The 144,179-nt window shown below is 43.9% G+C and overlaps 1 protein-coding gene across 2 annotated transcripts; it reads right to left on the reverse strand.

The window, feature by feature from the left end:
• Window positions 1-2,862: 2,862 nt before the first annotated feature.
• Window positions 2,863-74,393, reverse strand: ANO1 (anoctamin 1). 2 transcript variants are annotated; one of them, XM_058421115.1, is made up of 27 exons: window positions 74,288-74,393; window positions 43,750-43,928; window positions 40,835-41,161; window positions 38,414-38,512; window positions 37,328-37,479; window positions 36,070-36,124; window positions 33,579-33,630; window positions 31,018-31,083; window positions 30,468-30,523; window positions 28,953-28,994; window positions 25,871-25,935; window positions 25,159-25,293; window positions 23,717-23,877; window positions 20,811-20,893; window positions 18,273-18,344; window positions 16,323-16,370; window positions 15,048-15,122; window positions 13,538-13,739; window positions 12,958-13,069; window positions 12,735-12,792; window positions 12,546-12,646; window positions 12,262-12,407; window positions 10,978-11,130; window positions 9,757-9,809; window positions 8,000-8,184; window positions 6,277-6,382; window positions 2,863-5,355 (listed from the first exon to the last, which is right to left on the reverse strand). In XM_058421115.1, exons 1-27 carry the CDS (start codon window positions 74,343-74,345, stop codon window positions 5,095-5,097), a joined length of 3,102 nt encoding a protein of 1,033 aa, XP_058277098.1. In that variant the 5' UTR covers window positions 74,346-74,393; the 3' UTR covers window positions 2,863-5,094. The 2 variants fall into 2 exon arrangements, with proteins under 2 accessions (XP_058277098.1, XP_058277099.1); XM_058421116.1 differs by lacking the exons at window positions 16,323-16,370; window positions 31,018-31,083.
• Between the last annotated feature and the right edge of the window lie 69,786 nt (window positions 74,394-144,179).

Here is a 144,179-nt window from a genome sequence, read left to right on the forward strand (position 1 = left end):
TCTGGCCTGCTGGGATTTATTGCTTCCCCACTTGCTGGCTAATTACTTGCAATTACCTTCCTTCTTTACCTGGAGATGTATTTCAGAGATTAATACATTGAGAAATGTGAGCTGCTCCTGTAATTACACGCTGCTGCCAGGACAGAAGGGAATTCCAGGCTCACGAGCTCCATTCCTCCCGCAGCACCGACTTCCAGCTTCCCTCTCCACACAGGACCCACAGTGTTTCCTGGCTTGGCATGGCTGGGATGGCACGTGGCTGTGGGAACTGGCCCCATCACCCACCTACAAGGTGGCCTTGCCTTAGGAATCCACCCTCTTTCCAGAAAAAAACACTCCTGTGGCTGATCCATCAGCCAGCTTGGGTCTGGGAACAGCAGGCAAAAGCCTTTCCTTCCTCTTTTCCCTGCTTTGCACCTTTTCTCCATCTCATATTTCAGCAGGAGAAGATAACTGCTATTTTTTAATTTCTTTTCATTCCCAGAAATAGGGGATAACCTTTTCTTCTCTTACAAGATTGCCTAACCACACGCCCCTCGCTCTGAAAAGTGGACTTTATTACACTTAAGCTTGTTCAGAACAAACACTCTGCTAAATATTTTGTATTTTGATTCTCGTTTCTCATGGTCGTCCGAACAGATACGTTTCCTGTTTTGGCTTGAATTTTTTTCCAGAGATAGTACTAAGCCAGATGAAAGCTATGACCTCAAAATCTTCATTTTTCTTGGATTTTCCAAGGCCTTTGCCTCATGGAAACCAGCACAATGGTGCACCCAACTCTTTACTGCTCTCACAACGCGTCTGCATCAATTTATTTTGGCTTTAGCTGATGCTGAAGGTTAGAAAAGCAACCCACAATAACTATCAGGAGTTTTTCTTTTATCCAAAGTGAAACCAATCACTCAATAAGTACTGCTTGACCTCATGCAAAGCACGCTGAAGGGAATCAATAGAAATATTTTCTTTGGCTTCAGGTGGCTGACACGGCCTTAAAAATTAAGGATAGAGTTAAAATTCAAAACAAGCCGCATTCATAATTAGTTTTTTTCTTCAGAAAGGCCTGTTGGGCTAAAAAAAGAAGGTTAAAAAAAGAACTTTGGTTTTTCTCTGCTATACTAAAAATGGCATGTTGTGTTTGGTTATGGAATAAATAGTGCTCGAATGTGCAAAGAATTGAACCAGAGTTTGAATGGAATTCATATAAATTTTAAGACGGGGGTTTTTTCAGTGGCAAGAGGAAGAGAACATGTTTACTCTGAAAACTTCACAGGAAAATATAAATGCACTCAAGTGATGTATGGAACTCGGGGAGAGGTCAGACTCCGGAGGTATCAAGATGAAAAGTAAATTATTGTTGCATATTGGAAATCACAACTGCCAGAAAGATCATTAACAACTCAGGACCAGAGAGCATGGGGGGGTTAAAAATAGAAATGTGTCTGTGCCTTGATGTGAGACTTATTCACCCTAAAGCTATTTAAGACTGCAAAATATTTGTAGGACAGTATCTTGGAAACACAATGACATGGAATTCCAGGAGAATCAGACTCACGCTGGCAGCCCTTGGGGTGGGAACAGCTTCCTCCTCGGGTGCACCGACTGACGTCGTGTCTCTGCTCCGAACCTCGCGTGGCAAAGAGCAAACAGGGATCCACCAATCGTCCAGAGATGGCCCATGCAGGCCCATTTCCAGCAGGAAACTTCCCCCTGGTCTGCATTTTCTCTTGGACCAAGCAAATGGATGTCATAACTTTTTTCTTCAGTACATTAAGTCCTTGTGTTTGGGACCTAATTTTTTTTTCCCTTTGATCAAATCCGGGCTGGGAAATGGTTTTGTGCTTATGGTTTTGGGGCAGAAGCACGCCAAGAGCAGGCTGAATGCGTGTCATGGCCATGGTGTCGTACCAACACAGAATTCAGCTTTGTATTTGCACAAGTAAGGTATTTGGTTCGCTGTCTTTCATCAAACCCGGTCACTGTGAGTCACATCAAGGCATGTCCAGGTATTCTTTGATCACTCCCAGGTCCCTGCTTCCCTGTTTTATGTTTCTTTTTTCTCCCCCTCTAATCCAGTAAATCCTTTCAAGCACAACCCTGCCTCAAATTTGCTAATGGTAAAAGCAAACCTTTGGGGTTTTTGGGGTTTTTTGCATCCCAAATATGAAAAAAATCTTTCAGGAAAAGCACAACCACTGCAGTGCAAGTTTTTTTCTGGATGGCACTGTCTTATATCTAGTGAGCTCATTTGTACTATTTTGTCTTTAATAACTGACAGCCCCGCAGGGTTACCAGCTAGACTGTGGTTTATCTGCTTCTGGTGTCCACATCCATTCTCTCAGGACACAATTCCCACCTCCTAAGTAAATTTCCTGGAGCATTAATATTTTCCGTCCAGGAAAGGAGGCTTGGCGTGAAGCCTCGTGCTTTGCCTTCTCACACAGCAGTTAAATGGGAGAGGGAGAAAAAAAAAAATTGATCAACAAGTGAGGTTCTGAGGCCAGCTTTGCTTGGCCAGGTCCCTCAGGGCAGTGAAAATGGGACAGCAACACTGGAACCATTCTGCAGCCAAAAAACTCCCTTTGTGCTCTTGGAGATGGATTTCAGGTGGGATTCACTCATCTCCAAGTGGGACTCTAAAGCAGCTCAAACACCAGATCTACCTGGGAGATTTTCAGGGAGATGTCTGTACACTCAGAGCACAAGGAGGGTTGGGAACAGAACCTGTCCCACAGGAGAAACTCTTGGATATTTAAGTTTATTTGAAATAAGTGTTCAAAGAAAAAGAAAAAAAAAAAAGAAAACCAAAATAAAACAGATTTAGTATATATTTGTTTTTCTTAAAAAATGATTTCATGAAAGAATTTTATAGATATCTAAGTAGTAATACAGATTTTTATATACAAAATTCCATTTCAAACAATTTACTGTACAAAAGAAAGTATAAGCAACTGTTACTATTCCATGATTTCAGCAAATAATGAAAAATTCGGTTAAGTATGTGTTCAGGATATAGTTCCACCATTTACAGGAATGTCAGTATTAAGCTGGGAATACTTTCAGGTCAGTATTTATAAATTAAACCCCCTTCAAGGACGATCCCTAAGATTTCTCTTCAGAATAGGTAGTTTGGCTTTCTCCTGGATGTTTTGGTCTGCCAAGGAATGAGAGGAAGAACAGGTTTCCAACAACATGTGTGGACAGAATTCTGCTTGATTTCTCCCTACTGTCAGTCCTATTGCAGTCAGTGGGCCTGATCTGGTAAACTTTTACTAACCAGGCATTACATCTGCGTGGGAATAAATCAGGCAGGATTTCGCCCTACGGCAACACGCTATCATAAGTTACAAATTTTAAAAATAGTGACATTCCTGCAAGTCAAAATACAACAGAAACAAGAGTTAACAAAATATAAGCCCTTTATTAATAAAAATCTTTGGTTGGATCAATATTTTAAATAAGCTTCAAGAATATTTGGTTAATACCATTTTCTTTCTTCCACATAATTTCTCTTCTGGTACCTTCTTTGGACAGACTACAGAAAAATATCAAGTTTATCACATACTTTAAAACAAATAAATATATCAAAAGCTATATATGGCATTCTTTTTAGAGTTCTAGCATTATTCTTTAAATTAGTTTAGCAAAGACAAAAAGAAAGAAAAAAAAGAAACAACTAACTTCTCTTGAAAAAACAGTTTGGTTTTGTAACAAACCATACAGTAGTTAGACTTTAAAGAAATCTTTCCTTTTTATTTTCTTTTTCAGTTTTATAATGCAAGTGCCATGGACAAGACAAAGCAATAAAAGGAATTAGGTTAATTGCACCAATATTATCTGGAAGTGCAGTTTATCGGTCGACAAAGCAGAACTAAAACATATTACGCTTAAAAGGAGCTGTACTGATGGGATTTAACTAGTCATGGCGAGTAAGGATTTCCCACTTACACTTTAGGGAAAAGCTCCTCGTACAAAAGATAAGAGGATTTTAAGACAAAAGAAAAGCCCTGTAACTAACTGAAGGTCTGGTCCTGTAGCCCCAGCGCAGGCAAAGCTTCCACTGAAGACAGTAAGTGGGACGCCCTTGGGATTTACTCCTCTGGCACAGCCTCTGGGAAGTGCCGGCCAACAGCAGAAAGTCTGGGGGCAAAACTGGCCCTGGACCACGGGTGCGAGCACTCCCTCCTCCCGCTCCAGAGGGCTACAGGGAAAAGCCAGGCTGGGACAGGGGTGTGCTGGAACAACGGGGAAAATGGAATTTCCTCGGCAGCGGCAGTGTCCGAGTGCTTGGCAGGGCAGTGAGAGTAACTGGAGCTCTCCGTGTGCTCATTAACTCAGGGCATTTAACAAAATGCTCCGTGACCGTGGACCTGCTGGGAGGATCTCTGGAATTGTGCTGCTGCTGCTGCTGCTGCTGCTGCCAAGAAAGCACTTCCCAGATTCCCAGATGCGCTGGGGAGGGTCTGGGGGGACACAGCAGGCTGCCACAAGTGCCACCCACACCCGTGGGACTCCCAAGCTCAGATTCACACAGCTAAACCCAGCCTTGGGAAGCAAGTCAGTCTGGCAGGCTTTATGGAATACCAGGGAATACTGATTTTGCATATCATTTAGCGAGTTACCCCATGGACTTTCGAACCTGGGTTTCCAAAAATAGTTAAAGTTAGCATTATTATTATTATTAATATTATGATGATTATGACTTCAAATTTACCTTTATTTCATTAGCTAATTGACAGGCTAAGATCAGATTCTCAGAGAATATCTCTAGCAAGATTGTCGTTAAGTACCTGCATTTCTTAATGCACACCAACGTCGATAGTGTTACCTAAGGATGAAATATAAAAACTCCCTGCATTACTGCTTGTGCAAAAGAAAAAAAGTAAAAAAAAAAAAAAAAAAAACTCAAAAAATCCAACATTGTCAGAAATAGAACGTGGTCCTCCATGTTTGCAAGAAGGGCATTTCTCACAAAGATGGGAGTGAATTGGCAGCACATCCTTCAACATGCACCGGGGTGTCCGTGACTGGAGTCCTGCCCTTGGCGCCATGGCTTTTGTCTCTGGAATGCCCCGACAGACTCAGCTCTCTCCTCTCCTAAACGTCCAGAGGATAGGAATGGCAGGAGGACAAGCTCCCACTGCGGCTCCTGGAGAGCCTGGGGCTGTGGTTGTTACAGTTTTCCCCTTTTTTCTTGTCCTTGTCTTTCCAGGTTTCCAGCATCTGCAGCTTCCCTTGCTCTTCCCTCATGAAGACCTCCACCATGAGAACCTTCTCCTTGTGAATCTGCTGACTAATGTCCTTGGGAATGTCTGGGATAATCCAGTCAACAAATTCACTCATGAACATGACCAAATTCTGAAAATGAAGTTGTGAGAAAGTGTCAGCGGGGTCAAATGAAAAGAGTGGCAGTAGGGAAAGGAAAGGGGCTGATTTTGCTGCACTTAGGAAGGAAAAAAATGAAGAGGGGACAATATTCGAGTTGGACTACTGGATCAAATTCCCCTCAGCTGCTTTGTGCATGCTAGAAATAGAGAAATTCGTCCACTTCATCCATTCTTCAGAAGAGAAATTCAGCCACTTAAAAATTCAAAGGCATTTGCGATTGGTGAGTGGCTCATGAGATTTACATCAGGAAGGCAGAAGCAAATACAAGAGGTAAAATGGAAAAAAAAAAAGGTAAAATACATTCCAATTAAATTTTTCTGATTGAAAAACCTTGATTTAAGGAAAGGGAGGTTGTTCCCAAAAAGATAATTTTTAATCAAAAAACCCAGTACAAGTTTTGCAAGGAGTTATTCAGATAAGGCAGACTTAAAACATTTGTGTCACAATAAGTAGCGTAGCTGCTGTGATTAAATAATGTCTTTTAAGGACAAATTACAAGATTTCCGCTTCTTATCCAGATGCAAATTGAACTTTAACTCGGAAAACTCTGAAAATGTCATTTCTTGGCTAGCTCTAAAAATGATTTTGGATTAAATTCATGCTACTTCAGTGAAATTGTTGATGGCCTATGGGAGAAATTGGTGGGACCTAATTAGTATCAGACTTGTGCTTTGCTGGTCTCTAAGGTCATTAAGTTCTTCTGCATCAAACCAGCTCAGGGAATCCCTGGGGATGAATTTCTCCACTGAGGATATACCAATGCCTGGGTGGGTGGGACAAAGAGGGTGATGAAGATGGGTGAATTTCTCTGACTTTTCCATGAAACAGCTGAGAAAGAAGGCATTTCTTTTGCTCAATAACTTATTTCCAAGTGCCTGCAGTGTCACCTACCTGGAAAACTATCACGAATGCCAATCTTGCTGCTAGGACAGCCCAGAAATCCTTTGAAATGTCATATTTGTTTTCAGACCAGGGGGGTTCTCTATAATCTTTGTACCTGCAAAACAGGACTCAGCAAATCAGGGGTGCAATTCAGAAATGCTAGCACTGGAAGGAGTTATTAGCAAACAGTCAAACAATTAATGGAACTGTCTAAAAGAAAGCTCACTGTATTAACCTCTCAGAAACAAGACACAGCTGAAACTCCCCCTTAGCCTTCAACTTAGCCTCAAAATTAAAGGTTAATACAACTTAATACCCTCTGATTACTACAATTAATATCAATTTTGCATAAGACAGAGTAAACTACACAGCTCAGGCGATGTATTTTAAGATAGGTAAAAAGGCAACATATATTTTTCAAACTAATTTTAAAGACAAAAATTCTGATCTCAGATTCATAGAACATGCTTAACATGTGATTAGCAGAAGGCTGAAGCTAAATTTTGCCACATGGAGAGAAGAGAATTTTTCCTTAGCTACGGCTTACAGAAAAATCTATGTGTTGATAAACAGGACCAAGAAAAATACATCAAATTCAACCACAGCACCCTGTCAATACTTTGAAAGAATTTGTGCTCTGCATTTTCAAATGATTTAAAAATCCCTGGGATATGGATGGGATTGGAAAAAGACAGAGACTGGGAGTGGAAAGCAAATAAATCTGGCATTTTGCTTTTGGACCACGACGCCAACACCTCCCTTCTGTGCTGAAACATATTTGCCAACCTTGCTTGACCTCTGCCCAGAGAGCAGCAGGAGGAAACCAGGAGTAAGTAAAAGCCAGCAAAGCTACTACAAATGCAGTTTGGGTCGGTTTTGCTATCATCTCTGAGCTAATTTTCTGTTTAGAGTCATTTCACCATGTTAACTTGCACTATTCAAATGCATAAAGAATATAATGTGTAAAAATACAATTCAAAGGCAAGGTTTTTACTTGGTCAGTTTGTGTGATTTTTTTTTTTAGTATGTGTGTCAAAGTCATCTTTGTGGTTTTCTCCCCTGGAAGAGGGAGAATTGCTTCCTTGCTCTCTTCTCCCTTTTCCTCCCTCCATTGTCCCACTTTCAGCTTTGCTAGTCTAAGTACATTCACTGTCAGATTTGGATTTGGTCCCCAGTTTAAAGAATTCATAAGCAGAAATAGGTAACCATAATTTTCCTTTAAACATGAAAAGAATAGATAGAAATTGTCAAAGGCATGCAAATTTCTTCTGTGTGATGACACTTTAAATAACTCCTAAGTTCCAGTGCAGATAAGGATGCTACTGCTCTCATCAGGAATTGGAAACTGGACCAAAAAAAAAAAAAGGTCATATTCATTATATCATGACATGACATCAGAGTCACATCATTTTCTTCCCTTAAAGCACCATTGTGCTGTTTATGATTATTTGTCTCCTTTCCTGGAAAAGGGAAACCATAAAAATAAAAATCTTTGCACAGACAAGCACTGAATTTAACACTAATCTCCATTCCCCAAAATAAGCAGTAAATCATATTCAGGTCTGTGATGATTTAATATGTAAGCCAGATGTCCAAGGCAATGGATCCATCTGATATAAAAGGCCAGCAAGGTGTTAAAAAGAGTATTGAAAATACAAGGAACCTGCCCTGGGAATGTAAGAATTTGCCAGCTGTGAAAACGTTTTCCATTAGTGATCATTCAAGAGAGTACCTGCATATCTGAACCTCGTAGCCAAGATCCAGGGGGTCGTTGGGAGCTGTTCCTGCTTGGAAATCGCTGACATTAAAAGAGGATAGTGTATGGTTGACGAAGCCATGCATGGTGCCATTCTCACTGTACATGTACAGGTACACGAGGCGTGGAATGAAGTCGGATGTGAATGAGATCACAAATGCCTGAGCCACAAGAGTAGAGAGTGAGCGCAGTACCCAGGCAGAGCTTCACTTCATCACACCCTCCACCATGACTCGCCCAAACAACTCACACGGCTCAGGGGAGCCTGAAAGTGGAGCATTCACTGCACCAGCAAGGGATTGTTCACTGCCCGCTCTCCCGAGGCGCAGCGTATTCCCTGGAGTAGTGCCACGCCATCTGAGCCCCCCCAGAATGGAGCAGCCGTACCCCCCAGCACCAGGGGAGAGCTGCCCCAGCTCTGCTTCCCTGTGTCCCCGTCACAGCTTCTCCCTGGTGCCTTGCACAAGGTCCAATTGATTGATTTCCAGCTGCTTTTCCGTCCTGCAAACAACCCACGGTGATTTGACTCTTCAAAGTCTCCTTGCATTGCAAAAGGACTTTAACTGTATGTGGTTCTTAACTTCATCAGGATAAAAGGATGAGGAGACTGAGCCCAGTTTTATTTTTACCATCACAAAAGTTGCATTTTGTCCAGTTATTTAGCATTTTCTGAAAAGATCGTGGAGAAAAGGCACGACAGCCAATTGGGCTGAGTTCCTCATGACTTTAGCCTTCCTCATTTATCATCATTATGAAACATTGCCACTGGCATAAATCTCATGTACATGTGGAACAAACACAGTACAAAATGTTTTACTTATTTTATGGTAAAGAGGAGCAGTACATTGATCAAAGAGGGAAGAATAACACTGGGTATTGATGAGGAGAGACTACACAGAATGAGAGAGAAAAACAGAGAAATTATTTCCAAAGGAAAAGAGGAGAAATGGGAAAGACAAACTAAGGCAGCATACCAAAAGAATGGGTTTGCCATAGCACAACAGAACCCTGGGGACAAAGTGAAGGGATTTCAAGCCTGGATAATGTAAAAAAACACCAAGGGAGGCCATGGCCATGTGGCCATAAGCTCTACAGAGCCCCTGCTTTGCTGCACTGCAAACACATTGAATTTCAGCTTTGTTTTCATCCTTCCCCAGCTGGGGTGCAAGGAGGATGATCGTTGTGGATGTCTATTCATACAGAATAGTGCAGAAGTACATGCATTAATGCATTAATGCATTTAGGCCTGCTAAATTTTTGTGAAATGTTGAAATAAGCTTTTTTTTTTTTTCAGGATTTTCCAAGCTCTCTGAGTGGGGGCAATGCAGCTCGAGGGCAGATTTTCGTTGGAGGGATTCTGCACTCTGAGGAGCTGAACTGACTCCCACTTTGCCCAAAATAGCAATGAAATTAAAAAAATATGTCTCATCCTACTGATAGCAATTCAAAAGACTAAAAGTAAACAGCTGTGGTCATATTTGTTTGAAGGACAGAACTGTTTTATGAAAACATTCTGGAAAAAAGCAGCAGTGACTACTGACTATTTTATATTTTTGCTACTGCTATCACAGCTTGAAAATAAACACAGAAACTCATCCTCTAGTATTTCCAAAAATTTCTCAATCATATGCTTTCACTTGATTTAAGGGATTTTGTGCCGAAATAAAACTAATGGAGCAGAATGGAAAAGCCAGCCTATTGTATTCAAATTTAATTCATGCTGATTTACTTACGTTTATGATGACAGCAAGCTTTCCAATACCTCTGAGGATATTATACCAGATTCCTAAGGAAGGAGACAAACATGTAGGTGCTGCTCTAGTCCTTAAAATTAGATAAATTACATCTTCAGTTAACAGAATTAGGAGCATGTATGATTGTGCTGAGCTAGTTATATTTTAAATAGAAAAAGAACAAATTATAAAAAATTAATTTAATGGCTTGTAAGCAAAAGGAGCCCAACTTTTGACACCTGCTTTTTTGAGGTTCTGAAGAATGGGATTGAACTGCAATGAATTGCAATTAACACATTGTCAGAAACAAATAAACAGAAATAATCAAACCCCCACCACAGTAAAGAAAAAATCAACACCACACTCCCAATCGTGTCCACCAGCAACCTGAACCTGCAGCATCAAATCAGGGAGCCACAAAACACCCCCCAAAACAAAGTCGTGGCAAAACTGGACGTGTTCTTCAAGTCTAGGATGATCCCAGGGCACAAGGCTGAGCCCAAGGAAAAACTCTGCCTGTACTGCAGTAGAATGAACGGAGAGTTTAATAACAGATAAACTTCTCTGCTCTTGCAGGTTGGCTCTGTAACAAGGGCAATTATTTTATTTCTACTTCTGTTTTTATTTTAATGAGCTTTTAGTAGCCACCACTTGGGAGCAGCAGCTCCCTCGTTACAAACACCCGTAGGTGTGAGCCCCCCTGTAAGGGCAGGACTGGGCTCTCATCCCCACACAGCCACAGAGCCCAGTTCCAGCTCCATCTGCTGCAGTTTTCACCCTTCCGACATTCTTGCTGAGTAGGGACAAAGGGAGACATTTACCCACAGACTTTTGAGTCTCCTCACATTCCCAAGGGTATTTCTGAGGCCAGCACAGAGTTTACTAAACGCAGAAATTTTTGCTTCTGCACGAAAACTGCACTGCCAGGAAAGGCTGTTGATGTCAGAAGCGTGTGAGATATTTTGCTATTGCATTGATCATTTTGATTTAGAAAGTGATAATATTTACTTAATGAAATATTCATCTGAATTTATAGCTTTGGTCTTCCTATTTTAAAGGTAGGGCCTCAATAAATTATGACAATTCACAGGTAAGCCACAGCTGAATGTTTTGACTTTTCCTATAAATATCTCCCTGTTATTGAAACTAGCTCAGCATAATTATATCCTGCCATCAATCCAGGAATAAACAAACAGGGATACAATAACAATATCCACTTACCTATATCCTTTGCTCTCACTGCTACCGGTCTCCTCAGCTCAGTAACAAATTTTTTGGCATCCAGACGGATTTCAATGATGTTGTTCAATAAAGCAAACAAAGGTGCCAGCGGGAAGGAGGCAACAAACAAAGTTACAAACCCAAACTGGATAACTGGAAAGAAAAAGAAAACATTTCAGTGCCTGTTTTCAGTATTTAACAAATGCACCCATCACCACATCAGAGCCAGGCCCTAAATTCTGACAAGTTGACGGGACTCAGTCGCATTTTCTGTGTCAGGCACAGTTTGCGTGATGGCTGCTCCATTTGGGCATGGAAGGGCCAGTTGTCACCTTGCGAAAGGCAAGGCAATAGTGACCAGAAGGATGGGGAAGCCCCTAAAACAATTCTTCCATGGGCAAAGCTGGCACAGGAGTCACCTGAGGAGCGGGATTATGGCAGTGACCATGTTGGCTCTACCTAAACTTGCCATGTTCCACCTGGAAGGTTTTTTGCTTTCACCAATCCCACAGGAAGCTTTGGAAAGGGCATGGCTGATTCCTGCCTCTGCCAGGAATAACTTGCTTCCTATAACCTGGGATCATATTTGCTTTTTGCATGAATGTCATGCTCATCCTGGTACTGCCAGTGCCCATCTTTCTCCTGTTACTTCCAAATGCTGATCTCAGTAACCGCATCTTTTCTTATTTTTAGGAACTGGCAGCATGGCCTTGTAGTTTGTACCACTGAACCCCCATCTGCTTCAAGTACTCTGAACATCAAGGTCACCAGATATTCTAATTTGTCTCACGCAACGTAAGATATTACTTGAAAAAAACCCCAAATGCTATGTGATCTGTCAAGTACAACCAGGTCTACAGACTTGCATCGCTCTCATAAGATTTAGTTCAGATATCAGATTAAAGACTCTGGTGTGGAAAAGATCAAAGGTGAACTAATTTTTTTCCAGGGAAGGGTTCAACTGATGGTAAAATACTCACAGTCTCAAGTAGATGCCACTTAATCATTTGCATTTGAAACCTGACAGTGACGTGTTACATGGCTTGAAAGAAAATATCTAAAATATCATTCTAAAGTAAGGGCTTGCAAACAGCAGAGAGCACATTTCAACCCTCCAGCAGCCAGGGTTGGCTGAAACACGCTCCAGCCCAAGACTGCACACGTTAATAATTCAGTTATCTCGTATCCACTGTCTGCTGAATGTACAGTTCAAAAAGCTCGGCTCTCCATCCCAATTAGTCACAATAATTATGGTTTAAAATGCCTTCTTTCCACCTCACTCACTCATTTCCATGTACTCAGGGGTGAGTCCAGCAAAGGGCTCCAGGTTATAGTCCACTTCATAGCGCTGCTTTTTCTTCATGTGCTCTTCATGGTCTAGAGAACGCCGACGCTTCAGTTTCAGGTATCGTATAAACTTCTTCATTTTCCTGAGGGAAACAGGGACAATTTGCTGAGCATTCCATTCTGCTCACTCAGTGCTCATTTCTCAGTTATTTTACATGAACAGGCATAATAATTAAAAAAAAAAAAAAAAAAAAAAAGAAAGCAAAGGAGTTGCTACTTACGGAATGCCAATCTCAAACAAATTGTTCTGGATCAGCTGCTTGCCCAACATGATAATACTGAGCTGGATACACAACTCCATCAGGCAACCTCCTGGGGCACACTGGAGTGGACAGAGGAGAGGTCAGTCAGAAGATCTCCTCCACCCCATCCACCCAACACGATCCCAGACAGGATAGAAATTCAATTACCTCCTCCATTCGGAAGGAATGGAAAATGTAGACATAGTCGCCTGGACGTCCAACAAATCTAGGGCACAATGATTAGAGTTAAAAACATCAGACAGATTTTATACTTTCAGTATTTGATTCCTAAAGTAATTTATTTCTTACTCCATGCCACTAGAGTGGGATGTTTAATCCTGAAAAGGCCTCCAACAAGCTGAAACCCCCGAACAGCCCTTTCATCACTCACCGGCCTTTGAAGAAAGCCACGTAGAAAATGGGGGTGTAGGCGTTGACAAATTTCAGCAGGAAAGCCTTGAAAATCAGCCGCTCCTCAAAGTTCTTGTCGGTCTTTGGAACCTCTGGAACCAATGGGACATGGATGAGAAACATTAAGGAATTATCCTACCTGGAAACATTTAAAGATCTTATAAATGTGTGTTTTAGAGAACATCAGCCACCTTCTAAACAAAGGGATATATATGTATAGTGCTATATATATAAAAGCAGCACGGCTGCACTGAGGTCAGTGGTCAACCTGTTGAGGATGCCGCCAGTCAGACACATTACAACAGCAATTCAAGCTTCATTCCACACCTGCCTGGCCTTCATGACAATCACTTGCAGATGGGCGAAAACTTAACTTGAAAAGCGTTCTGGACCTTACGCTATTGACAATTTTTTGGAAATAATTAAAAAAAAAAAAAAATTAAAGTTCTGCAGTGGAATTTTAGCCACGAATTTGACCGTCCTTGGTTTTGCTTGTGAGCCCCAGTGGCCTGGGTGCTCTGATTTAACCCCCTTGTGGAGAGCTGAGGGTCCCAACGCACCGATCTGCGTGAGCCACCGGGCGATGCAGCCGTACACCTCATCCAGGATGATGATGACCACCAGGTTGATGATGACGGCGGTGGCGGTGACGGTGACACGGACACTCGAGCGCCCCGAGGGCGTGGAGCTGATGGCCAGGGCAGCGGCCGTGGAGATCCTGTAGATGATCACTCCGAACACGATGGCGAACGTCAGCCCGACCTGCGAAGGAGAACCGCCCAAAACCTCACTGGAGATTTACCTTTAAACACTTGGTTTGGGGTTTGGAAATAACCTTAAAAATGGGGCCTCTGGGCCACACCCCAAGTCCAGACAATACTGCATTAAGGCCTTGATGAACTCTGGGAAAGGAGCCTCTTTTGTCACTTGAAAATCACATGAAAAAGAATGACACCGTGATGCCACAATCGCAGGCAAAAGGCTTTTTTTTTTTTTTTTTTTTTTTTTTAAGGCACCTAAATGTAAACTCCATGCTTAGCAGTATTAAAAAATACTGTATATTACTAATAAATTCTAAAATACTATATATTACTAATGATATAAATAACAATTGTCATTAACCCCCCATTTTGAAATAAAGAAGAGTATTTCAGCTTCACTCTACACACCAGCCTTCAAATCCCTCACTCAGGTTCACCATGCTCTCACAATCACAAACTGAAATTAAATCTGATTAAATCAACACAATTCCTGGCACAGTAAAATCTCCCTTGATTTTTCATTGCTTAAATAGAGGAATGATTCTAAAACATGATTCTCAAAAGGCATCGATTCTTCAGCTGAGCATATAAGGTTTGCTGCATTTCTGTTCTCTGAAAATACAAATACTAAAAAAATCCCTAACCCTAATCCAAAATCCCTACCCCCCAAAAACACAAATTAATTGACTAAGTCCGGGCAATTTTACCTTTGGAAAGGGTTTAAGCTTTTTTTAATATATCTGCCAATCTGTTCCATGACTTGAATTATTATCATTTCTGTCAACATTTGTTTTAAATGCTGATGCTTTATCAGCAAATGGAAGAAAGCTGTTCTCATCATTATTTTACCTTTTCCTTAAGTGCTCTGTTTGCAATTCTCCTGTTAGATGGGATAGCTCCAAATTTGACTGATTTATTAAAAATCGTTGCAATTATGATTGCAACTGGCAATGTAATTTCTTTCCTAAAGTTTGACTGTAAAAATGATGTTGGTCTCTACTTCCTGACCACTTTCTGTGAGGGCTCTCTGTACTTTTTAAGCTTCATCCCATCAGTGGTGTGGGAATTTTCCATTTCTGTGCCCTCCCTACCCTATTTTAGTATTCTTTTTTCTTTATTGGAAAGAGGCAGCAAAGTAGAAATTCAAGCTCTTGAAAAGATTTTTGGGTCATAAACCAGCAAAATGCTTGAATTTTTTCACTGGGAAAAAGCCATTTTGAACCACATCCACCTGATAAAGTTCCTATCACTTCTCTTCCATACAGTGACTCCGTAACAAAAATTCCAGGTTTTGCCAGGCGGTGCTTACCATGAAGATGATGCCAACAAAATTGGTTAAATAGGCTGGAAAACGGTCCTTCCATGTCAGCTTCTCTTTATCCGTCTAAAATTTTTTTTTGTGGGGGAAAAGAATAAAGGTACATTTAATAAAGAAGGAGAGTGTGATTCTGCACATGTGATGAAAACAGAGTGGGGGGGAAAGGCTGGCAAAACCACTTAGAAGATGCAGACACGGTGTTTACAGTCACAATTCCATACAGGCAAATTGTTTACTCCGTATCCAGGTCCAGACTGGTCGAGCGCCTGTGCTGGGAGTATAAATAAACCAGATTTTTTCTGTGTACTTTTTGAAGGAAACATGCAAATAGGCTGTCATGAGCCATGAAATAAGGTCTCTCTTGCTGTTAAATATTTTCTTTTTCTTTCCCTAGAAAAATCCCCCTCCTTCCTCCCCTGCCACAGTTAATATTTGCAGTTCTGCTGTTGCACAACTGGTTCCACTGAAATACAGGTTAAAGTATTAAATTAATTCATGCTACGGAGTAGTTCCAACGCTCAGTTGACAGGGAAGATTTAGTTTTGTTAAGTCTGGGTGTGCTAAGACTTGGTATTCCTTTGATATGAGTGATTTTTAATTTCACCTGGCTATTCCCATGGTATTCAATGGACTACACTAATGGGAATGATAGGAGGGGGCTGGAATGAGATGATCTTTGAGGTCCCTTCCAGCCCAAACCATTTTGCTATTTTCTATATAACAGCTCTGTACATTCTCTAAATTCCCTAATCCAGTAAATCAGCCACTGCCTAGATTTTGGCTACAAAATATTAATTTAGAAGAGCGTTGCTCCTCTGGAGTCCTTCACAAGGCTGGATGCCTGGAATTGTTTCGAAACACCAGAAAATGAGCAGCAAAAGGAACATCACAGAGGATGATGCACACGTAATGCACATAAAAATATCACTCAAATTCCATTTTTATGACATGCACGTTGTCTCAGGGAAGGGCAAGCGGCTCTTTCAACACATGGCCCATGCTCCTCTGCAAAACATAACATCCAGGATGGGAAATCTAAGATTAGCCATGCAGTGCCATTCCCAACTCATAGACCAGCGTCCCAAAAAGTGCTGAAGGAATGAGGGAAGGAAGGGGAAGGAACCCAGAACTGAATGTGGATATTAAACAAAGGTTCAACAGCCAAAACCAAATTGATTTGTGTCTTCCATAATTACTCATAATTTGAGTTTCTTCATAAGTTTGAATAAAAAGAACCAATTTCACCCCAGCCATGACTGTCTTAACTCTTTGTCTCCATTTGTTTGCTGTCTCTTCTGGAAAATATCCGTGCTTCTGATGGCAGTCAAAGGAAACAGAAAAGGGTTGGGCAATATGGCATTACAAAGCACTGCTCAGTTAATTCCAGTAATTAATTCCATATTCTCCACTGACACAGCACTTCAGCACAAGTGAATGCTCTGTTAGTTTGCTAAAGGCTTTGTCTTTCAGCTTTAAGTTAATAAAATGTAACAGCAACAAAAGAGAAATGCTTGCCCCAAATCCTAGTGAACATCAGGCAATCCTGCAAAGGATATTCCCTTTTTAATACAGGATTGTGCTCTGCTTTCACTTTATGAGGTGTAAAGAATGCCCAATTTTTTTTTTACTTTTTTTTTTTTTTTTTTTTTTTTTTTTAATTAGACTTCTCTTGAAAAAGTTATAAGAAATTTTGGTTTAGCTTTATATATTTTTTTTTCTTTAAGAAGGTTTCCCAGTCTTACAACTGTCGAATTTGAACTTTAACACACTAGATCCCAATGAAAGATAACTACCAAGTCTTTCAGAAAAAAAAAACCCTCTTTTTCTCACGTTTCCTAAATTAGTAACATCCAAATTGAACACAGCCCAAAAACTTATAAACAGTCTGGTTAAACAAAAAACCAAACAAACAAAAAAATCCTTTCTTAATTGCTCAGCTTTCATTCTCCAGTATTAGAGGGCCACTATTCATTAATTATCTGATTAGTCTTCCACGCTTAAGACCCGAATTGATTATACCCAAAAGTACAGCAAGTTACAGGTTTTTAGCAGAATACAGTAAAGTCTGTCTCCAAAATTTTTTACCCATCCTATCATAGTGCAGCAACCCAAATTGTTTCTCTTCTGCAAGGGATTTAAAAAGGGATTTGATTTGCTTACGGCCCTGAACCACTTACACACAGCATCCTACAGATTAATGGGAACACACCGCCAGCAGCTCTGCAGCATCTTTCAAGAGGGGCCCAGTGGTACTCAAGTATAAATTTACTTTAACACTCATCTATATGTGCTGCCCCTAAAGAGTGTAATTGTTATTGCAGTTGTATTTTCGCAGAGTTGTCGTAAAATCCCACTTTAGGAAACGGTTCCACGCTGTGGTGCCACTGGCAACAGACACGAGAAAGGGAATTCCGCCAAATTTTATGCTGGAGCTTTTACTTCTCTCATAAAAACCACGGCACACAAATGGCTCACTTCTTGCAGTGAAGGGGGAATAACCTCAGGTAGGATGGGGCCATCAGAGTGCAGGGGAGAAAAGGAGCTTTTCCAAACCTTTCTGCTGCAGACAGGAAAGGAATTCCAGCTCCAGCGGAAGGGCAGGGAAGCTGCTTGTAGGGATTGCACCATCCCCTGGCAAGAGGCAGGTGCTCCTGGGGTGACTGGCAGCACCTTTCTCACAGTGATGGAAAGAGCAGGTTCAGAGCATATGTGAGCACTGCCTTGTTCAGTGGGATAAAAGGGAAAGCTGTATTTTTAAAAGGCAGAAAGTTATTGCCAAAGCTGGAATTCGGAGTTAGTACTCTCCATTAATATTTTTATTTGCAGAGAAAGTCCAGCAAGACAGAGAACTTCTCCTGAGAAGCTCTAGGTACTTTTTCTGCACAGAACAAGGTGGTTTGTTACGATTTTCTGAAAGTTGATTTATTACAGTTTTCTCACACTTGATTTATTAGCGTTAGAGGAACACCTCTTTGGTGAGGCTCAATTAGCTTCCCTGAGCCACACTCCTGAATCTAATTTGTACAGGCATTTCTAGATTTAATCAGGTCTTGTGCCTTGCAGACCCCGAGCATCTCATGTATGGATGAAGACACCTGGAATTTAAACACAGTGAGCATTGACTATTTTTTTACCTATTTCTTAGTCTTGGGTCACTGCCTGCTGTAACAACCTTCTTTTTCGTAAGTGAAAGAAATTAATATTTTTTAATCATACCTCTTTATGTTTGTGTTCTTTTCTCAATGATTTTTCTAAAACTTTCGCTTCATACTCTGCTCTCGGATGATCCTGTGAAAGAAGCAATATTTAATAAAAAAGCAACATCACTTATTTTCTCTATCAGCTACAGATGAACTCTCTGCAGGTCGACTTCCTGATAATTTCTGAGTTTTCTAACTGAATTCCAATTCACTTGGTATGTCATTCATGCCAATTGATAGTTTACTATAATTAAAAAAAAAGAAGTTAAATCCTGTGTCCACAGGAGCAACTGCAGAACAATTTGGACGGCAATGTGCAGTGCTGTCTGGATTAAATTTAATGCATGAGATTTGCAGCACAACCTGCAGACAGCATGGCTCATGATGCTTGGATTTTAGTTACCTCTGTTTTTGATAAAAGTTAAATGTCGTGAATTAATTTCAGTGATCCTCAGCTCATGAGGGGATTATTTTTCTGCTGTAAGTATGCAAAATACTTGGCTTTGGGAATTCCCTAAAATTGTCAGTTGGGGTGTACCCCTAATTCTGTCCCAGACACCATCCACAGATTCTCCGTCTGCATTGCAGGAGAAGGTGCAGGAAACACTTGGAAGTAAGAGACAGCCAAAAGATTGAGGAAGATTCATGGATTCAGAATTCCCAATAATTATGCATTCATAAAAGAGTCAGAATTCAAAGTTATGCATTGGATGGGAAACAGAACGGAGCTGAAAAAAGTCTGAACAAGTGGAGAGGGGAAGGGTGTAAAGGCAAAGCAATCAGTGGGAGTTCCAAAGAAAATCTGATGCTCGAAAAAGGAGAAATGGAGATCAAAAGATGGCATTCATCAGTAGACATGGAATAAAAAAGGTAGGAGCGATTTAAAAAAAAAAAATGTTTTCCAAACCTTGACTGCCTCCTTCAGGAAACCAGAAAAAAACCACGAAAAACAAGAAAAAAAACAAAAAAACAAAAAAACAAGTAAACAAAAATTTGATTACTGAACTGTTGCAGGTCATATTGTATTTATATATTAAAAGTTACATAAAACAAACACAGGTACAGTGGATGGTTAGACACTACCAGAGAAAACCCAGTCTATTCATGTTCTATATCAATTAACTTTACTGGAAGTATTCTGTGAACCAGGCATCCCTAAGAACACCAGAAAATGAAATACGTTGTGCTTTAGCATTTCACTCAAAACCCCGACTATTCAACACGATTCTAGCTTAAATTCCCCCCAAATCAGCAACAGGAGAATCTTAAATTCTTAAACTGAATTTATGCTAAACTCACAACTGTATTATTTATCACTGACCACCAAAAACACGGAATAAAATATACGGAATTGACAGCTGCTGGTCTGGCTGTGCAGAGCTCTGAACTCAGACGTGAAGCAGACTTTGGAAAGATACACTTAATCCTCTCCACTTTCATGGACGCTAACAAGTTACCAAAAATAAAGGAGTGTGTAGCGTCCAGGAAATAAATCCCTATATTCTCCCCCAGAAAACAGGTATGGACCAGCGCAGAGCCTACTGACACAGGGCACCAAAATATATTACGGAGGAGATAAACATATTAAGGGGGGATAATTCCAACAGAGAGGCTCCGGGGGTGAGGGGAGCCATGGCTGTGCCAGGCTCGGCGGGCTGCAGGGTGTCAAACCCAGTGGGTTTGCGTTTCACGTGAGCAGTGTTTGTTGTGTATCTATTTAGGACATCTAGTGACAAGGGAGGTCATACTTCTTTAAATAACAACAGCAGGCCAAGGCTGGGGGCTGGGACCATACTCTGCTCCGGGAATGTGTCTCCTTTATTTTCTGTAAAGTGGCAAAATCGAAACCAAAAAGGGGAAAAACAGTTGCTCAGCTGACTGAGGATTTTTTCTCTCCCTCTAAAACTTCACTGACTTTGAAGAACTTTCTTCATAAAGATTTGGCCCTTTTCTCCTTTATGTTCTTTAGCAAATTTAGTATAAACCTGGCCATGGATATTACTTCTTTTTTATTAGCCACTGCAAAAAACTCCTCCACCTCCACACCGTGTCCCTCCCCATGTCTCAAGCCCACATGTCTGGCAGTGCTTTCTGAGGTATTTTCCAAGTCAGGGCTTGATCCTGCATCGTTAAAGTTAATAGGAATTTTTCGGCGGTTTTTTTTACGGTGCTGTAACTTTATCAGCTTCAATGCACTCATTTCTGATTTACAGCAGTGTGTGATGAATGAGGTCCTTGGCTCTTGGCACCCTGACTTCAGCCCAGCAGAAGGTATGAGCTGTATATTCCATGCCTACACTGCTAGGTGTGACCCCACTACACACTTCAAAAAAAAAAAAAAAAAAAAAATCACATTTTGTGGCTATACAATTACGTTTCCTTGGCAACAGGACCAGACCAATTATGCCTTTCCTATAAAAACCTCAAATGGTTCATGTATAGGGATTTTCCTTCCTCCTATAGGATGGAACCCTCCCAGGAACATGAGGCAAAGTCTGTGAGGTCAGGGCAACAGCAGGGTGGAAGGCAAAGAGTCAGAACTGAAGGGACAAACCTCCTCCTCTTCAAACCCAGTCAGGTCCCACCTGTAGTTGAGGCGCATCTGTTTTCTCTTCCAGTGCTCCATAAAGGTGGCAGCTGAAACAACAGTTTAACATGTAACACAGATTACCACAGCACTTCATTTCTGTTTTCTTTTAGTCAGCCGTCAGGTCTGGCTGGGACACACCGATGTGCCGGGAGCCAAATGTTTTAACCGGGTGAGCTGAAAGAAGGGCATTTGTTGCATCCACAGCTTCATGTGGGAATATGCCTGCAATTTTTAAGGGGTCTAAGAAAGCCAGGCAGCCAAACTTATTTAAATATTTGTATGTGTGACAAATGATATTATTGGCCTTCAACTGCGTATCGCTTCATCTGTGAGACTGAAAACCCTGAATCTTATCTGTACCAAATAGGAATGATTTCCCTTGTACTGATGGTAGAGTTATTCCCTCAAGGATATCAAGATAAAGCACTTTTATATCATTATAATTACATCCACCTAGTGGCCACAATAGTGTGGTTGGCTCTAACCATCACACTCAAACCCAAGCACTCTTGTGAAAGCTGCATGTGGGCAGGCATGAAAGAGGAAGCCTTTAAGGGTTTTAATCATTAAAAACCCAGCCATTTTCTTCTGGATGGAGAAGGCTCAGAGAAAATAAAACCCTCATTAAAGAAATTCTTGAGTCCCCATGAATGATCCCAGCCTATATCAGTCTATCTGCCCCTGAGACCGAGCGAGTTCTCAGAGGACATATTTAGTTGCTGGGAATACACCAGTGTTGTATAATAAATAAGTGATTATGAAAGAGGCAAGTCTACCAAGAAATGGTGTTCCCAGGGGAGCTTCCCACAGTGAGTATTAACAGATGTGCTCAGAAACATTCGTATCCAGAAAAAACAGAGGCAGGGAGAGGGTAACAAAGTTGAAGGGAGAGGAAAGGACACCCTCTTGACTGGAGCCAGGCTGGGGCCATGACATTCATTCGCCTTCCAAGCGAAACTCTCATGTGGAAAAGCTACAGCTGAGCCCCTTCACAAGCCACAGGCTTCCTGTGAATCAGGGTGGCCAGAGCTGTGTCTTGAGAGGGTCCCTGTCTCGAGGACCTGGAATTGCCTCTCCTCTCCTCTCCTCTCCTCTCCTCTCCTCTCCTCTCCTCTCCTCTCCTCTCCTCTCCTCTCCTCTCCTCTCCTCTCCTCTCCTCTCCTCTCCTCTCCTCTCCTCTCCTCTCCTCTCCTCTCCTCTCCTCTCCTCTCCTCTCCTCTCCTCTCCTCTCCTCTCCTCTCCTCTCCTCTCCTCGCTGCCGGCAGTTCTCACGCTGGGTGGGGGCTGCAGCTCCCATTTGCAGCCAGAGATAAGGCAAGGGAACCAGATGGTACTGGGAATCCTCCCGTGCCACTGCATTACAGCAGGGCAAAAGGAGGGGACAGTGTCTGGAATGCTGGGCTCTTCTGGGAGCCCTGGGGGAAGCTGCCAGGGAGCTTCATCCCTGCTCTGCCACGAGCACCCGTGCTTTCCTGTTTCAACTGTACGTGAATTTAACAACACAAATTCAAAGCTATGCGGAGAAAGTTCTTAGTTTTCCAGCTGAAAAAGACCTTTTTGAAACAGAGGTTGTTTTATGTGGTATTGTACCACAATAAAGCTTCATGTTGACTCCAAAGATGTTGAGGAGTTTGACATCCCACTTCAAAATCCTCTCGGATTTTGGGCAGGGCCCAGAGCCTGGCTTCTGCCAATCTGCCTTACTTTGCACAAGAGTGTAAAAAACTGGATGAAGACACCCATAGTTGCTTGCTGTGGAAAGGGAGTCAAACTTTACTTTTTGGACAAGAGGATAACATGCCAGGATCCATGTGGGGCTCACAATAATGGTAAATGAGGCAGACCAAAGCTGACACTTGACTTTCCTTGTGGTACTTGATAATAAGCTCTCAGTGCTGCATCTAAAACAACGTTATCCCAAACACAGACCGTGGCCAAAAATTTAAATTAAATGACATTGAACTGTACTTCAATCAGTTCAGATGATGGGTAGTGTACAAAGAGCTCCCTATGTACTGGAAGAGATAAAAACTCAGGGTGTATTTTTAGGATGAAATATAATCCAGCAGGTTATGTTCATTCACAACGAGGTGCTCTCGCTGCTGCTGGGAGTATGTGGCCATCAAAGCTCCTCTCCCTCAGAGCCCATTCCTGGAGCAAGGAGGCTCCCCCTCCATCCCCCATCAGGGAGGGGAGAAGCCCTCCATAACCATTCCTGAAGACATCCTCACAGAGATTTCATGAGAGGGTTCATCTTTTCAGTGCTAGAGACATGCCCAGAAAGAGTTCAAAGCATGAGGGCAGCATCAGGATCAGGAAGAATCCCTCTCCACCACTGTTCCCTCTTCCCAGTCTCCTTGCATGATGTCTGCCTGTTGATAAACCTAATTGCATCTCAGAGTACACTCAGGAATCAATGTTGGTTTGTCCTGAAGATGCTAAAGGCCATTACACTTCCCCCCAGAGCCCTCCCCTCAACCCCAGAGTACATTAATACATTTCTTCTGTAATGTTCTAAAGTGGAAGCTGGCTCTGCAAAGACTTTTTTTTTTCTTTGGCAAGCTGTGCAATCCCGTTAATGAAATTTTGACATACCACGCAGCAGTTTTATGACAGATGCTTAACAATTTCATTTGCTATTCAGCTTGAGCAACTTTTTAAATTTTAGCCTCCAGTCCAGAATATAAATTTGGGTGTGACAGTTTCATGGGAAAGGAAAGAAAAAAAAAAAAAAAAAAAAAGAAAAGAAAAAGAGAAGCTCTTTGTATCATGAACTGCCTGTGTATAAATATACTGCTTTATCTCCTCTGTTTCTTCCTGTTGTATTTTCAATAATTAAAAGCTTAACATCAAGGCATAGGTCTTCTTACCCCAGAGAGCCATGAAGACTGAGAAGAAGACGGTTGCAGGGTTATCAAACAGATGACTGGCACGGGCAGTGGCACAAGCGGAGCTCATCTTCCAGTAACTGCACGTTTTGTCACACAAGGGACACATGGTGATGTTGTTTTTCTGGTCACACATCTCCATACTGCAACGAAGCCACAAGAGAAGGGTAAAGCACGGTCAGGATGGCTCCGGCTTCGTGCTCTGGTGATCTTTTCTCCTCTGAACAGCAGCTATTTCTGTAGGGTCACTGGATGTGATCCTACACTACTGCAGGGGCTGAAATCCTCATGTAAGGCTGTCACCCACCCTCCTTCCTTCCCCAGATCTATTTCCATTCCAGGGAATAAGAGGGAACATTAGGAAAGCCATAAGGCTCAATGCTTTCTATGCTTAAGATCTTACAGGACAAAATAAATTAAAAAATAAAATAAAACATTCTTGTTTTGAAATACAAACTACAGTGACAGATAAGGTACAAGGGAAGTGCTGAACATCAAGAGACTGGAGTTCAACCAATTTATCTCCTCCGTGCTCTGTCTGTGAAATAGCAACAGTGACCCTCCCTTTGACTTTCTTCAACTGTTGGAAGCACTACAAAGCAGTCTTAATGAACCAAAAAAAAAAAAAAAAAAATTAAAACTATTTTTTGGTTCCCATTATCTGCTTTGTTATTCAGGGCCGGTGCTTGTTGTACAAACCATGTAATTTGCATCTCCATCTGATGATGCGTGCAGGGCAAATAATGCAAAATCAGAGGGCTTTAAAAATGTTTCAATACCAAAACTTGCTGAGAGATTAAAAGTAGGAGGACATCCAGATTTTGTTGATGTGATCACAGTAGCTTATTTGAGGGATGTATATTCTTGATGCATCTCTCTGTCACACAATGCCCTCCTCAGCACTCTGTGCTGGGAAGCACCAAACCCCCTCATTAGCAGAATTTTGCTGGTTTGTTTTAACATAATGATCCGAGTTTGGGAAAAAAACCCAACCACCTGAGCAACTGGCCAAGAATTATTTTTAGGCCATCAATGCAAACTCCCTGAGCAATATTAACAGTGAATGCTAATGAGATAGAAATGGGCTGCTCTGTGCCCTTGGGAGAGCTCCGTGGTTTACTGGAAGCTGAGAGCAGGGGGGGCCTGTGGAGGTGGATTAATTTTAAGCACAGCTTCCAAAAGATGAAGCGTGAGGATGGAGAGTTTTAGCAGCACACCCCCCTGCTGCAACAGCCAGTTGGCACGGATGGGAATGGGGATTGGGGCCTTGGCATGTGGGTGGCACAGGACAAGACCCCGGAGCAAGAAACCCCAATTTCAGCCATGCTCAGCCTAGATATTACTGACAAAACAATTGTTAAGTGAGGCAACTTTGAGCTTGAAGTGTCCTCCAGCAATAGAATCTATTTATTCATCCATTTTACCTGGGTATATTCTCATCCACAGTCGCACAGCCATAGAGGAAAACGATAATCCCTACAATTGAAGCTGGAATGAGCATTTGTGTATAAACTCCCAGCCAGGCAAAATATAGCCCGATCTTCTCTCCAAAGTATTTTCTGAAATACATTTAGAAAAAAAGAAAAAGAAATGAGAGAGAGAGAGAGAAATGTTTCCTATTTCTTAAAATATAACGTGGCTAAAATTATGAATCACATCTGGATTAGGCATGGAGAAAGTAAGATCTGATGACCTGTGGGAATTTTTTTCTTCTCAGAGGACTTTCTTTCTCATGATGCTTGGAGTCCACCCAGAGATAAAGGCACCCTGAAAACAAGTTTGTCCCACTGGTCATTTTTTTGCCCCCCACTGTGCTTCTGCAGTGCAAATTGGTAACTCTGGACCTTCTGCAAGTGAATCCTCACACTCACAGACAGCTCATTTTCTTCAGAGAGTCTCAGGTCTTATTATGAGCAAACAAAATTACTTAGAAATATATCCCACGCTCTGTGGGATGTATCAGCACGTTCTAAACTCGCAGAGAACTCCTTTTCTCCCAGTGAATTTCCCATCCTCTGGAATCCCCCGGGGGTGGCGCTGAGGGCAGCATCCCCCCAGGGGCACAGGGGCATGAGCATCCCTGTGGAGCCTCCTCTCTGCCCCGTGGAAACTCCACCCCATGGGCTGAGCTCTCACCTCACCAGGTCGATGGGCTGGTACTTGTAAAACACCCCGTAGCTCGCCCACTCCTCACACAGGAGCTGGAAAACAGAAAGGCAAAGGGAAGGTGAGAGCTGAAGCACCAGTGGGTTCTCCTGCGGCCGCGGCGGGACCCCGCCGGGGTTTCAGCCCAAATTGGGCCGACACACGCAGCCTGCAATAAATATTAGAAGCAAATGTGATGGTTTGGCCTGCTCCAACCAACAGAGGGATGAATTCCAGCACGTTAAAAGGCTTTTCAGCAGCTGGGCTGATGGATACCTACAGCAGACAGGGACAGCGGTGCCAGTTTTGTGATCCATGGGACCAGCCACCCTTCTCCTGACGCCCCACCTCAGCCTCCCCTGACACAGCTTCAGGCCATTTTGCTATAATTCAGCATCCAGCAAGAGGTGATGGGCTGAGGTGCCTTGAAGGGCTGCATTTAAAATTTTTTCAGCTTTAAATCACAAGAAGTCAACGATTTCCACTCTTCCTTTTTTTGTCAGGATGCGGGCCAAGGAAAACAACGATCCCCGTTACTGATTTGCAAAACTGAATGCCTCACAAAAATAGGTTCCTCTGAGACCTTCAACTTATCCTTTATTTTGTAAAATATATAAATAGTGCTTCTCAAACCTGACTTTTTTCTCCTCATTCAATTCAGCCAACAGAGTGAAATAAGAAATTAAACTCAATGGGGCAACAAAGACCAAAACCAGCATCAGTACACAGGATTAATCTTGTTCGTAGACCAAACAGGATGTTATTCCCTAAACTCCAGGCTATTTTGTCATGGGAAACTTGACAGATGTCAAACTCCTACATGTCTCCAGTAAAATGCAGGGAAAAAAAAAAAAAAAAAAAAAAAAAAGGGCAGACCAGAGCCTGGCCATTGCCCATACCCATTCCTCTTGCTCACACTTGATCACAGAGAAGTCCCACAGCAAACAATGTTCCTACAGCAATTTTGGAATTCTCCTGCCGAACCATTAACAGAACTTTCAAGCTGAACTGCTTTACTCATATAAATGGCTTGATTCATTTAAAAAAACCCAAAAAACAAAGAAACTTTTCAGCTTTTACTGAAATGTGGCGTCAAAAATGTAAGTGGGCTGTGGGCTTTCCCTTCTGCAACCCCAATTCATTCATCATTATTAATTTTCTTACAACAGTAAGGGCAGGGACTGAAACTTAACAGCAGGCCTTTATTAAGCAGCAACATTCTTGCAAATTTTATTTTTATTCTGCTTTAGGTTTCTTTCAACCACATTTTCCAAAGGTTCACGGCCAAATGTCTGGGAAGCAAAGATTTGGGACACCTCAACATCCACATGCAGCACTAGCTAAACCCCTTCCTTTTATATATGTATTTTAAAATTTAATATTTAAAATGAAGTTTATGCTGGAAATTAGATTCCGTTTCTGTGATCTAAGCTGGTAAGGCATATCAGAAAAACACTAAGCTGAGAAGATTTTGCATCAGTGCCATGTTTTAGTTCTGTGCAACTCGAAACCAGATTTGTGCCTAAAGTACAAATGAATTATCTCATTTATCCTGACATTTATCAGCCTGATATTCAAAGCACAGCTTCAAAGACATGATTAGAGGAGATCAGCACACTAGACCTAAATATTTACTTCATTTCTAGGCCTCAAATCTTTAATTTTCTTGTTAAAAAAAGGCAGAGGCCTGGCCTAGTGCTGGATAAGATTAAAGAAAGCTTCAAGAAACCAGAAGACACATGCCAAAACAGACCAAAAGATTATTTGAAAGTCAAAAGCCAAGGTAAACACTTCCAAAGACACAATGAACTTGTGAAATTAGTGAATTTGCGAGGTTTGAGATATTAGTAATGGAGAAGATAATCTGGACGCTTTCAGAAAACGCGGACTTTCATCCTATTTTTAGTTGAGCGATGTGTTGCTTAACAATGAAAAGACGGATGTGTGGTATTTTTAACACAAATCAATAGAGGGAGGGAAATAACATTCACTGCCTTTTGATGAGCCATTTGCACCTGAAGGACCAGCACACTGTCAATTTTGGGAACCTTTTGTTATATATAAAGTCTGAAGGTCTTTAAATCTGCTTTCCCTACAGCCTGCATGCTCAGAGCATTTCTCTGGGGGGAAAAAAAAAATAAAAATCATGAAACAAACAGGGAAGGCAAAGTTTCAGGTGTGAAGGCCCAGCATATACAACACCCAAATTTAGTAGCTCCTGCTGGAAGAACTGGTTGTCACCTCTCCACTTCATTTTTGTCTGATGCACAGACAAAAGCCACCCTTCTCTGGGGAAGTGTGATGGGGAGGATGCAGACACTGAGCTTTGAATTTAAGAAATCAGCATCTCCACAAAGGGTGAAAAGTTTGGATTTTTGCTTGTACTTCCTTACTATAAAGTACAATTTGCTGCTTAGAAAAAGTACTTCCTTAGGATAATTCCTACTGGTTTTACCGCAATGAACAAATGTCTTTCCCTATACAGACAATAAAACCACAATTTAAAGCATTAACTTCAGCAAAAAATGATGCAGTGCCTCAGTGTACATTGACAAGGCAGCTTCTGGCTGCAGGGCACACATTAAAACATTGTTGAGGACCTCTTATTTCTGATAAATATTCAATATTTATCTTTCCCAATCACTGTTATGCTTATGTTTTCAGCTGCCTCTGCCTCCCACTCCTCCAGTTCTGATCCTCACACCACAGAATGAAGCAGGATTTATGCCCAGTGGAGGAACCAGGATATGACTGAGCATACTCTGATCAGAGCTGGCCTGAAATGACATCATCTGAACTTTAGGAGGAGTTATATATCAATATTCTTACCAATGTGGCATGAAATATATCATTACTGAGCTGGGCGCTTTATACATATCCACACTACATTCCACATTTGGGCAAATTTAAATGCTGGAAAGAACATTTTTTTTCCTTAAACTGCTTGGCATTCAGTGCCTTTTTGCAGCATTTTCCGTGGGATCTTGGCAAAAACATCCAGATTCCAACAGGTGACTCCTCAAGCTGGGATTCTTGTGGGTATGTTTAACCCCCTCCCTGTGCATCAACTTACTTTTCTGTCGTTGGGCTCCACGTTTTCACCTTCATAGTCACCCTTTAAAGAGAGAGAAAATCTGCGTCATCCGGCGGGTTGTGCCAAGAGCTGCTCTGCATCCTGCATACCCACGTCTCCCACTCACTTAATGCATCAAAACCAGAAAAAGCAATCTGTAAAATAATGCTGTATTTTTAGGAGCCCATTTGTCACGGCACACTTTGTCTTCTGTCGCTGGGCACATTAGGAAAGAGCAATAGTGTCTGTCGTGGTGGGGGGTGGGGGGGAAGGAATGAATAAGTGATAAAGGTGGCCTAAAAATGTCAAGGGAAAGGATGCGGTATTGCCATGGTATTTGGGGTTCAGCTCAGTCCGCTGGAAAGAGAAGAAACCAGCTGAGAGAGCTGCTCCCTCTCCAGACTCTCCAAACACTCGCGGCTGATTAGATTTGAGGTTTTAATTTGGAGCTGTTTTTTGAGTAAACTGAGACAATAAATAACTTCTATGCAAGACTATCAGCAGCTGTCTGAAGATGTGAGGCAGGAACAGGAAGAGAAGTTTATTTAACCTTTCTTTCTCAATTTCTACACAGCACTGATGCAGTTTGAGAGCCCTGACATGCATGACAAACATCAGGCAGACAAAGAGGCTGCTCTTCTCTCCAAGATAAAGCTCTCACAGTCCCATGTAAAACCAGTGTGAGTGTGAGGAGCAGAAAACCAGAAGACATGCTGCACCCTCAAATCTGAGGCTGGAAAACCAGCACTGGGCTTGACAGCCCTTGGACACTCACTTCAGGAGTGAGCAGCATGACTGCCAGTCCCTCTGACATCTGCCAAGCTTTTCTGCAGGCTAAGAGCGTGTGTTTGTCAGTTCCAGCTGCACCCTGAGCCTCTAAATCAGGACACCAGCGCCCAGCTGCGTGCACCTCTGACAGGACGGAGGTCCCTGGCTTGGCTTGAGTGCCACCAGAATTCCTGAGCTCTCACTGACCTGCTCGATGAGCACCACAGCTGGACACTCTCTTGACATCTCACTGAGCTGCTCAGAAGCAGATTTCATCAGTAGGAAGGTCTGCAGTCACATCCAGCCCCATGGAATATGTGACACCAGGTCCTTGCTTATGGTTTTTCCTGGTTGCACGGGCACACAGCTACTGACACCTCCGCAGGGAGACGTGGCCAAGGGAACCAGCTACTTGGTGCCCCGGGAATGAATGTGTTTCCTGGCACTGGTGCCAGGGATCTTGGGGGCAGAAGGTCAGGAAATAACATAAGAATTTCATTTGCTAAAACACCGTAACAACTCTTCTAACGTTATGTTCAGATTTATGACCATCTGATGTAGAACCGAGGTGGGGAATTCCTTAAAAGCGAGCGGAGGGATGGAAACAGCCTGCAGAAGTTACTGCAGTCGTGACACAAGTGAGAGGAAAGGCAGTCATGTTTGGGATGATGCCACCAACACGTCGCACATGAGGGATTTCTTGGTGACAGACAGCAGACGTGTAAAATATACTGCGAGATCACTTACGTCATGCAGAGGATATGCAGCACTGTAAACTCCATTGGCAAGCAGGCTGGTGATCCCTTGAAAAATAAAGACATAATAGTTATTTATAATTTCAAGGTTAGACAGCCTCACTTCATCATCCTTCCTTGAGATTTCCCTCAAAATAACAGCCATTTGATCAAGTAATGATTTTGCTGCCGTCTCATTCTTTTCCATGTAGTTTCATTTTTAATCATATAGGTTATTACACGACTCATTTTATGAAATGGAAAACTGCAGAGAGCAAGAGGAAGTCATATATATTTGAGAATCAAGAATTAGAAGCCAATGACTTGAAATTAGTCATTAAAATAAATTATATTTTCTGAAAAGTCAGCTTGATTTAAGGGCAAGACTGAAGATTTAAAAGTGTAGCAGAAGGCTGGATCACAAGGAGAACGTGGCTGGAATTGATGGCACAGGGGAACCCACATCCACACGCATCACCCACGCAAAGTTTTGAATTCAGGTTTCAGATTGATCAGAGAAATTGTAGGGAAAGCCTTTGCGAAGACCTTGGCGTAATACTTACCATATTTACCACATTTTCGTCTTTTATTTAAAAGGGCAGTTTCCTTCTTTCTTCCCTCTCCTTTCCCTGTTTACACAGCCGTTTATTAGTGACATGCATGAGGCTGAAAGCAATTAATGCTTCATCTATTAAATGTCTGTGGCACAGGGGACTTGGGAGGAGTCCTGCCTTTCCCAGGGGTGGTGTTGCTCCTTAACCGGGGCCAGAGGGAGGAGTTGCTGTGGAAGTTTGGAGTAGCACCGCACCATTCCCAAAGGTGGCTGGGCCTGGACCTTTGGAGGGCTCTTTAGCTCATTAATTCCCCTAATGTTCTTTCCTCCTGCAGCTGCTGGCTTTAATAGAGCTACTTCCAGTTCTGTTCACCACGTCTGGGGGGGTTGTGTCACCCATGAAAGTGCATTTGGGGATGGAATGAACCAGTTTTGGGTGCTGAGTCAGAGCTAAGTCAAGCACCTGTCTTTGTGCAGGGCAATGGTGATTAATGCCAACTGAAAAAAAACCCCCACATATATTTGTATATATAAATCTGGCCACTGGCACTGGGGAGGATTTGAAAAGACTTAAAAAAAGAAAATAAAAATGAGGTGCTCCTTGCTGCCTGTCAGTTCCTGGCTAAGAAAAGAGTGTGGGACTGGGTCTGAAGGAGCATCAGTTATGAACCAGGAACCAGCTCACTGTAGAGTCATTTTTGATTGCTCTCAAAATGAGGATTGTTCAAATTCATTAACATTTTCGAGATACTAATCACCTGCTGGAGGAGCAGCTCCAGGAGGGTTCAGTATCTTGTGGTATCATTAATTTTCAAAGCCCTATTTAAGGTTATACAGGTCTATGAATTGTCTGCAAATGTTTCCACACTCCTGGCAGAAACAACCGGTGAGCAGATAAATTATTTTTCTAGGGCTGTGAGAAGGGCTGCATGGTCCCCTTCTACTACAGATCTGGATTTAACAACGAAGCCAGATTCACACTTTCACAAAATTTTCCTAATAAATAACAAAGGCTGCACTGTTCCCCCAGGCAGCTGCTTTTTTCCTGCTGGGCAGCAGTGCTGCAGCATTATCTGTGTTTGTTTAAATCTGTTTGCCACTTCTGCTGGGTTGTAACCCAGCATTCCGGCGCTGGAACAAAAAGGATTGAGTTATGCTAGGCTGGCCTGATGGCATTTTTATTAGCAATATGGTGTGGCCTTGCCAGTCTCAGGTAGAAGAATCATCCAGGAATCCTAACACTCTACCATCCATTAGTGTCTCCCCTGTTCAACTAACTCCTGTTGTGTTTCTCATTTTCTTGACCCACCCCCGCCCCCCCCCAAAAAAAATCAACTCCTAGGCAGGAATTCAAACAGAGCTGTGTGACCTTCCCCTTTCAAGAGTCCAAAGATGTCATTTCCAGTGAAAATGATCCAGCACCAGACTCAAAAAGGGTCTCAAAAGTCACAGAATAATTTGGATTTCCCATGCTACAGAGAGCAGTACTTCTGTTAATACTGGCTGGACACCAAATTTTAGTGTATATAAGGAGTCAACAATTGTGCATTGTATGTTGTTACTTCAACACAAAAGTCAGAGCGTGGAAATAATTTGTGGCGTAATTGATCTTCTATTATTTGATGTCTTTCTAAGCAGCTGATGGGTCAATATTGAACAGAACTACCTGTAATTCAAGTTCCTATTGTTTTATTTGACTGCTTGTAGGCAAATAAATGCCATAATAGATTTCAACAGTTACCAAACATTTTCTTCCATGTTCACACACTTTTCTCATTTTGCTTGGGAATTCACCCTTCCACCTTATTTGCTTGGATTTACCATTAACTATTTGTTAACTTTGGTCTCACAGTCAAGTGTATATCTGTGTATCATGTGTGAAATAAAGTATGTAACAGCTGAGCAGGATCAGTTGCCAACAAATCTTTAGGGTGGCCTGATTTGCAGTTCATCCTTATTATGAGTTTAACCCTTACAGCACAAACCCTAGGGCTGAAATCCTAAAACTCTTGGTCACGGTAGTACAAACTTCACATCCCCTGACTTGCAGCACCTGCTCTGAAGGCTGAGGTGCCCAGTGCCAGTGCAAGCCTTGGCCCCTGGCTGTTCCAGGGGGTTCACCTCAGTTCCACTCAGGATAGCCATCAGTCGAGACCATTCCACTCAAGCCACTGGAAAACCATCCCACTATAAAATGTGGGGTTCCTGCTTGAACGGAATGGGCCAAGCCACAGACTTCCACTGCAGTTATTGGATTTTACGGACATACCCTCATCCATTTCAGGGGGTGCAGAACACAGAGCACATCTCGTCTGCTGGTTATGCCATCATCCATCCTAAGTGACGTCTGCAGGGGCTACATGCTCACTTACCATTTAATTTAGAGTTTAATCTATAAATTCACGTTTGAAAAAATGTCAAACAGCTGCATAAATTGAATCAAATTTCCAAATAAAACAATTACATCCACATACATCAAATTAGAGAGCAGGGGGAAAACCTAAACTCCACAGCCATTATTTTCAATACCTGAAAAATATATTGATCTTAAAGCTAAATGAAGTTCCTTACCCATGCTATATTTTGCTTTGGTACACGTAGTTCTTTTCAATATTTCATAAACCTACAGAAGCAAAAGAAAAGGAAGGGTTACTTCAGACAACGCCAGTGAAAAGCACAATGTTTTTGTGTGTGCAGCTCAAATATTGGCCAAACCAAGATGCTGATGAAGTCATCACTCTTTAATAAAAGTCATGGTATTCAGGAGAGCGGGGCTCGGAGCTCTCCGTGCTGCACTTTCTGTACAGGAGAGAAAAGCTTAACTAAATAGTCAGCTACCAGGAGAATTGATGGGGGCAAACAGGGTTACATCTACCCCCTGGCAAAACAGAAACGCAATTTTTGCTCATGTTAGCCATCGATCAAAGCTCAGGGGTGTTCTTCCACCTGGAGCAGCTCCTCCCTCGCCTCCGAGGGCGCAGGCTGGCTCCATCCCAAGGAGCGGAGCAGAGCTCTGGGCTCACAGCGTGTACACAGCACGCAGCCGTTTATCAAACTGGACTAACACAGGCTGACCTTAACATCTCTGAGCCTGCCTGACCTCGGTGGCAAAACAGACGTATTTATTTTGGGATTTATTGCATTTATTGTCGAGTAACCTTTGCACGGCTCAGCAGGCTGCCCGCGAGGTTTGGCTTTCAGCTGCTCCCGCGCAGCGATGCTCCCCGGCAGGCAGCACAGGGAAACCTGGAGCAAAGGCACCTCCTGCCCACTGCCTGGCCTGTCCGGGGAGCTGGGTTCTGTTTCCCAGCTCCCTAATCCGTGTGCTAACTTGACTCTTGCCCAATTCACTGGAGGAAGCAAGTGAGGGCATCCGGGGCAAGTCCCACAGCTCACCCGACTGTCGTCTTGTAACCCCAGTGAATTAAAGGGCTGTCACAGAGAGATTTCCAGTTATATAATATATTTTTTTTTATTTTCTTTTTTTAATAACTAAAAGGTCTTTGGCTTAGTGTCTATTCATCAAAGACTCACGGGTAGTGACTAGATTCCTGTTCATTTCGCAGTAGGCGGAAGGGTCAATATTTGCACTGTGGTTCAAAAATACATATGAGAAAGGCAGGGGAGAACTTTAAGAAAGAAGAATACAAACAGCAATGCACACAGAATAAAATGATGTTGGGAAACATTCAATATGTTCTTCATTACTGGGTGATTTGCAGGGATTTCACACAAAGCAGAACAGCACCAGCATTATTCTTATACGCCCAGTGTTCCTTCAGCCATTTAAAAAACCCCTTGTCCCTCCTTCTCCTCTCAGCCTCTGCTCTGAGCTCCTGTTTCAGTCCATTTTCCAGTCAGTCTCGCTCACCCTCTTGTCCCATGGAGCTGTTTTGTCTTGCTGCCTCGCTCAGCCTGTCATGAATTTTAACTCTTCATTTCTTGAGTTCCTTGTACTTAAAAGATTTTTTTTTCCTATGCATCTGGACATATAAAAGAAACCTTACAAACAAAACCCAGGTTACTTTGTTTTGTTTTTTATCTTTTTCCCAATATCAAATTAAAAGTTCTATTTGCAAACAAACCAAAGCAATATTTGCCTTTTCCTTCCCCATTTCTGTGCTTCTACATCTGCCTCCCCTGGTCCAGCTCACCTCGCCCTGATAACCTGTGCTCACATCAAACCCCTGCTCTTCAGGCTGGCAGGGAACTACGCTGTGGAATAAGCTGGAATTTCAGAGCAGGAAAGGGAAGCTGGATATCTTACAGCCCTTATCACCACAGCAATGAAAGGCAGCTATGATTGGGATATAAGCTCTTTTGGAAACCACTTGGCATCCCAAAAGGCTGATGTTAAATATAAGATAAAAGCATGCTGGCAGTCACATTCCAAGGCACCAGTTAGGAGCACTGGAATGGAGCAACGAGTCCCTGTTATCCTCTGAAATGTGCTGCGGCCAGGGCTGCTTGGCACAGCCCCTTCCAGCTGCCCTGGATGTCAATTCCTGCCTTTCAATTCCTCCTTTGGTGGCTACAAATGAGGCTTCACTTTCTTCCCCAACTCTATTTTATGTCCTGTAAGTCAGATAAAAGCCATCGACCTCAACACTTCCAGTACCATTAACAGAGAATTTCCCCCCCCAAAAACTATATATAATATTCCCTGTAAAAAACCTGTCTGTTTCATTGGAATCTGTCTCGGGATATTTAGCAGCATTTTGCAAACAGAACAATGTAGAGTTTCAAAAAGCTAAACCACTCACGGGTGCAGGCAGCTGGTGGGCAGAACGAGGGATAAAATCTAAATATTCCCAGATGGTGATATCACTGCTAAGAATATTACCCATGAACTAGAAAGAAGATCCAAATTATTTTCCAAAAGGCAGCAACCTGTTAGCATCAAACACTACTCAGCACTACATCTGGAATTATTTATAATGATGGCACAGGAGATCTTAGGCATTTGGTTAAGAAAGATAAACTTGAACAGGCATCGTACTAATGCTGTTAACACCACCACTGAGGCAATATCCACCATAAATTATTTATAGGCAGTACTTACTATAGTGCTTCTCGTTTTACTGTCGAAGAAGGAATCTTTGTCAGACAAATCAAATCTGTTAAAAGATTAGGAGGAAGCCCATAAGGTCAATAAAAAAACCCAAACAAAAGTCAGTTGACCCCTTCAATATTTTCATTTCTCCTGGGGATTTCTCAGGGCTCACATTAAAGAACAGTGTGTAGAAACCCTGTTAAAAAGCACGTCCAACCCAACTCCCACAATTTAAAGAGGCTGCTTATACATTTCTCCAGTTTTGTGTCTTTATAGGTTTTCCAGCACAAAAGAGAGTGTTGGTGCTCATTTAATTTGAATCCCTGACTGCTGCTGGCCTTGAATTCACCCTCATAATCTTCAGTTTTCCCTGTGAGGCTGCTGTTTCCTCCCTCATTCAGCAGAGACACAGGTGGTGTCACTGGAAAAGCCACCCACCTGCAGACAGTGTGAGACCCATCCGTGCCTACACATCTTTTGGACCTTCTCTAAACCTCCAGGAACACCCTACACTCAGCAAACACACAAGCACATTTCCTGCAAGCCCAAGGACAGGCCAAGATGTCACACACACCGACTGGCCCAAGCCCATCAGTGCTCTGCATCTCTGGATGAACGTTGAAAACCCTGTGGGTGCGGGGAAGAGATCTGGCCCTAGGACTACTGTTTGTTCCAGCTGGCACATCCATAAACATGGCCTTCAAAGTGACTCCTCTGGGATGCTGGCCAGGGAAGAGCAGCAGCAGAGCAATCCAGGGCAGGAGAAGCTTTGGCTGGGCTCTACCTCGTGATTTTTTTCCCTACACCCACATTTACAGCTGCTTTTTGCTGATCTGGGATTGATGGCAAAGCCACCTCTGACTTCACAGCACTTCAAAGGCAAGGCTTGGTTGGCACTACCTGTGCCAGCTGCCCACACCAGATATGTGAAATTATTCTGAAATTTATCAACCCACATCTCTGGCTACAAGTTTTACTGAGCATTTTATTTCATGTGGAGAAGAGACTATTATAAACCACATTATGTGCCACAACAGCAGCTAAAACACACAGAGATTTCTCTGCAAAGACTCATTCCTCAACAGCGAGCCAAAAAAAAAAAACCACCAAAACCCCAAAAAGTAAATTTACTGCAAAATGGAAATATTCTTTGCAGCAATGGCACCCAAGTGTTGGTGTTCACCAAAGTGTTGGTGTTCATGTTCCCTTCCACCCTCTGCTGTCAGAGAGGCTGGAACATGGACATTTAGGGTAGGCTTTCACTTACAAGTGCTGCTTCTCTCTGGAGAAGGGGTAGGAGAGGCGCTTCACTGTCTGAGGTTTGTGTTCTGCTACTTTTGGCTGGATGGGCTCCGTTATTTTTTGAATCACAGAATTAATCTTTTTCAGGAGGCCATGGGTCTGGTTGATCTGATACACCTGAGGAGGCAAAGAGGAAAAAAAAAAAACCAAAATAGTAAAACTTTACCGCTTTTTGGTTATATATATAGGTCAGAGTGAACTGTAAGGAATAAACCAGCAATTAGATAAATACATCACAATAAGCTATCGAGGAGTGTGGCTTACAATCTTGAAATCATCCAGAAAGAAAGGGATGGGAAATTCAAACCAAGGGTTAGGGAACCACAGACTTTTTAATCTAATTGTGCTTCTGATTAAAATCCCTGGTAAGTGAGGCAATAATGGGGATTAATAAGAAATCCAAACCAAAAGTGTGGTTTTAGTGTTGTAATAAATGATGCTGGGCTTGGAGACTGTCTCTTGCTCCATTATGGACTTCCCTGGGCAGTCTGGGACCTGCACTTAGTCTGTGTTTAAATATTAATCCATCTCTGAGCTCTGCTCACTGAGCAGGTAGCTATCTATCTATCTATCTATCTATCATGGGTGATTTAGTATTGATGAAAATACACTGTCATTCCTTTAATGGTATTTCAAATATTCTGAAAGGTAATTTATTTTGTGGTAGAGTGGCCCCAGCTCCTGCAAACATGACTGACTGCCTATATGAATAGTTTTAGCAGTCTTCAGGGGAGAAAAAACATCCAAAAAGGCACACAGAAATTTCACCATCAATTGAAACCTCTTCTTTTAAAACACACTGAGGATGAAATCACTCTCATCATGTACAGACAGTGGTAGCGGCCAGAAATTCTTGATTTCCATCTTTCCTGTCACTTTTTCCCTCTGCTTCCCCAACCAAGTACATTTGTGACTTTCATTTCTGGTGCACATCAGTTAATTGTTTTTAAAATTGCTCATGGAAGGAGAAGTCTGCACTTGGAAGGTGCTCTGAGAGGAACATATGTTTAACGTACACCTTCATGAGGAAAACAAGAAAATCAGGACTCACCTTTTTTGTGGGCATCTTGAGCTTAAGGAATTCTGCCTCTCGACACAATACATTCCACGGTGCATGTATTTTTACAAACCCAATCCCATGGATTTTAGTCTTAAAAAAAAAAAAAAAAAAAAGCAGGGGAAAATGTTACCGTTGAGAGGAAATGAAATGCATTACCCCTTGTGATTCATACATATTTAAGGAACAAAGAGTCCATTAGGGCCAACACGATAGATCTCATTTGTTTGAGAGATCTGGTTTCTAACAACAGGACAAACACTGAACACCTCACTGTGCTGAACTGATATAGAACATGTCTCAAAAAATGCTATTGTCTCCCAGAGCAATTACCACAAGGTTAAACAGATAAAAAACTGTTTGGGAAATAAAAGCTAATGACTGTGGACACAAATACAGGCTGGCTGAGCCAGTTGAATTTGAGGCAGAGGCATCCAGCCAAAATGGAGTGATTTGGAGAGTGTGTTGTAATTGCTGGGGCTGAGAGAGTCCCTGCTGCTCATACCTCAGAGGAGCAGCCTCAGAATCAAATGGGAACATCTCTATTAAACCGTTATAATTAGGAAAACCAGTAGGAAGAACTCCACCAAACAAAGCAAAAGGAGGATAGAAGTTAATGGCAATAATAGTGGTTTGCCTGCAGCCCAGGAATTCTCTGAGCTGCGTTCTAGAGAGCCGGACATGGATGTTTGCTCCTGGCACTCCCACATACACCCATGTTTGCTCCCCATGGAGGAACCGTTCCAGAGGCACTGGACAAACGACATCTGACTAGGAGGCATTCAGCAAACAGAAGAGAAATGAACTTTAATGAATCTTTCTAATCTTGCTGCTGGACCAGCTCAGTTCTTATAGTAGCTAGCTTTCACACAGCTGTATTCTTACTGGCTTTCTAGAAGCTGGTTACTCGGAGGGCCATGGAATGGTTTGGGTTGGAAGAGAGCTTAGGGATCATCCAGTTCCAACATTCCTGCCATGGACAGGCCAAGGCCTGTCCAACCTGGCCTTGTTTTAATCAATTATTTGTGGACACTGAGCTGCTGACCGCAACCCTTTGTGTGTGACCATCCAGCCATTTCACTGAAGAGAGCTCAAGTAATTTATTAAACACCATCTGTTCAAGAAAGCTTTGCTCTTTTGGAATCAGTGAGGAATCAGGCCCAAGTGATTGCAGTTCCTTCCCTCTACACGGACGTGCTGGCTGTGGATGCTGATGTCAATCCCTGAGTCTTGCTATCGTCTCTACACTTTCATCTTGTGTGGTTTGGTGCCCTGCACTGAAAGGACAGGGCTCCCTCTCTTTTACAGTGTCCTGGCTTGACCCCTTCTGCATCATTTGAGACCATACTGCATGTCATAGGTGGAACTTCCCATCTGGCAAAGGATTTAAATATCTGGGACTTTGCACGTGCAAACTCCCTGTTTGCTACAGGAACCTGCAGGTTGCACAGAAAGCCTAATTTTCATTGGGAGAAAGACAGGGGAAAGATTTTGGGGTTTTCTTGCATTGTACCACGTTAAGTACATATATTACATATACCTAATATATAAAAGATATAAATGTCTGTAACTTGTGAGTAATAGGTGACAAGTTTATTTTTTCATGGTCTTGTCCCAGGTCAAAATGTATCTCAGCTTTTAGATCCTGTAAATAAATCCAGCATAAGTGTTTACCCTTTCTCTCGGGAGTCTGAGGCACATTGGTTGGGTCAGATAATTGTACCAGCTTTCTTTGAAATGAATACTGCTGTGTCTATTTCTACTAATCACACACTGGCAGCACTTCACATACCTCATTTTTTACATGGTCTAATGGGCTTTTAATAGAATATCCTGTTTTCAGGGTGCAGGTGGAAGATGTTACAAGCTGTACTGTTCACAGCTAAGAATGGAAAGAGCAAACTGTAACACAGACCCGTGTCCAGGAGGAGCATGGACCAGAGCCTCCTGAACAAATTTAATTCTCCTCAAGCCTGTATTGAGGAATAAAGATGACTCTGCCTGTATCGGATTTCTTTTTTTTTTTTCTCTCAGAACTGGAATTGCCAGGGAATCCAAACCACTGCATACTGTAAACCCACCAAAGTGGGATTAGCGTTCAGAGCAATTTAAGCCTCACTTCCAGACAGCACAACACAGCGTTGTTGCAATGGTGGGTGTGTCACAAATCCTGGCCAAGAAAAGTCAGGAACTTCGCCTCATTTGGGCCTTTACAACACTGTGGCACGCTCCTGAGCAGCCAGCTAAATCAGCAGGTGAACATGGCACTGGCTGCCAGAACTGCAATCAAATCCTGCAAGAGCTGAGCTTGTTGAACCTCGATCAGAGCCAGGTCCACAGGCACAGCTCAGCATCCCCCAGGACCCGGCTACCGATCACCCTCTCCATCCTTAACCCTCTCGAGTGGATCCTTACGTCTTCATCGCGTTCCAGCTCCAGCCCAGCCTCCACGAGGTTCCCCTCATACTCCTCCCTGCGGAACCTCTTGTCATCCTCGTGGTAATCCACATGAGGCTCGCTCTCCCCCATCTCCAGCTGCACCCCCTTCCCGGGCAGCGGCTGGTCCTGCCTGCTGCTTCGCACACTGGCATCGTTCTGCTGAGCTCTCCTGGACAGGGCCTTCCCGGCTGAGGACTTCTTGTAGTGGTAAACCAGGATGTAGTCCACCTTCCTCTTGCCATCCCTGAAGTAGAGCCCGTATTTGCAGTCGGCATCCGGGTTTTTAGACAGGGAATTTAATAACTGGAAGTGGGGAGAGAAGGATAATGAATGAACAGCCCACCACGAGAACCGGATGGACCATCCTCTCTGGACCATCCTTTCCTATCAAGGCTCCTTTTGCCTGGAGCACATGATGCCCTCTCTCCAGACAGCCAGCAGATGGGAGGAGTCCTCCCTGTGCTACTCCGAAAAATTTTTGCAAGTTAACACCTTTAATTTTACTGATAGCCAGCTGGGATTTTATTGGCCAGAAATAAATAGATTGCATGACTGGGATTTAATCTAATCACCAGCGCACTGGTTCGTAAGTCAGCTACTTGCTGGGTTTGGTTTTCTCCTTCGGGGGTTAATCGCCACTAAGATCGTCTGTCCTTTTCCACCCATGACATCTGCAGTGCTGCAATTCTGACAAATAGATTAATATCGCGTGGAAACATTTCGCACTTCTCTTATCTATCATTGCAAGTCCGTATCATCTGAGAAAGAGATCATCTTAGATACAGACTGAAGGGAGCCAGCTGGTCCTGCGGCGCGGCCAAAAACGCCATGGAAAGTAGCCAGGGAAGCGGGGTCACTGCTTATTGAGTTCACCACTTCTTTTTCCCACTTATAAAACCTGTGTCACTATGCAATCTGATGGTGGCAAAGGCTTTATTCCCAGCCTGAGTTAATGCTAGGGAAGTGTTGCAAGATACATGGAAGGTGAGGCTCGAAACACAATTTCATTTCCAAGCATTTATCTGAAAACCACATGGGGCAACTGTAGAAACAAGCAAACAAACAATTAATTTATTTCAACTTTTATAACACTTCTCATGCATAATTCACAATTCTACCCTTGGACATGCATATACTATCCAGAGGGAAAAAAAAAAAAAGAAAACAGAAAGAAAGAAAGAAAGAAAGAAAGAAAATTCACTAGGACCTGGCATTTGTTTTTACAAAAAATACCCATAACAGGAGCGGCTTTTCAGTGACCAGGGAACTTTTCTGGCTTTTCAGCTTATAGGAGAATGTCCATCCTCCATGGAGGGAAAAGGACTTGTGCTCCAAAAAGAGAGAAATGGGTCATCAGCTGCAAAATGCTAAAATCTATTTGGGATGTGCACACCTGCTTAATATACATAAAACACTAAATGTGAGTTATTTTAGATAGCCTTTGCTATCTGCTTCTCTCTCCTTTAGGATCTCATCTCTCTTTCCCATTTAACCTAAACCCTTTACACCAAGTGAATAAATCTAAAATAAAATAATACAGCATTTGGAGCCACCATGGAGTTTACCCATTGTCTTCTTGCCTCTATTCCTCATTCCATGAAAACAGGGGAGGTTACTGAGCCATGTCAAACTCTTCAGGGCACAGTCTCTTAATGTTTGTGCCCTACCTAGATACTCTCAATTAGTTTGGAAACATAACTTTGATATAAAAGACCATTAATAATAATTACTTTCCAATTGCTTTATGATTAATGGTGCGCACCTGTGACTTCAGAACATTTTTTTTAAAGCAAGCTGATAGTCCGCTTGTGGCAGGCAACTCACTTATGCAAATTTCTACAGAAACAAAATATTAACAAATGGCAACTAACTGGATTGTGTTTAATTTTTTTTTAAAAGATGTGTTGATCTTACTAATTAATTAAACAGCAGTTTCTGAAAAACCAGGCTGAACCACCGCCGTGGCTGCTAAAGCCTCAACAAATACATTTACATGTGAGAATAGCTATAAGCCCACAGCAAACAGGAAGCAGCCAAAAAACCTGGTTCCGTTTTAGAGAAATTAATGGTCAGATTATTTTAAGGATGGGGTATAAATGCTGAAAGATACTCCTGGGCCAGATGTTCTCTTGCAGGGCTGCTGTGTTTAAATGGGGTTGCATTGATTTGGACCATGTAAAGCTCGTGTCTCTTCAGCTGTGAATGAGACTGAGAAAAGACATTTCAGTTTCACCACAGCAGGAGGATTTTAACACCCTGACAGAGTCATTCCTCCATGCTCCATCCTAATTTTAAGCACAAGCACAATAAATCACATGTTGCTTTTTCTGGTACCTCTGTCCCCAGCAAATCTGTTGTATAGCCCACTCCACCTTAATAAACTTCTTTTTATGTTTTAATTACATAACCAAGTCCCAATCATGTCGGGTATTCATATTAATAACTTCCCTTAAAATTTGTATTGAAGAATTTAACCGAGGAGCAACTAAATGATGCTGGAAATCTAATCTCTGTTGTGTGCTACAGAAAATCAGCTTAATGTTACCTAGGTTAATAATGGTTTTGGCAGGAAATTTTAGACATTCTCTTCTGTTTTTCTCTGCACTGGCAAGAAGATGTAAAAGTTGGAACAGCCTTATTGCCAGATGCTTTACTCTGAGAAGAGTCAGCCCCTTTTCATGCTACAGGTTAAACCAGGTTCCCTTTCCCACCCACCAAGAACAACCCCCACCACATCAGCATGGACTGTGCCTGGCGCCAATCCTTCCTAGCACCTTGGAAAAATGGAGGGAGAGGATTTCAGAGCATCCTGGGGGTGGAAGGGATGAGGAATAAGCTGAGGGGCCAAGTGCAGCGTGCCTGTCCTGGCCCAGCAGGCAGTGACTACTCACCGTGCTCTCATGCTGGTCATAGCCAATGTCCTCGATGGCTCGGATGTTGATGATGTGGATGCCCTTCTCCTCAGCAGGTAGACAGGAGTACTTCTTGTTCACCCTCATTCCTGTCTCCTCTGGAGCCTCGCTGAGATCTTCTGGCAGGAAATCCACCCCATGAAACTCGCTGTCTGCGTCTGAGAAGGCAGGGAACAATTTTATCAAGACGCTTTAATCCCAACACTTGCTCCTCCCAGAGCCACCCAAAAGCTGAAACGTATCCTGTTCCTGCCTTCTTCTGCCAATGAGCCCTTGGGCAGGGCTCCCACCCCTTCTCCCTTCCTCCCTTCTCAGCTTTCCACAGCCCTCTTCAGCCCTACCTGGGTCTCCTCCTCCTCCTCCAGAGGAAGAGCGCTCAGTTAACTTTTATCCTGCACTGGTATCCCAGGATGTTTTCACTCTGTGGGCTCGTGGAATGATTGTATTTCTTAGTAAGGGGAGGAAAAAGGGAAAAAGTTCTAGTGAACATAGGTGCCCTGGTGCCTTTCCCTTTTCAGGAGGCATTTTTTCCTTTTCCACTTCATGACGAAAACCAAAGTTAAGGGTTTCCCCTCAAGCACCAACTTCCTGCATCTGATTTACTGAACCATTCTTATTTAAGTAGTCTTGAAAATCTGGAGGTTTCTCCCTCTCAGCCTGCTTCTGATGAAGACATCAGAACTGTTTCCATTTCCTGTTTAAGTACATAGATGGCTAAAGGACTTAATATAAAAATTTCACTGCAAACTGAGCAACCAGATCAGTGACAGAATGCAAACTGGTGTTTGCATATGGGCACTTATGCAAGCAATAGAAGGCAAAGCCTTCCAAGATTTTATTAATTTTGACACTGAAATAAAATACTGCAGCATTGTGCCCTCTTTTTTGTTGTTGTTGAAACCATATAGGATCAAGGCTTGCTCATCCAAAGAGTGAAGATAAAGCAAGCATTGTAGAATTTATGGACACTAAATTAGCTTTCCCCAGCAACAGAAAACATGAAACTGAATTACCCTGTCTGGGTCTGGTTGAACTTCGGGGATAATGCAGAGGGAAGAGACAAGGAAAATCCCACTCCCTAGCAAATTTGCAGATGATGTGAAACTGAGGAGCAGGATTGATAAACTGCAGGGCAAGGCTGCCACTTCAAGGGGTCTTGACAAGCTGGAAAAAAGCAAAAAAGCCCTCTACTTATGCAGCCCAAAGAAGGGAGGGCAAATGATTAGGGGTCCCATTCCTGCCTTCAGCTACCAACTGAGTAGATACAGACACAGCCCTGCCAGATTCCTCTCACGGGTGCATGGGAAAAGGGTGAGAGGCTACAGACACAGGTTGCAACAGGGGAAATTATGACCAAACATTAAAAAAAAACCACCCAAAAACCACCACCTCAATTCTCTAACAACAATGAGGAAGGAACTAGTGAAGCTACAAATCTCCATCCCTCCCTGGAGAAGGTCAGAGCTTGACCACACCTGGCCCCAAGCAACCTGACCCAATCTGAATGTTGGGAGGGCACTGCAATAATCACTGCACTTCTGGTCAGGCTCTTTGTGGGGACAATAACCCGCAGGAGGCAGAGCAGGAGGATGCGACCGAAGCCTTGGCACACGTCCTGAGCTTATCAGAGAAAGGTAAACATTACTCTTACGAAAGCCATGCTTCTGTGGAATTTGCAGTTGTGCTCCTCAGGAGCTTGCCAGCACCATGACTTTGTGGATGTTGATTTCAGTTCCGGGCAATCTGCTGCCCCAAACTGCTTTCACAGGAACACCAAGTGCTCATTGCCATCATCACCTTACCATAAAACCTGGGCAGAAATCACCCTCTACATATTCATGTGCACAGCGTGTAACACCCACACCTTTTTCACATCTGGGCTGCTGCTCTTGGCTCTTCCTAAACACTCTCCTGCAGTTCTCCCAGCACTGAGAGCACTCGTGAGATCTCAGGGCAGCATCACCAAACTCAGCGAGCCAGCTGAACAGCAATTTGTAACAGCTCAAGGAGCTTTTTTGGGGAAGTAATACAGAGGTGCAGCCAAAAATCTGCTGGCTCATGGGTTACAAATGTTTGTAACAATTCCCTACATGTGCATGGTCTCTTTTCCCCAAGAGTTACAGGCACATAAGGGCAGGCTGCCTGAACGTTGGGAATTGAACAAGTGCGGGCAGCTGCAGAATCCTGCGTACTCAAGCCTTTATTCTTTGGCTGCAAAATACTCATAAAATAATACAACTTTTGGAACTTCAAAACCTGTAACAACCCGCATTTTTATTTGGAAGGGTGCTGGGGAAAACTTTGTAAAACTTTGTGGATTAAGTGCTGTAAAAGTCCTCTCTTCTTTTCCCTCCTTTTTGCTCGCATACTAAGTAAAACCCAGTTATTCCCGAATTTTGCAGAGGCCATTAGGAGAGAAGCATCTCTAAGTGGCGGTGAATCTGAACAACGGAGCTGTGAACTGAAAAGTGCTAGTTTATGGACGGGATAGGCTCCCAGGAGAAAATCACAAGCTTCATTAAGCCCAAGCCACCTCCCTGTGCTCTGAAGCTGGACTTCCAAGCAGCATTTGTTAAATCCCAGCACGGAGCAAGGAGACCTGCTCAGATGATTCAGCACCATTGTGCAAGCCCAAACAATGCCTGCCGACCCCGACACTAGCAGATATTTACATTTCTGTTTGCACATCAGTAGCCTGGCAATAATGGAAAGAACAAGGGCTTCAGGTAGGCAATGAATCATAGGATTTTGCTTTATTATGACTACTGGAAAATATGGGAATTGTGAGAGCTTTCTTGATACGATCTTAATGACAGCAAGTTTGATTTCTGCACTTAAGGATGATGTCAGGATTTAATACTAAGTAAAGCCATCCAAACCACTTTGGTAATTACAAATACCCAGGGATTACAAGCAGTTCACTTGTGCTGATTTGGCAGAGGGCAAAGCTTTCTCTTGCAGAACAGAAAACTTTTTTTTTTTTTTTTTTTTTTTAACATGGAGTAGAGCATTCCAAAGAGTTAAAACCATGAATATTTTATGTTAATCACATTAAACAAGAACAATAATTTAATCTCAAAATAAATTCATGTTCAGAATTATTTATGGCAAGATAGAAGAGGAAAGGTGAGGTGTGCAAAGAACATTAATGTCCTAATTCAGCTAGACTGACATCCTAATCTCTTTGCTGAGAGCTGAAAGAGGACAGCATTGTGAAAACGGCTGGCTTTGCTGCCTTCTAATGCTGACTAACCCACCCTCTTCTACTTCTTATTAAGCATAAAACAAACTACAACAAAGACTTGAAGAAGCACTCAATGTATTTCAACACAGCCATAAAACCAATCCCAGAAATCCATGGATTCTGAGTCAGCAGAAGTCCCTAATATTCCTGGGACACTAAGTCAAACTCATCATTGAGTCTCTTACCCTGAACAATACAGAAAACAAGACTGAACTAATAAAAAAACCCCTCAAACTCGAAACCACTTCCTCCTCTGTTCAAACTTCAGTCGCAGCTGTTAAAATTCCCAACCTCATCTTGCAAGAATTAACACTAATTGATTAATGATCACTTTTCCACCACTGAAATTTGGCACACTGTGCTGTAACCTTTCCTTATTTTAGACAATGCTTCTTCACTGGATGTTGAAGACCAAATGAATCAGAACCAAAAAACCTGCTGTAGAAACCAATGCCTTTTCTCCATTATTCAACCAACCATTAACATTATAGTCATAATGATGCATAGCCACCGAATATTCTCCAGCAAAAAGTATTTTTGTCTTTAAAATGAATTTTAAAATTGCATTCACACAATGCAACTCTCGAAGAAATACCCTGCACTAGTTCGAAAATAAGCACCATCAAGTTGAGATGAGTACATCTAAACAAATGAACAACTATTTCCCTGCTCAGCCTGAAGCCAACAATGTTGCTGAAATTGCCTTCCCTTGTTTTCTTTTTATTTTATTCCTTGTTTCCTCTTGTTTTCTTTTTTTAGAGCCTAGGTTTAAGAAAGCGGTAGAACGAAAAAAAGCCACAAAGACGTCTGAGGTAGCTGTCCCAGCTGCTCCCTAAAGGGAAGGAGCAGAATAGTTACAGGACCATGTGATTCGAGGCTTTTAAATACCCACATCTTTACTTTTTTGCTCTATATAAGCTATGATATAATTAGGAATGAAAAATTAAGAATCATGCAGGTAACGAGGAAGGGTATTAAGAAAGTCATGCACGCACACACACATATATATATGTGCTAAAAGAAACACATGCAACCTATAAGTAAAGGTTGAATATTTGTTTATAACACCCTCTTTCTGAGGAAAAAAACACTAGTGTGTACAACGCATTGGATAACTCTTAGATTTCCATCCTTTTCTTGAAGAAAAGGTTTGTTAAGAGATAAAACGCCTTTGGTGGGGTTTTGCTGGCCGCATATTGCCCCCTAGCAGCGGGATCCTCCTTCAGCACACCCTCACCCAGCCCTCCACCTCCTCTATCTCCCAAATTCCAAGCTAGAGCTCAATCCTAAGAAGAGAAAAACCATCATCCTCATAAGCGACTCGCCTCTCGCTTCCCCTTTTCCTTCCCCCACCTCAGACACCCTCCAAGGCTGTCAGACCTGGAGGCCAAAACCCCTGGAGAAACAAGGGCAGGCGAGCGGCGGGCAGGCCCCGAGCGCCGCCCCGGCAGCAGCAGGCCTCGTTCCCGGCCGGAGGGTCATTCCTGCTGGCCCGAGGAGCTGTGCCCGGGAGTGCCAGCGAGCATGCTGGAATGCCAGCGAGGATACCCGCTGCTGGCAAGGAGGGCAGTTCTTTTTTTGGGATGCTGACACCTGTTTACGAGGCATTGGCCCCCGACCAACAGCCCGGGCAGGAGCTGCCGTGCTCTCCAAGGAGAACCCGCACACGTCCTGAGCTTCTGTTCCGCTCAAAGTCCTGACACCGGGCCCTGATTAGCTCCACATCAGGCACAATTTGATGTGAATTTTCCCTCGCCTTTCCAGCTGTGAGCAGCCAGATGTTGCCTCGAGCTGCGCTGCTCGTGGAGAGGCGGCAGGTTTCACTCGTGGCATCCCACCGGCCTGGCTGGAAAAGGCAGCCCACTTCCCTTGGGGCAAATTTAATGCCTCCTGTACATCCTTTCAGGAATGCAGGGATGTTGGTATCTCCTGCCCTTCCAGATGGTGAACCCTGCCTCTTTCATCTTCTCCAACACCACGCCAAGTAGGACACTTTGGAACTCACCCATCTCCTTCGCTTTTCCACTTATTTTAAAACTTGTAGCCTATGCCTGTGCTGGTTATTACCTTAATGAATCAAGCATGATGTTATGACCCAATCCATTAAAAAAAAAAAAAGCTCAGTGAGATAAATCTTGGATTCCATGGACAGCTTCCTTTGCAGAGGAGGAATACCTTCAAGGAAGGATGACGTTGATGTGCCTGATGCTGACGACTCACACTGAAGGGCAGAGCCCTTTCAGACACTTTGTGTCCGGAGCTTGGGAGTCACACGGGTGGAAAAACTTCAGCTCCTGGCAGGATTATTTGGATGATCAGCTGACTTAGCTCTGTCCCTCACTACTGAGAATGCTGGGGCTCTGGAGTGGGGCTGCAGCTTTCCTGGAAGGCTGTCTACAGCTTTAAAGTTATTGATCTATTATTATCAGCAACTTAGTCAAAGCAGGTTAGAAAGGCACACAGCTGGCTGTGACATCAGTTTTTATTTATGCCTGTCTATTTTTGTTTTTAAAGATTTATTTGCCCTGTTTGCAGGATGCAGCCCTGGGCTTGAACACACGTCTGATCTAACACAAGCCTCGTGAAATGTAAAAACAAAGAGCAAAACCACCTAAAACCTGTAAAGATAATGAACATTTTGATTGAAATGGCATTTTCAACACCACGTAAAGAACCAGAAAATACAAATTCTACCGTAATACTACTGCCTGTTTCTTTAGACCCCAACAAATCTCACACTTTATGAAAACACATAAAGCCTCTTCCCATCCCAAGACAAATTTCACTTTTTTCTCCACAACTACCAACAGCTATGTAATGATCTATAAAGGAAATCTGTTTTCAGATATATTTCTAATATACCCAAATTAAGCACTCTTCTTCTGCCAAGCACCAGAAAAACATTATTTGCTTCTGTTGCTCTTGCACAAAGATCAGCACTAAAACTCTGCTCTAGGTTATGGTGGAAACAAAACTACATATGGGAGAGCCACTGAATCCATGTTTTGTGAATCCTGATAAATATGTTTTGCAGGGTTATGATGCTCATTATTTTTATTCCTGCGTTCCAAGGGAAAGCCGTTTTTATCAAGGGGAGCAGTAAGATGAACGTGAAAAAATACGAAAAAAGAGATTATGGTGAGAGAATTGGTACTTATTGGGACGGTGGATCCCTAAACTCTCACCAGAGTCCAAACAAAAAAGACATCTAGATACATTTAAAAGATGATGTATATTTTCCTTTACCAGGCTGTAACAGAAGGCTCTTTATACCAAACATGTGGACATGAGGATCCAAAAGTAAGCAGTTTTACTCTAAAACCTCAGTCACAGACTGCAGCCTGGGGCTGAGGCCATGGCACACACGCTGACTGAGAGCAGAGCTTCCCTTTATCCCTCAGATTTCCCATTTAAAGTCCTAATCTTGAGAGATTTGCACTCATGTTTACATTTCCAGGCAAAGCCACGAGGGCGTTTGGGCTGCATACACCCAGTCATGGATGTCCTGGAAGGCTTTGCTCACCTGATAAAGAGGGTTTGGGCCACAGGCACCACTCTCAGGAGTTGTTTTTCCACACTTGAGCTGAGAGAGGCAGTCACTGGGACTGGGTTTTGCAGGGCAGAGCTCCACCTTATTTAAATATGTTTTTTGGGGTGTGCCCAGGCAGGTGGAGCTGATGATGCAAGGCCACAGCTCTGTGCTCCTTGAGGAAATCCAACAAAATCCTGCCCTGAGTAAGAGCTTGGCTCTCCTGAGTTTTCCTCATAGCCCTGCAGATTTAACTTGGAACAACACCAGTATAAGATAATAAAGGGGGCAAGTTCCACCAGCAGTCCCCGAGCGAGGGAATGCAAATCAGGGAGCAGGAAAAGCTCTATTAACTCCTGTCTATCCATGGGAATGCCACTCCCTGCATTCCCCAGTCCTGAGGAAGCACGCCGAGGCACATCAGAGGCAGAAGTTCTAGGAAGTGTCGATGCGACCAGGCACTCTGCTCCTTGGCTTTCAGAAAGAGCTGAGATCTGGGAGGGTGCCAGGTCCCAGCCAGCCAGCTCTCCCTGTGCCAGGGGGTGCAGAAACGCACGCCACAGGACAGCAAGGCACTGCTGCTTAGGATTGCCAGAGGCCCCATCCTGAGCAGCAGAATTCTTGGAGCAGAAAGCTGATCCATCAGCACAGACAGCTTCTCTTTGGGGCCAGCACAGGGAAGGAGTGGGCCAGTGCCTCCTTGACAGCCCCCAGGTTAAAGGCACACTTGGAATGGTTGAGGATGGACATCCTTTGCAGTTTGGCCCTCAGCAAGGAAGCTGGGAATGACAGCATGGCTGAGCCCAGGCTCACCAGATCTCCTCTTTAAGGAGCTTTTGGCAATATTTATTATCTAATACATCTTGGTATCAAAGGAGCAGTCAAGATCCAGCCTAAGCATAAACAGCTGCCCTGTAAGTTTTATAACAGGGGACAGGCTTACTAATAAAGCTGGATTATCCAAAGGTACACTGGTCAATCCACATCTCCTGCCCAGAAACAAAGGAGAGGAAATTGCCATGAAATTGCTGTACAATGGAAAGAAGCAGAGCGTGGAGGGCTCTGTGGCTGCTGCAGGTGCTCAAAGGCAGCTGGGCCAAAATCTCTATCCAAATATCTAAGTTTCATTCCTAACTCGTTCCTGTTTGTTCTGCACAGCAGCACTTTTCCAAAAGGAGCTCAGAATCCATCTCCCAAAGGCCTGGACCTTAAAGATATCTACATCAAGATGTACGTGCCCAACGCTGCTCCCCTCCAAAAACAAACAACAAACCCAAGCAGTTCATATCATAAGAACCTAAGACAGACCTATTTTGAAGGATCATTGTGCTCAACCTCTGTATAAACAAGGACAACTTGGCAAACTCAAAGAGATGTCCTACAAAAACAAACAAACAAACAAACAAACCCAACAAAACCAAAACAAACAAAAAGCCAGTAACCTTTTTTTTTACAATTATGATAACCATGTTAAAAAAAAAAAAAAAAAAAAAAAAAAAAGGGCAGCTCTAGTCCAGGATTTTGTTTTAAAAAGTGTGAGCTAGGATTCTCCCATTTTGCCATCTTCCTGTTCGTTATTCTTTGAGAAATCATCAGCAGACAATCACAAGCATCACCAGAGGGGCATCATTCTTCCCACAACAAACCTGCAACACTCTCTCTTTAGTATTAGAAATTAATCCTCCTCCGCTGAGGAAACACCTCTGAGCATCACAAAAGTATGGCCCAAACAAGCAAAACTGGAAATCCTAGATTTTCAAACAGGATGTCTTTTCTTCTAGTCAAATCTTTAAGTTCCCAAACTGCAGCTGTTCCACCATGAAAAAGCCCAAAATTCATCACAGGCACATGGTCACTGATGGCCTGCCCAAAGATATTCTGGGTAAGAAAGGAAACAGCAGCTCTTGCCAAGATTTGACATCAACACAGAGAGAAAGAGAGAAAACATTATTTGTTTTCATATTTCCTGAGAAAGACATTGAGGATGTAACCTTGTTATTTATGCAGGGTCAAGGTTCCATCCTAGAATTTAGGAAAGGAATTTATTTTCCCCTAAAGTGTGATTAAGTTTATAAGCCTAAGACAAGTTATGATTGTGGGTTTTTTCTGTTTTGGTTAGCAGAATAATATTTCACTTTCTGTCTTCTCTTTTTCTGAGAAAGGAAAATGTGCTGTTCATTTATCTGGTAAATGTTTATCCACTCTATGTTTAAAACCCCTAAACAATAGAATAAAATGGAATTAAACTTTAATATATTGCTTATCTTCAAGCACTGAAACACTTAGAAAAACAATATTCTGCAGAAAAAAAGAAAAAAGGCCCCGTGTTTTACCATAATCTTTAGAAAAGTAATTTTTTTGGATTCCCTAAAGGACAGTATCTGTTATTCCACAAACTTTTTCAAAATACGTTGTGAATGGCTATTTACAAACTTGATTGCTTTTTAATGGCACACACTCTATGCTGGTGGGTTTGTTAAACCAGTTTACAAAACACATTTTTTGTCAGCTAGGTTTCTAATCTCATGAACAGTCTCTACAATTTTAGTTTTGGGGTTTTTTTCTTTTATATTCAAGCTCTTTGGAAATGATCTTGAAGTGGTTGCTTTTAAACCTGCAATGAGTGTATTGCTGATGGAGAGAAAGGAAAGCTCTGACTGCAGTAATGATGTCAATACTGGTATTTTTAAGGAAGAGAGGGCAACTAGCTTAAAAACAAAGGTATTGCATTTCTGACTGATTTCAAATCTGACTGAGATAACATGCTAGCAACATCCTTGGGCCATTTGCTGCACGGACTTTTTGGGTGTCTGTGGCCTATAGCAGTTGCTGGTTTTTATTTTTTTTTACAGCATTGCACAACGCATTTTTTGTGTTTGGGGGGCAGACAGCGGGGTTGCAGAGGGTGAGGGAAAAAAAAAGTGTTTGATAGGGTAAATTTTTGTTTTCACTCTGTCAGACTCCAGCCCAATTCATCATCAAGGCACCTTTCCATGGGGGTAAGGATGTACAGAGGGGTGGGCACCTCACCACAGCATCCCCCTGAGCCAAGACATACTTGTGATGTTTCTGTGTCTACTTGTCTTCTTTGCCTGATTTTAACACTTTTTTTGTTGTTGTTTTTTTCCTGTTTAGGTGAAACTAACCCTTTTCCCCTGAAAAGTCTCATCTCTTAACTGCATTCCTTCTGGAAGTGTTTGTAACTCGGATCAAGTTTGAATTCTTGATGCCTTTTCTCCCTGCAGGCTGGTTTTTGCCTGTCCTTGGGGAGCAGAGACAGGCAGGACAGTGAATGCCACACAACCCAGGCAGTCCAACCAGATCCTTCAGGGAAACTTCAGAGCACAGAGCCAACTCTTCCTGACTAACATCCCACAGCGCTACAGCACAAAACTGCGGTTTGGGAAAGGCTGGATGTCGCAGCGGTACTGAAAACTGGAGCGAGTGTAAATGCAGGTGTGAATTGACTGCCCAAAGCTTTTGGAACACCAGTTCTCCCAGGAGGAAATACCTACAGACCCAGGTTGTCACCCCTGAGCATGATTTTCCAGTGGGAAAAAACCCACGCTCACTCCAGCCCATGTGCCAATTCCCACATCCCCATCGGGATCTCCCCAGGCTACAAAACACCGAGTGCTTTCTCTGCTAATCTTTATGCCTGCTAATCAGCCTCTTAGAAAGGACTCAACCTACAACCTTTTAGACAAGACTGAAGAAGCCAGGCAGAAAAAAAAAAAAAAAAAAAAAAAAAATTAGCCATTTGCAGAAAAATCTGCTACTTTTCATAGTAAAACAGTGATTTGCTGGCTTGACAGAAAGGCACGCTTCTTGCCTATCCTGAGTCTTTTGAGCACTTATATCCTGTTTGGCTTCTCTCCTTTGCGCCTATTTATTTGGGAAACTTACGGTGCGATTCCCAGAGGTTCGGATGCTGTATCACTTAACTCACGTCAATAAACAATCTGGAGCACTGTTTAAATATGGAAACACTTTGTAGCAGCACGACCAAAGGCACTGGTTGTGCTGCCTGAGATAAAAAAAAAAGAAAGCGGGGAGGAAAAAGGGATCTTTTGGTGAAGACAGCAATTTATCTTTCATCAATCCACCAACACCACTGGGCTGGCGGATTTACAAATTCTGCCCATTCTGTCCCCGAGATGGACGCTCTTCTGGTTTGGGTAGGGATAAAATTGGTTGCACCATTTGCTGACAGTTCTGCTCTCTCCTTAATTTTTAGATGCCGAAACTGAATCTGCTTCTGCTCACGTCTCAGGGTCTTGGGTTTTGGGAGACGCTTGGTGCTGAGAACTTCCAGCCACCACTGGTGGCAGAGGAGCTCTCGGAGCAGAGCTGCAGAAAACTGTGCCAAACCAACTGGAAGCCAACACCTTAAGGTCAAACTGCACACCCACTGCCTGCCCAGCCTGTGCCCAAACACAGCACGACTCCTTCGTTTCAAGGAACACCCACAAAAATATCTTTCTCCTGACTGTAGATCCTCAACGAGCCCGTCAGAGCTCCCAGCACGGTGTAACGTGTTCTGCTCAAACACAGGCTGCTCCTAATCTGCTCCAGAGCTATCACCCGCCAGCACCCTCTGGTGCCTCAGGATTCCTTCATTCTGTGTCAGTACAGCTGTCCCTCTGTGAGAAACAGCTCAGAAAAAGGAAAATTACAATGTAGGCTATGTCCCGTGAGGATGAACAAGCAACAGCAGCTTTTTTCCTGGGGTATTGCCTGCAGCACTCCTCACCCACTGTGTCAGACGCAGGAACTCAGATTTAAACAGATGCAAAATGACAGAGGGGGTTGTGGCAGTGATGGAGGGAGGAGCTTCTCCTAATAAAAGAACTAAAAATCTACCCCCTCATTACCCACTTTCCCATCCTGCACTGGACAGTCAAGAAGACAAAGGGCAATGAAGGACAAATAAAGTGCACAAGTGATTAATTAACGTTTAAAACACTCAAAAGCAGTCATTAGGGAATGAGGCTCCAAAGCAGAGGTTCATGCCTCTGCTGAGTGGCATGAGGGCAAGAGTGGCAAATAAATAAATAAATAAATAAATAAATAAATAAATAAATAAAGTAAAACAAAACTATTTTTGCAATGGTACTTGAGAAATTTATGAATGGCATTCTGTGATGTGGTTGCCCGAAAATAGCAAAGATTTGGACATGGTAACCTCAGGAGTTCCTGAGAGCAGCTGGCACAGAGGCCATGCGTGAACAGAGGGTTTCCCACTGTTCCCTCTCTTCTCCTGTCAGGACGGGCTTTTCCCTCTGAGTGACAAACAAAATTCAGCATCAGCACCTCACAGCAGGACTAAGATGATAACTATTGCCCCAAAACCAACAACTCTATCCAGAAACCCAAAGGGAACTTTGCAAACCCCACTGGCCAGATGCCTCTCCTCCTCTACTTTCTTCCAAGACATATTTCCCTGGATTTCATTCCGTTTTTGTTGCTTTAGGCCGTATGCTACACATTTTTTTCTTGTGAAAAGATGCTTGAAGCAGGATAAAATACTCCAGGTCAGGCTTTTCCAGCCCTGAGTAGCATTACTACATGTTCCCTACACAGAGATATTGAGGATTTATGTTTAGTTTATGAGTCCTAGACCCTTCTCTGAGGATCTGCCATTTAACTGGCTAATTATCCCTGCCCAGATGGAGGATTTTGCACTTGTCTGGTTCTCATCTCCAGTCCTGGGAGCACATCCTTTTCCAGGAAGATAAGCAACAACAAGTCTGCTTTAACAATGCAAGATTTAAGGCTGCTGGTACCAGATCCAAACCTCCACAGGCAAGCGGACACAGAAAGCTGAAGGGGGAGCGTGCCTACATCACTGGTTCAAGTTTCAAGAAATTTTTGGTGGGGCAATCTGTCATCAGCAGGCTTTATTTTAGATCTTATTATCAACTGTCCTGCCATGTCCAGCCTAAAGTTGGCATAGAGGAACAGAGCTGCCATTAACCCATCTGGGTGCTTTTTTTTGGGAGGAATTTGATGGAAATACAAACCATATGTGACCGTACTCAAAGAAAATGACACCAGTACTTTTGAGTGACCTGATGCTACACAGATCCAATACCTGAAACTGTGGAATCGGGGCAGAAGTTTGGTTTTTACACAGTAAAACTTGGTAGGAGTAAACCTGGAGGAGATTCTTCTCTGTAAACATGAGAGCACATCTGACGTGGAGATCAAAAGGAGAACTCGCACTAATTATACCGAAAAACAATCAGTGCTCCAGAACAGATAATAATGAGAAATGAACACTGAAGGAAACTTTGATGTACTTCTTAGATAACTGTTGTACTTTAAAACTGGATGCAGTTCAAACATTTAAAACATGTCAGTCTGAGATCTACATTTCAGATTGAGAATGTGTTGATGCACAAGTAGATTTTAAAATAAACACACGGTGGAGCAGAACACAAACATGGATTAAAAAAAAACCCAACAAAAAACCTCAAACCCCCGCTCTTCAGTGAAATCTCCCGTGTTGAAGAGGCTTTAAAACCACTTCTCCTTCGCGCAAGCTAAACCCAATTGCCACAGTTTGCTGAAATCTTTGCCAATAATTCAGTTTGCAGCCTGGATTGGCTGGGGTGCCTGTTGACTCAGTGCAATTTGAGTCACGGGCACAGCCCAGATCACACTGCCAGCTCCTGCTGCCACCAGCAAGCACAAAGACTAAGGGCAAAACCTGTCAGTCCCGATGGAGGAGGACACAAACCCGTGGATATTTCAGCAGACCATTTGTCTTGCAGATGCTAATGAAGACTTCTCGAGATGAGTAGGTCTGGTTCATTACTGACTAAACTGTGGGACCAAGCTGAAAAGGTGTTCTCAAAAGCATCAGTGCTCCTGTCGTGACAGGATGAAGAATAGCACAAGGCAAATGGACTGAAATTTGGAGACTTTCAGGCTTCTCTAAACATACTGCATTACACTCCTGTTTAGTGGTAAAATATTTTCCTGTAGCCCCCTTCACCAGAAAGTCACCTAAAACAAAGACAGCTAAAGGCACAACTAACAAGACAGCTGAAGTTTTCCTAAAACTGCAGCTGAATAAAATATGTGAAGACAAAAAGCCACTACAGGGTGGGAAAGAACCTTTCCAACAGCACCATCAATCCCTCCATTTACACAAGAAATAAAGTCCACGTAATACACTTCATTTTCACTCTCTGCAGCCAAGCCACGGGAAGAAGCGGATTTTCTCAGTATCATGATGTGAGTTTTGATGGGTATCAAAAAACACACGATAATCATCAAAGTACGGTGTAAATTCAGAGATGCTATTAACAACAAAAAGGTTTTTTTTTCCCCCCACACCATTTCGTATTTACATCTCCTGCATTCTGAAGTTTAAAATCCCTATGAAAGTCCCATCTGGAGGCACGGAGAGCAAAACTGGAGGAGGTCCATGGGCTCCACAAAAAAAAAAAAAAAAAAAATTAACATAAAGATAAATTTTTAGAGCACTCTCTCTATATAAACTGCAAGACAGCAGGTGCTGCCAGGATTACCCTTCAGAAACAATATGTGCCAGCACCTATTGGACTGTTTATGAAATTGGCCATTAAATTTAAACACTCTGGAGGATGAAGAAGAGCCTGTGGCTCGCTGGTTTTAATTACTTTGCTGAAGGTGGGGTGCTAAGAGGGTGTGTGACAGCTCCAGGGATCAGCACACAAAAAGCTGAAGGGAGAGCGTACCGACATCACTGGTTCAAGTTCCAAGAAATCTTTTCTTGGGAAAAAAATTCACGTGGGAACAGCCTTGGACGATACTGCACATGTGCCCTGTTATAACCACGCCCCAGGGAACTACAGCTTTTCAAATGGAAGCAAATTAACCAGCGGTCCTCATTAACCCGGCCAACCTTAAGGACATTTGACCCAAGGGCACGGAGTGGGGCATCAAAGGGGACATGGGGCACTCTCAGTTGCAAGCATGCACGGGCTTGCTGCCACCAGCATGTCCCGACAAGCGCCCATCATGTCATTTTCAAAACAGCTGCTGCCCACTGGTGCTCTTGGAGTGTTTAATTACAAGGGATAAGCACTGAGAGCCCGGTGCTGCCCCAGACAGCAGCAGGGCCATCACGCTGGGCTCCTCTCAGCCCAGGTGACAGAGCACTGCTGTCACCCGCAGGGTGGCTCCTCCCTGGTGCCCACACAGTCTCTTTCCTGCTGGAGTCCATCCCCTGGCCACAGAGCGCTTCTGGAGCCAAGCAAACACGCAGCACACGAAATCTGAACGTGCACCACCGCAAACTTGGCTTTCCTTTCCTTAAGAGGCAAAGGAAACAGCTCTCATTTTATTTTTGGGGTGCAACAGCAGCAGGCACCAAGGAAAACAGAGGTGGAAGTATTTTTCTAAAGCCATGTTTTTCCAAAATCATTTGCCATCTGGGTGCTGGATGTCGGACCGTGTCCACACACTGTGGTTCCAGGAGCAGATTTCAGGGATTTCACGTTTCTGAAGCAAGTATTTTCCAGCCCATATTTCTTTCAATCAGTTACCTTCCTAGTGGTTACAGAAATACTAGAAATCCTACAGTCCGTAACTCTTAAGGTCCACATTCGTTATTTGAACACATAAATCTGATGAGACAACGCGCACCTTCTCCTCTATCCTAAAAAAAGGGTTCCATGCAGCAAACTCCCAGGCAGCGAGCCCTGTTCACATGGAAATGTTAAAGAAGAGAAACAATATCAGAGTGCCCCCTGTGTTTATAATAATAGCTTTAATAACATTCCACCTCCTTTCTAATTTTTTCCTCCAGGTTCCATTTTTGGCCTGTTCTCAGTGACAGCGTCTTACAGGCATTTCCAAACTACAACACATACTTTGGTGAACTATCAGTTTCACTTATTCCACACTGATTTTTACTCGGTGGCAGCACTTGTTTTTTTTTCCTGGTGGGGCTATGAGTAAATTTTTATGAGTAAAAATTCCCTCATAAAGAATAAAGCAGTCATCCAGGTACGCATCCATCTGCTCACTTTTATCTGGAGTTTCTGATGGGTTAAAGTTTTACATGGATGGAGGAAGGAATGGTAGGATTGAAGCTTTAAGCTGCAAGATTGTAGCGTAAATGAGGGCGGAATGAAACAGCAGTGCCAAGCCCAAGGAAAGGTGAAGGCTGCATATGGCAGACTCAATGAATAAGTGATTGATCAAGGGTTTAAACAGGAGGATGCTGAGGATGGAGCAAGATCTCCTAATGAGCTAAAGCTGGTATTGCTGTAAGGTCCCTGCTCCTGAAGCCACACACAATGGAAAGCACGGCACCTTGTCGATGGAAGGGCTCAGAAATGCTGCAGTTATAACCCTCACGGGCCAAGTTCATCATTTTACTGGACAAATTCAGTGAGGCAAGATGGGTCTTTTCTTCTTTTTTTAACACAGGTGCTTGATCCTATCTCACACTGCTGTACACCACCACTAAAATACAGAAAATGCAAAGTGAAACTCTTGTTCACACAGATTTTGACAAACCCTCACTACAAAACACCAACCAAAGCACATCACAATGGATTCAGGGAAGACTTTGGCATGTTTTAGGAAAACAGCCTCTCAAACGACCCTTTACTGACCAGTGTGGAACCCAAAAGTTGTGAATATGAAAGAGAACTCTTCAGGGCTAGGTTACCCTCCCTCTGTTTGGGCTCAGAGTCCTTGCCCCCTCCTCAGACATGCCTGGAGATCCAGCCTGTAGGAATGTGCCGGTTTCCCACAGGGAATTCCTGCGCCCTCCAGACGGGGTGAGTAAATATTCCCGAAATAAAAATTATCTGTCGATCGTGCCACAGATGTAAAACAAATCAGGCTGTGTAAGATGAGAAGCTGGAAAAGAAACATCACCCAGATTTACCCTCTTTCAGCACCTTTTAAAAAAAGATCCCTTTCCCCCAGGTGCAGCCTCTCTGGACCTCCCTGACGCTCCCAAGAGGGAGGTCCCAAGAGGACTCTCACATTCCTGGGCACAGCACGTGGCAGAGGGATGAGAGCAGGGGGCACATCTCCTACATCCAAGGAACTGACACTCCAACAGCATCCAGCTGCTCTCTGCATCCTTTGCTTCCTCCCCAGATATAACCAGCTACTTACCCCATGCCCCCAAGCTTAATAAATAGCTGGGGCAGTATTGCTTCTTTTGTGAGAAAGGGAAAATATCAGGGAAAAAAAAATAAATAGAAAGAAACAAAGAAAGAAAAAGGACAGACACGAAATTAAACAATCTACCTTAAAATAAACTCTGCGGTATTATCTGTCTCTCGTCAAAAAGTTATTAGGGAATAAAAAGTGACAGACTGTCTACTAAGATAGATCCCATGACCAAGTGACACACCTAAAACTTGTCAAAGACTTCCCTCTGTTGATGCGTCTGCTTATCCTTAGTGCCCACACGTGTTACATGACGGTGTACTCTTGGAGGGTGGAAGCTCTTGATTTATTTGTTGCAGGGAAAGAACCCTTCTTTCCCCCACCCAGCTTCACTCTTCTGATGTGACAGGTCTTTGTCTGTTCCTCACATAAACCAGAGAAGTCCTCGACTAAAACCAGACTCCGTGTAATTATTTTCCCTCAAAAATAAAGTCAATAAAACTGGCAAATGTGAACAAAACTGGAACTGATCTATCAAGGAACTGTAAACAGATTTTCCTCCAGTGCACATTCTTCACGTTGAGGAATCACTACTGGTCAGCATTAAAACCAGACAGACGATGCGGTGCTTTGGAGAAAGAGGGGATGAAACAACTCATGCGGACAAGTTACAGAGATGGGTAAACGAGATGGTGCCTCAGCCCAGACAGCAATTAGCTTTTGGGAACTCGGTGTCTGGTGTCCAGCCTCTGCCGGGCGTCGCACGTAGGGCCCCTACAGAACATATCACAACAGAACTGAAACACCAGGCCTGGCCAATCCGCTGGAAAACTGGCCCTCCACCACAGCTTTGATGTGGTTGTGCACTGGGTATGTTCCCATGAAGTTCTAATTCCTGTTAAAACTGCGGGAGGGTGGAGCAAGGACACCAGGAGGGCTCAGGAGAAAAGAGCTGCCGTGGGGGCAAATCTGGAAAGGGTTTCCTCTGCAGTGTAGCCAAAAACATTCAGAGAGATTTAAAGAACTGTTTGCAGATGAATATCTGTACTTTTTTTACTGAGAAGAAACTCTAAATGAAAATTAAACCGAGCAAATAAAGCAAGCTACAGCTATTGAAATAGAAAGCGTATGGGATCCTGGGAAGGAGAAAAGAGCAAGAGAAATGCTTCACACTGGAAGGTGCACCCAGGAGGGCAAGTACAGCAGAGTTTGAGTGTGAAATCAGTGTACAACACAGCAGCTGGACAGATATTACCTGTTAACATTGCTAAGACCAGATTCAGCACAAAGATTCATTTTGTTTCTTCATTATCTCTTCTTGGGAAGCAATTGAAAGTCTCTTTTCCACGCTGTGAGAATCTACTTTTGTTTGAGTTTGTCTCAATGCAACCTGAGTGATGTGACAGTAGCCCAACAACAGCAAAATGTTTCTTTCCCAATACTGTGAGGAATCCACAGTCCAGGGAACCAGAATTCCCTGCCTTCCTGGACTGTTCCTCAGAGCATCCCAACACCAACACAGCCCTGCTTTGTGGGATTCTATCACCCAGCGGTATTGAGTCAACCAGAAAAGAAAAGTGCCTTTGGACATGAAGTGAAGGAAAATCTCTGGCCTTCCCAGAAGGAAGTGCAGGGGGCAGTTCAAAGCTGAACCCTAAGAACACCCTGATCACAGAGGGTTTTGCCTTTTAATATGGTTTAGATTAAAATCCTATCTGTCTCCACAACTTTGATGAAAGTCTTGTTTTCCGTGTCAACCGAAGGCAATGAACTAAAACAAAGAACTTGACACATGTACATGTCTCCAACGTACGAACAGCTCGCTGTTTCCATAGAAAAAACAGAGAACAAACTGAAATAACTCTAAAAAAATGAATTCCTGATTTTGTAATAAAGGCCACATGGTGTGCTCAAGTGAGTGCAGAACTGGAAAGGCAAAACTTGTCGGTTTTACCCAAACACCAATACCGATTTCATCTCTTCTTCATCTCAGGACACATTCCTGTGGAAACCGTGGAACTCACCTCTTACTCAGCAGAGCATTGGCAGAATTAATTATTGAGCTTTTCATCAAATCAAACAGTGGATGAACATACCCTGAAGTACGAGTTCATGGAAAGCACAAAGCAAACCAAACATCACCGACCGAATTTTTGTGGTTGAATGTAAATCTCTTACTTGTACCTTTCTGGTCTGGGCTGCACACAAACTAATTTTGTACACCAGAGTCAAACACAGTTCAACAAAGCAGAAAATCAAGAGAAACGCCCTTTGGAAGTTGGATATTACAAACACCTCTTGCAAGATTTTAACACCAGCAGGCTCCAGATTTTGCCCTGATTTGGGAATAAACTGATATTCTGAACTCCATCTTACAAGTCCCACAAGCCCAAACTCAGCCTTGCCTCCCCTGGGCACCACTATCAGCAAAAAGTCACCGATCAATAATTCTGGCACTGTAAGTTCATGCAAGGAATAGTACTGGCAAAGGCTTTGGATGTGAGCTGAAAACCCATTTAGTTAAGAATATTTTATTGTGGAAAAGGACGTGGAAACAGAAAATAAGTTAAAATGATAAAGAGACCTGAATAGAAAACCCGTGGTTATAAATGGAACAGTCACTGTGAGCAGACAGTTCTGTACATCCACATCTGTTCCAGTTCAAAGCAGTTCATGTGAACCAGGGGAAGGAACTATTTTTTCCTTCAGTGCTGCAAACCTATCTGCAGTCTGGCCAGGGCACAGGGTAGGAAGAGGGAGAAACCACCACCACTGGCTCAGTCCAAGTTTCAGCAAGATGGTGCTGCCACCAACATCTCTTCCTGTCTTCCCCCATTCTCCTGCATTAAAATGCACTTAGAAGAGAACAGCAACATTTGCAAACACTTGTGGCAATTAAAGCTGTTTGGTTTTGCTAAAACCAAGCTTAACAAAAGCTCTGTTTTCGTTCCTCTGCTCACAGATAATTACTGTTTCACAACTCTCCCTTCTGGGGCTGCTTTGATGATAACGTGGGAAAAGCAGGCAGAGCGGTCAAAGAGGGAAATAAATATATAAAAATAACGGGGCTGCTGCAGGGCTCATTGAGGTTCCAGAGGAGCTCAGTTTTCCTGCCTGTGGATAGCTGAAACATTTTCTCTACCCAATTTGGTCTTTTATTCTGTAATATCCTCTTTTCTCCTTCATTTTAATCTTAAAAATTATTAAAAAAAAAAAAAAAAAAAAAAAGAAAAGAAGTAACAAAGAAAGCAGTGGCAGGAAATACGTGGTGTGAAGAAACAGAAAGAGCACTCAAAAAAGGGTGAAAGCTGGAATTAGCTCCCTGTTTTGGTTTGACAGCAATACCATACTTCAGAGGAAAGATACTTCCCTGTAATCATCTAGTCATGAAAAGTATTTATTTTCCTACTTACGTTAGCAGGAAGTACATTAGTAGACGACACACATACAATCCGTGGGATTTAAAAGCTTTCTTTTTTTTTTTTTTTTTTTTTTTTTTTTTCTTTAACATGAGATTGCTCACACTGAGGCTGAAATATGTTTATGGGGTCCCTGAGTTTATGTGCCACAGGAAAAACATGCAACTTCCCGCAAACAATCCCGCTCCTGACAGAAAACCCGCTCTGGTCAGTCAATACCGAGTAATTGCTGGACTGAAATCAATCACAGGCTCCCAGGAACTGCTTCAACTGGGTTTTGCTTTAAAGATTTAGTGCTGTGGCTGGCGAGGCGCTGAAATCCTCAGCTGCCATTAGGCACTGCTTCCAAACTGGATGGCAAAACCTCCACCGGAGCAGAGCCCGCCAGAAGCTCCCCGAAAGGCAGAGAGCTTCCGCTTCAACTGAATAACCCTCAAAACCCCTTACGCAGAGGCGTGAATGAAGGGGCAGGACAGGGTGTTGTCAAATGCTGCTTGTGTCAGGTGCAGAAGATGCTGGGGAGGGTGGGAAGGTGCCGCAGATTTCCCTGGGACATGGAGGTGTGGAAGCCGTCGGGACACGCGGGAGGGTCTCCTGCTCAGCTGCCCACTTGCCACCAAAACCAGGGCTATTTGTGCACTTAAGTGCTTCTCTGGATGAGGGCCAGAGGGCACAGGGAATTGCAGGGCACAGGCCCCAGGAGCTATTCTGAGAAAATGTACTGAAGGGAGAGGAAAAGGGAAGCTTTCCTTGATTTATATTATCAAGACAGCAAAGATCTTGTTTTGGAAATGATAATCTGGTTCTTTTAACTGAGAGCTTCTTAGCAAGATGCTACCAAAGAGAAGCTTTAAAAATTAAATTATTTCATCTGCCATTTAGAGACTATTAGCCTTAAAAGGCTCAGATTTGATTTCTATGCCGCTGGTATGTAATGACGTTTAAAATCCAAACCAAAACCTGTTTCTGCCCTTCCTCTGATAATTAGTAGATGGTCTCTGGTTTTCACTATCCAGCTATTCATTTATGTTGCTAGATGGGCTTAAATGGTTTAAGATTAATCAAAAATACCTTATCACAACACACAAAAGACAAGTCATTACGGCACTGTAAGAATGGCACTGGTAAGCACAATTTCTCTTGCAGCCAATGACTTGTCATTATTTTCAGTGTGTTTGAGAGAGCAGACTCATTCTCAAGAGAAAATGATCAGCTGCAAATTTACAAAACAAGCGGTTTAATTTTTACAGTGCGATGGCACTCCTCAGTCCCCTGTGAAGCAAGCAGCAGAGTGAATTAAGCACAGCTGATGGTCCAAACTTAGTCTGAGCAAAAGAGCACCTGGAACAGTTTTACCCTGTGTGATCTGGGGCAGACAGAGCACTCTGCTTCCTCCTCACCTACACAGTGGTCTTACCCTGGGCAAGTGTTCTCTCCTCTCAGCTGAGTCCATTTCAAGTGAACTAAAATGACAGTCCTTGCTCTCTGTTGCCTGTCAAACCCATAAATTCAAAACCTGTTCATTCTTGTTATGTGCCAGAAGTTCTGCAGCTTGAATGCAGTGCAAATGGAGTGATGAGCTCTCACGATGTCTCCCTAAAATTCGTAAAGTCCTCTAAGATCTGTGGACACAGAAATACCTTCTAGAGCACACACACAGAAGGGCTGGGACACGATTTTGGTGTTCAGCCTCTTAACCTGGGAATTACAGGGGGATCTCCTGTGTATCCTTGAGTACCATTGCTCAGGAACAGGATCTGTTCCCATTCCAGGAGCCCAAACATCATCTAACACCCCGGGGCACGTGAAGTCAGACATTTCTCCAAAATGACTGAATTTGAAGTCTGTGGCATGGGAAGAGTTGTCTCTGTTAGCTTGGAGTGTGTCCTGGCAGCGCACCTCAAGCTGCTCTCTCATCAGCTGGCCTCAGCTTTCTGGCAAATGGATTATTGACAGCAAGAGAGATGTAAAGATTAAATAACATTTAAAATCTATGTCCCTGTCGATGTCAATGCTATACCCTGTAAGACAAATGGCAGACACAACCCTGCCAGTACAGCGCTGATACCCAAAGCCCCAGAAACCTTGAAATGGAAGTTAAGGATTACTCACTTCGCACTCTCTGTACAATCAGTTATGATGATTAAAAAAAACGGACTATGTGGACACTCACTCTTCATTATTCTGTTTGCCACTGAGAGAAGTACTCCCAAGATACATCCTGGCAAAGGAAATGGTGCTCAGCATGTTTTAGCTCAGATTACTTGCCATTTTTTAAGGAGTGAACAAAATTACAGCACCTTCTGCTGCTGTTGTACAGAAGCAGCCTTAAATTTCGGTAGGCAGCCACCCAAAGGAGAACCTCTACTTAAAATTCCTGATAACAGTCATTTGTTTTCAGATCTGTTTGATTCAAATTTATGGTTGCTTTGGGGCAGCAGCATGATGAACTGACTGTACGCCCTAGGAGACTAAATTTGTGAAAATACCTTACTTGAGCCGATTAAAGGAAAGTAAGTGTTGCTTTGGATGCTGGTCTGATGACCCTAGAGATAGTGTGAGAGGAATAATTGACTGGAGTCTCACTTTTATTACTCGACTGATAAACCAACCTTAAGAACTCCATTCCTAATGATATTTTTTTTTTTTTTTTTTTTTTTTTTTTTTTTTTTTTTTTTTAATTCTTTGCACAGAGCTGCAAGGCTTTACCGCACTGGAGGAGGCAGATGCAGAAGGCAGCTTTCCCCTCCATGCTGCCTGTGTCATGTGTGAGACCCCTGAGGCACAGCCCCAGAGCCAGCCCTTTCCCTCACTGACCCCGGAGCTGCAACTCCTACACCTGGCGAAAATCCTGGAAAAAGCCTGGCTCCACATCCTCGCTTTGTGACTCAGGCTCATTTCTGTTTATACTCCTGTGAGCTGAAGAATGATGATGACTAGTAGCTATATAGATAAATAAAGTATATTAAGTCACAGGAAGTAAAAAGGGAAAACCATTAATTTATTTTTAGAAGCCTGTTCTTGCCATTCATCAGAAGAAGAACATCCAAAAGTTTGCAGCGAGATACAAGCATCTGTATGGGGTTTGCTGACCACATACCGGCTTTCAGACTACTCACAGAGAAGCATTTGCCTTCTTTAGACCAGTGGCAGACTCCGCGCCAGGAACACGGGATGCAGACAATACTGGAGTAGTTTCCACTAGCAGGAAAGGGTGCTTCCACCACACAGCCTACAGCTGCTTGCTCTCCCCCTTCCAGTGCTCCTGCAGCAGATTCCTCCCTCCAGGTGCACCGTGGCACCAGCTGGTACATCCCAAACTGCTGCCCACACACCTTCCACCAGCGGTGCACACACCAGGTCAGACACCGGTGAAAACCTCCCGAGGTCCAGAATGCCTTCTCCAGATGGAAAGACCAAGGTCCTGCACCTCGGCTGGGGCAAGCCCCAGACACAGGGAATGGATTGAGAGCTGCCCTGAGGAGGAGGACTCGGGGTTGCTGGCTGAAGAGATGCTCAATCTGAGCTGTCAAGGTGTGCTGGCAGCCCAAAAAGCCACACATGTACCGGGGTGCCACAAAAACAGCGTGGCCGGCAGGGTGAGGGAGGGGATTCCGCCCCTCTGCTCTGGAGCACTGCATCCACCTCTGAGGCCTCGACATGGAAAGGATATGGATGTGCTGGAGTGACTCTAGAGGAGGCCATGGAGATGCCCCAAGGGCTGGAGCCATCTATGAAGCCAGGCTGTGTGAGCTGGGGCTGTTCAGCCTGAAGAAGAGAAGGCTTTGGAGAGACCTTAGAGCTCCTTCCACTGCCTAAAAGGGGCTCCAGGAGAGCTGGAGAGGGACTTTGGACAAGGGTCTGGAGTGCCAGGATTGGCTTCAAACAGGGAGAGCAGGTTCATGTCACAGTGTCCAATAATTCTCACACCACCACAGGTTCAGATGAGATATTGGGAAGAAATTGTTCTCTGTGAGGGTGGAGAGGACGTGGTACAGGGTGCCCAGAGAAACTGTGGCTGCCCCTGGATCCCTGGAAGAGTCCAAGGCCAGACTGGACAGGTCTTGGAGCAACCTGGGATCGTGGAGGGTGTCCCTGCCCATGGCAGGGTGTGGAACAAGATGATCTTTAAGGCTGTTTCCAACCCAAACCACCCTGGGATTCTGTGACCATGCCAATGCTAATCAAAAACAAAGAGGTGATTAAATCTGGAGCTGGATGCTCAACTCCCAAACTTCCCACCGAGTGAATTCAGTACACCCACACACCTCTTGCTTGCCCTCCTCTTGCTGGTTTGCCAAAGCAGCACCAGTCCAAGAGCGGAAAGCCTTCAGAGGCCAGCAGCGCCACACCACACTCATGATGAATTTAATGGCATTTGCATAAACGCTTCCATCTCTTGCGGCCCGGAGAAGGCTTTTTTTTTTTTTTTTTCCTAGGCAGTCATACCACAAGCATAAAGTCACACCATATTTTGAATTTTTGCCTTCCAAAATCCGGGAAAAACTGCAAGGCACGCTCATCAACGTGTCTTGTGGCGCGTGGGCAGCCAGGATGCCGGAGTGCAAATGGTCAGACACAAACACACATGAGGCTGTCCTCTGACTGGTAATGCTGCTCCGGACAAGGGTCTGTCACCCATCCTTACTTCAAAGGAGAAAAAACCCTAAAACTCTCAACGATGCTTAGCCCTGAAACTTCCACCTTGGCTCCCTTTCCACTTCCTAAGAAAAATACTCCCACAGTATGATGTTGGAAACTAGCATTTTAAAATGCATTCAGAGTTCATTACTTTTACTTCCATGATGTCACTGAAGTCACTCTCTGCTCACTTTTCCTTATTCAATTTTTAACAATGTGTCCTGAATCTGCTCTGAAAATGTAATTTAGTTGCTAGGCTTTTCCCTTTTTTCACTAATTGAACGCTGTGAAATGTATTTCACTCGCCCGGGCACATTTTCTCTTAGTAAACCTTATTTATCAGCACACTGATCCCTACTGCACATTGTAAGCTTGTTCTGCAGGCAGGATATCAGCTGATGTCAATGAAGATGTACAAGGGGCACCAAATATTTTGCCACGTGTTTAGAAAACACAGAATTTTTTTTTCCTCGCCTTGTTTTAATATGTACTCATCAGGATACAAATAGAGGGAGAGGTAAACCAGCAGGACGGGGAGCCAGGAATACATAAATCAGATTGTATCACTGGTGTCAAGACAGAAATTCAATAATTTATAGGATATGAAAAGATCAGTTAATGCCTGCAAACTGCTTAAGCTTTTCATAACAGAGTTCAGGCTTTAAAACTCCCTCAGAGCACTTACAGTTGCATGGAAAAAGTCATAGGTGCCCGTGTCAGTTCAAAACAAGAAAAGGTTCTGCCTTTCAGAGCTGCAGTCCGAAAGGCCATCTCGGTAATTGTATACATTATTAATATACCTCTGATAGGAATGAGAATGTACATCCAGGTCCTTGCACAGATAGAGGGCTGCCAAGAATAAATCAGATATGCAGATAAGGTAAGCGGGCAAAGATACTAAAGAGGAATGGCACCGGCTCTGGTGTTAGCGCTATCTTTCCATCAGTTCGGATCTGGAAATAGTTTCCGTAATGGCTGGAAGGACAGACTGCCAGCAGAAGGTTCAAAAAATGTGAACTGCGGGAGCCTGAAGAAGACAGCAAACACTGGCATGTGGGCCAGCCGCAGAGGAGAGGCAGGGACACGCCACTGGAAGGAGCAAAGGGAGCTGGAGCACAAGAACACACGGAGCAGCACAAAGGCACGGAACAAAGGCGAGGCGAGGACGGAGCCGGGACACGGGTCAGCTGCTGCAGAGAAAGGCTAAAGGATGCAGGGAGGTTAGGGGGCAGGGAGAAGGGCTGGCCCTCCCACCAGGATGTAGTACTACTTTCAGAAATAGAGGGATGAGGGATACAAATCAAAGGCCAAACCAAATAAATAAGAGTCATTTTCCCTGGAGGGCATGTGGGCTCGCCTAGGACGAAGCCGTGGTGACTAACGCAGGCCAGCAGAGGAGCCCTGCTTCCTGTGCATTCCAAGCCTGCTGAGCCAGGCAGACACTGTGGTTGCTGCTAAAAGGCCCACATCTACCATAAATTACCGCGAAGGAACAATGGAGACACCACTATCTCTGTGCTCTTCAAAGCGCCAGAACAAAGTGGCGCAGTGTCAGTGGCGTTGCTTAGATCTAACAGCTGGCACGAGATGACTTAGCACCACTGAAAATAACCCCGTGACAAGGCCCTGGAAAAGCTGCCAACCCCTGAAAATTTGTAAAACCCCCTCCCCTTGGGATCTGTACCCATGACAGAACCACAAGTCTCGTCCTGATCTCCAGCTTGGCTGCAAACATGGGTGAGGTTGGGGAGGTGAGTAACCAGCTGAGCACCTTCTGCAGCCTCTAAAATCATTCCGAGCTCCTCCATCCCACACAAGCTAACAAAACACGAGGCTGTGAGCAAGGAGGGCTTTGTCAGAATCCCTGGAAACACTCACAAGGAATGAGGAGAGAGGTGATTTCCGTTCCTGGAGCTCACCGGACCAGTGGTGCACCTACGCAGCGACCCAACAGTTCTGTATGAAATGCGTGTTTTGATAGGGTAGAGACTTCAAATTCCCAATCATCCTGCCCGAGGACACTGCCAAGGGCTTCGGACAGTCTTTCCTCTGGAGCCTGCTCGGTGCCTTTGGCTTTCCCAGATCTCATCCCCGTGCTGACTGCCCTCTGTGGCAAATGAGGATATAGCAGAGGGATCAGTCTCCCGAGGGCACAGGGCAGAGATTCCCGAGTACCTGGACAGCAGGGAGCAGGATGCTGAGCTCAGTGTGGAGGCTAAGGGGGTCTCTTTGCCCAGAAGTCACAGACCTTGCATACAGTGTGACACAGGCACCTCTTCAGCACTGCGATCCCAGTGAGAACAGCTCCTTCCCGCTGGACAGGTTTCTGGTTGGGATCGCATCCCAGGGGATCTTGCTCAGCACCCAGCTGTGTAAAATGCCACACGTGCCCCAGTTAGTGCCAAGTATCCCCAGTAAAACAGGAAGCAGGGCCAAACTCCGCGTTCATCAGCCTTTCACACAGTAAAGTCCTCAAGCTTTTCGTGCCTCTCACAGCCCCTTCCTTTCTTCCTCTCCCCAAGGCGATCCTAATTAAAAGCGAGCCTTATTTTCCGACCACAGCACGTCCCCAAGCATTTCCTTTTCTCAAAACTGCCAGAACCCAAAGGGTGCAATCCGAGTCAAAAGGGACGTTTTTCCCTTCCCGATGCCAACAAACACCGCTGCTTCCCAGGGTTACTCTGCCGCCTGCCTTCTGTTTTGGCACGTTGCTTTCCCCCCATATTTCACGTCATGCACCCGTGCAAGCTCAGCCATGCGGCCCCGGAGCTCCACACCGTCTTCTCAGCACATCCACCACACCTGACTCCACCACGCCTCGTTTCCCACCACCCTGGCTCCCTGTCAGAGCTCCCAGTGACTGCCCTGCCTGCTGCCAGCCTGGGGCAGGTCAGGGAATGCCTCCCGTGGCACGTGCCTGCAGTCCAGCACAAAGTCAGATGCTCTACCCCGGCTGCGTGTGTGCTCAGCCCCAGGAATTAATAAGTTATTACGACAAATTAAAATATTAAGTCAATGATGTGCATGACTGCAAGTTACAGAGCTGGAAAAGAAGTCCTAATTAAATCAATACAGTTATTAGTCCCTTGTCATCTCTGATGAATTATTAGCTTAATATGCTCCATCATTTTCACCGTTAATGGAAAGAGCTGCAGTGCTACCAGGGGAAGCTGGGCAGTACCCACCAGAAATCTATGGATTCATGCTGGAACTCCCAGCTCTGGATTGAACAAGGTCTTTTAGAGAAGAGGGAAAGAAACATTGCAGTGTTTGGGGCGCTGGTCTGACAGCATTTGTTTTCCAAGCAGGCAAATGTTCACTATGGGGATTTTTGACAGCTGAAAGGTTAACAGGCTTGACTCCTAAAGCTGGGCTTAGTCCCGGGCACTTGTCCTGGTGCCTCCAAGTTTTTCTGTGCAGTGACAGGATATCACCACGGTCCTTTCAGAAGCCAGCGTGCCCCTGCCTTGCCCCAGAGCCCACCCCAGCTGTGCCTCTCACCTGATGCACTCGTTGTCCCCAGGCACAGAGGAGGAGTGGGCACATAATAGCTGGCAGGCACCAGACTGGCTCCTCGGGGCACAGATGTAGCTCGGGACACCTGTCCTTTCATGCCACCGACGGGGCCAAAAATAATGTGCTGAGGTCACTCTTCTCCTTGGTAGTGATAACTGAAACAGCACTTTGGATTAAGGCAACAGATAGCATTTACCCAGAGCTTAGGGGAGCACAGTTTCCCTTTTGCTTTGCTGTCTTCCATCATCCTTTCACTGCCCCCAACTTTTTCCTAACTCCTTGCAACGAGCAGGTCTCCTTCGCTGTCTGCAGGAGGATTTTTCTGAGTGTGAAAGCTCCAAGGATGGGTCTTCACACATCTGTCCAGCAAGCCACAATGCAAATTTGTACCACAAATGCTGCCGTGTCATTACACAGGAGTTTTGTCTTAGAAACAGCTTTTACAAACAAGCTCTTTTGGATAGGTTATCAACAGAAATACAAACACACGCTGCCAAGAACAAAACTGCTCCTTGAACTCATCAATGAAGCCGTTCATGCTGCTAAGGGGTGATTCAGTAAATTAAATAATGTCACTGTAAGAGACTGTGCTTCTCAAAGATAAAAAGCCACTCAAATGATTTCTCAGGACTCTCACCACCCTATCTCTGCGATTACCTCGTGATAAATTGCCACCTGCCCCATGAGTAATGGTAGTTCCCTGTGCCACTTTATCGTTTAGCCCTCTTACTGATATCTCTGTTAATGTACTGCCACAACACTTCAGCTTCCCATGCTCTACCTGCCTTCTACTGCAGTTGTGCAAAGTTGGAGCTCCTTATTTCCAGGAGAACACCGAGGTGGAACAACCAGCACCGTGCAGAAACCCTGTCCCCTGCTCCTTAGATCTAAAGCCCATCTGTCTCGCATCGTCAGACATTAAAGAAAAAGTTTAAATTCTGAGCATTTTCTGGCCAGCCTAGGTTTGATGAGTAAACAGCATTTCTTCTAGAAATGGGCTGAACTCCAGCGAAATACTTGGCTATTTAATGAGCAGGCTCTAGGATAACGGTTTTCGTGGGAATCCAAAAAAGAGGGAGTGAAGAAAAGGGCTCCCCGCGCTATTCTTAGCTGCAAACAGCTAGATTTGGAATTTTGATTGTAAAGCGTGGAATTTATAAATGGTGCCACGCTAAATTTACTTCATTTGTATACAATTCAGCCGGATAATCAGAAGTGTTCCAGTATGTTCCTGGTTAGCATCTCGGTTCTGGTTTTATTGTCCCCGAGCTGGTAGAAAAAAATGCACTTGCAAAATCCGTGCCCCAGTGCGCGTGCAGGAAGGTTTTCTATGCACAGATTTTATATAAACGCGCCTGTGGGTGCACATGCATGCACACAGACACTGAGCCGTGATTTATCTCCAGAGGGAAGCCAAGGAAATTCCCACCCCCTACCATTTAAACGATCTGCTCTCTGGCTCCAAACATTCCGCAACTTCTCAGCCAAGGAATGTATTTTCCCCTTCCAATAGATATAATTTATTTTGCCGCACACATTAGTTAATGATAGCGAGACACACGATTTAGTCAGTTCTGCAAGAACATTACTGACAATCTCAGACGGATCCGTTTCAATTAGTAAGGTTTTTTGTTTTTTTTTTTCTTTTTTTTTTAAGCTCGCCTTCTGCAGCACGGTGTGAATTAACAGCAATCATCAACTCAAGGATTCGTCACATATACTTAGTACGCCGGCAATTTTTCATAATTAGATTGGCTTCCCGCGGTTAGACGCGCTTTTAATTACGATATTAATATAGGTTAAAAGGTCTTTACGCTGTTTTACGCTTCGGGGAGGGGGGGAGAAGAGAGGTGGGAGTCGAGCTACTTAATTTCGCCGGTACTCTGCGGCGATTATTTCTGGATTTTTAAAAATAGTCGATGAAACGCTAATAATAAATCCCTTATCGGGGCACCGGGGGCGGCCGCCCGCCGAGCCCGTCCCCGGCCGGGCAGGAGCGCGTCCCCATCCCGCACCTTCCCCAGCGCAGCGGCCGAGACTTACGCGGTCCCCAGGGCGCGGCGGCCGGCAGCCTGCGCAGGTGGATCTCATCCTTCTCCATCGCCCGTCCGAGCCCCGCAGCCCTCCTGCCACTTGGTACCAAAAGTGAACTTGCCAGGATCCCTCCTCCCTCCCTCCCTCCCTCCCGCTCCTCCTCCCTTGTCCCCCCCTGCTGCCGGGGCGGGCGCGCTGCTCCGGGAGCGGCTCCGCGCAGCGCCCCGCCGCCCCCGGGCACACTTTAAATACGGGCGCCGGGCGGCGGCCGGCCCGGCCCGCCGGAGCGCGGCCCTCGGCGGGGAGCCGGCCCTCCTCCCGCCCTGCCCGGCCCTCCCTTCCCTCCCCCGGTGACGCCGCGGCTCTCCCTGTCCCCGCCCGGCCGCCCCCGCGCAATCCCCGCGCGTACCTGCGGCCGCGGCGGCGCTGACCTTGTGCGCGGAGCGGCGGCGCCGGAGCGACGGCGGCAGCTGCGGGCGGGGACGGCGCGGCCGCGGAAGGTCAGCGCGCCCTGCGCTGCGGGAGCGCCCGCCGCGCCGCCCCGCGCTCGCCGCTCGCCTCCGAGCCCCCCGCGCCGCTCCACAGTCCTTCTTGTCTTTTCTCTGTTTTTCTTTTTTTTTTTTTTTTTTTTTTCTATTCCAGAAGCTCCCGCACCTTTCCGCGTTTTTTTGGGTCTGCCGGCTGAAGCCCCCGGGCTGGCCACGCTCCCCGTGTTTCTCACAGCCCCGGTGGGAAAGGTGACGAGATTCCCAGCTGGGAGAACAGGGATAAGGTTCTCCACGCCGCCGGCACTGGGGCAGAGGGAGCAGCCCGTCTCTCGTTCCTGGGAGAGCTTCTTCTCCCAGATCTGGTCCAGGAGGGATGCTCTGAAGGTCACCACAGCCGGGCCCTCGAAGAATAATTTTTTAATTTTATTTATTTATTTATTTATTTATTTTTAAGAAATGAGAGGTGTGAAACAGCCGGCACTCGCTTTTTACGTCTCCCGCTGCACGACTCCAGTATTTGTACAGGAGTTTGAACATGATTTCAGGCTATTCCCCTTCTCAGTGCCCCACAGGGATTCTCCGAAGGGTCTTCTACAAAGTCACAGCCTGAGCCCTTGCTGCGCCCCAGAAACCCACTCAGGCAAACCTGACACGGATTTATCTGCACCGTTCCCTAACTCTTTTCACTCTTTTCTCCCTTTTTTTAAAAAATCATAATCTCAGACAAGCACTTAACCCTCTAAAATGCAAAGCTAGGAGTGTGCACGGGCTCCTGGACAGAAGGAAAGAGGTTCAGCAGGCTTCCCCGCTTCGGGCAGGCAGCCCCCAAGGGTCCCACATTTGCAAGATCCGCTCACCGCCGCGCTCCTGCTGTACCCAGGTCCTTCCCTGTACCCTTGCATCTGGGGAAATTGCAGGGACACTGCTGAGTGGCATCTTGCTGCTGGCACCCGCCCCCAGGCCACAGATCATGGCTAATTCCACCCTGAATACCCCTTTGCTACTGAAAATGTCGTGGGTCATGGCTTAGGTATCTCTGTGGGGCTGATTTTTGGGAAACTATAAAAGCATCTTTCCCGGGTTGGCTGGGTTTGACAGGGGAGGCAGAAAACACGGAGTGGTAACTACATAGACAAGGGAATTTATGCATCTGGACTTTCCCTTCATGGAATATCAGCCCCAGAGGCCCTGAGTCAGGACAGTTTCAGGCTACATTTCCTATCATTTTTGCCCCATTTTAGCTTTTGGGCTGGTTTTGGGACAGTTTGGGTGGGACAGTTTTTAAAGTGCACATCACTGGGTTTGATTTTAGCAGGGGAAGGGGTGAGTGGATTGTGTTGCACTGAAGCCTCGCTCACCACCTCTCCTAACCCCCAGATCAAAGGCGCTTGGGAACGTGCTGTTTTCCCTTCGCCCGTGATTAATTTATTTTGGACGAAGATCTGCGACAGACCCAAATGTGGGCACGGGACCAACACATATATTTGTTTTACAAGATGTGAGACACAAAGGGAGATCTGGGAATCGTGCTGGATTCCAGTATCCCATCTCATGCTGACCACAAGCTCTGTGAGCATCTGCTGGATGGAGCTGGGGTGGGAATTCAGCCTGGATGGATGCACAGGGCCCTCATCATTGAAGTTTCACCTCTTCTGGGGGTACTCCCTACTGAAAGCTCAGCCAGAGGTAGGTCAGCTGGATGATGATATTTTGTAGCAGGTTTTAGGAAGTTTCAGTCCGACAAGCCAGATTTTGAGAATTAGGTGTATATTCCAACTTCACACCTGGAAGAAGAAAAAAAAAAGTTGACATTTCTGCCTCATTCGAGGTGTTTAAGTCTTAATGAGTGATAATTTATCTTAGTGTCCTGAAAATTAAAATACACTAATTGCCTGGTATCATCTTGGAAGGTTCTAGGCTGACATGGCCCAGATTTGAGTGGAAATGGAAAAAAATCTGGGTGCAGTGTGGAACCTTTGCTCCACCCAGCAGCACTGAGGGACAGGACATCAAATTCCCACCCCACACCCTTGGATGAGCTCTGGCAGATCCTTCAGCTTCTCTGGAGAAGCCCACTGTTGGAAAGTGCTGTGGAGATAACAGGGAAATCACGAGTGTGGACAGAGCCTGCCTGACTTCCATCCCCCTGCCCTGCTTCCCCAAATTATTCCTTTCTCCTGTCAATATTCCCTCTTCTGCCTGGGCATGTGGACTTTGTAACCGGGCTAACAAGGGCTGGAGCACTCACCTGAGGTGACAGAGCAGCTCTGTGGGACTACCCAGGCTCCAACAAGTGCGGAGGAAACGCGATTTGTCTTCTCAAGAGCCCCAGGAGCTAAAATAGGCTGCTGGGATGACAGGAAGCAGAGACTCCAGCTCCAGTTTTCTTCCTCAGCCCGTGATAAACCCCAGCATGCCATCTCAACACATACTTGAGAGGAGAACGGCGAGGGGATGGAGCACCCACTGTCTGTGCAATAAAACAAAAATGCTCTCCCGGCAGCGAGGAAGGCGACAGCGGGGCTTGGCACCCGCACCTACAGCGAGCGCTCTTGCTGGAAATATTTAGTCTGTAGAACGAAGAGCGCGCCTTCCGAGCAACAATAGCGCAGCTCTGGGCTGCTGTGCTGCAGAGCCGATGGGGGCTCAGGGTGCTCTGAGGAAATGCCTGCCTGTGGCACCAGCCCCACCACCCCAAATGGCAAACACCCACCCGCCCCTCTGCCTTGGGGCTGAAGTCTTTGGCACTTTTGAGGGGCGCTCAGTGAAGGCAGGGATCTGCTCTCAGCTCTGCTCTCAGCTGGGGCACCCAGAGATAAGAGCCCAAATCCCTGGCAGGCGCCCGGAGCAGCGTGAACGCAATCACATGACGGTGGAACAAGCCCTGGCCCCTGTGACAGCAGCACAGCCCCTGCCCCTCACCTTCACCACACACACAGCACAGCCCCTGGCTGGCACGGCCGCACAGGCAAAAATAAAAAAGGATCCATCGTATAGAGCCAGGTTCCAGAGAGCCCCAAAACCGCCAGTGATGCGGGAAAGATAAACAGGGAGCGATAAGTCACGATGTAAAATCCCAGAGGAATTAGCAGGTGGCAAGAATGAACAAACAGGATGAGTGGTTTTTTACATGTAATGCACTGGAACCCTTATTAAGCAAATTACTATATGCTAGTAAATAGAACAAAACTACATACAGAATTCAGAACATTGTCATGAGATACAAGTCAAGCCAGAAGCTTTATTTTTTTTTTTTTTTTAAAGGCATGAGCAATACTTATGAAAAATACAGCTCCAATGTTGTCTACTGTACAAAGAATTCTGGCTGTAATTTTCATCTTATTGAGCTCTCAGAGCTCTGGTGGTTGCTGAGCCGTTTGTGGGGATGCTCTGTTTCTGATCTCCTTTCCTTGCTGCTCGCCCCTGACAGATAGGGGGTCCTGGGCGAGGTGGACCTCATTCTGACAAGCACTTTGGGCTCTACAGCACTTAGCGTTTTTGTAGAGCTCATGTGGCTAAAGCACAGACGATTTTATTTGTTTTGAGCTCATTTAGGTCTGTTACTTCTGTGAGCAGTTTCTGCTTTATTTTTAATTTTTTTAAAATTGTTTTGTGACTTAATATTTTGCAGCTCTCAGTGAGAAAGGTGTTGCTGCTTTCAAACAGCAACGCCCAGGAGGAGCAGGACTATTCCCTTCCTTAGATCCCCACGAAATGCTTTCGCTAGCTGCTGTCAGCCGCGAATCTGGGAAACACCCCGGGTTTTCCCATCAATGCTGCCGAAGTTTCCGAGCGTCGTTTTACAGGAGGCACCTCCCACTTCTTCCCGGGGCAGCTCGCAGCTGAAGGGATGAATTTAGGGGATGCTGTAAGCCGCGCTCCGGGGAGCGCCGGGGAGAAGGTTCTGCTCAGCCCCGGTGAGTCACGGCTGCTCAGGAGAGGAAAGTTTGACAGCCGTGGCACAGCTGCACCAGAGGCCAGAGGCACGGGGAGGGAAATGGAGCCCACTCCCAGTTTTTTGGGTTTTTTTCAACCCTCTGCTGTTGGATGCAGTCGCCCTCTCCGTCCCAAAGCTGATTGAAGCGGAGCCAAACTCCTGCTGGTGTGAGTTTCCTCTTGGTGAGACCGCCGTCATCCGTCATCCAGCTCCTCTGGGATTCTGGTGCTGTGCTTAAAATGGTCTGTGCAGTTAGAAAAGCTTTCCCTAATCCCGAGCACTTCTTGCTGTGGGGTAAGGCAATTGGTCCGTGGCCATTTCCATCAGACACGGCGGTGTGTGTTCCCTGCTCTTTGATCTCTGTGGCTAACAGCAGCACTAGCTGATTGCCTTCTTGAACTGAATCTTCAGGTAACCACGAGAGGAGAAACCTGAATGGTTCTTAATGGTTTCGTCGGTGTTGTCATTGCTGTTGTAAAGTCCAAAGCAAAAATCCATCTTCTGGCATGCTACAACCTGCACCAGTGTCTTTAGTCTTCAGCAATGGAGGTTAAAAAAAAAAAAAAAAAAAAAAAAAATATATATATATATATATATATATATATATATACACAAAATTGCTTGTCAGAAGTTACCTGTAGAGCTTTAGTCACTTGAATCACAAAGAGCAAGGAAGGGTGAAGCATTTATTTGTGGCTCTTTGCATTTATAGGAGGCAGCATCTCCCTCAGCGCACATTCAGTCCAGGTGTTTACTGTGACTTCATTTCGAAACCGCCGTGGTTTCACCGTTTGGGATTGAGGCTGCAAAGCCTTTTGTTGTAAAATACAAGGAGGCACCAATGGTGAGTCAGGTTAATACTTTAAGTGGCTTGGATACTGGGAGGCTGCAGCCCCATGTGCTGCCCTCGTTCTACAGCAGATTTAGCATCCTGCACGCACTGGCAGCCAGCTCAGAGACAAGGTTTTAACACTTCATTGACTGTGGTGGGAGTTTTGCCCTCAGCAGCAGTGGTTTTCATGTGCCAGGACTTAAATATTTCATATTCATCCTTATCAGCAGATAGCCACTAAAATCGCTCAAGATTTGTTATCCACTGGAGATTAGAGACTCTGTAAAGCTCAGAGTTTTGGCAGCACTTGCCAAAGGAGGTGCTGGTTCTTCCAGCCCATCCATGAGGCCATCTGCTCACCAGGATAAGAGAGATCACACCCAGAGACCCGGCCTGTGGGGTTTTCCTCCTTTTGCTCCATCTCCCAAGTAGCCAGGAGCCCAGGCTGGTCTCCCTTTCCTGAAAACCCTTCACAAAAAATAGCAAACTTGTACTTCTGTAAGTGAGTGCAGACCTGAAGCTACAACAGCACCAGATTGTGGTACAACAGCAAAGAACCTGTTACCCTAATGCTTGGCTAATATTTCCCTCATACATCTGCTTTTTCTGGTCTGAATTATGGCAGTGCAGCTCCCAGTGGTCTACAGACAGCAATTACCTACCACAAGCATTGTAAGGCCTTTCCCTGAGACATTCCCAATGAAATTACACTTAAGACTGCCACTGAAATGTAGGCTTCAATTCTGTACTTTCATAGATTCAGTTGCGACGGGTGGTTACAGCTTTTTGTGTGTTTCATTGTTTGGGTTTTTATTCTAAATATCCACGGTTTATCTCCAAGGCGTTTGTGGTTTAAACACATGAATCATGCACTGAGTCGGGATCTCTGTGAAGACTCTGTGGAAACAAGAGCACAATGATCTGAGAATCCAGTCCCGGGCTGAGTCAGAGGCAGGTTCAGAGACATTCACCAATATTTTCCATAACACAGACACCTATGGCCTGCATGAGAAACTCTGACATTGGTTAAAGGAACAGCTGCGTTCGCTTTTTCAGCCTCAGGCCTCCGTGTTCCTGCAGGACAGGTACTGAAAGGAGGAAACAGAGACAAAGTTGAAGAAGGACGTTTCAACATGCAGTCACCCCCCTGAGACACATCTTGGCAAGAGAGAGCATCACCTGCTGTAGCTGAGTCCTGGTGAGGTAAATCAGGTATGGCTGCGTCCTCACATGCACGTGTTTGAAGATCAGATGGACCCAGGAAAGGATATAGACCTTTTTATATTGGGCTTTGGATCTATATAAATAAAATAATGCAGCGGTGATTGTTTCCTGGTGAGGCTGAGCACCGCATCCCTTCCCGCATAATATCTGTAAATATAAGGAGCCTGTCTATATCCAGATGGGTAATCAGGATTATCAAAGCCAGGCCATTTGTTGCTGTACACAAATGTGCCATAAAAACGCACCACTCGCAGCAAACACTGGTGTTTGAAAAGCCAGCAGCCAGCGTTGGGTCCTGTGTGATCCCAACAGCTCCAGGAAAAGTCAGGCTGGGAAGGCAGGCAAAGCCAGAGGGGGGGACAAAACCAAGGTGATGCAAAAGCCCAGAGCTGTGGGCTAGGTTGAGTGATAAGAGGGGAGGGCTGGGCAAGAAGGGATAAAAAAATGTGATAAAAAAATTTGTAAAGCTCTTGTGTCTTCTCCAGTGTGACTAGTCCAAAGTCAACCTCCTCTAATGAGCTGCTGCCTCCTGTCAGGGTGGCTGTGACATCCAGGCCATTCCTTCGGCTCTAACGCCACCTTCTCCGTGGAACCTTAATAAATCTTTTCAATTGCGCCACTCAGGAGCGAATCTGTCATGGGAGGATTTTTTTTGGTAGCTCCCCTCCAGACTGTCAGGTGTATCCACAAGAAAAGAAGAAAGGGCGTTCCGCTGCTATTTTTGTCAGGACTGCCATCCAAGAGGTACCGCACAAAGGAGCTTTCTTTTCCAGAGGTGAACTGGCATCACAGCAGCCTCTTGCTGGCCACAGATGAAGACTGGATTTGAGTGGGTTCAGGGAGTTCTGTGTGCATCATTTATGTAGGTCAAGGTGGGAAACAGAGACACGTTCGCACAAATTGCTGGTGATCCTGGCGATTTCTTTTCAAGAGCAGCTCTTGGATTCTCCCTTTCAAAATGCATATGTAATATTTCTTTGGCCTATTTTATCAGCTGTTCCAGTGATAAAACCCAAGTTCTTTCATATATATATATATAATTTATATATATAAATACCATTCTTTTATCTTCACAGCAAGTTGAATTCCCATGGGAAGATGCCAGCGCATGCCCTGAGGATGAGGATATCAGCAGCTTTGAGGTGAGGGACTTGGCACAAGGTCTGAAAGGGACCAGTGACACAGGAGAAGAATTTCCAGTGGCTCATTCTCTCCTTCTTCCCATGTACAATCTGCACACCCAACAGTTCCCGCACCTCAGGATAATTTTACCTGAAAACAAGCCCTCGGATACCTTTCGCCATCAGATCATGAAGAGAATTATTCAGTTATTGATTCTGGACAAGTAAACTGAACAGAATAAAGAGAAGAAATCTCAGTGTTCTTTCCAAATATTTTTAAATACTTAAAAAAAAATGCTCTTATTGTAAACTTATAAGTAACTTTAATTTATCGGTGGGTTTGGAAACATTTGGATATAAGTAAAACAATCCTGAAAAATTACAAGATAAAACTCTGTTTTCAATTCTGAAAAAAAAGCTTTTAAAATATCTCCTTTTTTCCCCTCTATGCCCTAATTCTCACACCTTTCTCAGGCAGAGTTATTCAAGTTCTTCTCTATGAATCTTGCATCCTAGAAGACACGGAGATGTAATTGATCTTTATCACGTTCTTTTAAACACGAGGGGGCACCAAAAAGCCAGAGGAGCAAGATAAAAACCGTTCCCATGCAATAAATCAGCAAAAAACCTGCTACAACTCCTGACAGCCTTGTCAAGTGAGACACATTTTGAAGGGCAGAAAAAAAGGAAAGCCATGCGATGTTTTGTCATTCCTTCCTCTGCAAGGACTGGGAAAGTAATCCCTGCCATGTGCATCTTCTGCTGCCTCATTTCTTTTGCTAGCTAGAATCTGGATTATTTCCCGCCACAGATGGCTCTTGAGGGAGGCAAAATCCTGTGCCCGTGGTTTTATAATGAAGGAATCCATCCTTGAAGCTAAAAGGTGCCAAATACCCCCTTAAAATGCAAAGCTGGGACAAAGGACCGCTAGATATTTAAACCCTTTTTTACCATAGAAATGTCAGTTATGCTGCTGTTACTAAAATCTCCAGCCCTTTTTCAATCAATTCGTGTTTCCACAATAAAGCTGTCTAGAAAGGAAGTTCTGCTATTTGGAAAAAGCTCTTGATGTGGCCTGATCCCATCTCTTGGAATACGGATGCCTGCACACACAAACCAAGGGAGTTTTCCCAGTGCTGGGGGTGAGCAGAAAACCCAACACGGTGCAAACCCCGAGAGCACAGCTGTGGTGTGAGGAAGGGGCCGTCTGAGCGCTGCTCCAGCACTTTTGTGACTGCTGAGGCTCCGCTGAGCTTTTCCAGCCCCGCACGAGGTCCGGGGTCAGGCTGGGGGTCCGGCGTGTGGCGGATCGCCGCTATTCATCCTCCCGCTGCTGCTCATGGAAGGGAGCAGAACTCAAAGGAATGCCAGGTTTTAGTGCAGTGAACGAAAGCAGGGCTCCTCTGGGGCTTCAGGGAATGGCTTTGGCAGAGCGTTTTTCTTTCTGACTTCTCCTAGCTTTTCCTTTCCCCACCCTGTTTGACTTCAGATATCGGAGGTTTCCTCCCGAGGAGTCTCCTGCTTTCTCAGGTGCACTCTCGTTCTTCCTGGATTTTTTTATGTCCTCCTAACTCTCAAGGATGGAGGTCTCCATCCAGCCCTTCCCTCTTCCCAGCCTAAACAAACATTGGCAGAACGAGTTTTCAAAGGAATTAACACTTTCCAGGTCAACGTGTGTTCCCAACAGAGACATCCCTAACTGAGAGCTCATTCAGGTGGATTCCTTAAGTCAGCAGGTAGAAATCACAAGGAGGAAATAAGTTTGTTGTGGTTTTGGGGGGGTTTTTTGTTTGTTTGTTTGTTTGGTTTTTTTTTTTGCAAGTGTTAAACCGTTTAAACTGATTTAAAATCCCAGGTGAGCCCTGCATGGAGTTAAAATGTCTTTTCTGTGTAGTCAGGCCGTACACAGGTCGATTATTCCATCCATGAGACGATGGTCCAGGTATGAAGGTTTCAAACTCCTGTTGTTCTGCTTGGGAAAGTGGTTCCACAGTGACACAGATCTCATGGTTAAGATATTCCTGATAGCTGACTGTGTTTGGGCCTGCACAGGGCTGCTTTTCCCATTCTCTGTGTACACCTGGGTTAGGAACTCCCTGTTCACTGCTGGTTTTGTTACCTGCCTAATGCAGGTACAACTGTTCATATGAAAAATGAGAGAAACTCTTTGAGCTTTGTAAATACAAATATGTATATATGTTGAAGATGTGGTTGTTCTTTATATTCACCACAAACTCAGAAGGCACTCTGGACTCAAAAACGGATTTTTGGATAAAACACCAGAGAAGGGAGTAACGAGACGTGAATCCTTTTCACGCTGTTACCTTTCTTATGAGTCAATGAACTTGCCTGTGTTTATTCTCATGTGTGAACGTTTACCCTTCTGTGCACTACTGACACAATGGCTGAAGCTATGAGGAAAAGCCTCATCACTTCTGCAAACTTGAGACCAAAGCCTGGCTCGTCCAACCTTGACGTCAGGGCTTCCACTGCCCTTACCAGCCCTTGAAATCAGGGGAGCCTCTGACTAAATGAAGCTTGTAGGTGTGTGAGGGGCTTTGCATTCAATCACTTAAATAGGTGTTGGGATGGAGTACAGGTAAGGAGCAGGTTAGTTTAGGAGTGCCCAGCTGCTGCCCAATCCATTTTTTTCTCTCTTTTTTTTGCTTAATTCCAAAAATACCAGAGGTTCTGCTTGCATTATGCCCCAGGTCTCCAAGCATTTATCAGTGTGTGTGTTGGTTGCAGCATTAATTCCTGCAACATCCCAGAGTCAGAGTTTTGCTTGTGCTGAGTGCGCATCTCTTCAAGCAGAGCTGCTCCTGTCCGGCACTGCTGGGACAATCCACCATCAGCTCCATCACTAAAACTCAGCATCAGTGAGTTTGTTCAGGTCTTCAGTGTGCTTTGCTTACTTTTTGGGGGTCACTATTCCTGCAGCTGTGTTCGGGTTCGGCTTCCCTTTTTCCCCTCATATAAACACATTTTATTCTTTTTGCCTTCCTTTCATTTGTCAATGGGGCCAGCTCCCCAAACCATCTCTCAATGACAACACACGTGCTAGTGATGGCCCAGAGCAGCTCGGGTGAAGGGAAAGAATTACTTATAAAATCATAAATAACCGTGCTGCTGGATGTGGCACTGCAGCCTGAACAGGAATCAGTCAGAAAAGTTAAAACATGGCCCTTTGTGAGTACCGAAACTTCTAACATCATGAATGTCAGGGCTGATAAAATTTCCTTTCAGGCAGCAATGAAAACTTCCTGAACCTTATTTCATTCACTCTGTCAAGTGTGGCATGTAGCGTTTCAATCAACCTGAAATATACTGTTCTTTCCAAAGCACAGAACTTTCCTGCAGACAGGAAATTCTCTTACTAACCAACCAAGTAGAAATAAAGTCAAATGATGAATACAACCTGGCTTGCTTGCTGTTACATTTAAATTTCCACCCAAAACAATAAAAAAAAAAATAGGAAGAAATTGTACCTTGGCCTTTCCAAACTGCAAAACTCAAGCTCGGAATTGAGCCGTGGTGCTGTTTCTTTTCTGTGCTGTGCAGGCGTGCTGCAGATTTCCCCTTCATTTTGCAAATACTCGATTTATATTGAGGTGGAAAAGGAACTTTGATCTGCAAAGCTGAATTTTATCCATCGGCTCTGGAGCTGTCCTTTAAAAGGAATTAATGTTTCCTGAATGCATTTGACACAAAGCAGCTAGAAACCTTGGACATAGTCTATAACAAATTCCATCAGGGAATCAAAAAGTGTAGCTAACCTGAGTGGAGAAGCGCACAGAGCTCACAAAACTGGTGCCCATCCTTACATTCATCCCTTCTCCCCACTTCCTCCCTCTTGGCACCAGCACACAGAAGACCATTTCCAGTGACAGAGGAAAGAGCTGCCTCCTTCTCCTCCTCCTTCTCCTCCTCGAGTGGCTCTGCTTGTGTGGCACATGGTGCTAGAAGCAAAACAAAGCACTGATAAACACTCACTCCTTGCCGTGAAAGAGCCTGGCTGTGGAAAGAGGGAGGTGTCAGCAGGGGTTTCAGCCCTCTGGGAGTGCGTGGTTGTGCTGATTTTGAACACCAAACACTCAGCTGATGAGAAAAAACCTCATCTGGCAGACCTGTACTGGCGTCACCCTGAGCCTCGCCAAGCTGGGAAAATGATGATAGCTCTCTTGATTTTTGCCAGGGTGGAGGAAGACATCCTTTCCTCCCAACTGCACACCACTGCCACTGCCCTCGTTTCTGGGGAGTGAGCACCCAGTGACTTGAAGTTTTGGTCTGAAACAGAGCACGGACCAGAAGAAGGGAATAAAATCCTGGGGGTGTATTTCAGACGCTGTGGCCTGGGTCTGGTGCCAGGAAAGTCTCCAGCAGGATGAAGGGGTAATCAACGCTGGGTAGGAATGGCTCCAGCACCAGGAGAGCCCGGGGAGCTCTGTGCAGCAGCTACTGGGTTTGCAGGGTGATAAAAACGCAGGAAGGAGAGATGTGTGATGAGGATTTTATGGTTTGGATCTGTCTCCTTCCACTGGGGTGATCAAAAGCAAATCTGGCTAAGCCAAAAGTTTTAATAGCAAGAGGGGACAGTAACAAATCATTAGAAAACTTTAGGATGCTGTCAGACAGCCTAATGTTTAAGTTTTGGTGAGAGGCTAAAGCAGCGGTTTAAGAGCTGCCTAGTGCAGGGTTTAAGTATTTATATGTGTTTTATTAACATTCAGTTTATAATTACCAACACGTCATTGTGCCAGATGTATATTTATAAATACCACCAGACACACTGTAGCCCCAGCTTCACTTGTGTGATAAATATTGACATGTTTGTCTTCGAAAATAATCTCCTTTGCTTCGGAGTCTTTAATTAGTTCCGCTTTCTGTCATTCCCTGGAATTGATTTTTGCGTGTTTACTCTCTGGGAGCTGTGTGTACAATCCTTGCATAGCTGCCAGAACTTGGGTGATGTGTTGCTCATCTCTGGAGCTTTGTCAAAGTGTTTTGAAAAGTGAAAAACAGAGGTTTCTATAAATCTGCCAGAGACTCATAGCCAGTTTTGGTTTTTTTTTTTTTTAATTTTTTTTTTTTTTAAAGAACTTGAAGAAACTTGGAAATGGGCAGGAAAAGTTTAAAAGTGTTTTCTTTAACAGCTTGAAACATCGTTTTTCATGTTGCTATTATAAACAGTGAAATGCCCTGTTCCCTTATTTGGTTAAAAAAGCAGACAAGCTATATGCACTGGGTATTCTGCCTTCGGGACCCTTTTTAACAACAATTATTAATTACAGTGCATGCTGGTTGGCATCCCAGATTGGTGCTACTGAGCTGAGAAGCCAAATATTGAAAGTTTCTGTTTGAAGGTTCAGTTCGTAACCCCTCTGTTTGGATTAAGAGCAGAATGTTTGTGTGAATTTTTTTGTGAAAAAGTCGAGCTTCCAATGTTTAATGGAAGTGGTATTATAACACAGGCCATGTCTCCAAAGTCCTCTCAGAGTGAACAGCAAAACATTTTTAAATGCAAACATATGTTTCATAAACTTTGGTTTATTTAACTCTTTTTTAAGAATCATTATTATTAATGAGGAGATTAATCGTACAGCCGACAGAGTCAAAATTAGGCAGCATTATGTTCAGCAAGAATTCCATCCTGAGGGGTTGTTTTTTTTTTTTTTTTTTTTTGAGCATCACAACAAAGATTTCTGTTTATCTCAGACATACAGCGACTGGATGTCTAGTCCGTGTCAGAATTGTCACATTGCTCTGCATCCCATCCTCCAGGTTGGTTGTCTGCTGCCATCTCAGCCCAAACGTAGCATTTAAAAGCTTTGTGCTGGCTCACAGTGCTCAGACACGGATCACCACCTCCCTCCCCCACAGATTAATGGCATTTATTCAGGGGAAGGAGCTGACCTCACCTGCCGCTGCTTGCCCAGGAGCTGGGTGGCAACTCTGCTTCCAAGAGGTGCTAAATTATCAAAAAGTTGGAATGCCTTTAGTGGGCGTGCCCTGAACGTTTTAGATGTAAAGGTGCAACACATAAAAAAAGGATTGTGGAAGATTGAGGGGAGATGATTTTCCTGAAGAGACTCTGCTCATCCAAATTCCACACCAAGCAGAGAGTGCTGTGCTGAGAGCAGAGGTGCTGCGGCAATGATTTTTACAGTACAAAGTAAGGCTGGGGGGATCTGCCTGTGTAAATTCACTGTAAAAGGAGAAAGTTCACACTCCTCACACCCCTGCACAAAGGCACTGGAATTTACTCCCTTTTTTTTCCCCCTCACAGATGATCATGGATCACCCCCAACAGAGATATTCCGGCATGCTCTGGCCAAGTGAAAGACTGTATTTTTCCTTAAAACTCCCAGTTTTGGGTGGTTTTTGTGTGGGTATGGGATCAGATCTACCAAGAGGTTTCCAGTACTAGACATTCTGTAAGTGCCTGACACTGCCAGGAAGACAATTCAAGATTGTTACAAGCAAACAAACAAAAAACACAAATGAACTCCAACAACTTTAAAAATTAAACAGAAATCATCTTTAACCTTTTGAAAATTCAAAATTGGGTGTTGTTTTTCCAAGTTCAGCTACAGCAGAAAGGAGAGTTCAATGATTTTAACTTGTTTTAATTGCTCTTTACTACTCGCAGGCGTGAGAAAACACATCTGTACCAGAATAATCCAGACTACCTGCCTGTTGGAATAAATCTGAAATCTAAACTCTGAGCAGCTAACCCACCCTTTATCACTCTGGAGAGAATTAAGCTTCATGTTTTAAAAGAGTGCTTTAATTTTTCTGTCTGTCAGCTTCTCCTGTAGCTGGTACTGAGTGCAACTAAAGAGTCTGGTGGGGAATTTAACACCAAATTCTCACCCTTGGGTGGAAACTGGAGGACTTACGGGTCAAGTGGAGAACAAAACATAGCAAAATATTAGGTTGTGCTTCTGTTTGGAATGTCTGGAAAAGTGTCAGTGTGTGGAATCGCGCCATCCAGGAGAGGCAGATTTTACTCTTTGTCGTTCCTGCCAAATGGGAACAACCAGTAAAATGAAAATATTGATCTAAAATCTCTCCATACACTGCACATAATCAGCAGAATTGCCTATTACACGAGTACACTTCACATTAATAGAGTTCCAGGGGTTAATGAAATTAAGAAATATCACTGGAGACAACTGGGCAAGCTGGCAAGTCTGTTCTTTCTTGTGAAGTTAGAAATGCATCCAGGCTCGTTCTCATGTCTCAGACTGAGATTGCAACATCTGCAGGGGAAGGGAAAAAAAAAAAAACCCTATAGCGAGCAGCTCAATGCCCCATGAGCCATTACAGCCATTATAGCTGAGGTAAATTATGACTGAAATTTAGGGGAGTGAATAAAATACTCTAGACACAAATCTAAGGTACCCCCAAAATAATAAAATACATTCAGAATTATATCCTCAAGTTTTGGTTGTTTTGCAAGGTTTATTCAGCACCCGTCTCTGAGTCTTACCAGGCAAAATCCAAACTTCATGAGCTAGAAATAGAATCAGGTTAAGCAGATGGGTCTTTTCTTTTCTTCTCGTAATTTGGATTATGTATGTCCAGCAGCATGGTCTTAATTACTTTTATGTGCACCAAAACTGCTCCAGAATTAACAGAGAGTAGAATAACTGCATGGAAAGAAAACATTGTCAAGTGAGTAGAGCTGATGAGGACAGTTCTGAATTCGTTTTTTCAGCAGCATTTCTGGCTTCTGAGAATCTGAAGGGTCTCGTTTCTGAGATGTCAAGCCGGCTGCGGGGGAGTTGCCAAAAATAAAAGACAACTTAAGAATAAATATAAATCCCATCCAGTTTAGAAGAACTCGTCATAGGGTAAGAGTTTCCCACAGGACTGAGCACAGCCGGGGAAATTGTCCTTCTGAGGGCGTTTCCGCTCCGGAGGAATCCCCCTTCAAAACTCCAACGTGTTGTCACAGAGCCACCGTCCCCAGCTGCCAGGAAGAGTCCTATGAGAAAATGACTGCCCTGACATTTCCTTCTGAGGTCTCCTCTTTCTCATTTTCTGACCGCAGAGCCTCTGCCTGGGCGTGTGAGTCAGTGGCACGAGTGGGATTTGTTGTGGGGTAGACTCTGAGGTAGAAGTACAGCTTTTCCATGGATTTCTATACCCCACTTTCCACTGCCTTACCCCAATGCCCTTCAGCAGCGTTTAACAGCAGGGCTGCCATCTGCCACGTGCCTGCTCCCTCCTCTCCTTGCCCGTGGGGGAAGCGGGAACAGCGGAGTGCGTCTTACAACACGCCCTCTTATCCCCCAACTTGTGCAGGGCTCTGCGTGTAAATTAGAGCAAGATCAACGTCCCAGCCATGCTCCCCGAACTTCGTCTGGAGGGCTGTGACATTTGGGATGGTCCCCAGCTGCTTGGGAAATCACCAGGAGATGGGGAGACGTGCCAGGAGGTGAGTTTTGCCCTCACAGTGGAGCTCCACCACACCAGGGGGGGACCCTGAAACACCCTGGCCAAAGATGTTTCTGCTTTATTAACAGCATCTGATAATTGGGGGATGCTCTTGGAAGTCCAGGAGCATTTCTAAAATCAAGGCTTGACTGACTAGTTTTGAGACCTTTAACCAAATAAAAGCTTTTATGACTTCTGTCCCACAAGCTGAGCCGTGCTTTGGAAACACCCAGGTTCCAGAAAACAGTGCAGATGAAGGAGCTGCCTTACAGTACAGATGGGCTGAATTAAGGTCATCAAATCTGTGGGTGTAAAATACGGTCAGTATTCAGAATGAAACTGTAAGAAAGCCGGCCTTTTTCGTGCTCAGGCTACTCAAGATTCCTATGCTGTCCTTCAAGCGCTGGTCCATGGGAGTTTCCACGTCTTGGTTCTCCAAGGATTCCCAAAAGCACAGCAAAAGCACAGGGGAAAAAAAAATAATAAAAATAAAGGACAGCAGGGTGGTTGTACTCAGAGGACCTAATTCCTGTTATTCCCATAATGATTGATTCACTTTATTATCTCTCTGTGCCTGTATCTTCGTCTATTCTTGGTCTGCTTAGGTTGAACCTTCTCAGAAACCCCGATCATATTTGGGCATCATCGTTGCCATCTGCCAATAAAACTATTCTAAATTTTGAGAAAATGTGTGGGGCACTGGGTAGGTGCTTTGGATAAGCACTGGGGAAAATAAAGTAAATGGAGTTCACTTCTCAGGTGCAGCACAAGGTTCCTGCATGAGCTAAAACAGGTTTTTAGCTGGGCTTCTACTCCCCACATGTAAAACAAGGTGTTTTGCTTGCTTTCTGTGTATTGCCAAGTTGGATTTGAAATTCTGTGGTGCATGAACCTCTAACAAAGAATATTTATCATCCTGCAGATTTGCACATTGATTTGCACCTTTTTTCCCAAGCCTGGAAGACAAGCCAGCTTTGGAATTCAAAAACTCATCCAGGTCCACCAATGCTACTAAACTTTTTTTTTTTTTTTTTTTTTTGGTAAGTCTGCCTCTTTGGACAGTGAGAAAATGTGAAATTAGATGACCTTAATCTCTTTTTGTATTTAGCTATCAGAACTTTACACAACTCAGATTTTGACTTTATATCCATGAACAGATAAAATTACCAGTCTGGATTCCTTACTGAAGTTAAAATGTTGGCAGAATTCTGGTCCAGTTATGGATTCCTGGATTTAGTCCCCGTTGTTCACTCTTAAACATTGTTACACACATACCAGTGCGGGCAGAAGGAGATTCTGGCATCGAGTTGGTTTTCAAATCACCCCATCAGCACAGAAGTTTTTACCCCACAGCAAATAATTTCGCTCAAAAGCAGAAACTTGCAATTCAACAAACCTAACAGCAAACTTCCGCACAGGAATTGTCATTCCCTCTTCTCCTTCTTCTGAGCCTTAGAAATTGCCCTTCTCTTCCCACTGCAGAGAGGCCTCCTTTTAAGTGCATTTCCCTAAGGAAATGAGAATGTGTATCTACTTAATTTAAAAAGACTGCACCGAGCTGTGTTTTGGAAATTTTCTAATCTGCTGATGAGCTGCAGTCCCTCTCACTGTGCTGCAGACACTGTACCAAAACAAACCAAGTTTTTGCTGACACTCTTTGCTCTCCAAGTGGATTCTCATTTTCAGAAAGGATCAACACATCTTCCACTACAAAAAGGTCAGTCAGGTCCTTCTACCCCTCAGCAGGTGTCTGAGTTTTGTATTTATTTTAAAGGGAAGAAACCGGGACGCTTGTTTCAGAGAAATGGCAGGCTTCAGATTGAGATTTCACACATTTTAAACTAAAATTAAGGTGCTGAGCAATCTTGGTAGAGGGAGAGTATCAGGGGGTTGGAATTTAGTAATTGCTGAGAGCAGCTAAAAATGGTAAACGGCTGAAATGCACCTCTATCTGTCGGGAGAGCTGATGAAAACCCCAAGTTATTCCTCTATTTTTCATTCCTTGCATCATGAAAATTTAAATAAAATTTAAAAGTAGTACTTTTAAAATTTATTTTAAAGTAATGGTTGATACTGTGTGGGAATTAGCGGTGATGAAATGCTTGGACTCCCTAAAAATCATAATCAGCACGATGTTATTATTGCCTCAATTCCATCCTTCAAAATACATGCTGTTCTCAAACTCTTCAAGTTAAATGATTTCATTAAAGACCTTTAGGCTTAGAAAATCATAGCTGTCTGTAATATTCTCAGCTAAAATTAGTTATATGCTGTGTGAACCGTGCTACAGTAATGGGGTGGTCATGTGTACTCTTCAAACTGCTTTGCAAATATGAACTGTTTTTCCATCTGAATTGTAGTAAATATCTCGTTTTACACTTCATTTCCCTGCCTGTGATTTAGTATTTTGCTTAAATACAGTGGTATGTATATTTTATCCAATCCTGTTACCATTCTACTAAAATTTAACAGTTGAATAGAAGAAAAATAACTTTGTAGACCTGTGAGTGCTTCAGAGTTTCATCCTTATTCCTATGCATATTTTAAAATAAATGTTCCATACTTAACTGTTATATCAGTGATACAAATGTTAAATAAATTTAGAGTGTATTCATAATAATGAATCTCTCTCTCTCTCTTTCAGCTGAAGGGGGTCCTGCACAGCGGCTTTAAATCCCAAATAATTCCCATTTACCAATCAATATTAATCATGTATTGCCAAAACACGGGAATATTCTACACCTGGCATTAAACTGAAAACCATCTAGGACATATATTTTGATTCAGGATTTTTTTTTTTCCTAGATTGCTGTTGCATAGTTAAGAAAAAAAAAGAAATCTTATGAAGATGTCTAATTGTTCTTCATAGCTCCCTTTGTCTAAATAACAAATATAATGGGTCCACCGTGCTACTGCTCAGCCCTAAATCCAGTGCTGGGTAAAACCAGGTTTACCACAAGTTCCATTTTGATTTTCTCGGGAAAACACTTCCTTTCATCCTTTCAATTTCTCAATGGCCGCCAAAAACCCCAAACCAGCAATGAGTCAGACTGAAATGGACTGCGCCAAATCCGCTTCGTGCTTGTTTGAATAACTTTTGCCTGGAATTCACGCTGCGGATCTCCCGAGACCTTCTCACAATCACGTTGACGTTTCCTTGGCCTGCTGGGTCAGAACTGGGGCACCGAATGTTCTGGTGCAGCTCAGAGCCTTCGCTTCTGACCACCACCAGGCAATGAAAACAGTTAACACCAGCTTAAAGGATTGCTGAGCTCCAAAGAATTGGAGTACATTTGGTTGGATTTGGGGCCTACAGTTCATATTCTTTACATTTAATCAAAGACCAATGTTGGTGTTTTCTCTGACAAGGAACTGTAGCCATAATTTAACCTCTGTTCAGTCCTTGTTCAACCAAAGAGCAAAATAATGGCCAGGAATGAAGGAGGAGTTAAAGGACCCTTTAAAACAACACCTAAAAATAAGCAACAAAGCCCAAACTCAGCACAGCAAAGTTGTGGCTTGCCTAGAGCTAAGCTAGACTGATTTCCTGAAGATATTGGGAAAAAACCCAACAAAACCACCTTGGGAACTTCAAAGACAAATCAAGCATAAATTGTGTCTCAAAGGGAAAACAACTTCCTTAATTCTATCACAGGTTCTTCTAAGGTATCAGAAACAAGGGGGCCAGAAAAGTTCTGCAACCAAATTTCGCTTTTACAGTGATGAACTTCATCACTTTACTCCCCTATTAAACACATCATACTTAACAACCGTCAGTGAAACAGAGGTGTCAGTTTAGCAACTATTTCTAAACGTAATTTTGGTGACAAAAATGATTCATTTTAGACATTTTAAACATTTTTTCCTCTTCCTGAGCTCTAAAGCCTGAGATGTGTCTGCAGTATGATCTCTAGTACTAAATTCAGTTAGGCACAGGTTTATTTACTGCTGTAATCTCTGTAGGATAAAGGGAATTATTCCTTGCAGTGAAGCTGACAGCAGAGTACAGAAATCTGCTCAAAGGCTGGGAGCTTTTTTTTTTTTTTTTTTTGATTGCAAAGGAATCTGTTGAGAAAACAGGATATTATTTGCATAATGCATCAAAATGACTGTTAGTTTTCCTTTATGGAGGCACAACAAACTTCCTGACACAGATAATATCCTAGCAACTCCTTGTGGTAACAGAGACACCATTCCAGCAACAGAAATATTTACAGTATATTTTTATGGCATATTAAGTCTCAGCTATTTAAAAAGCTGGAGGAATTGTTCTGTATTTCTAAAAATGGATGCTTGAAAGTAAGCTTTTAGAACCATGCATAGCTTAGAATCCAATTGTTTCTTTTTTTGTGAGATGCAGGTTGATTTTGGGGGAATATTTTTGAAAGATGGGATATTCTTGTCATTTTATATCGGTCGGTGTTTCCAACAAAATTTCAGCAGAGTGGTAATTTTGTGTTTGTTAGACAAAGACTGGAGAATTTGGAGTAAGAATAGCTACTTGGAAAAATTCAACTTTTACAAAGTAAATTAAGTCATGAATATATACATAAAAAATATCAACAGAAAACCGGGGTAGAGCATCATTGAAAATCCGTATTTTAAGATCCAAATATTCATCACCCATTTTATCTAAAACATTATCTTTTTTAAGACTAGCATAGTTTACTAATCATAGTCTATGTATGCAATTGACAGCATAATCTTAATTTACATGCATAGCTTTAATCTCGAAAGTTTTTATACCTTGTGAAATTTGCATGAATATGAAACCCTTCAATGAAAAACTAAATAATTTTGATAGTAAAAGGCTGGTTTCTGAGCTGGCTTTGCACTCTGAGGTTGGTTACTCATATCTGCCCATTCCATTACAGCCAACAGGACTCCACGGGTGAGGAACTTCCTGAGGCCCCTTCCTGAAGAAAGTTTTGGCTGCAGAAGGATGATTAGGTAAATGTGGACGTTTCTCTGGGGCAACACTTTTCCATTTCTATGCTGAAATGTCTTCCGTGGTGCCTTGTCTCAAAAAATGAATATATAACCAGTCTAAAGCTGCATTAAATGGGTGTGAAAAACCAGCTTGAAAGTCAGGATCTGCTTGTGTTTCATAAAAGCCTTTTTTCTCAGTTGCAAAACTGGATACTTCATTGTTCTTACGTTTCCAAACAGGTCAGAAATATCAAATAAGCGAAGAAGTGCAGCCCTGTTTCCTGTGAATGAGCTCTGCTGTACACATTTCCTTGGCATCTCTAAGACCTGATGATATCTCTTTGGAGGACACCACATTAATAACCCAGCATGGCAAACCCTTGTGTATTTATGCTTTTGCAGCTTTCTCATTGAAGGAATTGAGTGATTCGTTTGCCTGATGACCCAAGTCAGGAAAATGTGTGTTCAAAGTACCCTGTCATCAATCATTTTCTTAACTTTAAACACGTCAGCTCCCCACAAAGCTGACCAATCCTTTGGGTTGCTCGGAAAACTGACTTTGGAGCAGCTGAAAGAAGTGGGATGTAGTTTTAAAGAGTATTTAAACCTAATCCTCCGTTCCTCAAGATAAAAAATGTCAAGACTAGGCCAGGCAGCTCATGATGTTTTAGCAAAGAGAAAATAGGGCTCATCGCGCTCAGCTACCACCACGACCGGGAGCTGCAAGAATTCTGCAAAGTTTTCTGTGAACGCAGGAATCTGTGTGGAGTTTTGCTTAATTTGTTTCATTAACTCTGTCAGGAAATATGATATAGTGCTCAGGAACGTAAACACTCTGACTTACGAGTTTGTTGCCATACAAGTAAAGGGCTTTTTCTCAAAGCCGTGGCAGACATGAGTGTACACAAAGATATTCTGCGCAGCAGGGGAGGCCACCCACAAAGTTATGTGGATTTAATTTTTGATTCACATTCTTCGTCTCCCATAAAAGCCAAGGTGGGCCATGGCTGTTTTCCCATAAAGAGCAGAGAGCGCTCAACCCGAGCCATTTGGGCCTGGAACAGAGAACAATCCCACACACGCCCCCAGCCCCCCCCCAAAAAAGATCCTCCTTTTGTACATCCATTCCCCAGAGGAAACTCCCAGACTGAGGGAATCGCTGCAAGGACGTTTTCCTTCTGCATTTTAGAAGAAATTCCCTGGCTGACATCAGACCTGGTCCCCGATGCCAACCCAAGGCCCAGCCACAGGAGATGGCAATGCTGGGAGAAAGGGAATTTTTGGCTCTTGGCACCTTTGTTTTACAGCTGCTGGGGAGGCCCCGTGGGTGGTCGGAGCCTTTGGTTTCCCTTCTGCAGCTGACGAGAGACAGAAGGGAGATAACAGCAAGGGAAGAAGGAGAGAGAGTGTCATGGAATGGACAGTCTGAGACATGTGGAGCCAGATTCTCTGAGAGCTAAATGAACTTGTCCCTGGTTATGCCAATCTATGGTTTTGATGTCTTGTGAAAAGTGCATTTTATGTCGCAAACTTAACAAGGGAGCAAAATTAACCCCTAAACCCAAATTTCTACCGAGCACATTCTTCATCTTCCACTTTAGGACAAACATGAACCCAATCAAGAACAGCCCTGGTGTGTTTTCTCAGCGTAGGCTAAAAACCTGTTCCTGCTCCTTTATTGTTACTTGTTGCTGTATTTACCTGGAATTTGAACAGACAGTTCTGCGTTGTATCACCAGCAGGAAGATGGAAGATGGTGGACTGAGAATGGTCACGAGCTCTTACATTTTTGTAAGTTTGGGTGCATTTGTTGGGGTTTAATTGTCCAATTACAGCTTCAGGCAGTTCCAGGGTGTGTAGAGCCAGCCACCTTGTTGTCTGAGTGGTTTTAAATCCACTCAGAGCAGTTGCTGGCATTCCAAATACATAGGCATTGCCGGGTCATTTCTTTTTCAAGTTACTACTGGGTTCTAGCAAAAAAAAAAAAAAAAAACCTAGGCAAAGGCTCACTATAATTCTCTGCACGTATCATTGGTTTAGGAAGATGAAACTGGAAAATGGGGTATTCCTCCCTTGGAAGAAGTTGAAAACAACTGAAGCTCAGCAGACCTGCTTTAATTCCATCTACGTTTTGTCCTGGAAGTGAAGAGAAAAGATCCTTTCCCTTATCCTTTCCCCCATCTGGACAGTGTTGGTCCTGGATCTGCATCAGACGGCAAAATACACAGATAAATATTGTAATCTAGTGGAGGCAAAATTAATTTCTCTGTTCCCCACTTTCATTATTGGGAAAAAACCCCCAAAGAACAGAGAGCTTTGAGGACAAGCCTGTGCTTCTAAGGGAAGGTGTGAGCTCATCCCTGCTCAATGCCTAATGACATTAAGGCTTACCTCTCCCAAGCCCCTGTAAACTTTTCCCAGTGGCAGCTGGGGGAGAGAAAAGCCCTGGCTCTGTTCTGTCCTGAGGGACACCCTGAGAGTCCACAGAGGAGTCAGCCAAGGTCTGTCCTGTCCGTGTGGGGCTCTGCAGCCTTTCTCAGGGCACCCCACCCTCAGGTTGGGTGACCTGGACTCTAATTCAGCCTCAGGATTGTAACTCCTGAAGATCACACCAGTCCCCAGGGGAAGCCAACCTCAGGTTCCACAAGGAAGCTTCAGATCCTGCTGTAGTAAATGAAAAGATGCTTGAACAAAATACCAGTGCTTAACTTTTGGGTAGGAAAGGGCTCTGTGGCCCCTGGACAGAAGGACATCTATTCCTGGGCTCCCCGCCCATTCCCTCCTGGCCCAGGGGTCACCCAGCTCTGCCCTTTGGACGTGCCTCGGGCAGCTCCTGGGCTCTGCAGCACGGCACAGAGCCCTCCAGCACTTGCAGGCCCACAGAGCTGATGCTGGATGAGGTTCTTTGAATGCTCACACCACGGGATTGGCTCCCAGGGTCACCCCCTGCATCTTCCCAGGCGGATCTGCTTCCTCAGAGGCACCAGCCCAGCAAAGTCAGGGTCACCCCTGTCCCTCAGGGAAAGGGGACAGCTGGTCCTTTGGATCCCCTCTGTTACTTGGCCCCTCTGCTCAGTGAAGTCCCCAAGGTGTGGCTGTTAAGCATGACCAGAAATGATTTCCTGCAAACACAATACAAAGGACTTCTGCTTGCTCCACGTTGTTGCCCCTCTGCCACCTATTATTCAGGGTTTATGTAGACCTAAGTAACAATACTTTGCAGCCTGGCCATAGCAACTGTTTCACACAGTTATAGAGGAATTAGCCTTCCACAGGAATTCTTGATGCCACAAATTAGCCAAAGCCAGGGTCTACACAGGGAAAAGGGGAAAAAAAAAAATGAAGAGAGAAGGGGGAAAGAATCAGATCATTTATTTCGAGACGAGAAATGAATTCATTGCAAGAAAGAGGTTTAGTTCTAGAGGCAGTGAAAATGTGCAATGAATCATCATAAAACTGAACAGGAAACTACTGTGAGAATGGCGCACGCAGAATGAGGCCGGGAAATTAGGGGCAGACTGGGAACCTGTCTGGCCTCAATTTTCCAGCATCATTCCAAGAGCTGGTTGAACTTCACGTGCAGGATAAGAGCACCACCGGGCTCGCCAGGAGAGGAGCTCCTGAGGAGACAGGGTAGGAAAAGCAGCACATCCCACCTGGCATTGCCTTCAGGGTCTGAAGCTTCCCTGTGGAACTTGAACTTGGCTCCCCACGGGGACTAGTGTGATCTCCAGGAGTTAACATCCTGGGGCCGAATTAGCTTTAACACCTCTTCATTGAGTGGGTAAACATTTACATCGAATTGTCCAGACTTTAGCATAACAACTTCAACGCCTCCTGGCAAGAAAGCCAGCACAGGTCACTTTGTCAATGACAAGGCTTTCAGATAATTAAACAACACTCACTGGCCACTAATTTATATGCATTATAACTCAGACTTAAGAGCCCAAATAGAATAAACTTCGCAGACACTAAACACTTATTTGCTGTGACACTATTTACATTTGGGTCTACAGAAAGCAGTAAATCAAAAGAGGACTTGAGAAAAGGAAGAGAGAACAGTCTTCCTTTCCCCAATATTAATATTTAATAACCTTTCAGACATGTGAACTTTTGGATGCAATGCCTAGAAACAGGAATTTTACATAAGGACTTGAATGAGCCAAATAATTAATGGCTAAAAATGCTATAACTGCTTTTTCTGGCATAGTGGCAGGGCCTTCTGTGAGGTTTTAGGGCCTGGTGTGAAAAGAAGCAAAGGAAGATGCACAAAAACATATTAGAAGCGATGGTTCACGTGGCAGAATTTGCAAATTGAATGTTGCCAAGTTGTTTCCAGGAGTGTTGTGAATTCCTCTTTGTGGGAAACAAGTCAAAGAGAATAAAGAATACAAATAATATTCAACCAAAAGGGCACTCTCCCCAAAACTAGGCTAGAAAAAACATCTGCATAATCGAAAATTTTGGGGGTTGAAGGGTCTTTTTTTTTTTGGTAAAACTAATAGTGAGCCTTGAAAACAGGGAAGCTGAGCAGGCAAGAAGTACAGCTACAGCTCCTGGCGTCATTCATCTCTGCCACGGGGAAAAAAATAGATCAATTTCTGTTGATGTTCCTGGGTTTTAGTGTCTGGTGTTCAAATTTTGTCACCCTCTTTAATTTTCGTCGTATGATTTTAGTCAAATGATTTTAAATGATGCAGTTTATAACCATGTATGGAAAAATCATTTCCCATTCCCTTTTCTGCATGCAGCGATATCCAAACCGCTGTACGAGTTGGTTTTTTGGTGGTTTGTTGTTGTTGTTTTGTTTTTCACTTTGAGCCTGGTGTTTCTGTATTTCCCAAGGTGTTTTATTTCAGGAGAAGATGATCATGAAGGTGGGTCGCATTCTTGATCGCTTTTGTATTTCCTTGGTTGTCGTATCTTCTATTACTCTTGGCACCCAATCAAAACCAGCAGAGGTGTCTTTTCACTTGCAGGCAGAGCGCATTACACGCACCTTATCACTTCATTAAATCAATTGTTGCAGCCATCTCTCGGCTTTTCTTGGCTGTTCTTTCGAGTTTCCCCAAACATCACAGGGTACAATTAGTGCTAATGGCCGGCCATTATCTACATCATTTTTCAAAAGGGAAGTGTTTGATACATTTTGCAGTGCGGGAGATCTCTCGGTTAACAAAGCCAGCCGGAAACGTTGTCTTTTTTTTTTTTTTTTTTCTCCCTTCTAAGCGTTATTATTTTACATCCTGTTTGGTGTTGAGTAAACGCGGAGTATATTTTTTTCTGTGTGGGCACAAGACAAGAGCACAAGAAGGGAAGGCGCAAGCCCAGATGGATTTCTCGTGGCAGCAGACTTAGCAGATGTTTGTGTTTAATCCCTCTCCGGGCACCGTGAGAGACCTCGATGCCTTTCAGGGCAGACGCCGAGGTGCTTCCTCTCCATGCCAGAGGAATTTTCACTCTCATAAATAAAAGGCCTTATCTCCAACGCTGGAAACGAAGCATCTTTTCAAACCAGCCCTATCAGATGGGATGCGGCAGGAGGCAGCCTCTCCGCTGGCCCCGTGGGTGTCAGCATCCCCGGTGCTCCATCACGCAGCCCAAGGCTCCAGCCAGTCGTGGTGCCTCCTTCCAAGCTGTGCTCTTGCTCGCTGCTTCCCATTTTAGGCAGAGCAGCCACGAGAAGCTGTCCTTCTCTGGAGCTCTTAATGCAAAGACAATGTCCCGACATTATTATTTTTTTTTTCTTTCTTTTTTATTTTTGTTTTTTTCCCCAGCTCTGTATTGCTACTGGGTTTGTGTACTCGTGTTTATATACATTTTAGATTCAAAGGGCTCCCCTGTGCTGGAGTACATCCAGGCTCACAGGCAAGGTCACATTAGGGAGAGTTTTCCTTGACAGCTTCTTGGGGAAAGGCGTTTTCTGCACTTTCTGTGCTGAGCCCGAGGCTGCGATTCATCACCAAAGGAACCTTGGACAGGGAGGGCCGGATCCCAAAAACGTGCAAATCAAAGTAAATCTTTTGGGATTATCGTGGTGTAAGAAAATGTCCTCATCTAATACCCTCTCATCCTGGCAGCTGCAGAGATAAGAAGCCACTCTTCTACGCCAGCCCAGAGAAATTGCCTCTGACAGGGAGCTTGTAATCAAAACAGAAAAGAAAAAGCAATTTTAAAATTCAGGGCCAGTCTTAGTCACAGGGTCCTGACTGCACTCTCAGACACCTTGACACTTTTAAGCTCCCTAAGTCATGTGAAAATCAAGATCAAGTGAAAATTGATGCTGAGGATGTCTCCAGTATGAAGAACCAAGCCAGTGGCAGCCCAGTTAAGCTGCAAGGAGGAAAGCAGGAACTTCTCAGGGACATGCTGAAGGATTGACTGGAGGTACAGCAAGAAGGATGGAAATAAAAAAAAAATAAAAATAATAATAATAAAAAAAAAAATCATTGGCAAAAGCTAAAGGAGGCCAGGATTTCTAAACCAATACTAATCACTTCTCTGAAGGCTGACAGACTGAGGAAAATAAGTAAATGCAGCAAATAATTACTGGCTACTGTAACGTCATTACAAACTTTGCACATCACTGGAACTGTCTCCTGATCTTTCATCATCCAAGTGAAGATTCCACAAGAAAATAGATCTTACAGCTACCAATCTCTTCCAGTGATTGAAGCATTGAGGCTTTCCCTGAGGACTCTGGTGGACACTGTTATGCTCAGGTCAAATATCTGTGTTCATATACCTTTATTCTCCCTGGGAATGTGCGTCCTGGCAGTGTCTTGCAGACTAAGAGAGACTGCAGGGACAAAGGAATTGATCCCCAAACTCACTGGAAAATGAGTTGTTGTGCCATCAGTTGTACCATCTGGGACTGAGCCATGGATATTTTATTCTCTCCAATAAAACAAGGACTTGAATGTTACCCTGGTTTTTCTGAGTTTCTTTATTAGCCTTTTGGTTTTCATAAATGGAGTCAGATCTTTTAGTTACTGTAGAATATTAGAGCAGTTTTCTACCTTTCCCACAGAAGTAATATAAACAAATCCTTTGTTTTTCATTCTCTGTCCTTTGTTTGCATATTTCTAACCTGAAAACAATTGTAACTGACAATTCGTCTGGCCACTGAGGCTGAGGGGTGGAAACCCCAAAAAGCCAATCTTCTGCTAGACCCACAAATGTATAAAAAGTAAAAAAATAAACAAAGGGGCTCTCTTCTCTCCGCTCTTTCAGCTGGGAGCTGGATCAGAGGAACCTCTGCGAAAATCTCTTGTCTGCGTGTGATTTCTTTGTGTGTCTCGGTGACAACTTGAAGGCACAGCTTTGCTATGTCACTGTCATAAACAGTCCACACAAACTGAGCCTAAGAATTTTTCCAGGGAATTGAATTCCCACTGAAGAAATGCTGAAGCTGCCCATTTTCCACGTGAACTGGGTAATCGTTTTCTTTCCCCTGCTAGGGAAACTGAAGTCACCAAAACAACCAAAAATCCTACTCTGATAATAGACAAGCTGGCATTGATATGGATGCAATTGCAATTTACCTCTCAAAAGTTCACTAGCAGATCAAAAGGCTGATAACACTCCTTAGAACACAAATGATACATTGGTCTTTTCCCCTCTGCTGAGGCCTTAAGTAAAATAATACGTGCAGGAAAATTAGTGCTTCTCCTCGAGATGGGAGGTGCATGAAAGTGCTGGAGCTGGTTTCATCTGTCTTGGGCTGAATCGGGGGCTGTTGCACGTATCCATGCACATATCCTCATGCTAAAATATGGTCTCTACAGTGCAAGAACAAGATTGCACTATTTTATTTCAGTGGGGTGATTCTCAGCCCTCCTGTTTGATGACTTCATAACAGCCTGAGGTAAATCCCAGTACTGCTTGGTGTTTTTCTGCACTAACTCACATTCTTCTTTGATCAGGTTTCCCTGACCAAATCAGATTGGGATTGAATTTATTTTAATTTATTATTATTTATTTATTGTATATTATATATTCTATTCTAGATATGATATGATATGATATGATATGATATGATATTATTTAATAATATAATATAATTATATAATATTTAATAATAATATGGTTATTATTTGATTTATTTTAATGAATTAAGATTTGTGCTTCCAAGGTTGCTTAATAAGCACCAGCCCAGAGTAACTTGAACTCTTATTTTCTAAGACCTTCAGACTTGTCACTGGAAGGCCAAGCAGTGGAACGACCACGTTCCAAACATCTCTAAAGCTAAAACAAAAGCCACAGTATGAACACATATGTCAAGGACTTGTGCTTTTTCACCATCCCACAGGCATTTGTTGCTGTTCTGAAACATTCTCCCAACATTTATGTAATGCAAGTAATTCCAGTTTCTGCCTTCCATGGGATTGCCTCTGTGCCTCGGGTTGCTACACTTTTAAGTCTTAGTGCTTTGAATTAATTGCACATGAGCTCGTTAATTGAGAAAGCAGTTTTAAAAACCCGTGCTGTTTGATGAGGGGGTTACAGAAGCAGCCCAAGAGCAGGACTCTGGGAAAAATGGAATAATTTGGGAGCTGGAAGAAAAGGTCACATGAGTTGTGTTTGTATTTCAGGAGGTTTTGGTGATGGAAATTTGAGGCACCTGAAGTCCACCTGAATCTTGGCCCAAGGAGCACCCGAGGACATTGTCCGGCACACAGATCCAGTGACAGGGGAAAAAAAAGAAAACAACAAAAAGCAGCTGGCTGGGGCTCAAACACGTGTCAAGGAAACAAGCGTCTCTCATGTGTCTTGAGGCTAGGAATTAAGAAAAATATTCAATTAAAAAGAGGCGTTTTTCAGACACATGCTTCAAACCTCAACGTAAAGAGTATCTGGTGATGAACAACCACAGAGAAAAACTCCAGGTATTTGTACCCCTGCTTATACAGATGCCACAATCTCTCTGCTTTTCTGTGACTCTGCAACTTTCTTTCATGACAATGGAAAAATTAATTTGGTGACAATACATGGTCTGACAAGGAGCACTTGGCTTCAAATGTCAAGTGCCACAAAAGGAGAGGCTTATTTTAACAATTTATTGCCAGTGGAAATGGGTGAAGACCCAAAAGGCCTGGCAGGATATTTATTGGTCTATCAGGCAATCTGAAAATACATGAGTACAAGCACAATCTCGGATTCTACTGTTGTTTCCAGTAGGACATATAAACCCCTACCCACATTTTCCAAAACAAAGAGGGCAATAACCTTCTTCCTGAATTTCCTATCACTGAAATAAGCAGATTTCAGCTGCTCTCAGCTTCACCAGGCTGAACTGAAACAGAGCAGTCCCATCTGTAATTAGAAATTCATAAATCACTCATCCAGATTGTGTATTTTTTGTAATTCAAGGTAGGCAGGATGTGTTATGCTAACTTTTAAATCCAATCCATGACCTCCTGTGTTTTGAGAACGGGGCCAAAGATGGAGCTGGAAAATGAGCGTCTTGGTGTTACAAGACACGCAGTGCATTTGTGAAATACAGTTTGGAAAGTGTCGCAGAGTGGCAGCCATGCACAGGAAATTTGATATGTAACAGATTTAGAACAGTTATAAGGAACAACTTCCTTTATGATGACGTCTAGGAAGTCATTTATCATCTTACAGAGGAGTCTGGCACCTTAAAGTGTTTATCTAAGGAAAGGAAATGAACCCCTGTCATCTAATAGAAACAGTATTTGATCCATCTCACAAAGAAGTACACTGGTCAAAGGAATTTTAAATAATCCTCAGTTCCAGCATTTGGCTATACCTGCTTCTTGTCTCCAGGAAGATCTCAATCCCTTACTTTCCTGGTGTTTTCCTTTCCTTTCAATCCTTTCCTTATTTAGACAATCTCTGAGGTTTGAACATTATCCAAGATTTATTCCTTTTCAGATTAAATTAACAAATACATCCAGTTACATTGAGTTAAATAGCGCGTGTACTTTAAACACACCAAAAAATTTAGTTTTCAGGAAGAAAACTAACTTAGACTCACTAAATACCCCTGAAGCTTATTCCAGGGACTGGAGCACAAAGGCAGCCTCAGGGACCACCACTTCTAGTGCAGGATCCAAAGTCCATTAAGACCTTTCCACAGTCTTCAATGGGGCTTTGATTAAGGCGTGTGGGTGGGACCATCACTGAGAGCTTTGCTGAAAGAAGCGTGCTCTAAGGAGAAATTCATTTAAAACGAGCAGAGAATGAGGAGGCAAATCTGGAAGAGAGGCAATAAGGAGGACGGGATGGGAACAGGTTTGATGGGAAGTATAAAACGGAGTGAAAATAGCAAGAAAGCCCATGAGGAGAAACGAGAGCCAGGATGCACGAAATAGTAGGTTTATTGGTCTTTTGAGATGGAGATTTAAAACTGATTTGTGGGCTGAGAAATGTGAGCAGGAATCTGAATCAGACACCGAGAATGGCAAGAAATAATGACAATTCTTCCCATAGTATTTAGGGACGGATGAGAAAATAGGTAGGGAGGAGATCTGGGAAAAGAAAAACAGAATCCTGGAGCTTCAAGTCTTATTTGCTAAGTCCTGGTAGTGAGAGCTTTAACTGGAAAAGGAGCAGCCTAATGATGGTTCCTATTATGTGAAAATAAAAACTGAAAAAAAGTTATTGTCAGCTATCAGCTTCTGGTCACGGGGTGGTATGGAAACAGCTTTTTAGGGTTTATTTGGAGATGATTGCTCTCTAGACCTTCAGACACAAAATATTCCTGTGAAGTGACCAATAATAACTGAAACAGGCTGGGTTTGTAGTTTGGGGACAATGTTGATTGCCTCATCAGGTAGTGCAGGTGAGTTCCAGACCCTCCAGTTTTTCCTTCTCACTCGGGAGGCACTGCATACAAGAACTTTCCTTAAAAAACAAAAAATAAGTAAATAAAAAGAAAAGAAAGTTATTTTTCTGTTCCATTTGACCTAAATCTCTCTTTTCATGATGGTTCATTATGACCACCACTGCCTGATGCCTTTGCTTTTCGCATCTTTAGGGATCTGCAGAGTTCAAAGCCTGTGATACCTGGCTTGTCCTGACTGTCAGGTTCAGCAGTTTCCTTCAGCACTGCCCTTGGTTTCCCCACACAAATCTCCCAGGGATTTACACCTCCTTGGGCCCTTTGCCTTCCCCCATGGCACAGAGAGCTGCTGGGACAGACTTCACTGCTTTGTTCTTGGTGCTGAATTCACCGCATTCCCACACAACAGGATCACAGGGCTTATTCTGGCAAATTCCACTTGGTATTCCCTGCCTTCTTCCTCTCCTACCTGTCATGGGACATGGCCACTGCTGTCATCTGCCTTCCACCTCCCTCCAACTTTCAGCCAATGGGATTATGAAGAATGTAATTATCTGCCCTGCGCATCTTTCACTCTGGTCATAACCCATTTGAACCCTTCATTAAAAACAATTTTAGGAACTGCCAAAGGAAGAGGGTGGGGGGAGAAACTCCTTCCCTGTCCCTGATCTTGGAAAGACACTCTCCAGGTGACAGGTTTTAGCTATTGACATTTTTTATATGCTGCATCCTTAATCTGGAGAGAGTGTTATCTAATTGCAGCACAATGACAATTTCAGCTCCTCTCTGACACAACTTGCTTTCCTCCCTTACTTTCAGTGGGTTTACACTGAGACCTCTTTTGGCTCTGCTCTCCTGCCTGACTGAGCTGTCCTCCCCTGACCTGTGCTTGTCTTTGGAACAGCACATCAGGAGCTGAACAGGCATTGCTGGACAGGAAAAGGAAAAGTGTCCCAGGTCCAACGAGTCTTTTACATTTATCTCCTCCCTGTATTCCTGAAGTGCCAGTAAAACCTTAAATTCACCCTCTCAAGTACAGAACATCTGCCTTCCCCACAAGTGATCCAAGCTTTCCTTCTTTAATGATCTTGCTTGGCAAATTACTCCTGTGTTTACTACCTTGGTGAGACCTTGGAGTTTGAATTCCCAGTCTGGCCCTAATTTCCCGGCCTCATTCTGCATGTGCCATTCTCACAGTAGTTTCCTGTTCAGTTTTATGATGATTCATTGCACATTTTCACTGCCTCTAGAACTAAAACTCTTTCTTTCAATGAATTCATTTCTCTTCTTGAAACAAATGATCTGATTCTTTCCCCCTTCTCTCTTCAATTTTTTTTTCCTTTTCCCTGCATAGACGCTGGCTTTGGCTGATTTGTAGCAACAAGAATTCCTGAGGAAGGCTAATTCCTCTATAACAGTGCGAAATAGATGCTATGGCCAGGCTGCAGAGTATTGTTACTTAGATCTACATAAACCCTGAATAATACCACTGAAGCCAAAGGAAATAGATTTCAAATTACCAATCCCAAGTTATACCTTTCAAGCAACGAGTTTCACATAATTTCAGAAGAAAAGAGGCCAACTTCTGAAGTAGTCTTGCTCTCATTGTAACATTTTTGTAGGAAAACTCATTCAGCCTGATAAATTGTCTGAGCTAACATGTAAAAACCCTCTCTTTACGAAAAACCCAGAAGACTGGCTCAGAGTTGTGTGATAGCATAACCTGCTGTATGTCTCATGACCTCTCCTGATAAAGCATTTGATGGCAATTCACTACAAATCCCAGTCAGTCCCTCTGAGGCCTAAATGTAATTTTTGGTACAAAATGTTTTCGTCTTTGGTGTAAATCTGTCAAATTTTATATAATTTCTATTCTGCAAGTCTGTGACTACGGTGGAAGTGGGGCTCTTGTCTCCTCCAAGGGTAGTGATTTATGTGACCATGTCATTTAAACGGAGTCAGTAAATAAAATCCATGTGCTTCCCCTTCAGTGTGTCTGACTTTCAGCACATTCATCCAAAATTTTCAAATATTTTAAAAATCTCGTACCATCCATCAACCTTTCAATGCTTCCAATTCTAGGATCTGCCAGCTCTGGATGTTGGCACTCTCCCACCACGATCATTTCTGCTCTGCTCATCATTCGGCCCTCAGGAGTAAGGGATTAGAGAAAGCCTAAAAATACCACGGAGGATGTCATTAATTTCAGTCACTTCCCTGGAAAGGCAGACACTGCACATTGTGTTCAGACCTTTGCCCACCTCAGCCTGTTCAGCCTTCCCAAGCCGTGGTGCTCCTCCCGGGGAGGAGCAGGGAGCCTGCTGAGGCTGTCCCAGAGCTCTTCACACTCCTTCCTGCTCTCCAATATCAAAAGCTAAATACTACTGAGATAATTCTGTCATTGCCTGGTGGTGCCTGAGAAAATTATTTCCCTAATGTTTTGGTTCCTCATCTACTTTCTGCCTACTCCGTGTCTATAAATAGGGTTGGTGTCATTTGAGCGGGGAGCTGCAGCTTCGTGCTCAAGGTTTATTTCTGCTCCTCTAATCATCTCGTAACGGACTATGTTGTAACATTCCTCTGCATCAAAAGGAGTAGTCAGCATTTATTTTTGCTCCAGAGCCTGAAGACATCCTAACTGCTTCAGAAAAGAAGCAGGAAACCCGTTGCCAAACACATAACCTGCCATCCCCAGATTGAAGGGTGGGCAATAGCACAGAGTAGGTGAGAGACAGAAAATTAGGAAGATGGTTAAACATAAAAAGATAACCAAAACAACAGTGGGACAATGGGTTTTCTGAGCAGGGCCATGATCCCGTGTCACTGAAGCTGTCTGAAAGAGCAATTCGTTTCCTACTGGTTGGTTCAAAAAAAGATGTACTTCTGAATATTTGCCTGTAGCATTAAGATTGTTTCCTGTGAGCTAACCGAGAAAGGAAATAACCTCTGAAGAGTTTGGGAAGTGGTAAAGGACAGAGCTTAGTCCAGTGTGATTTTTTTCCCAAGGGAGAAGGAACCAGGCAGGAGGGAAAGGAGAGCTGCTCAAAAATGAAGAGAGGATTGTATCAATGACACCCACTTGTGCCACTCGCTGAGTACCCTAAGCAAGATCACTGGGATGAGCCTTAATAGTGGTTGGGATTTCTTCAGGTTGTTTCGTCCTTATTCACAGAAGTTTAGCTGAAAGAAGGAATTTTCTTTAAAAGTATTTTTTTGGCTCCCCACAGAGCGTCCTGCTGCAGCGGGATCGTTTGAGGTCAGGACTGTCCCTGTGTAACACGGAGCTGTCTCTGGAGGTGATTGACACCAGGCAAAGCTGCACAGCCTTGGCAGAAAGGCCAGGGCAGCGCTGCTGCATTTTCTGTAGGAACACGGCTCCCCCATTTCCTCACGTGGAGAAAAATTTGGGAATAACAACGCAGGCCCCGCTCAGCGAGGCCTTGGCCCTCTCTCAGCCTCTCTAATCCACACCATATTTAAAGACCAGACCACCTTCAGAGCATCACTTGACTTTATCTCTCCTTGTGTCTGTTCACACTGTCCCGGCCAAGCTGTTTTACTGCATTTTATCTGCGGGCTCCCTGTGACTCACGGAGAACGTGGCCGCCCTCCCGCTGCCGCGCTCCGTCCCCGGCCCGCTGCGGCCTCCTTCCCGTTGCAGTTCCATTGCTGGAATTGCAGCGGCGTGTGCTGTGGCTGGAGATGAAATACAGCTTCCCACAGCAGCCCTCAGTTCTCATCATTTCGTACGCATGTTTCACCGTGGACTCTCAGGCCTGGCGTGAGTCCTCTCCCCGCGTCGCTCAGGATGAATATCTGCGGTTCCGGAATGGAAAAGGGATAACCCACGCTGCTGTGGCTGCCATGCCAGTTGGAATCAGTCTCCTGCTGTCCAGAGGACCAAACACTACAAAGTCACTCTTGTGTGAAGGATTATGTACCCGGAAAATAGCGTGAAGTAGCCATCCTTTAGGAAAATACTTCCTTGGAATGTTGCAGCACCCCTCTTGTTAGAGGGTAGAAATGAGCCGAGACACAGACTTCTTGTTTGTCAAGCATGAAAATACCCTTGCAGCCCCTGACTGCTGGGTGTTTCCTGCTAAACTCTGTCTGCAGGGATCGGTTTGCAGACTCTGACTGCAGCTTTTACCCAGCCAGACTGTGACTGCAGGTTCCAACAACACACTCTGACTGCACACCCAGAGCGACCTCACAGCAGTGAGCCTCTCTCCCCAGGATCCTTCTCTTCATGATTCCCCCTCACCAGCTAACCCACTCTCTTTTATCACGTTTATCTTTATCTGTGACTCATCCAGGGTGAGGCTGTATTGGGTAATTAACACACTCCTCCTTATCAGGGGTGAGGTCACCTGCATTCCCTTTTCCTACACTGGAATACTGAAAATGAACACTGCACTACTCATAACTCCAAGGTGGAATTATTTCACTAATTCTGCAGGGGGAGCAAGTGTGTTATCAGTTTGCACCGCACAAATTTTGTGAGGTGCTTCTGAGGACAAAAAGATGAGAGAGACCACCTTCAGACAGACAACCCTTCTGATCAGGACTTATTTAAAATATGTGGACTAAGAGCTGAATTTTCTATGTTCACAAGAGAGAAACATTCCTATGCTATTCAGTGTTTGTTAGTAAGAAATTAAACAAACCAAGGCCAAGATCAGTAAAGCATGCAAAACTTTGCTTAACTCTATCCTTAAGCACTTGAGTTTTTCAGAGCATGCCTTCTTTAGCCCCACACTAAGTCCTGTTGCCCTCAGTTTCACATAAGCACAAGACTTCTGTTGACTCTCTGTGAAAAGTCATGCCAAAAAACACAGTCCAGAACAATTCAGAGGCATGATGCTTCCAAAGCATTATTAAGAAGCTTCCCTTCTCTATTTCTGCACAGTCACAGTATCCAAACCTGCCTTTCAGCAGGTGACGTTTGGAGAGTATTTTTCATTACAAATCTAATCCACAACGGCAAATTAAGCTGAAAGGAAAAGAATAAAAATTACTTTTCCATTTTCAGTAAGAATTCCCATGCTGTACTAATTTGAGAGGATCTCGCCAAGAAGTGTCAAGCTCCATCTACTGGAGTTAAATTGAATTTGTAACTCGGCGCGCTGAGTTTTGGGTCTGTCTACAAGAAACAAGCAGGCGATTTCACTGTCTCTGTAGAATTTTAGTCCAATTCCATTACACTATGTGTTAACCCATCTTATTTAAATATCAGGTACATTTCCAAACTCCTGTGAAATTTGCTGTGTTAAGTGAGCATAGGAGAAAAGTCTTCCGCTGCATGAGGTGACGGGCTGCGCATAAATAACAATATCCATACAGCAAAACCAGAGAAGTTTGCAGGGCTCTGTTTCAGGTGGTGCTCACATCCCAAAGATGTCACCTGTGGAAAGTCACTTTTTAGTGGTATCAGGGAGGACAATTTATGCCCATAAATAGCTCCCCACATGATTAGAAAGGGAGGGAAGCTCTCCCTTCAGCTGCTATACATGAGGGAGCAGGGAACAAATGGGGGCTGCAAAAAAAGACACATCTCATCCTTAAACCAAGGATATAAAATTCATTTTTTTTCTGTCAGTATTTACCTCAAACTCATAATTTCTACATATACTCTGCCTTTTCATACACTCTGCCTGCTCTCTAGAGTAAAATCTCAGGGACCGGGAATAAACTCAATGATTGTTTTTAAGAAGGGCAACTGCTTCTTGTACCTGCAATTTTTACGTCAGGTGGGACTTTTGATAACCTAGAGACAAAAAACACATCATTCTAAAGTCATGCTGAGTAAATGGGCACCACAACAACTGTGTGTATTCATGATAAAATAAAATCAGTCAAACACAGAACGGCAAGGCTTCTGTAATAGGGCATCACACAAATTCAGATTACTTTCAAGATATTGAAGATATAAAAGGCTTGAAGAAGCGCAAAATAAAATCAGTCAAACACAGAACGGCAAGGCTTCTGTAATAGGGCATAACACAAATTCAGATTACTTTCAAGATATTGAAGATATAAAAGGCTTGAAGAAGCGCATTTCTTCCCGATGATGTACAAGAAGCATCATAGATTTTTTAATCTCATTGAGCCAAAAAGAGAAAAGAAAAAGGAGAGAGCAGGAAAAGCCTTGACAGGAATCTGGTGTTCAGAAAATTCAACAATCAGAGAAGTCTGTGATTAGTGTTAATAGAACATAACATCCTATCCGTTTCATGTTTATTTACTTTTGAGGGAACATTCTTGCCTGAAATTGCATCCTGTTCCCAAAAAAGCCACTCTGCTGAAGCTTTACAATGTACCAAGATGGGGAAAGTAGGTCGAGCAAGTCCTGTTAATCTGCAGGGAAGTCAGCTGAGGGGATGTGCGAGTTCCAGCTGCCACCGGGACTCCCCCTGCTCATCTGATGCTGCCCTGGTCCCTCTCCCTTGGAGCACTGCCCACAGCTCATCCTGCGTGGAGCTGGAAAACCAAACCCCTTCCCCATTTCCCCGTGGTTTGTGCTGTTGAGCATCAGCTCCATGCTCCTAATTTCTCCTCCCTTTGCTTTTCTGACTCTGCCCTCTCCTGGCTAGTTTCCCTCCTTGTTAATTGTTTCCTCCTTCCTGAGGCAAGAATTGAGGGGAACCTCACAAAGATCAACCCACTCGGTGTATTTCAACAGGGGTAGTTATTAGAAAATAACTGTTTCTGTTTCATCACACCTGAAAAACGCTGGTCACCGCATAAATAATGTACCTGCTACTTTTCAGCCATCTTTATCCTCTGGGAAATGCCATTCCAAGGAATAGGGACATCTTCCCTGTTTTCTTTTCTCAGGCTTAGGAACAACACCAATGTGATTTTATGACACCATCAATAGGAAGATTAACGAAAGCACTAACTGCAAATACTGTGAAAACATTATCATTTTTTTCTTTTAGTTTGAGGTTTGTTTGTTGTTTGTTTTTGGTTTTTTTCCATGTATTTCTCTTCATCTTTTGATTTAGACACTCGTTTCAACTAAAACTCACAAACAATTAAATCTATTTTACCCAGCCCTGCGCTTGGCAAATGCCCTCCTATCACCCTGAATCTCTTCCAAAATCCTTGGCAAAGTCATGCCCCTGGACGTGCTCATGTCACTCCCTTCACAGCCACACTCTTCCTCCTCCTTCAGCCTCGTTCAAAACTTTCCCTCTTTGAATTTCCTCCAGTGCTTCTTACACCTGAGCCTGACAACTTTTCTCAGGCAAGCTGTGGAGCTGTGTCTTACAGAGGGGTCCTCGACTGTTCCATTCATCTTTTGCATTTCCGTTTTTATGCAAATGTTTGTTAGTCTTTTTTGGGGGAGATTTCCACAGAAATCCCCTCCTCCAGAACCACCCTAGGCCATGAAGTGTGTAAGACAAAATGGGACCTAATAAGGTGTAACTGTGTATGTAAATTTTACACTCCAGTCTTTTACTTTTTTTCTTGTTCCTCTGTTGAGCAACACCTTACCTGCCCTCATTAAAGTCATATAAAATATCTGATGTATGAAGGACTTGCCTGTAGCAGCCTCTGACTGCCTTAAGCATCCTGGAGGCTTTTGATCAGCTGTAAATATGGAGGTAATCTCATTCAAGAAAACGGGACCGACCAACTGGGGCTCCTGAGTTTAATACTGAGGTCCTTAAATAGTCAAAATGTGAAATAAACTAAATAAAAGAAGCATATTTTGGTACTTTCATAACATGGAGACAGTATTCCAGTCATTTTTCTCAGAGTGCTCAGTGGGAAATGTTGGTATCTCAAATCACATAATTTGTCTTTACTAAGAGCAAAATTCTCCTTTAGTATTTCCTGGAGCAGCCTAAGGCACTGATAACTCTGCAAAGAAGAGAGGTCATGAGTCAAATATGGGGAGCAACAGTGCTCCAGTATCCAAACAACTTTATGCTCTTTATTTTGCCTTGCCAACTTGTCATGAGCAGACATTTTCCTTCAGAGAAATCTGTGTGAGATAGAGGCAGAAATATTTGGGGAATCTGGGCCTAAAGGCATCTGATAAGGATGCAGAGGGCTGGGGGCAACCTCTTATTATTTCTGAACGGGGAGATGACACATAACTGGGGAAAAGCCCCTCCTCTCCTGCCCCTCTAAGTCCAGAATTGCAGTACTTTGTCTTCACACTCCCAACGGGGATCTCTAACCTGAGCATGGGCTTCAAGTACCCTGAGAGTTCATTAAAATAGATACAGTGGGGTAAGAGGGAAAAAAAAAAAAAAAAATCAAAAATCTTTATTCTTCTTAATTTGTTCTCTGGTAATTCCTGTTGTCCTTCTTTCCCATGGAAAACAAGGATTTTGAGAGCTCTACCTAATACAGCAAGACATAACAGGGTTTACCACAGACAGGATTTCATTCTGCCCTACATTTTGCTGTATTGGTTGCAGACTCATATTTTAAATCTACAAGCTGGGTATATTTAAATGTGCGTAACCTCTCCTCTCAATTACCCCAGCAGCTTTTCCTTTTGCCCTGGCATCTGTCCCTTCCTGAGCAATGCCACAAAGCTCCCTCCCATTTTCCTGCTGCTCTGACCATGTCCCTGCTCTCCTTGAGCAATCCCACACCTCTGCTGTGTCCAACAAAGAAGATTTGTTGTCTTCACCTTGAAACCCTCTCAGAAGTGCACTTTGCTTGTCCCTGTTCTCTGCTGAAATAGCAGTTAGGGAAAGGCAACATCATGGACATTTGGAGACTGAAAAATTCCCTGTGAACTGGGATGGAGTAGGATCTGTCCATGCATTCCCTCTCTCTGCACCTTCTTCACACTTCCCGATCAAACTTTCCCTGGGAAGTTTCACTCCGTTTCCATTTCTTTTAACTCTGGCGGGAGATGTTTGACTCCAGTCAAGAAAAGATACTTTGATGGAAATGCATTTGGCTGAAACTGTTCCAAAGCATCAGCTCTGTTCACCTCTGACTTTTAATCAGTTAGATTAAAACCCTGATAGCAGCCTCCCAGTGCAAACTTGGTACTTCTTCAAACTTTAGCGTGCCCTGCTGTCTTTTAAACCCTCACAAAACTACGTCATCCTCCTTCTTCTAACCGCTCCCTTGAGGAAAGCTTGTAAAAAATAAATAAAATTTTAAAAAGGGAAAAGGATTCTGCTGTAAAAAGAAATTAATAATTCTGAAGAAAAGAAATTAATGCAGAAAACAAGCAAATAAACAAGCAAGCAACTTGCAAGTCAGCTTTTTAGAAGTTACCTTTGAGCGAAGCAGGAACTTTCAGCTCAGCAGAGACTTTCTCTAGGAGAGATGTCTCAGGACAAAGATGAAATTTCTGACTAAAAAGACAGGATCAGAAGGCTGCAGGCATGTTTATATTCATAGCATTGAATTTCAGTTCCATGCTTGTCCCAACGAGGAGAAGCAAGTGCATGGGATGCTGGGCATATTTTGATTTGGGGTTTCTTTCTTTGTTTCTCCTTAAAAATAATCATCTGTGGTTTAATTTTAGGGCAAATCCAAAGCTTAACATGAATCTGCAAAACATTTCGACGAATGAGAGCGAGGATTGTTTTTCTACACCTTCAATTTTAATTAATTAAACATGGTTTTGTGAGGCACATTGCTCCAAATTGGTTCCAGGCAGCAAACACCAACATGTTGGAATAGACAATAGAATGAGCTGCAGAAATACTTCTGTATTGCTCACACATATTAAAAATCAGGCCATACCCATGACATGTCTTATGTGTACTCATAAAGTTATGCTTATATTACTTAAAAAAAAAAAAAAAAAAAAAAAAAAAAAAAAAAAAGAATATGTGACCACCCAACTGGGAAATCAGTCTCCTCTGACAGTAAGAAGCTCCACTCATTGTAATAAATATTTTTCTTCTTCAAAACCTTTTCAATAAATCAATCCATTTTCGTTTTCAAATATAGTATGACTAGTTGGCAAATGCTAACAAGAAGCAAACATTTCCAGTCCAAACTTTTATTTAAAGGGAAACACCTTTTTTGCGTCCTTCTCTTCATTTTATTTTTGAAATGTATGTTTGAAACAACAAAAGTAAATGTTCAAAGAAATTGCTTCAACATTGCAGTCAAGAAAACTCTCAGTTCTAGCTAAAGATTGAGTCTCCATCGAGAACTGAAAGGGGTTAACTTTGAGATTCCAAATATTATTTGAAACAACAGTATTGTTGGTACCCATACTCTTCCTGCTGTCAGCAGATGGCAGCCTCGACATATGTCAGTGAAATGCAGGATCCTTATAAGATGTTTAAGTTGGCTTCAGTCAGCATTTCCCTTTCGAGGTGTTTCCTTTGCTCTCCACACTCTGTCCTGACTTTCTCTCCATCTCAGTGCTCTGCAGTCATTTCTAGCTGAAACCAGTCAGCCCGGAGTCAATTTGTTGCTTTGAAATCATCACCTCTGCTTCGTAATTGCAGCGGGATTTAGGGCTACAGTAGGATTTCCTAGGCTAACATAGAGAAGGTAAGCCCAAGAGCAGGAGCCCAAACCCCCTTACCTGATTCATGGAGTTTAATTTTTATTTACCCTGCAAGGTGACCCAAGTATCATGAACAAATGACACTCAGCTATATAAGGACTGCAGGACTGAATTCCTGGCTGTGCTCCCCTGCTCTCCTGCCCTGGTTTTACATGAAAATGCCAATATCTCCAAACCAAAATAAGCATTTCCATGATGGCTTTTTTTCCTTCAAAGAGGTGGAAAAATTATTTCCTTAATTATTTGCTCCTGTATTTTAATCCATGGGAGATTAAACTTTTTGGAGTTCCTAAGCCTGGCCTAGAAACAAAGCAGAAGAAACTCTAGGTGTAGCACGGTCTACTGCTGTTGCCACCACAGTCATGCCGCTTCTGAGAAGAGAAGGTTAAGTTTGAGATTAAATTAGGGACTCAAATGCCTGTGAGCTTTCGTGAAGTAGCGAGAATCTAAATCCAAATTTTGGGGCTGGTTTCACAATCCTGTTGTCAGGAATATACTTAAATGGTTGGGTTTTCTGGCACTAGAAACTTCAGTCTGAGTTTGGTGCTTCAGCCCTCCTTCATTTACTGCTATCAGATATTAACAGGAGGAGATTTCCCTTAGCCCAAACTTCCTATGCCTTGGATGAGAAGGCAGAAGCTCACAGCAAATGCCACTCACACAAGAGTCTGAGGTGAAAAATAACAGTAAAGCCCTCAGTTCGGGAAGATCCAGAGTACATGTGCAGGCTCTCTGGTTTAAAACTTCTCATCCTGAGGACATCTATGTGGGCCAAGTGTATTTTCTTTTTTTTTCTTTTTGTTTAATTCTTGAAATTCATGCTAAAATCAATTTCAGATTGAGTTAATTTATACTTTAGAGATATCAAATCAAATCAACACTTGCAGGCCTTGGATGCTGCTTCTGGAGAGTGCATCAGAAAAAAAATTATTCCTCGATACTTGGGGGTGATGCATTCGAGACAGCTAATTGTAAGATTTGAAATGTGCGATGAGCTGCAGGTACTCATGCAGGTGGTTCTCCAGGAATATTGTCCTAATTTCCTTTTTCATTTCCTTCCCTTTAATCAGGCATTCTGGTAATCAAACCAGCCTGAGGCTTGATTCAGCAGGTAATAACTCACGCTGAAACTCAGGGAGAGCCGGAGGCTAAATACGCTGAGATATTAATAACACACAGATATTTCCCCCCTGCTGGTTTGACTGCCACATCCCTTGGCTTGTTTGAGAAGTGAGCGGAGGACTTGTGGAGCCAACGTTGTCTCCTGCCAAGGAAGGGGCTCTCCTTGTCCTCACCCTCCAAGCCTGGGGTCAGACCCCACCGACGGCCCAGCTCCTCGTTGCGGGATGGAAACGCCTTCCAACAAAAAATCGAGCGGATATATTAAAATGTGTGTGACTGGAGGTGAAGATATCGATGTTGTTCAGTGAGCTTTTGTTGCTCAGGACATTATGTTCTTACATCATTGTGCAGTTGTTGATAACTGCGCCGTGTTCATTCCCCGTTGAGCAGTACCTGACGGAGACCAACCCACGGCGTTTATAAACACGCTTTGTTTGCTCTCAGGGTTTGTCCCGACATAAAAGGGGACAATTAACAAACTAACTAACTAATTCATTAATTTTAAAATGGCCACACAAAGGACAGGCTTCCGAAATCGGGGTGCTGGATGTTTTACTTCAAACCCCACGGATTCAGAGACTTACAAAGGCTTTTAAAGCTTGAACTAGAAAGAGCACACGTGTGCTTGTACGCCGAGGACAACAAAGCCTGCCTGCCCGCCTGCTTGAGCCCGGGATTAAGTGTGTGAACTGATGCTGACACTCTGTCATCAGTACCCAGAGCTCCTCCAACCGGGCCTGCCACACACGGCACTCGTGGGTTCACATCGCCCCTCCTAAAGATAGCAGAGCGCTGCCAGGAAGCCTTTGCTCAGGTTTCGGGCTCATTAGATGAGCGATGACAGCCCACAGTAGTGGTCCCCCGTGGCCAGACAACGAGCAGGGCCCCCCACTGCTGCTGCCCACCCTGATGGCAGCTGAATTTCGCCAGCTGTCTTGGCAAAACTGATCCCAACCGATGGGACGCCGGCACAGATCTCCCCGTGTCTGTGCTTTTGGTGCAAGCTCCCCTGGAGCCCCTTGCTCCTGAGAAATGTGCCCCCCCAAACCCAGAATTCTGGTTAAAAGTGTTTTCCCTGTTTCTCTTTGCAGCTCCTTTTACCAAAGATAACCTGAAGGAGACATAAACACCCTCAGTCTCTCCCCCCTTTTTTGAATCATTTCAATGTTGAGCATTCCCACCTGTGAGATGGATACTCATCCAAGAAAGAGTGTTCGCTAATTAAAAGCTTAATTTTGGTGTCTTTTAAGTATCAAAACCATTATAGGGTTACCTCAGCCTAACCTGTAACATGATCTTCACACGCTCATTTAGTACTATTTTCTGTAATCTTATCCAGGCTCCAAAATAAGTTAAACTCATAGCACTTCCAGTTTTATGGTCCTTCCCTGCATCCACCATTTTCTGAATTGCTGGATCATACCTAATTTCATGGGTCTGTGAAAGGGCTCTTTTTCAAGTCTGTGTTAGCAATTAAAACTAGGAAAGCTTCTTGAATGATCTCCGGCGTGCAAAAACTTCTCAGAACATGAGGGAAAGGTTTTGTTTCTGTACTGTGTTAATCCATTGCTCTAACTAATTCCTAGTAGAACATTGCACATCATTTGGTGCAGATGAAGGCAAGGCCGAGAGCCAGGCGTGGGGCATGGTTTGAGAACATGATGAAGCCTTTGTGGTTCTCTAAGTCATACTTTAAAATAAATCGCCTCAATAACAATGAGGCATTGAGATACTGCAAGTGTTTTCTTAATAGCATCTCTTGCTTTCAGCCCTCAGAGAGACAAGGGTCTTCTTCTTTCTAGAGATATTGTGATGCATGAGATATCGAGTCACTGAACAAAGCACTGATCTAAATCCAAACAGAAAAGAGTCTTTTTATGGAAAACTCTGTCACCACTCTGTGCAGTGGTCAGAAATCTGTTCCTTAAACAGCTCTGAGTTAATACGTTCTGTCACATCTTAGTGATTACTGATTTCTGTCCTAATTACAGAAGTAATTCCATGTTTCTATGGAAAGCTATTCAGTGGTAATTTTAAGCCTTTCTTTAATTTTCATGATTTCCTCAGCCATGCTGCGCTCTTGTAAAGGCCTGCTCTCCTGGTTGTCTTTGTTTAGTGTGAGCATCAGAACATGCAACGTTGGCTCATAATGCATACTCTGTACCTGTAGTAGACACTAGAGAACTAATTCTCACTCAAGGGGAGTTAAATGCTGCAATTTGCTTGCAGTGGTTTGCTTCAGATCTGAAGTATTTAAGCAAAAGTATTCTTCCTCTTTTTTTTTTTTGTTTTGTTTTGTTTTGTTTTGTTTTGTTTTGTTTTGTTACACAAGTCAATTTCCCCAACGTTTAATTCAGTCAAGATGTAAAAAATTTTCTCCATCTAAAACTAACTCAGGGGCCTTCACTGAGGCCTCACTGAACTGCACCGCTCTTCACAGAGTGGTGCAAACTCCTCACACATTTTTATGGTGCTTCTCACTGCAGTAGCTGAGTGCAGCAGGAATATGCGTGCATTCACAACTTGTTTGTGGGGTGAAGAGTGATGTTACGCTGTTGTTTTACAGCATCGTGTCCCAGAGAGCTGCATTTAGGGCAGTGTGTGTCCCAAATCCCACGCTGAGCTGCTGGGCTGGTGACCCACACTTCATGTAGCTGCCAGTATGAGAATTTCTGGCTCCACCTGTCAGGTTGGGAAGGGAGGATCTAGACCCAAAGTCCAGTACACAAGTCACAAGATCATTCTTCTACACATGGATAAAAACTGGTATTAATATAGGTCACCTGTAGAGTAATCAGTAAAAAGATGATCTGCAGTCAGGAGCACAACAGAGTTATTCAGAAACACCACTGAAATGATCTGTAGTAATTCTGAACTGTTTATCACCTTCATTCACTTTAAACATCATTTTAGCAGCAGAAGAGGAAGGACAGGAGCAAGTGTTGGGTCTGAAATTGTTACTCATTTCCCTGGATTACCCCGGTGCCCTGAATCAAACCCCCAAGACTAACAAGAAACTATTTCCCAGAAAAAAAAAAAAATTCTCAGCCTGGTGTGTTTTTTCAGAGCTATTTTCACTGGTGTTTATTTCATGTGAGCTGATGAAAGTCCCGAGGGTTTACCTCGGACAAAAAGGGTGGGACAAACACACGAGTGCCCAGCAGCTCAACCCAGCTGTGGCGAGGCTGCCAAAGGAGATAATTCTGCCAAGCCAAACAGCTTCCAGACTGTGCACTTGTGTGTCAAAGTGACATTAGTGTATTTTGACATAAGTGCTGTCTTTTATCAGGGATAAGCTTCAAAGCCACGGAGATGGAGAGATGGGAAACTGGAGGTTGACAGGAAAAATAGAAGCTGACAGAAAAACATAAAGAGAATTTGTTAAAATAAACCAAACACTCCAAGAGCCAGCGATACCCTCAAGCATCAAATTTAGAGCAAAGGGTGTTTCATTGCTGTGAGACCACGATAGTTTTGGCATGGTAATTAAATTTTCTCTGCAAAATGCAATGGAATTTGAAAAGCCTTGTGTTTGCTCTGAAGTCTGGAGCTGCTTGCTGGTGAGAGAAGCTTTAGTCACAGAGAATGACATGACCGTTCATATCTATTTTGATTTAAGTTCTGGACAACTTACCTAAATAAAGTTTGGCGAGGGACTCTACAAAAAGCAGTGGAAAGTGCTTCGATCCCACAGCTTGCTGAACAGATACTTTCAGGGGTGAGATTATTTGCCAGAGTTTACATTCACAGCAGGCCAATAATGATACCCAGACCAGAAAAAGGCATCCGCGGTCCTACCCTGGAGCTGAATCCCACAGCTCGATTCCCATGTGCGAGCAGAAGCGCTGTGGATTGCTGCTAGTGTGGGTGAACTCAGCCTGGCTCAGGCAATTCCCCTGAACAATCTCTCCCTGATGGATTGCAGGGTGCTTGGGAAGCTGGCTTTGTCACGGGAAGCGCAGAAAGAACACACACCTTGGTTTGCACCACTCATCACTGAGGCTTCCTGTCTGTTTGGTTGTTAGAAAGACAGAATTTCCACCCAATTCCATGGGCCAAAGCCTTGCAGGTTGGGGCTAAAGGTTTCCAACTTCACGTCAGAATTTCCTGACATAACAATCGCTCCAGAATCGCCGGAGCGATTGTTATGTCCAGCAAGGCAGGTCATTTCCCTCTTGAGCGTTTTCCTCCCCTTATCTCTGGTGGCTCCCAAAAGCACATAGGTTTCACTGGAGCTCAAACTAAAGCAACCCCCAGCATCTGGTAAATCGGGACATCTCTGATCTTTTGGTCAGTCCCCTTTGACAGCCGCACAGTCAATAAAAGGCCCGGAGGTGCAAGTAAGCTGAATCCCCCCTCTCTATCCCTTTCCTCTCATCCTTGAAGCCTGCCGAAGACAGAACGACGATTTTCAGCTTCCTACCCAAATTTCAGCAGTCAAAGAAGAATCTGCCAATTAAAGGCGCCACGGCTTCCTCTGACAGCTGTCTATTAGCGTGACTGATGTCTGCTGGAGTCCAGAAGCTTCTGCAGGGCACACATGAAGATCAAAGACTTCTATCTAAGTCCCTTACATCAAAATATTTACTTGCTGTCATCTGGACAGATAAGGAGAAGTCATGGCCTCAACATCTGACAACTCTCCTGTGATGCTACGAATGTGCCCCGTTTGCCATTAATGTCCCCGGTGATATAAATAGGATATTGCAATGCCTACAGGAGGGTGGCTTCCAGACAGAGATAGCCAGATCACATTTGACCTGGATAAGGCCAAAGGAAAACAGCCAGGAAGGAGGGCTTGCCAGAAAAATGGCCCCTGTGGAAATTGATGTACAGACAGAACCAACCCTTTAGCTCAAAAGACTTTTATTTGATTCAAAAATGGGCCTCTGATCCTTCAGCCCAGATCAGTGCACTTGGATTCGATTCTCAGCCTGTTGCTATTCCTTAATGCCACACAGTCCACCATGATTTAGCCACTCCAGCTGCACAAGGCTGAAGGAAACATTTCCTCACCTTGATTAGCAACACATATATAAAACTGCGATATCATATCTGAAGAAAGCCAGGAACCACTGAGGGAACAGAGAAGTTCCACGGCACAACATTTTGAGACAAATAACATTAGAAATAAAAAATAATCATAAAGCAGTATAAAAATATTACAAATATCAGCACTCAAGTAAAAACTCTGTTTTAGAGAGTTGCTTGTTTTCTCCCTTCTCAAGAGACTTTTAAGCTTCCCATAAACCAGACTTTTACTGTGTAGGCCGAGGAGCTCCACAGCAGTGAGAGCAGGAGCTAAGGGACAATTCTGAATCAGTGTTTGCTTACAGTTCTGTATGCTGCTGCAAATATTTCCTGGCCAGTTCTGGTATTTAAAAAAAAAAAAACAAACCACACCAGGTCTACAAAAGCATTGAGATGCTTCACTCCCATTAAAATCCCTGAAGAAATCAGCAGGAGTTCAGCACTAATCAGAGCAGTGGAGCAGCAGAGGCTGGTGATAAACAGTGAACCCTGCTGCTACAGCTGCATCTGAGAAAGGACGACAAATTTTAAATCCAGATGATTTGCAAATCCCTAGTTTTACACCTCCAACAGCAGCCCCGGTTTTGTTTAAATGACATTTTGTTAATTACTTTTCTAGGCCTGGCAGTCATTGAACATGAACTGGAGACCACAAGTCAAGATGCTCTCAAAATGCACTGCTGCCTGCAGTGTTTTAATTTCATGTGCAAAATCATGAACTGAGGGAATCTTTCAGACACCTCCTTAGTGAAGCAGTCCAGGGTTAAACCTGTGATCTGGACACTTGGAATGTTTACTGATTCCAAATAGAAATTTTGCTTTGGTCTTTCCCCATCCCAGGAAAAGTGGGGATTCTTCAGGACATTTATATACTTAGCTCACAGGTTGCAGAGGGAATTTTTGCAGCAGCTCATGGAAATGGAAGTCAACCTCTCTGTTTCTCCCAGTATATTTTGCAGCGCTTGGATTCCTGGACCTTTTCCAAAGTGTGGCATTGTTCACGTCCCTTGTCTTGCCATTAATGTCCCTACTGTTACGGTTTTGTCTGTTGGGTCAACGAGATTAAATTTCATTAGCACAGCAAACTGAAAAAAAAAAAAAAAAAAAAAAAAAAGAAAAGAAATACAAGTTATTAGATAATCATTAAAGCACATCTGTTGCCTTTTTCAGAGTGCCAAAGTCTGAATTCCATTGAACTACTGACATGGCACTTGACCAGTGCTTAGTTCAGCTATGGGCAATGAGCTGCAAAAGGATTAAAATATTAGCAGCGAGTGGATTCAGCCTAATCCCTGGCACTTTTGTTTGGATTGCAGAGAAAGGTGCCCAGAGCAAGAGAGAATGAAACAATTGCAGTAAGAAAATGCCAGCATTTTTGAGGCCATTCCACAAATTGTGCTGCGCTGGTGCTCCACTTTGGTGTCACACCAAGACATCGGTTCCTCACTTCCAGGCTTTCATCTGCTCCCACCCTGGGTCAAAACTCCCTGAGAACTTCCCAGCCTGAAAGTCTGGCTGCTGCAGAATGGAACCAGGTTTTCCCCCCCCATCATCCAGGCACCCAGAGCAGCAGCAATCTGGACTGGGAACAAACATCTTGTCTCAGCCACCAGCTCCTTTTCTCCTTCAGAAAGTCTCCTTGAAACATCACCTGGCAAATATTTCGAGTCATGGGCACTGTTTATGTATAACTTTTGTTTATTTTTCAAAGAAAACATGTATGTGTTATGTATATCTCTTTGCAAAGGGCTGAAAATCACATTTTTACAGGCAAAAAACTAGGTTTTGCAAAGAAGTCCTCATGGAGGAGGCATCCAGTTCCCAGAAGATGTCACTTGTCATTTAAAATTAAAGTGTTATCGTATAAGCACTGTAGATGTGTAACAATGTACCCATCTATGACTAATTCTACAGAAGGATACAAGAATTTACAAGGGAAGAAAAGGAAAACAAAACTTCAATCATAAAAAAGATCACATATTAGACCACACACGTTTAGGAGGATTTACTTTCCTTAAGAAATGGTCTAGAGTACTGAAGTCACTGTTGCTTTGGTGTGGTTGTCAGCAGCTGATTTCAGGGTGGAGATCTTTTGTGATTTAGTGTGACTTAAGATATTTTATGATTTAGTACAGGATTCCTGATTTTTTCGAGACCAAGCAAGATACACACAGAGTAAAAAGAAAAATTTTGGATGGTTTTCTGCCATCCCTGACCACAGCAAAAATCCAGAGTCCACCTCTGACCTACAGAGAAAGTCATAGGTGGTAAAGACACAATCTAAAAACACTTGGGGTTTTTTTTAGTTTTGGAGATTTTTGCCTAAGAAACATCTGCAAAACCAAGGTACACTGAGGAGCTTCACTCCTTGGATCGAACAAACTGCTCCTCTATGGAGCTGGGAATTTTTTACTAGCTGTTAATTGCTACATTTCAAGCTAATTTGGAGAGATGGAAATTCTATCAATGCAGATTTTACAAAGTGCAAGACACGTGCTCCAAGGGGAGAGAGGGGCTCGGAGGCAATCAGGTTCAGCCAGAAATGTGGATGTACATTTATAAGTTATCCTTTTTTTTATGCTTAATCCAATCATTGTCTCAGATGTCCTTCCCTCCATGACTATTGCCAACACTACTGCTACCCTCCCATGCAGCTATTACTGTCCTTGCACTCATTAATCCCAATAAATGGTTGCTCACACAATTCCTCTGCATTGTACTCCTGGAATACGCCCTCCCACGTATTACTCACCTGGGATATCAGTAATAAACAAGAGAATTATGATAAGCCATCAAATCTGTAACAGGTGGTGAAAGGCAGAGAGGAGATAAACCCTACAATTAGAGGTTTATCATTGATGATTACTTCATCAATTGTTTTGTTTTTAACAATTATTTTTCGTTCTGTGACTGACTTATCTTTTGGAATTCCTCTTTTAATGAGCAGGAAGTCAGCAGGATGACTTTGCTACTTCTTAACAGGCTGAAAAAGTCATGCCTAGGAAAACACGGTGCCTGGGTAATGTTCCAGAAAAAGCAATTAAGGAATAAAACCCACCCAACCCTGTACTCCTTGCCTACATAAAAGGTCATATTTTTGATTGCTTTTCCTAGGCTAGGTTCTACCTTGATTCCAGTCTTGCAACATTCAGGGATAAGAAACGTGTCTGTACATCCTGCTGCTCGTCTGCGGTACACGCTCTCCATGTACAGCAACGGTACCAAGAAGTCACCAAAAAAGTCATTGCTTAAACTTGATTGATAAAATATTTCCAGTTTAACTAATTGATGGACTTGACATCCCACGCACAAAGCTCATCCACGAGGCCCATGCCCCTCCTGTGTCCTGGAGGAACTTGGAAGAACTTCCACTCACTCGGGAGTCAGTTTATGTACCTGAAGAGTCCGTGTTGTTTATCTCAGCTTGTCAACAGCAGCTGCAAATTTATCTGGAGGGAGCCTGGCTCCTCTGGCTACCAGAACAAAATGAAAGCCAAAAAATTGCGGAGAATTGGCAGCAAGGGCTGTTTGGTTTTGGTTTTGGGGTTTTTTTCGTGGGGTTTTTTTTTGTGTGTGTGTTTTGTTTGTTTGGTTGGTTGGTTGTTGGGGTTTTTTTTGTTTTGTTTTGTTTTGTTTTGTTTTGTTTTGTTTTGTTTGTTGTGTTCTTCTTTTTTAAAATCCAGAGCATTTCTCATCCCTTTGGAAGGAGGAAGGAGAACAAGCATCCTGGACACGAAGCCTAACTTTAGCTATTTTTGTCACCCTAGGAGGGATCAGCCCCCGTGTCTGGCTTTCATGTAAGGCACCCCAGCTCCCAGAGCGAAGGGTAAAGCCGTGCCAGCATTCAGGAAAGCATTCATAATTCTCAGGATGAGAATGGCTGTCTCGTGCTGCCAAATGATGGTTCAGGAACTCATCGAGGGCGTGAAAAATTCTGATTCTGGTGTCCCCTCCACCAATCCACGGGATGTTTTCATAGAATCAAAGAATGGTCGAATGGTTTGGGTTGGAAGGGGCCTTAAAAATGGGGGGTGGGGGCTTTGCATTTTACAAGGTTAACACAAAATAGGCCAAGGAAGAGGCGGTTTTCAGGGCTCTCCTTTTCTGTCTGCTTGCTAGAGGAAACAACCACACAAAAGCATTTCCCTTGGCTTGGCAGCTCCTGAGAGGTTTTTTTTACTGAAGAACAGAATATCGTGAGTGGAAAACAGAGAGCATACAGAGCCAGCCAGAGGGCCTGGAGCATCCCTCAAACAGGGAAAACTGATGCAGGCCTTCCACCCACTGGGGCATTGTGCTCACAGTCCATTTCTGTATGAAAACATCCCAGTGAAGATGGTCCTTCCAGGCTCTGTCACTGACCCTCAGCCTCCTCGCAGGTGTTTAGCAGAGCGCTGAAATGCAAATCCCGTGCGCGGCCACTGCCCACCTCCCCAGCACTTGTCACAGCTATAAAATGGGATTGGGGCCAAAGTGTGATGTGATCTGGCAACTGCAGCCGGCAGGATAGTGCCCTGCGGAGCGCTGGGCTCCAAAAGCAGGTTAGAGAAGCCGTAAATCTGTTTGCACTTGCAGTGAGGGCCCATTTGATCTCTTTCTTCCCAGGCATCTCTCACCTCTTCCTAGATCCTCAGTTGTTCCCAGCGGTTTTTGTATTTTATTTGCAGATCCTGGCATTTCCTACGGGACACCTTATGAGAACACATCCCCAGATTTGTACGAGCCTAGCTTTAAACATTCCTTTAAGGTTTGCTTTCCCTTTTTAGCCACGAAACCGAGACCAAGTCGGTCAGAGGCGACGAATGCCCGTTTCACGCCTCGCACGTGGATTTTGGGCAGGATCTCAGTCTGGAAAGCAAGCAAAGAGGTCACTTTAGCTTTCCTAAGAAAGTTCCTGTGACTCAGAACCACAGCCTCCTGGACAATCATGACCTAAATGTGACTAAAATGCTCCTAATCTGTGCGGTGGCCTGTGCATGCCGGTGAAGTGCCCCTTTACCTGCTGTGGTCCCCGGGTGACATCAGCTCCTCCGGTGATGTCACGATCAGATATCCCCTGGTGTTCAAGCCACTAAACACCCACCAAGGTCTAAAAGCCCCTGGCGTGCTTTAGGCCCGGGGAATATTTTCGCAGCGCAGAGGTTAGAAATAGTAAAATAATGATTCATTTCTGATCTTTTAGCAGCCTGATGCTCTTCCAGCCGTGCTCTTGCGTCTTGAGGTGTGATGTTATTCCCACCAGCAAGGAGCACGACATCTTCTCATTTCAGTCACTAGGGAAGGGCTCAGGAGAAAAATGCAGCTCATTTTAGCTGAAAATCGTGGAAACACCACCATGTCCCTAACAGGAAAAAGGAAAGGCAGCTGGGCAGTTCCATAATCCCTTTAATGGTGTAAGACAAGTTCCACAAAGAGCAGAGAGCCAAGAGAGGGAGCAGCTCAAAGGGTGAACAATTTCTGACCAGGCAGCATTACACCAGCCTTGCACCTCCAAAAAACAGAGTTTACTTTTACACACAGATGGGTACATTTATCTTTATGCAGTGGATTATTGTGTCAGTTACTGCATCCTTCAGAGGCTACACCACCGCCTTTCCCAAAAACCCAGATTGAACCAATTTGCTCTTTACCTGAAACTGTCCAGTGGGAAACCCCTGGCTGAACTAAGACCAGGAGCTGGTGGGCACTACCACACCTCAGCACACTCTTCATTTCTCCTGCCCTGGGAGTTTTTTGTACGCCCCGAGGCCACGTGCTGACCGTGGGGGTTGGTGTGGAGCTGACGGGAGCTCAGCCCCTGCTCTGCCTCCAGCGCAAACAGCTGGATTTTGGTTAGGCAGGTAAGGGAGTGCATAGGAAGGGTCATTAGGGAGAGCTGGAGACTTCTCTCCCTCGCTGGGATGGTTGTTGTGATATTCTGAGCACCAAAATTGATGGAGTGCCAGTGCGGGTTCCATTTAAACTTCGACTCTCTTTGTCAGATGCAAAGCCTGATCCTTAATATTCAAAGTATTAGTGGTTGTAGGGATCCAACAGCATCTTCACAGGGTGTTCACTGTCTTACAGAGGTCTGGAATTGCAACCTGTTGCTTTTCACTTGCTACATTAGAAAAGAATTAACACTCAGTGAAAGCTTCCTTCAGGAAAATGCAAACATCCTGAGTTACACTGGATTGCTTTTTGCCCAGTCACCTACAAAGAAAAAAAAAAAAAAATAGAACAACATGTTCATTTTTCTATGTAGAACAATAACAGAAGATAGCAAATGTTTTGAATTTTGTTTTCAGGGGAAAAAAAATCATCATTTTGTGTAACTTCCATTTTCAGGTTCAAGCATGGACATGGCTGCCAGGTGTTGAATTTATTGCCAAAGTTTTCAGTGGAAAAGAAGCAGTCAAATAGAAATTATATTCTGCTGTTTTTAAACATGTCCTTTGCTAAAAAAAAAAAAAAAAAAAAAAAAAAAAAAAAAAAAAAAAAGGAAAAAAGAGAAAAAATTGTTTCAATTTTATTATAAAGCAAATATTTGTATATTTAAGACTTGAAGCTGAATGGGAATCAGATTAGTCATGGTTTGGCCAGAAGTTACCTGCAACTTTTTCCTGATGTAAAGGGTTTTTCTCTTTCCTCTTGGCAACTTTCAGAATAGCGTAGGCGTACCATTTATGGCAGAGTTGTGTTTATTGCTCAGGATGAAGAACGCACTGCAGATGAAGACACACAATTATTTTAATTCTAATACCCTTGAATGAGAACCAGGAATTGTGTTAACCTTGAGGTCCATTTTGACATTTTCTAAGAATTCTTAATCAGACCTTTGGAATGTCCCATAAAATACCTCCTTCTTCACACCATTCTTTTATTGTCAAGAAATAAAGTTGGCAGATCTCAAGAAACCTGGAAGTTATTATTTACAGGTTTCTAAAATTAATTTTTAATTACGGAAAACCCAAACACATTCTTCTCCTATCTCAAAAGCAATCAAAAGGAACAAATTAATGGAGTAACTTCAGAGCATTTATTACTCACTGGGAGATACTGTACCAGACAGTCCATGGCACCTAAAATAATTATCAAGCTTTTATTATATTATTACTGCCACCTGCCCTGGCAAAGAAATCATGTGACTTAAGAAGAAACTCTGGAGTAAGACAGAAAATGTTGGATAGGTTGAAGTCTTGTTCCATTTAGGTCAAAGATGAGAATTCCTGCTGATTTCAGTACTCTTGTTGGGGCCTAAGAAAAAATTTGCCAGAGTCACTCTGCCTGATAGAGCTTTGGGTTCATTTTTAGTCAGGCTGTGGTACCAGAAATTAGAGCAAGGAGCTGATAAGTTCTTGTTCTGATACTCCCAACAGCAGATGCTTGCCTGGGCAGAGTGGGTCACTCTAGGAGTCTTTCCTAAGAAAATGTTCCTTTTTTTCTTTTGTCGTGGCCTTCCCCAGAAGTGACACAGAGGTCCTGAGCTGCAGCTTCAGCTCCACAGCATTTTAGCAAGGAGATATTGGCATCAAGGGTTATTCACCTTCTGCCTCAGTAATCCAGATTCAGAGACCAGTGATTTTTGATAAATACTGCACAGGGAGCAGCTAGACATGAATATCTTTGTTTAAACTCAACGTAGCTGCTGCTTGTTTCTTGGTGGAAACAGCTCTTTCTCTAACAGCAGCACTTAGGGGCTCACCAAAAACAGGCAAAAAAAACCCCCAGAAACAACTCAGAGGAGGGGAAAATCACCACCTCAACTTCTAAGTAGCTGTAGTCTAACATCTAGATTTTTGAGTGCGTGTGGAAATCTGAGTTTCTCTCGCCAAAGCGTTTTACTTACCACAAGATGTCACTGTTTTTTATTTCTTTCTTCTCCTCTGGCACTGTCCACAGTCCTCTTGAGCTCCACAATGCTCTCTAAAGGGAAAACTCTCAGATCTCACCAACTTGAATATTTTGTGTACCTGTTCATTTTGACCATCTGCTCTCTCTGTACTAGATTTGGGGAAAAAAAAAAAAAAAAAAAAGAAGTGCTGTTTTGTAGCTCTTAGTGTTTATTTTATTGCAGATATTCTTTTCCTTTCAGCCTGTAAAATGTTCCACAGCCCACCACTTCACTTATGAATTTTCACTCTCAAGCCAGCTCAGGCTTACTTTGGGTCCACTAAATAAGAAAAATGTTTTGGATATGAGACTAATGCAGATATTCTGCTAAATCTAGGGGTGGGGCTCTGTCAAGACTTGAAGGGTCAGGATTTGAGTTTCAAATTCCTAATGAAATCAGGCACACAGGTTTCTAGACAGCACTTGACACGCTTCTACTACAATAATGCTTTTTTTTAGATTGCATGGACACGGGTTTATTGCATAAACTTATAATTATGACATTGTTGAGTAGGTAAAGGTTCCCATAACAGCCTTGTGCTGCCTGCAAAGACAAGGGGATTTACTGATATCCATATTTATGTTAAAAAAAGGGCGGAAAAAAAGACAATTCCATTAGCTGAAATAGGAGATGGGGACAACTGATTTTATCTTAAGATGTATTCAAAATTGTTCCTTGTTGGCTCTCTCTATCTGGATTCACGAAGGTGCTGCCAGCATGCCCTCAAATAAGGGTGTTCCAGGTGGCAGGATTCCTGCAGAATGCAGACCTCTCACAGCGATGGCTCTTTGAGTGAAGAAGCCGGCTTTGCGAGCAGCAAACCCTCCTCCCGCAGCACCCCCAGCAGGAACCCCGTGTTTGCCCTCTCCCTGGTGAGGGAACATCTGCTGTGAGCAGTGTGGAACATCTCCCAGGCCTTGCCCACCTCTGGGCGCTGCTGTGAGCTCCCGGGTCCCTGTGCGCAGCGAGCGGGACGCGCAGGGCTCTCCTTTCCGCATAATGGACAGGCTGCGCTAACCTCGCATCTGCTCCTGCGTTAGCCTGTCACTCGCAGTCAGGGGTTACTTGATGCCTAAAATAATTCCTCCCCTGACAACTAATTCATCTGGGGAGAAAAAAGACTCCATCCAGATGGCGGGAATCTCACAGGCTCCTATTTTCTTTTCTTTTCTTTCTTTCTTTTTTTTTTATTTTTTTTTTTTTTTGACATGGCAAAGTCTCTCTATTTTTTTATAGAGGCTCAGTGAGTTATATAACATTCCTGGAGCTATCCCGTGCTATTATCAGCCTTCAGCTATGCATTAGGCATTCAGAAAATAAGGCCTTCCCTGACCTGGGAGACTCCGTCTCTAAAAATGGGGGCTGCTAAAATCCTTTGCAGAAGTGAGTCCTAAGACCAAACACTATCTTCTTCTCAAGAGGTGAAAATTAAGAATGGAGAGGGTGACGGGAAAAGGGACGGGGCTGACATTTTTAACTCTGGGCAGCGCTGATTTGCAGAGATTGTTGGCAAGTGTCACCATCTGTGGACTTCCTCGTGGCCCAGGCACCAGGAATAAGTGCTTTTAGACCAGCATTCAGCAGGGGCCCCAGTGATAAAATGCAGAATGGTCTATGAGCTGCAACTGAGGACATGAAGACATGATATCTGTGAAAGGAGGCCTTATTTCCTCAGCTAAAGTGCCAGGCTTCAGGAGCGGGATTTGAGGAAACGCGCGCTCCGTCTGTTGGGAAAGCTCACACGGCCTCGCCCGGCGAGGCAGGGGGTGCCGGTGTAATTGGTTTTCTATTGTTTGGTCGTAAAAGTAGAGCAGGGTCACAGTTGTAATGCTATCTTTCATAAACTGAGGTTTCTGCTCTGGCACAGGTCGGACAGAAGGGCAGCTCTCCTGGCTTTTGAAAAGGGAGTTTCCTCATGATGAGTTTGGAGAGAAGGGCTTGGGAAAAGGTTCAGGAAAGGTCAGAGGCCAAAATGCCAACACGAAGGTTATCCACCAAGCAGTGTTTTGAGACAATTTTCATGAGAATAATATCTGCTGCCTTCCATGAGGGCAGGCAGAGTACCACCAGTGGTGACAGAATATTCACCTGTGTCAGCGGGAGTATGAAATCCCCTGCTTTTGCCAATGAGATAAGTGGAAGATGACACTGTGAGGGGTTTTTATTTGTGGCCGCTCTTTTAGCACAGTTCAATATTCTGCTGCAACCAAAGATAAATTTGGGGATTTCAAAATGGCACCCCAGAGCCACAGGAAGACTCCCTGCCCAGGCCCTCCTCTTGTGCTGTGGGAATGACTCTGCCCAGGACCAGGACACCTCCTGGCCCTGGGACTGATGGCCAGCCTGAGAGAAAGTCCCAGGACATGGGAGCTTGTGTGGCTCTTTATGTGCAACTCCGCTCTTTGTGATCTCCAGTGCAGGCACCTCTCAGCAGCAGAAAAATGCCAGACCTCACCCCAGGTTCCCACCAGGTGATCCCTTAAAGCTGCCTTAGGAGCGACTGGACACAGCAATAAACTAATGAAAATCAACTGTCTCACTGGAAAAATTACTCCCTTAGGCTCAAGATGCCACCTCAGCCTGTTGGAACCCTGGGCACTGAGGATTCCAGGCTTTCTGTGCTGACAGGCACTGACCCCCAAGCAAACACTGCATTGGACCTGAGGCCATGGAACAGCTTCCAAAATTGGGTGACAGCACTGGGATTGTGGGCGTGGAGTTTGGATAGAAGTGTGTGATATCACAGGGTGGAAAACACAGAGTTTAAGGGTTTAGAATATAGTAATAGATATAAAGCAAGATGAAGATTCCTTCATGGAGCTGGGCTCTGGGCTGCTCTTGGGGACCAGAGCTCCCTGTTTGCCACCCATCCCAGCTGCTGTGGGGTCCCCTTTCCCATTCATTGCAAAATCCCATTGTTTTGGGTGTCAGGAGGCGCTGGGGGTGCCCTGAGCAGGACACAGCTTCTCCAGCCAACCAGGCTCCCCACTCCCACCAGCTGAGCCCCTCATCTGGGCTGGTGGCACCTCTGGGAAAGGTGTTCAGTAAAGGGCAAAAATACTGGACAGGTAGAGGGGAGGGGGTAAAAGCTGAGGATCAGTCCTGGAGCACCCAGATCAGGGAAGAAGGAGGAGGAGATGCAGTGCTCCAGGTGCTGGCTGGAGCGGGGATTCCCCTCAGAGACACCACGGCGCAGCGGGGACACAGGTGAGGATGGAGAGGCAGAGAAGCCAGAGTGGAGCTGAGTCTGGGAAAGGCTGAGTGATTTCCCTGTCCTCATCTTAACCCATGAGCTATTCCATCCCATTTTCCCCCCTCTCCCCACGTCCCTGAGGAGGGGAGCAGCTGGACAGTGGTCAGAGTTGGCCCACCACGTAAGTATAGAGCACAGCCACTTGCTGTGAGGAACTTCCCAGAAAAACAAGGTGACAAAGTGGACAAAAGGGAAAGATGTTCGATTTTAGAAGAAATGCAGAAGCTGAGGCGCAAGAAACTGCTTATATTGTGGAGTCACACAGGGAGACCCAGCTCAGTGACCCGGTGTTCCAGGCACTCAGGTCCTCAACCAGCTTCCCTCCCACTCCAGGACCATGGAAAAGTGCTCTTCTCCTGTATTTTTGCCTGTTCACTGGCGCTTTATATTCCAAAGGGGCTCAGGCTACATGCACTGAATTTGGCCCGAAAACAGGCTGTGGTATTTCCATCTGTCAGTAACAGATTAAAGGAAGATTTCACGGATTCTTTATAAACAACCCTAAAGCTTCACCTAAGCTATTTATATCTAAACTGCAGAAACTCCTCATGACTGATGGCTGCGCTCCTCTGCCAAGCTCTTGCCGAGAGACTGACAACCCAAATTCGGTGAGACCTGTGCCCCACTGAGAGCAACACTGAATTCCCATTCCTCGGTAGCCCGAAATGTTTTCTACTGACTCGTGACCTGTGGGAATGAATATTCATTTTGCAAGAGGGTTACTAAGTGTCAAACACTAATTTACTCATTTTTACCACTTGCTTTTCTGCTTTAAACATTATTTTTAGGACGGGGGTTTTTTTTTGCCAACAAGCATAGGACTAGCAAGTAATATTTATTTATGATTTCCAGATAACTATTGCTAATCAAGGGGATTATGTTTTTAAAAAGGAAGCAAAGAAGCAGTGAGTGTGTGATTTCTTTATAAGAGAGAAAATTATGGTTGACCGACTACGATAATGAGCATTTTAATACTGGAAATAAACATTGTTTGAATTAATTGACCCTCTGAGTTGATACTGTTAACCACCAAAGTTCTCAGAAAGTTAATTTAAATGAAGCACTTGAACACAAGGACCTCTGAAATATTTATCCATGAGCAGAGCTGGGAGTAGAATCAGCACACACATTTCTAGCACAGCTGGTTTTGTTTTATTAGTTGGAAAGCATCATTTACCAAGTTAAATAGAAATATTTCAGGCTAAATGGGTTGGACAAATCCATTTACAAAACTGATAGCTTCAATTTTGAAACACTGTTCAGTCCAAGTGGATTTGCTGCAAAGCAGATGAGGAAACTGGAATCAGGAGCAGAGGAAAGTAAATTTCCTTCCATCCTTCCCAACTTCCTTTCACCATTTTGGGGGTTTGTTTAGAAGGCAATGCTGAGAATCCTGAAAAGCTGTGTTGGGTTTTTCCCAAAATTTGGCTCTTTAATGTAAGAACTTTCCCCTTCTTTCTCACACCTCATAATTTTCCAGCGAGGAAAAACTGATGAAAATAAAAGGAGAAAAAAAGAGAAATATCTGGGATTTTTATATTTTTTTAATTTTATTTTTTTAAATTTGTATTTGTATTTGTATTTGTATTTGTATTTGTAAGACCTAGTGGATTTTGGCATATGGAATCACATAAGAAATACATGTTTATTCCTCTACAAATCCCATTTTGTGTGGATATTCCATCCTGGCCTAACCATTGTGGCAAAACGTGTGAATTTTTTTTTCTCCACTACTGTACTTGAATGATCATCCTTAGTAATTTAATTTATTTTTAGCACCCCTTCTGCTCCAGGTTCTAGGCTTGAGTGACTGATGTGAATGTGAACAGAGACGTGAGAACTCAAACCTAGTGCCCCAAAAAGCAAGAGGAGCCCTCAGAGGCCTCAGTGATGCAGGGAAAAAGTGTCTGGTTGGCATTTTGAAATCCCTAACAGTGAACCAATAACTTAATGCCCAAAGGTTTTTGAAGCGCTGGCAGTGGGGGAATTTCCTACACCTTGATCCTTGGGAAGCTCTAAACCGCGTCACAGAATAATCTCGAGCTGTTCTAGCTTGGCAGAGGGAAGGATACAAAATTCTTGCGTTTGTCCTGGGCTTTGGTAAGAAGAATAATAATAGCATAAATGGGTCCTGGTGTTTTTGAATCTCCACGGTCAGGCCCTCTCATCAGTGACCAGCAGTGTGATATTCCGTCACCTTCCCTGGCAACAGCGAATTAATGCTGCTGACCTTTCAAACAAAAGCCAAAACCTTGACCTGGTTGCTGCGTGAGCTTCTTTAAACAGAGTTTGTTGCACGTGTATTTGATCAGCCTGGTACAGTGGCTACTTGATTCTCACTTGGGAAGTTCCTCAGGTCTGGGAAGGCAGGGAAGTGTGTCTTCCCCTCCCAGCCCTGAATAAAGTGAGACTGTGAGGGATGGTACGTAACAAATCTCAAATTCTGATCTGCAGTGATCAAAACCCGCCCAATTAAGTTTAATGCATAAAGAACTTCTTTATCAAAGTCTGTCAACGCCCTATCTTGGTAAAACCATGTCTTTTTCTTACTTGTGTTTAGAGCAGAAGCATTTTGGTAAAATATTGTGTGTTTTGTTTAGTTTCAAAATCTCATCTAAATGCAGCTTGATAGGTCTGAGTAATGTATGAGTAATACACGCTAGTCAGTGCAAATTGAAATAAATGTGATGGGACTCAGGGAATCTTTCTGGCAAGCAAAAAGGAGGAGAAGGATTTATTGAAGGAACAGCCTTTTTGGAACGGGAAAATGATGGAGAACGAGCACCAAAAAATATCAGAGTCTTTCATGTAAATTCTGTACGTAATCAAGCATCTTTGTTATTGATTTTAAACCTGATTAAAATCAACTGCTGTTATCTGTCCACCTTGTTTGAGTGTGTGCTACCCACTGGGACACCCTGCCTGCCCCCGAAGGGGAATGAAGGGTGTGAGTAAACAAGCCGTGTTCTTGCTTCTGCAAGGCATTCGAAGATTTTTAATATTTCTTTTACGCAACAAAGTGATGTTTAATTACAACATCTGTTTCCAGGAGTGCTCAACTTTTACGCTGATGTAAACCAAGGGTTTGCACACTTTCTGGAAACATCTCGTAAAGCGCAACTAGAGTAGAGACAAGGAGCTGGCGAGGGAAAGGGGAGGTCAGTGCCTCGGGTGCCTTCACGTGAGCTTTGCCAGGCAGGATTGGAATAGCTGTTGTGGCTTGATTTATTTTTTATTTTGGCAGCAGCCCTGCGAGGGAGCCTTTGTGTTGGGATGCGCGCACGGAGCTGCCCCTGCGAGCCATTTGTCTCATCAAAGACCTTCTGTTTACAGCTGCAGTTCTCACATTTGCTGGATGTCAATGAACTATAAAATAATTAGCTCAGAATCGGGCCGTTTAACCTGGATCAGTTTATGGCGCGGTGTTTTCTCCGTGTTCCCTCGGCCCCATTTGCACCACCTTTCACATGGAGCTGGCCATACATTAGTTAGCAGTTATTCACACATCGCCCCCGTGGAATAATTTCACAAAGAGCTGTATAACCCGGGAGATGAAAAGGAGTTGGGTTTCACTGCTGGTTTAATATGTGCAGCTGTTTCACCCTGACACCCCTCTGCTAAACGCTCAGGAAACCCCATGCCCTAACACATCATTAAAAAACAACAACAACAAAAAGGATCCCCCGTTCTCCTGGGCATCTCAGATCAGATAAGGCTCACAGCCCAAAATATACCATTGTTTAAAGTCCCACAGAGCTGCCACTTAAAAAGAAAGCTCCCATAAACCACTTCCAAAAGACACGAACTCTGAGGGGATTAAAGGAAACTTTGTTTATGTGCACAGATATATAGTTGAGTGGGAAGTCAGGCTCTGTGTTTTAATCGCGTCTGAAATAATGACTCAATCACGATCCAACTGCAAACGTGAGCAACCTGGGCTGGTGGAAGGTGTTCCTGCCCATGGCAGGGGATTGGAATTAAATCATCCTTGAAGTCCCTTCCAACCCAAGCCATTCTGTGATTCTACGATGGAATGAGCTGCTGCTGCTACACGGACAATTATTCTGACCAAGCCGTTTGAATAACAATAATAATGAGTCAATCACCCTTCTAGATTGGATAAGATACCACTGTAAGTACTCTGTTGTTCTAAAAGAAGTTATCTTCTGTCTTATCTTAGTTAACTAGCATCGAGACACTTCAGAGAATTAAAGAAGATCACAACTAATGAAGGAGGATACTCTGATAGGAGATGTTTGTAGTGGTCATAAAAATTTCCCACACCCTGGAAATAAATAAAAACAGCTCGTGAAAACTTTGCAATTTTTAAAGGGGCTTCTAAAGTGTAAAATCTCCACGGTTAGTGCGAGGACTCTTTCTGGTATTTGCCAGTGTTGTTCTAGGTCTGATCAAATCTCACTGACAATGGCACTTTACTGAATTTATTCATAGCTGGACTCAGAGCTGCTGAAGAGGCAACAACCAAATGCCTCAAAGTTTTAGACCTCGAGTCAATCAAGATGCGTTTTTGAGATAGCAGAAAGCTCCAGCCTATTTATTATAGGATCTTCACACTTGCGGTTCACGCTTGAATTCTTGCCCCATTCTGCTCAAAAGAGATGCTTCTCTAGATCCGATGCTGCATCTTTAACCCTTCTGAAATGAGTGCCTGTTAAACATACCCCTGCCCAGAATACTTAATTCAGTGCCTGCTGGAGGGGCAGATGTGCCAGACAATCTGCACTCTCCAGCTCACAAAGCCAGACCTCGTGGCTGGCAGAGATCTTAGAAAGGATCTGAAAGAGGCAAGGAAAGGAATCAGAGCTTTTCAGGACAAACCCGAGCTGTAAAACGGCGTAAAGCAACATTTAAGTGAGCCAGTTAACCAAAGAAAGTCAACAAGTAAAAAAACCAATGCTTCAAATAATAGTAAAGCATAGATCAGGGGGTTTGGATTTTTCCTGCTGTGAGACAGAGCCTAATTCTTCTCCTGGTGTGAGGCAGGAGGAATTCTGCTAAAAGCAGCACTAGTGGGTGCCAGGTCAGGCTCATCCCCGGTTTCCCGGTGCTCTAGATCAGGCTGACAAGCCGTCACCTGTAAGTCCTTCCTCCCAAACCTCCTGGTTTGGGAGCCAGGCTGAGGGTTATGGGGTTATACCAGTTAACATCCCCTTGAATAGCAGAGTGCCATGGGTCAGTGGTAAAATGGAAGGCTTAGCAATGGATCAAATTGTATCTGCCAAGTATATTTATCTTTCTGCCCGCTAAGTGTTAAAGAGGCCTGGTGACACTGATAAGGGAACTGTTACTTATATTTGCAAAGCCTAAATACATCAGGTCACGACCCCCATTGGATAAGTGGTAGCTGAACCCTTATGGCTCCCTGACAATGGGGGAAAAAAAAATTACAGAGTTGGTAATTGGGCACCAGCTACGGGGGGGGAAATGGGAATGGCCAGAAGTACAAAGCCAGATTATGACTTTGTGACTCCTCGGCATGCTTTAGTGAGTATATGGACCATGCCACTTCAGTCTGATCTGCACAAAGGGTTTGTCTTTGAACCAGCCGAGACTGACAGCTTTTTTCTGCCTCCTTGTGGGGCTGAAGTCCGGGACCTGGCACTCACGCCACTGGTGCATGACAAAAAGTGGAGAAGTAACACTTCAGAGACACAGTGGGCCTTCTGCTGCCTCTTTTGTTGCCTGGACAGCGCAGCGTTCTCCCGTGTCCCCAGACACAATGAAGGTGCTGGCCACTGCTTTGGTCAAGGATGGAGCTGGCATAACAGCCCTGCAGCGGTGCAGAACTAATCTGTGCCGGGCCTTTCCTGTGTGATAAACCCACACCCAAGTAACCTAATCTGCAACGGGAAATCACACACACACACCAACGACAAAAAATAAAAACAAAACAAAAAAAAACCCACCCAAAAAAGCTCCCAAACTCCCCCCCAACCCCAAGTGCCCAGTGTTTAGTGATTTTTTTTCACGGTCATTTGAAGGTTTCCATCGGGGACCTTGGTCATTTGATGTGACAATCAGCAAGAGGACTTTTTTGTACTCCACCTAGATGAACCAGCCCTCGACAATAATTATTTTATGCCTTGAACAGAAACAAAACAGCAACAAAAAAAGCCGAGAGAGTAGACAAAGTTGTTGCATCAAACAGCAAAATGGTTGTGCTTGTAACTATTTATTTTCTTTTATTAAAGCAAAGTGCTACATTTCCCACCAGGAAAAAAACCAAAAAACCCCCTCGAAATTATAAGACAGAATTTCCCCATGATGCCTTTGGTCTCCCCACATTTTTGCCTTCATAACCCAGTCTGTTTTCTTAGACCCCAGAGAACTTTTTAATTCTCCTTGTCTTTTAATCTCTGTATAAAATATTAGCAACCTGAAGGGGAAAAGGGTCAATAACACCTGCAAGCTCTCTTTTTCTTTTGCCATCAGCGCCAACATGCTGGAAGATAAAGGACCATACTTAGGGTCCTAAAAAGCTCTCTTCCTCTCCAGCTATAATTTGGTGCAGGGTAACTCTAAGCAGAATTGTTCATTATTCTGAGGAGATGATCAAAGTCCTAAGGAGTAGTGGATGCAAGTGAAGATGTTCGACCAAAAAATTAATAAAAACAGATCTCCAAGCCTGTTTTTAGAAATTTAAACAGATAAACTCCTATTTTTTTCTTTAGATTATTAAGGGATCCGTACATGAAACTGGAGATTCCTTCACTGGGAATTCAGTTTCCTTTGCAGAAAACCAGACTGGGTATATCTTGATTTACCTGGGATAGGATTAGAGGTATTCTCCTCCCTTCTGGACACATACGCTCACGGCACATTTTTAACTTGTCACCTATGCTCTAAAAACCCCTAACTCACCCAGCATGCTGTTATCAGCATTTGCTCCTGGCAAAAGAAATAATTTTCAAAAGGCAGGATGGGTGGAACTAATCATGTTCTCACTTGGATAATCTGAGTACAAGAGAGACCAGATTCAAGATGCTTTTTTTTTTTTTTTCCCAAAAGACAGAGTGAATAATCTTACCAATCTCATTGGCAGATACTCCTGTCCAGATACTCCTTTGCATTCTCATTGCAAAATAATATTTATTTGCCCACTCCCGAGGAGTTACCTAAACTTATGTGCTACGGATTGCATTTCATAGCTCCCTTCCTTTGAATCATGCAGAGGTTTATTTCATTGATGTTGAGGTTTTCTACAAATGTTTTACACCAGTATAAAATATACCCAGCTCAAAGGAAGGTAATGGATTGTTGGTGTCGTCTGGATCTGGGCAAATAATTTGCACGTTGTTGTTTTCTTCACCAAGTTCTGTGTTTCTCTTGTGATTTTATTGCCTGTGTGATTTGGTGGACAGCCAGTAAATTGTTTATGAGCTGTATCTTGCTGATAGTTGAGATCCATAATTTAAGATGGATTGCTAGAAGCCCAGGATACAGTTAAAAGGCTTAGAAGCACGTTTTTAGTGCAAGAACTCACATTTAGCAATTGAAAAATCACAGCCATTCTCAGTATTTGCTTAAAATTCTTGTCTGTTTCTGCCAAGGAACACGCAGAGGGTGATCCAAAGGGACTGAAACAAAGCTGATTTAGATTTATATCAACGTGCAAAAAGAAGTATTTCGGGAAATGTGCTGTGTGATGTGCTCAGGTCTTGTGCGGCAGAAAGTGACCCAGGTGACGTTGACCCGAGTCCTGGCAGGCAGCAGCAGACCCAGGAGCCCACAGGAACCTGGGGAAGAGTTTGCAAAAGTGGACAAGAGGGTGAAGAGAGCAGGGTTAAATCCCTGAGAATCGCCAGCCCTGAGAGCAGCTACAGCACGATCCAGGAGCTGATCAAAAATGGTTCAGCAGCACCCCCAAAGCAGAGCTCTCCCCACACACAGAGCCAGCACACCCACGGGGGAGCCAGGCACAGCAATCTTTACCAGATCACAGTGGGGAGCACCCAGTTAGTGGGGGAACCCATTTCTCCTCTTTGTGCAGTGCCCTCGCTCCTCAGGGAAGCGCAAAGAGCTGGAGGTGTGAAGGCACCACAAGCTCATCTGCATTTTGACAGTCCCTGATGCTGTTTGGGATGCTGCCCCCTGTACTAAATAGAAAAGAAAACACCCAGAGCTGTGGGGTTTGCATGAAAGGAGAGCCACTTTCAATGCATCCAGCCCTTCCTGCTCCTTTTGAGCGCAAAAGGCTCCGGGTGCCTGAGTAAGAGCCCTGCAGTAGGTGAAAGCATTTTGTCAGCGCTCAGAATTCCCGAACAGCCAGCAAGAGCTGATCTGCTGTCATGGGGGAGAGGTGCAAATCCCAGATGGGATTGCTGGGAGTAGCACTGGTTTTAAACACAATTCTTCTGAGCCTGTGGAAAGATAAGGAGCCAGTGCAGGCACGGGACTGAGGGTGGAAGAGAACAGCGATTACCCAGGCGAGCTTCGGAGCAGTACTGAGCATTGACTCCAGCAGGTTCCACACTGCAGCTTAAGTGTTTAACGGAGATATTTATCTTTTAAAAACTCCTTCTAAGGCTTAGTTACTTAGTGGGGAAGCTGCACTGGTTTGACCTAGGATGTGAATTTAATTGATTTAGGGAAATCAGCGAGAACTCTTGTGGGAATATATTCATTTCAGCGTAAAAGAATGGCGATTAGTTTGTCTTAAATTAGCTTAGCTTTAAACTAAATCAGAAGTGGTATTAATCTACTTACCTAATTATTTAACCAAGCTTTAATGATGTTGATTTAAAAAACTGCCTGGAGTTAAACCACCAGTGCGCTTCTGCTGTGGGCACAAGACTTTTGACCTTGTTGCCTGAATTATGCAGTCTTCATCCCTGATTAAATTGGTTCTGCAGCCACCTCCTAGGGCGGGTGTGAAGAGGAGCCCAACAGCTTGTGCTCCCTCGAGTCTCTCAACAGCAAGAGCCAGTTACTTTTGCTTGACCTGTGAGAGAGATGCTCCAAAAACCTGTTTGCAGTCTGCTCCAGGGGTGTAAATGTGTTCTTTTGGCTGCCAGGGGTGGCGTGAAGAACATCAGAGTTTAGGAAGTGACAGAGCGAGTGGGTGGCAGGGAAGGATCACGTCATCCTCCCAGGAAGCCCTGGGCAGAGGCTGATTCCAGGATGTGAACAGCAGCTGCGGGGTGCATCAAAGTCCTCACAGATTTTCAGACTGGGACAACATGACTGAGAACTTGAAGGGGCTTTAATGCAGGCTCAGGATGGAAGCCCTCTGAAATTCTCCTTGCCTTCCTCCTCCCTGCCCTGAACCTTCCAGGAGAGGAATGGCGGAAGAAGTCTCGTGGCAGGCCTGTCCCAGCAGACCTCTTTGAGTTTTTGTACATTTAGAGCTACTCCATACCCCAAGGCGGATGCCACCGATATTCTTTCTCAGGCCCTGATGGTCCCCTCCTTCGGAAAAATACATCCTCTCCTTTAACTCTGCATGTCTTAAATATCCAGGTAAGGATCTAAAGGAATATGAACAGAGCCCCAGATACAACAGAAATTCAAACCCGCTAAAAAAAAGAGAGAGAGGAAAAAAAAAATCTTCAATTAAGGAGCAGTTGGGATTGGTCTAGTTCAAGTCTCTGATGCCAATTGTATTAATTGGGAGATTAAGATCCGAGATACTAAATACTGATACGACTCGGTTACTCACGGGATAATGGGATGCCATTCAGCTCCTGGGCTATTTTGTTCCCTCCCCATGGGGTTGTCTTGTCTGCTCAGACCACGGGCTCTCTGGGAGCTGAGCTCGCCCCTGCTCCGCTGAGCACCTCGTACAACAGTGGTCCTTTCACAGCCGGTCCCCCGGCACTCCAGCAGGACTACCCTCACCGCTGCCCTGGGGCAGTGGGAATCCTCCCACCGAGCTTCCCTGGAATTAGATAAGGCTCACGGACCCTTTGAAAGGCGTCGCTCACAGTGCTGGAGCAGAGCCGTGCTCCAGGATATGGTTTCATGGAATGTCAGAGGTCGGGAGCGGGAACAATCCCAGACATTGTTTCCCGTTCCTAGCTCCTGACATTCCGCGAAAAAATCTCTTGGGCGGCTTCTCTCGGACTTCCATCTTCCGACGGAGGATGTACCTGGGATTAGACTGATCCCCAGAACAGCTCACCAGCCGGGGAGCGTGGGCTGTGCACAGACAAACGCTGTCCGTGCCTTCTCTGCCCAAGCTCTGTCATTTATTGCGTTTCTGGTGGATCCACGCGCCTGGTGCGCGTTTAACTGGACAGAACCAAAGCTTGGCTTTGGCCAAACCAAACGAGGCTTTGAATGCCTAAATATCACCCAAGGGAGGGCTCGTCA

Source organism: Hirundo rustica, chromosome 6 (genome assembly GCF_015227805.2).
Source record: "Hirundo rustica isolate bHirRus1 chromosome 6, bHirRus1.pri.v3, whole genome shotgun sequence".
Classification (NCBI taxonomy): domain Eukaryota; kingdom Metazoa; phylum Chordata; class Aves; order Passeriformes; family Hirundinidae; genus Hirundo; species Hirundo rustica.

What these genes read in the sequence shown, in the direction of transcription:
- ANO1 (XM_058421115.1), bottom strand. Translation starts at nt 74,345, where the DNA reads ATGGAGAAGGATGAGATCCACCTGCGCAGGCTGCCGGCCGCCGCGCCC. An exon ending in ACGAAAATGTGGTAAATATG is followed by an intron (nt 30,524 to 31,017) that starts GTAAGTATTACG and finishes TTATTTTTCAAG; the next exon opens with GGATCACCAGCCTGCTTGCC. An exon ending in TTGTTGGCATCATCTTCATG is followed by an intron (nt 13,740 to 15,047) that starts GTAAGCACCGCC and finishes TCTCCTTCGCAG; the next exon opens with GTCGGGCTGACGTTCGCCAT.